General features: G+C 37.1%; 3 protein-coding genes across 9 annotated transcripts; 1 reads left to right on the top strand and 2 right to left on the bottom strand.

The window, feature by feature from the left end:
- Window positions 1-1,385: 1,385 nt before the first annotated feature.
- On the bottom strand, window positions 1,386-62,436 carry LOC593659 (la-related protein 4). Of its 7 annotated transcripts, XM_011678885.2 has the most exons (15): window positions 62,240-62,436; window positions 61,170-61,318; window positions 40,526-40,694; window positions 31,816-31,968; window positions 26,785-26,869; window positions 20,732-20,868; window positions 18,644-18,747; window positions 17,481-17,645; window positions 16,548-16,853; window positions 14,609-14,715; window positions 13,687-14,088; window positions 12,820-13,249; window positions 12,159-12,316; window positions 11,167-11,584; window positions 1,386-10,340 (listed from the first exon to the last, which is right to left on the bottom strand). In XM_011678885.2, the coding sequence occupies exons 2-15, from the start codon at window positions 61,227-61,229 to the stop codon at window positions 9,951-9,953; spliced, it is 3,084 nt and encodes a 1,027-aa protein (XP_011677187.2). In that variant the 5' UTR covers window positions 61,230-61,318; window positions 62,240-62,436; the 3' UTR covers window positions 1,386-9,950. The 7 variants fall into 7 exon arrangements, with proteins under 7 accessions (XP_011677187.2, XP_030829967.1, XP_030829969.1 ...); XM_030974107.1 differs by lacking the exon at window positions 62,240-62,436 and having other exon boundaries at window positions 61,170-61,852; XM_030974109.1 differs by lacking the exon at window positions 62,240-62,436 and having other exon boundaries at window positions 12,820-13,225; window positions 61,170-61,852.
- Window positions 62,437-82,832: 20,396 nt separating this feature from the next.
- Window positions 82,833-88,893, bottom strand: LOC593736 (eukaryotic translation initiation factor 1). Its single transcript, XM_793204.5, has 4 exons — window positions 88,690-88,893; window positions 87,501-87,549; window positions 86,976-87,069; window positions 82,833-85,572 (listed from the first exon to the last, which is right to left on the bottom strand). Exons 1-4 carry the CDS (start codon window positions 88,736-88,738, stop codon window positions 85,426-85,428), a joined length of 339 nt encoding a protein of 112 aa, XP_798297.1. The 5' UTR covers window positions 88,739-88,893; the 3' UTR covers window positions 82,833-85,425.
- A 17,814-nt stretch (window positions 88,894-106,707) lies between these two features.
- Window positions 106,708-112,822, top strand: LOC584138 (transcription factor Sp5). Its single transcript, XM_784017.5, has 2 exons — window positions 106,708-107,440; window positions 109,429-112,822. The coding sequence occupies exons 1-2, from the start codon at window positions 107,405-107,407 to the stop codon at window positions 110,629-110,631; spliced, it is 1,239 nt and encodes a 412-aa protein (XP_789110.2). The 5' UTR covers window positions 106,708-107,404; the 3' UTR covers window positions 110,632-112,822.
- The last annotated feature ends 837 nt before the right edge of the window (window positions 112,823-113,659 follow it).

Raw genomic sequence — 113,659 nt, 5'->3', positions numbered from 1 at the left:
GCCTCATTCAAATTATTTCATTCACCTGATAAGAATAATCGTATTTCAATAGACAGAATCCAAACTGCATACATTAGTTGTTGTCAGTTTGGACAAACATTATGGCTTGACCTACCTAGCAACACTTAATATATGCAATTGCATTCTGACTATTGAAATACTATTATCCAGGTGAATGAATACTTTGTATTGAGGCACTTCACAAACACTTATGCATTAAATTTGGTTACATTACGAAAATGGCCTATTCAATCTGGCCATCTCGCTGCCCAAATATTGGAACTTAAAAAATCCTTGGCTGTGTAATCGAACAGTGATTTCAAATTTTGAACGTTATAGTTTTTTATCGACTTCTTTCTCAAACCATAACTCTTTCATTAATTTAGGATCCTGAATGTTGTCTTCCTCTGCCACCCCCATAGATACGCCTCTTAGTGCACCACTCGTTATAGGTCTTTATACCATCAGGTGTTGAAGTGATAATGACTCAAAATGAAATTGAAGTTTTTAAATTGTCACATTGCAGAAATGTTTTTTTTTTTAAACATGTGAAAGCTTACACTGTAAGTGTACTGACAAATAGGGCAGGCATATAAGTTTGTTGTCTAAACTATAGCATATGCATACAATGTAATTCAACAAGGCTCATATTGCAAGGTTTGGAATATCCCAGCAGATCACCAGTAATAAATATTGACAATGTTTGTTTAGCGATTGAAACTAACTTGTCAGACTGGGGGGGGGGGGGGGGAGCTTTATCCTCTTGAACTGACAGTATCATCCACTTTTCAGAAGACCCAAGGATAGAGAAAGTAGGATGGACAAAGATTTTACTCCCCTGGTATTTTAATAAGCAAATGTGGAGTCATGCACATGTCAAAATAAATGAAAAACCAAATAATTTAAGCAAGAAAATTATAACACATGGAGAAAAATGCTAATTAAATTTGTAACACACACGTCTATCGGGGTGTTTTGAATCATGTTTTTTATGTTTAAAAAATATATATGGGTGATCTTAAAAAACAGTGTCTTAAACGCGCTAACCCTGCTTCATAATAATCAAGATATTTAGCATGTGACTTGGCATGACATCAGCTCATCTGAAATGATCTCCATTGTTTGTCAAAATATATCTTTTAAAATAAGAAAAACAAAATGGTTCAATTGTGCATAGATACAAAGCTTGATAACCACATACATGCATAGTTTGAAGGAAAATATCTCTACCCGTTATTCTTCTACTGTTTAAGGTAGACCAATTCTTTCATTTCATACATTTCTTTTTCTTCTCTCTTTTTCTCTCCCTCCCTCCTCCCTCCCTCTCTCTCCACATATATATACAGGTATCTATTCACCACAATAATGACACAAAACACTGAATATATTTTTCCACAGATCATATGTTTCATCATTTAATTTGTTTTATCCACATAGCTCATTCACAAGAAGAAAGAAAGTGACATTTTTTTTCTCCAATGAAAGTTGTCTTTTTTCAACACGTCTGTTACAATATAATGCATGCAGTAATTATAATCTCTTTGTTTACAAAGGCTTTGACTCTGTATCATAGTGGGATGGATATCCCCCTCTACTATTGAAATCTACATTTGCAAGGTATTTTCAGATCATTTGTTCGAGGTGACACATCATAAATACAGTACACTGTTGAAACAGATACAATTCAGATAATGGAACAAATTGCAAGTAAAGATATCACCCCATCATAATTGTAACACGACGGCTTTCAATTTGGACACAAACCTAAGCCTAACCCATATATCCCATAGTAAACCCAAATCAAAATGATAAGTTTATCAGAATACCCATTTCCACAAGCCAACAGAGAAAAATAAGCATATTTTAAATCATTTTTCTTTGTCATTAAAATATGTCTATGCACCAATTTCAACTTGGAAGAAAAAAAGAAACAAAAGCAACATGTCAACGCATATATATCTTATCTTTTTTTTTTCTTTTCTTTTATCTTTTTTTGATTTTTCATAAATTCAATTTCTTTAACATCCTTAATTAGCAATATATGCGACAGCACAAACATTTTCGTTCTAGAACTTTTTTTTTTTTTTTTTTTTTTTTGCTTCAACTACTTATTTTCCATAGCCAGGAGATTTGGTTCTCAACATACAGAAATACATCTTAGAATAAGGCAGTCAATTAATGTACAGGATTTTTCTGTACACCAAAAATCTGCCACTGCAGTTACTTTTTATTTGCCATAGAAATTCACTTGACAATATATATAATATATATATATGTATATATACACACAAAAGATTTTAACACGCAATGGTAAAGTAAGCCTGAAATATATCAAATGTTGAACATGCAAAGAGAAGTTTCACGGCCAAAAGTAAAAAGATGGAAAGGGAAAAAAATGAACAAGAACAGTACTCGTTTTTATGAACTACTCCATGTGTACCAAAATATTTTCTTTCTTTCTTTCATATGGTAATAAATGCATACCTGTTAACTAACTTTATCAAGCTACTGACAAGTCACTACAAACATGTTCAAATTATTTTTCATTTCGGGGAAAAAAAAGAAGAAAAAAACCCAGTAACAATAGCATACTGTATGTGACCCAAAAGGTTTGACATAGAAATACTATAGTAACACACCGTTTCCACAAAAGACAAGATCAAAGATGTTGAATTGATTTAAAAAAGAAAAGAAAAGAAAACATTTATGGAATTTGAAAACTATATTGAAACGATTGATCAAGAGAGTAATATGGAAATAGTAAAATAGGGGAAAGTATAGAAAATGGTTTAAAAAAATGATGTATTCAAAATTTGAGTAAATAAAATAGTGATAAATGGAGTTAGAGATCTGAAAAGCCTTAATATAAGCTGTTTAGCTAACATTACACACTAACATGTACATAGTACCTTTTCCACTTACAAACCATACAAGGACATAACAAATCTCAACTTAACAGACTTGGGGCGAGATAAACTCCCAGAAAAACAATCTTACAAAAATAATGTGCTTAGCCTTCTTTTGTAAAATATAGACTCAATATCATAATATGTGAGAGCAATACTGGCTGTGTGACACACAATATTCAAATCAACTCTGATTGATGAAAATGGAATCATGAGATAGAAATGATGCAATACTTTTCAGCAAAACATTTCATTCTCCAGTATGGTATGGATGCATTCGAATAGCATCATATCATGGAGAATGGTTTGGATACTATTTGATTAGCTGCGTAGAAAATTCAACAATTAATTTTAATTTAAATGACCCAACTTCTTTATCTACTTGACGAGTATGATCTCTTGCTGAGAGGACAGAGTGAAATAAAACATCTCCTTAAACTACAACTACACATCTAAAAATGAATATCAAGTACACAAAATAACACACAACAGCCTTTTAAAAAGAATATTAGGACATCTAACATGAATTACTTGCAATAAAATGGAAAGAAAAATTGCACATTCAACATCTGTACAGTATTTGATGTTTTAACATGTATTTCAATCAAAAAAGAATAAACAAATTACGGGAATTACCAATTCAGACTAATACAGATACATAAAGAGGTAAATTAGCTTGTATGTTTCATTTTCACAACTAAGTTCACAACATATTTTACATGAGAGAGAATAAAGACAATAAAACAATATCCCCACTTCTAAGATGCTATTCAAATTCAGATTGTTGGCTTGTTATCAACTTTCAAACATCAATTAATATCAATTCATTGCAAATGCAAGTGCAAAATGGATTGACCTACACTAGTTTATATTTCTTTCTTTTTTAAACAATTTTACAATAGGCAAAAGAATGTGGGCTCTTTCATCGTCACAAATTCTGTCCCAGTTTTCCAAGCAATAGAAAAAAGACAAACTGTATATCATTACAATTTTTGTAGTTCTTCCTACATGTCAACGACTAGTTTAACCTTATTGTTTAGAAAGCAAGAAATACAGTGGAAAAGATTGATCAATTTTAATAGGTGCATCATGCATTTATGTTGAAATTATCATACTGTGATACTGGAACAGCTAATTTCCCCTGCAAATTTGTATAAATGGCAAACAAAAATTTAGTTTAGTGATTTGTAACCTTAAAGATTTTCATTCAAATATATGGTCTTATTATAAAATCCATAAAAGTAAAAAGAATCCTTCAAAAGAAATTATGAAAATAATGTATGGCCAGCTCAAGATATTTGTGGCAAGATTTTTTTTTCTTCAAAGAAATCAAATTAAAAGATGGAGGAAAAAACACTGGATAAATAAGATATATTACTTATAACTGAGCTTTCTGCGTTTCTATAATAAAAGGAAGAGCTAAAAAGAATTCTGCTCAGATTTAATCTTGAGGCATTCTTTAGAACAAATTTCTCTTAAAACTAAGATGAAGAAGATAAAGTTTTGAAAATGGTACCACCACAATGGAAGCTGCCATTTTGAAATGGTTCCTTTATAAACATAAATCAATAAACAAATAAGATAAAATATTATACCATCATTATTGTATAAGAGATACAGGACGGCAGGCCTACAACAGATGAATCCTGAAGCATATAGCATCAACATACTGATGCTCGGCAATCATTCTTATTTTTCAGAAAATGACAAATGAGGGAGAGGGTAGGACTAGTACCTCTAGCTGTGGCAATATTCACGGGCAAGGACAATAATAGTTCCCACTTTTAACCAAAAGGGACGTAGACTGGACATTATAGTTGCTACAGAAATTTCAGACGTCCACTGTGAAGGCAAGGTGCCTAAATATTGTAGTCTATCCATACAACCAAACATGCAATGATGGCATGATGGCTCAGTGGTAGAGCAGTGGTCTCGGTGAACAGGAAGTAGCGGGTTTGAAACAAAGTCAAATGGGTTAGTGCCACTTGGTAGGGCATTAATGCTCATTACCAAGTCCTGCAGAAAGGACTTAAAGCATACACTTGCTTTCTTAGCAGCCAGGTAAAACAATCATTATCTTTAACCATATAATCTCAGCACATATTGAGACATCATCAATTTTATTGACCCTTTATCATGGTCTTTCCAATCTCAACTTATCCTCAAATTAAGAAATCATAATTCATAAAACTTTTCTTTTCAAATAAATTTAAGTTGGTCTCATCCAACACAGTAATAATCTTACATTTGTAATCTACAATTCCCCTTTCATTATTATCAATTGACAATTCTTAAAAACTACTATTAAGGCTTCATACACACAAATAATTTCACAACAAATGAACATTACATATTTCTTTCACTCTTTTGTCTTATCTCTATGTACAGCAAAACATTTTGAAAAACAGCAATATATATTTATAAACCAGCACCCTACATTTGCTCAAAAGTCTTGTTACGATTTACATGTTTTCACTACCTTTTTCAAAAAATATCATTAGATCTTCTTAGACAGCTTTATAAGGAATCAGGGCTCTTTATCACAGTGACATAGCACAATAAACCTGAACATGATTAAGAGTGACACCACTCTATCCCAAATACTTGACATGGAATTGAACCCTCCATGTTCTTCAGAATAAGAAACACACATATTATCTCCATATGTATGCCTCTGTCCGTCTCTGCCGACGCCCCTAAATGTAAGAGGGATTAGGTCTGTACCCAAGGATAATTCAAAGATTTTCTCCCAGTTCTCTTGACTGTACAATTCTTCCAGATCTTTAGATCCTAAATTGAAACATTATCAGTCTCTAGGTGGTATTGCTCGGTATAATAATAATAATAATAATAGTGGCGCACAGGTCCACCTTTCGGTACTTAATGACAAAAACCTGTGTGATCCATTGTAATGGCTTAAGATGAATTAACACAGTGCTACATGTTTCTAGTAATAAAAATAAGGTAATCAATGAATTTGGTAATTAAACATCTTCAAGGTATCCTTTCCTAAAATCGTTTGTCTAATTTTGTTTTGCATCCAAACAAGCCAACTTTCAACAAAGGGTTAGTTCCTCTGAGCTTTTACAGGTAGTATTCTAGATGAGAATATAATCCTACCATAGGCATTGGGGCAATGACCACTATCATTTGTTACATCATAGGAGGCATTTTCATAAGGGAAGCTGAACAGATTTGAATAAATGACATATTAGCATGTATGGTTCATAAACAAACCTTCATGGAAGCTGCAACAATAAATCAAACCTACGTTTAGCACCCTAAGATGTTAAATTCTAACTGCCGATGTCACTGCGATAAGAAATCATTTTACCATTGCAGGTATGTGGCATCTAAATCTGCAAGGAGATGCCAAGAGATTGACCTGTGGGATGATTCCACATGGGGGAAACAAAGACAAATAAAGCATGTATTGTAACCTTATGACACCCCCCCCCCCCCTCAAAAAAAAGGGGGGGGGGGGGCTCCTTTAAAAGGAATCAAGTACAATCTGTTAGTAATTCCAAAGGTTAAAGTGTTACATCTTTAAATGAAATTATTGCACAGAAGTTCTGCTTTGATGCAAGTACATGTACAGTTTAAATTGTAAGTGTATATCAAATGAGCTTGTACAAATTATACAAATCAATGGAACTTTAACAAAGAAAAGTGAGTCATGATTGGTTGTCAACACCCATGTGGAATTGTCTCACTATCTCCTATGAGGACTGCTGCGATCAGGAGGGTTGCTCTTGAGAATAACGAGATAAACGGAAGCACTTCTGTACCAAACAACATTTGTTGGTGTATGTTGTCACAGCAAACACTGATAATGTTTAGTCATGGACATGATACTAAAAAGTCTCACAAGTTGAAGATGATTTAACACAAGACTGCCAACATGTATTACCAACAAATGATGGGGGGGGGGGGGGGGGGGGGAGTGAGATCAACATTGGCTTGTATTTTGGCCAGAGCACCACTAAGACTCTACAAGTTAACCAACACTTCTTTACTAGCCATTAATTCCCTCCTGCAAGGGACTACTCGCACATCCAAGTTTACATGCAAAGATTAAAATACACAGCTTACTTTAAATTCTACTTTAAATTTGGATATTTTGGAATGTACCAGTATGTATTAATTCTGGTAACTTGGGTGTATTACATTACAAGTTGTTCTTAACGTATCTTGTATCTTTCCATGTTTGCCTGGCAGAGATTTGTCCTAAATAAAAACAAATTCTGGTGTTTAGGGTTTCTATAACAAAAACAAAGATTTACCACTATTTGTGATGAATGCCTTGGGCAGCTATAACAAATAAAGCAGAAGAAAACCCCTTAAGAAAATAAAATTGAATAGGTTATATTTCTCATTGTTTTATATTTCTCATTGAATAATACCAGCAGCATATTATCTTCATCTTACTTTCTTGGTTAACATGTAATGTGAAAAATATATATATTTTCAGAATGGTTTGAAGATAAGTACTGAGGTTTTATCGTTACTCAAAGTCCATGTAATGAGGCACCCCATTTAACTATTTTTGCATCTGGCAAATCAAGTTCCAACATACATTCACATTGCGCAAACTCACACATATATGTTGTACTTGTTGTACTAATCTCTGTCAACCACACTAGAGTGTTTCTATCAATATTTCTGTTTAGTAAGAATAGCCGGAACAAATAATGGACAAATATCATGCATAAGCAGTCTTTCTGCAGTTGGCAAGCTAATAAACTCTTCTCGCATTAAGATATATTCTGGTGGCATTTCTCCTACTACTACCACCACATTTAAGAATACAACAATGCAGTCTTAGAGATGTGGACGTACGATTGAGAGGCGCTTGCATATACATAGATAATACAAGACCATGTCTAGTGAGCAAGCATTTGACTCTACTCTAGATGCGAGGGGCACTCGAGAGTAAATATCTACACATGCTGGACATATCTCGCGTATCTCCACTATAAGTACATCATTTGACTTTGGTTTCTGAAGTTGTACTCCAGGAATCATGAGTAATTTCAACTCAATGGCAAGTAATGGTAGCTCTACAACTTTGTGCCAAGAAAGACGAGTGTTTTTAGGAGACCTACAACACAAAATACTGTCCATATCACCACATCAATAGTCTTTCATCTTTCCAAATCTGTACAAGATGAATGAAACAGATTTTCTCTACAGTCTGCATTTGTTTTCTTCCAAGGGATGAATGTTGAGCCATGTATAGCATATTCTCACTGATTCCCTACCTTTATGTCAAGAAAACAGAATTTCTGAATGAATTGCTCATTACTGCCTTCAAATTGAAACGACCCAAAAGGTTGTTCCAATTATAGAGTACCTCAATGAGTTTGACCTGTAACTGCAGCTGTTGTAGAGGTTTGATGTTTGTCATGACATTACTTGGACATAGCTCTCATAATCGTTGTAACCCCCGACACAATGTCCTCCCTACCTGCATGGATTGAACACCTACAGATGATTCTTCTGTACGAGCATTCTTAACATCACACCTGATACAATCAAAGTCCCAAGTGGGAATACCTGAACCAAACCAATACATGCCCAATAAATGACAGTATGTATTAACCTTTTGAGGTACCCTTGGCAATTGTCCATGAATCAGTGATTTATCATACGCTGATCAATATAAGTTGGCCCACTTTCCCATGACCTCGTCTACTTTGGTTTCCCCCATACCTACAGCACTGTTACCTCTACTCCCTGTACAAATATACATCAATTCAATCCCTTTGCCAGCACCTTCTCTCTCTCTCTGCATCATTTTGAACAACCCTCAATATACCATTCTCTTGATGCTGACTTCTCCTGATGATGGTATGTAACTTTCCTCCATGGGCTCCATTGCTACTCCTTCTAAAATCATTTTCACAGAAATGACTATTTCACACATGACTCAAAGTCAAGAGTCTCTCCTCCTTACTTTGCGTAGACACGCCATGGCTGCACTTTCTGCATCAAGAAGTTGATGAACATGTGCATTACTATGAAGTCTCTGATGGCTCAAACTTCTTGATCCCTTTCCAACTTCCTTCCCATAATGATCATGTTTCTTCTTTAGCATCTCATAATTGCAAATCAATTGTGCAAAGTCTCACTTGAGGCTTGTTTTTCTGCTTAGCAAAACTAATGCCTGGTGTTTTCCACTTTTTTTCTCACAAAGTAGATCTCTACATAAATTGACAACAATAATAGTCGACAGAAAAAGAAATAATGTTTGTCCGTGTCATTGAAAGACAAAGGCATCATCAATGGTTGTCCACTGACACAGCCATTGCCTGGTGAACATTGCTAGTATAATTGCCTACAAGCATATTTGACAAACGCTGCATCTGGAAGCCATCTTTCCCACCAATCAAAGTTGTGTCAATGCTACTTTTTGGCATACCACAAAGACATTTAAACAAAAAATTTCAGTGTCAAAAATCCAAACTGAATCTGTCCTCTTTCGTTCAAACAAAGCACAATTTCAAAAATCTACTTCTCCCAATCCACAATGTTGTGATCATCTCTCTCTCAGGTAATGTTGTCATGTCGAAGAATTCTCAAAGTGACAATGGTATAGTTTACCCGACCGATTTTCAAGGACGTTGTTTACTGTTTTCATTCCATTGTAGACTACACTGTAACCTTGGCTCAAAAGAGCGCACAAGGTCAAACAATACCAATACCAATATTCCATTTCTTTCAGAAACCGTACTGTTCCTTTAACTTTCACATCCTGTGAATGAAGTAATCAAGTTTTCTTTCCGACCGTCCAACTTCACGAAGGAAGACTAACTTCCAGTCATATCAAAATCCCCTCATCATTGTCCATTCCATTCCATTAAAGTGCAAGCACTGTGCAGCTCATTTTTTTGGCAAAGTAAACATTTCCACTACAAGTAGCAGGCTGAGGGAGCGAAATGTGTGCTGCCTTTCTCTCTCTGACTGTCTGTCTGTCTGTCTGTCATCTTGCTCTATGCTGGACATGACATGCATTCATTCCTAGCTACCAACAGATGCTTGATGTTACTTGCTGGCAGGTTTATGATGAGGTGGGGATCTTCTACCCCCATACTCTCCCCTTCCTCTATGTCTTCCTCCTCCAGAGTAAAAGTGCCCCCCATCTCCTCCATTCTGTTCCATCTTAGGACCGCGCCCATAGCGTGGGAATCTCTGAGGCTTGGAGCCCATCTGGGAGTTGGCATGGTTGGAGAGGGGCACGGATGACGAGTTATTCACAGTTCTCTCATGGCTACTTGAGTTTGAGTTGGGCATATCTTTTGGACCGGTGGTTTGTGCACTTGTTTTGTTACCGCTAGGCTTGGAAGGTTCTGGGTTCTCAGCTTGGTTTGCCTTGGCTGCTGACATCTTGGCAATCACTTGTGCATAGCTTAGCCTTGGTGGTGGAATACCATCCTGTAATACAACAATCAATATAATAAAGAAGAGTTAGAATAAACAAATTTCCATTTACTGATTCGTTGTTCAAATAATGAAAGATATTTTGGTGGAACATAACAAACACATTTGCAATATATTCAAACATCTCTTTAACTATACAGAGAAAAGCATTCCTCATTGGATTGCTAGTTTCTAAACATTTTAGAAATGGGACAGACATTTTCTCAATATCAAAAATTAAAAGAGATGAATACAAGTGCGTCTCCAACAAGCTTTAGTCTACTTTTATTTAATACTTATTACCATTTTGTTCTGCAAATGGATCATTTTCAATGCTTTATTTGGTTTCATATACGATTACCAATTACTTTTCTAATAATTCTCATTTCAACTTTTCACATGTCGATATGTGATATAAATGAACGTTGTCCTAGATGTAACCCAAAAATACAATCACTTCATCTCCCCATGGTGAAAGATGCCTGTGCCATGATTGATTTTTTTTTTTTAAAGTATTGCAATAACATGTAAGTGGGATGGACGTATGGACAAAAATACAGGGCAACAAACAAACATACATACTGAAGGACTAATATAACCCCAAAACATAATGGCTGCAAACCACCTTAGGTGTGTGAAGGAATTAAAGAAAGGTTGAACACAAGAAAAAAGTTGCTATTGATCATGATAAGAAAGAAAGATAAAGGGAGATGAAATTTCAGATGGAATTAACTTATTCCTTGACTAAAAATAGAAAGGTAAACTGATCTATGGCTCATCATGGATGAATCAGTGGACCCAGATGACATAACCGCCCTTTTCAGGGTAGACTTGAACATACCGATGTCTTGACAGTTGCGACCTGGGCTGCCGCCGCCGCCGCCGCCGCACTCGAGTTGCTCCCTGCCAAAGCTGTTGATCTCCCTGAGGCAGACATATGAGAGGCTGCAGAAGAGGTGGCTGGCGTTGCCGTGCCAACTGATGATGTCACAGCCTGCGTTGCCGTGGAAACGGACTTGGTGCTTTCAGATGCCACTGGATGGCTGCTGCTACCGTTCTTTGAGGCAGCAGACATTGAAGAGGAAGAGGAGGAGGTGGTGGAGGAGGAGGAGGGAGTGGAGGACGTGGAGGCCCTAGAGTTGTGCTTGGTAGTATTGTTGGTAGTAGCACTGGTAGTGCCATGAGAAGGTGATGCCTCTATCTTGGAGGACTGCTTCTCCTCAGGGTCTGTCTGCGTGTACGATGAGGTTTGCTTTTGCCTGTAGAGCAAACAAAGTATTTCACAATTTTAGGTGGTTTTAATGCGGACAAGGTAAAGGGTACGATCTGGACACCCCTCCCTATTCCATATAAATGCTCTCTACATAATCTTGTTCAATTACAACAAATACTTGCCCTCTGGCCCTGATAGTATGAACATAGTACAGTATCTAAAATTAAAGTTTGTTTGTATGGTTCAGTTTAAATCTAGTATGTTCCCTTTAAACAAAACTAGGAATCTACTTTTAAGAGATCTAAAAAAAAATTAAAGAAAAGTCATGATCAACTTTGGTTTTACAATTCACATCAATTTTTACCATTACCAATGTCATTATCCATAAAATTTAATTTCATGACACCAAATTTCTTTTAGGATACCAAGTTTCTGTGAGAACACAAAACCATTCTTAATTTATAATCTGATTAATGTAGTTTCATAATTAATAATTTCCAATCATTACTAAACACCTGTACTGAAACAATCATAAAACTCCTGTCAGCTAGATAATGTTACAAGAAGAGACCAGATACACTTTGTTATCTCTTATTTGAACCAGCATTTATTTGACTTACTTGGCATTTTGTGGAGTTGGTGGTGCTGGTTTTGGAGCAGGTGCAACCGGTTTCTCTACCTCTTTGCTCCCGGAGGATTGACTAGCTGTGTTAGTGGAGCTGTCTTTGGTTGATGCAACTGGTGTAGGCTTGGGTTCAACTGGTCGAGGAGCAGCTCTCTGCCAAGGGAAATGTACAAATCAAAGTTTCACTCTTACACTCCAAACCAGGACCCAAACCTTAAAGCTCAAGAAATGACCCATCGTCCCAGAAGGTAATTGTATTTTTTTTTTTGAAGCTTTCAAACCATCAACCCCTTCACTGTCATAGGCGAATCAATCAACACTCACAATTGATCATGAATTTACAATGTTTGGACAAAGAAATGTAGGGTTTTTTTTCTTGAAATTCAAAGAGGTTATTAATTGCCTCTGGGTATTACATTTTGTTTTAAACTTAGTGACACCAAATTTGGTTGAGATTACAATATATTTCACAAGCTTTAGAAAAAATGTACAAAAGGTGTTTTGATTTGGTGTTTAAACTATAATTTGCACTTCTCTAAAATACTTCTTTACATAAATATAAAGCCTGCTAAACACTGGAAGACAACCAAATAATGAAAGCTTCAATAAGACAAAATTCTTCTTTGATGTCCATACACATGCCCATACATACATACCTTGGGTTCTTTGAGACCCTTGACTACATCAGCCATTGGAGTCATACTGGGTGCTACATCCTTACTCCCTGATCCCTCGTCCTTCTTGCCTTCCTCACTCCCATCCTCCTTGGAAGGTCTCCCTGGCAACGGTGGAAACGATGCCAGATCAATCTTGGGAGAGGAAGGCGTCTTAGTAGCCTCCTTCTCCTTGGAGTCTCGACTATCTTTGGTATTAGCACTGCTACCCCCGGTGCCACCTGCACTACTCATGGTGCTGCTATTGTGATTACTGCTACTACTGCTGGTGGTGATGGTGGTACCGCCGGTGCTGTTACTTCTCCTGCTTGGAGGGATGTCGTCATCTCGCCTCCTTCGACCACCCCGGAAGGTACTGTTATTTGTCGAGTTACTACTTAAAGGTCTCCTACGAGATAGATCATAATGCCCACTGTTAAAAGTTAATATTGGATAAAAAGTTACATGTATAGAGATAGATCATAATGCCCACTGTTAAAAGTTAATATTGGATAAAAAGTTACACGTATAAGCATTTATTACTTTTAATTCTGGCCTACTCAAATTTCTTATTGACATAATCCTCAAATGCAGAAAACATTTATGTACAGAATATGCGCATTGATATATTTGACAAAATTAAAATTATGCCTATGGCACCACTTCAGAGAGAGATGCATGAAACATCATTGAAGTCCTAGGTATTTTTTTATAAGACTGCAGGAATAAGGAATCTGAACAAGATACAATAAACTAATTAAAATAAATCTATAAGAAAAAAGAGTAAAATATCATACATTGCAGTATTGGATGATTCACAACATAAGAAAAGTGGCACTTGAATTTGTCAAGACCCACTAGCTTTCTTACCTATGACTCTGTTGTAATGAGGTACTAGTGCTGCCTATATGGGTATCATCGTTAAAGTGAGGGTGTGGTCTTCTGGCGCTACCCTCTCTCCTCTTGGGAGCTAGGAACACCTCCCCTCCTCCTCCTCCTTTATCCTCCTTCCTATCCATCCTATCAAGCCTATCTAGCCTCTCTAAGGGTTCCTCTCCTCCCCTGGGGTAAGGGGGTAGACGGGAGCTATTGAGGGGCATGGAGGGCTGCTGCGTCGACCTGCGATGCTCATGAGGGTGGTAGTGACGGTTGTGGTGAGACGGGAGGTTGGGGTCCAGTATACCCATGCGGTCATTCATACGATGATCATTCATACGTAACTCAGGAGTACTGGACGACCTGGGGTGACTCTTTACGGTTCTACTTGATATACTGTATGTGTGAAACAACAAGAAAAGAAAGAAAAGGTGAATTAGGAATTAATATCTTCCAAGGATAAGTGATTGACATCAGAAGACAACTTTACCCCATCGTATGTTAAATGTTTTCCATGAGCGCTACATTAACAATAACATAGATAATCACAAGATAATATTTCTTTCTATCAAAGCAAGGAATTGTTTTAACACATTTTTAATGTTCATATTTTATTGCTTTCTGATTACCAAGATTATAAATAGGCTTTGAACTTTTGTCTCAAGTACAAAAGCACAATACATAGGAGAGAACCTCAAATATTTGTTTAACATCTGACCTTTTTTTGTTGAGAGGAGGCTAAACAAAAGAGAGGAACATGTTTGTTCTACAGACAATTCATCTGCTTCAATTAATTCTGAAGGATAAATATATATCACAATTGGTAAGGATCTAATATCCTTAACCTTGTCATTTTGCTGCTTTCAATTTGAATATTTATCTCTAGTTTTGAGCACTGGATGATAAGCTGACTTACATGTGTGAATTCCTAGGCCCCTGGTAGCTATTGTGTCTACTGGTGTTGGTGTTGGTGGGTTGATACTTCTGAGGGAAGGCACTGGTGGTCCCAAACTGCTGAGGCTGCTGGGTACAGATAACAAGAGGTTTAATAATACACTCAAACTGTCTATAGCGACCAACCAATGGAAACACAAAAAGTGGTCTTTGTAGACAGGTAATCACTAAAGCAGGTTTGACTGTACATCATTATAAATTCATATTCGTTATCTCCCTCTCTTATCAGCTATTCAAAAATTATCGCAGTTACAATACTGATGCAGTATCAATGATCACCAGTTGAAAGAGAAAAAACATTCAACAACAACAAAAATAATGCCTCCAGCTACTTTGTAGCAGAGGCAAGAAAATTGCAAGCCAATGAAGCAGGTTATCAAATGGAAATATTTTGCCATAGCAGAAAGTGATGTTTTGCTTAAAACATCATATGGATGAAAACATGTGCTGCCCTGTCAAATCTTATCACCACATTTCACTATTCTATTGGCTGATAATCAGTACTTTGTCTATGAAATCACAATTAATCACACACAATCACAATTTATCTAATAAATACAATAGAAACAAGATAGAAACTGAACAGTAAAAATCAGCATTTTGCATGAAATCAATTGTACTTTTTTCAATTTTAGTACAAGACTGAAAATCAGTAGTGTTTGACAACTCTCAATATACCATGTTTATTCTCTCCTCGCATCAATTCAGTTTTCTCCAGACAATAACAATATGTCAATGAGAAGTGGTTTGAGCCGTTTTGATAACATCGTTATACAGGAGAACCTTAGTAATCACATGGATACATAAACCATGAGTGATCAAACTTGTCACCAGCCAGAAATAACTAGTTTACAAATCGTTTTCCTCTCTTTTATCTACTTGTGTGTGACTGTCAGTCATGACTAGCGAGCGAGTCATCCTCACCAGGGGTAATCTAGATTGAGACGGAGATCATTGTCTAATCTGAGAGCACAGGGTCTCCTAACCTTGAGACTCCATTCTAGCATGATGTGACATTTCAAACACACAATATGATGCACATCCCTATGCTTATATATTAGTGTTGGAGGCTACATGCTCTAATTTTCCCCTTAAAAAAAAATATCCTGGATACTTGCTCAGTTACAATGTGTTTTAAGAGGCTTCATTGTCTGCTGTCTCCTAAAATAATACTGTGCAGAAGTCCTTTCACTAATTATTATGTAATTGCAAACCCTTGATAGGGTTCATTTGTCTTATTCACCTAATATAACCTGATTTAATCCTAATGAAGCCTTACAGCAAATAATTGAACTTTTGACTCTCTTTTTATTTCTCATTATTTCTCTATTTTGTCATTATATTCTGAAGCAGAACTCACATTCTAGTAACCCATTTGGAAGCCTAATCCAGCTCTAATACAGGCCATTACCAGTACAAGATCAGAACAAATTGGGAAGTGAAAAGATAAGTTGCTGACAGGGAACTCATTAGTGCTTACTGAAATACATTGAAGGGAAATGTCACTTCATGATGAAAGACACAAATCTCTATCTACTCAGTTTCTGCGACATCACATTTACAGTACGTTCAAGTAGCAAGGATTGTAAATGCACCCAGGAGAAGTGTCGACGGTACAAAGACACAAGAACACATCCGCATATAAAAGGAGTAGACTCTAAGGTTTTATGATGTTATCAAAATATAAATCAAAACAGTATAACACTTTGCATTATTAAATGGGAATGTAGTTCTAGTATGGCTCTTGGTCTTCTCAGCTGTCGGAGGTGCTGATATACATGTGTACACAAAATAATTAAAGATTGTGGTCACTCTCTTTGATAACTTTTGCCCTACTGCATAAGTTTCACACCCTTACAGAATCTCAAGTGACATGAACCCTTGCCCACTAGGTGACTTACCATAGCCTGAGGAGCTTCATAGTACGTCTGGCTCCACTGCGGTGGTACATTAGCAGCAGGGTAGTAGGTGTACTGCTGCTGCTGAATGATTCCATTTAGGGGTTGCTGCTGTGCTGCCACTGCCTGCGCTGCCGCCGCCGCCGCCGCTGCTGAAGGGGCGGTGGTGTACTGCTGGAACTGGGTTGGCTGGAATACTGCTGTCTGGGCCTGGGAGAAGTTGTTTGTGGCAATATGGTAGCCATTGAGGACCTTGGGTGCTGCCTGCGTGTAGGTGATCCTCTGCAGAGGCTTCGCTTTTATCCTGGCCTGTAAAGGGCAACAAAATAGTATTTATGCACTCATAACAAGTGGAACGTTTTTTCTTTTGGATAACGACCAAAGTAAATAAATATCATCAGTTACACATTTAAATTTTGACCAGCCCAGGTGACATATTTCTTATTGCTTACATTACATGTACCTGTTATTCATGATCAACAGTTTTTTTATAAACTAACTACTGTAAGCAAACTACACTTTTACTCTGGAGAGTGCACTTAATGTTAATATTGATCAGTTTATTATTGCAAGTATTACTCCTTTACATAAAATTTTACAAACCAACTGCCAATGCAAATGGGCAACTTCATGATAGTATGCCTACCACATTTCATCTAGAGAAGAATATCAGGGTTTGGTAACATGCAGTGAATAAGGTGTCATCATGAAGCTAAATGGTTTGATTTTTCACATACACTATTCTTATTTGTTGATATCCCCAACCACATATCATCTAATGAGAGCCATAAGGATGTTAACTCTGTGTGGTAACATCCTTCTAACTCCCAACAGATGAAAAGCTTCCTAGATGTACCGAATAACAGATTAGTTGGACAGGGTCTTTGACATCAGAAGGGAGAAGGAACCCATAACAGATGATGAGAACGAACTTACCATGATTGGTTTTCCCTGGAAGTGCCCGACCCGTTCTCGTAGATGTCTGTATGCTAACTGAGCATCCGAGTCGGATTCAAACGTGATGTACCAGTTGTTGTTGTGGGCAAACTCACAGCTGACAAACTTGGGGCAATGCTCGTGGGTAAAGAGGGCTCTCACATCCTGGCAAAAAAAAGGTCACAAACAGAAATTCCATCATATTAAACACTTAACTTCTGCTCTTTTTATCGCATGTATACTATCACACTTTACCTATGCCTCTAATAGGGAAATTAGTTCAGGAAATATGACGTAAAACTGATTGGAATCTAATTTAATGCATTTAAATGAATCATACATTCTACCTCAATGTCTTGTGAAATGTTTGTTTTATGTTCTTGATCCCATATTGTAAGGTGCTAAATAAAAAAAGTTTCAGATACACCGTAAGGTCTTACAACACATGGGATCCTACTTCTAAGATCAACTTTTTCTTCTCCGGAACACATTACTGAGGAATGGAAAAATTCCTGAAATGTTAAACAACACATCGTTTATGATCATTCAATTAAAATAATGAAATGAAAGCCTTGTATACAGGAAATTAACTTCCTACAGAATACATAGATTTCAAGTACAGTGTAATATTATCATATTGTCAAGCTCTATCTACATGAACCAACCAGCATTTCCATTGCCCACTTGACAGAAGAATCAAGAGGGACATGAAAATGCGGATATGACTATGATAGACTATCCCATACTCATAAAGCTCAATGACTTTTGAGGTGTTGTCAATAGTGACATGTGAATGAGAATGGTTGAACTGTACATTAATCTGTCATCCAATGCCTTATATCGCTGACAACCAAACTCTTATTCCCTCATTCACTTTCCCATAGGCAATATCAATCAAGATATGTTTGAAAGAAAAAAAAATTATCTTTTCCATTTCCAATGCGTATATGAAAAACAAACTTTAAATCTGCCATGTTCTTTTTCAAAAATTTCAAATGGGATATTGCATAGTCGTATTCATAATGCTTTTCCGTAACACTTTTGAACGACTTTACATTAACTCCAGAGTCTTTCCACACTTAGCAACTTTCATTGCCAGAATTTACAAATGAGTAATTTTAAAGCTTAACCCTTTCAAACCATTAATGTAAACAGTTACTCACCTCAATTGGAGTTGTGTCCGGCACTTCTCTTAGGATGACAGTACATCGTTTGTGATTAGGTCTCACCTTCTCTCCTTTTCCATCTACTTGAACAAAAGGTGATTCTGAAGGCAAGAAAAGGAACAAATAAATGATATGCTAACATGCTTTATGGTACACTAGTAAATAAGATTGTATGAGGAACCCCTGAAATTCTCAGCAGTGCTAAGAAGTCCATCCCATCTACCGGTAAATTTTAATTCAACTGATTATTTTAGGCCTTGATTAACTTTAATTTTTCTCTGAAGAATCTTAAATTATTAAAGTACTTTGCACAGTCAATTTTATGTTTTTAGAAGCTTGTACAATTGCCAATGCAACCCAAGTGTCTGTATAACAACAAACAATTGAAGATATAATTAAGTCATATTGCTAGTTTCTCTCAAGGTAAATTATAATTAATGATAACGCTAAGTCATGAATGTACAGAAGAGGATGGAAGAAAAAATACACAAAGAAAAGCAAGACTTTGTTCCAGATAAAAAGACATCCTATATGGAACGATAAAATATTGAGAGTACTATGCCTCTAGACTAGCCTGTAGGGCTGCTAGAGCAGCGAGCACTTATATTATATTGACTCTTGTCTTGTGATTTGTTGCAGACTGGTTGGTCATATAGCATGGGGACAAAAGAGAGAACATTTTAGTTTCTCTTCAGATTGAATAGATCATTTGTGATCATTTGTAAGATGAGACTAAAAATCCAACAAACCAAGCGTTGGCAGACAAGGTTTTACTAATGCAAACAACCTCTAGCCAAGCGATGACCACCACTATACAAAATCACAAGAATATAAGAACGCTGGTTGGCTGGCATCATGGTTTCTATTTCAAGGAATTGATGGGGCGCTATCTGTACCAATTATCATGTCTCCATCCCTACTCTCCCATCTCTCTTCCACTCTCCCTGGTCACAACCAGACGTTGAGTCATTTTACATCTCATTAATAAGGCATCCAATTGCACAATTCTACAAAGTGTCTAGAATGGCTAGTTTACACAGGACTCTAGTTTTTACTTGTATGAAGGGGACGTGCAACCAACGAGGCATACTTGACGTGGTGATTATAGACGATATCAATCATATGGGGATAGAACAATAACTTGATAATTTGATATGCCATTAGTGTTCACTGGAAACAAAAGAATTTCAAGGGGATATAATAAAAACAGTAAAGTCGATCAGGAAGTAAGAAAATGATCGATGAATTAAATTCTTTTTCATGTACAGCAGGCATACACAATGTTGTGAACAGTTGGGCTCTTTATGTACCATATGGTCCAATTGACAACAATCGTTTCTTTAAAATTGCCTTTACGATCAACAAATTTCCACTTTATGTTAATCAAGAACCATTTCTAGCAATAAATCATAATGTGTGCATGTCACTTTTTCGCCCAATGACTGGAGAAACCTTGTTAGGGGTTGGCTAATGTTTACATTTTTACAAAGAATACCTATTCCCACTTCATGTACCCGAGTATGCTGTGAAAGGAGGGATTATTTTTCAATCAGAATTTTTCATTCGTTTAGATTTTACCGTTAGATGATGGAAGCAGAAGGATGCTCCATATCCATGGAGGTGGAAAAACAACATAATGTACTAATAACATCCCCCTTTTTGTGTGCCACAAATCACATGACACACATGTTACATCCCTATGGGCTTTTAAATACTTGCGAAATTAGATATGTTCATCTAATCTAACACCACTATATTGTTACTCTCTACCTCCAAAAACCAAACAATTTTCATTGATTGTTTGTTGTAGCGTTGAAGTACTACACAAGCAAGTGTGAATGCTCCCATAGAGCTATAGCCTTACATCTTATCACAGGGACTACATGTATGTAAATGAGAAGGAATGCCTAACCAAAGCGAACCGGCGTACTAAGTACTTATTTATTCTTGAACCTTAGACTGAATATCAAACTGTAATTCTGATGATTCTGAAGTATAATGGACAATTACATACATACGACCTTTGGATAGCATAGTAAAGATTAGAATCTGATTGATATTGTGCTCCATATGTTATATACTCACCCCTCAGTACTTCGATTACAAGCTGCAAGTCATGGGTAAGTTTCTTGACTGCATTGAAGTTTGCTATCGTTCTGATGGTCACATACTGGTCAGAGTCCATCTGTGATTGCAGGTATCTGTCGTTTGCCAGGTTCTCCCTGTATGCATCAAATATACAAGGAAGAAAAAATGATTAACTAAGTGCAATAAAACGTGCTTGCATAATTGTCATCTGAGTGCAACTAGTCACGTGCTTGCTATTTCTACGGCAGATCCAACTCTCTCTAAGTAGCACTGCCTCTCTATTTGTACCAGAGACCTTAAGTGTGTAACTTAAGAAGGAATAGAAATCAGTTTCAGTTTCTTTTAAGGGAAATCCAAACAGACAACTAGTCTAAAAAAAAAACAGAAAATATGGTATAAGTGTCATTCCTGAGGTTAAGAAAATAACTCAAATAATAAGCAGTATCAATTCCTTTTTAGGAAAGTTTATTTTGCATATCAAGTCGCATGAACATGTGGTCTTTATTTTCATTATTGTTTTATTTTGAGGATTGTGTTTGCTTTGGAATAAGTTTTATGATGGCAATTAATGAAATTGTTTCCATATGACATAGTTTTAGTTTCCCAATACATTGCTCATGAGGCTTGAGCTAAGCTGTAAATACCCTGCTTCCCCTATAGAAGAGGGGGTTATGTTTGTAAATATTGAGTCATTGGGTAGTTAGAGTTCATCACTATGCATGCAGATAGATCTGGCAATGACCTCCTCTTGTAAATTGAGCTTACTCTAATCATAGCCATGATCACATGTTTGCTCCTGTGTATGTATGTATGTGTGTATCTTACTTCAGGGAGCAAGCGATCCATTGCAAAATGCACACATATAGACAGGATACAAGTTCAAGCACTGGCCAAAAATAAAAACTGAATTTTGACAACAGGGGAATACTAAAATTGTTTGTCCACACTTAGATATTGTAATTTCCTTGTGGAGAAAGGCACAGCCTGGGGATTCCCAGTGTGCGCATGATGAACGTTTCCATCATATGTTTTCAGAGATTATGCCCACTGCATTACAAGCAAGAACCATCCAATTTGACTCATAAATTCCAGTGCATAATATCACAGCAAAAATTTTACCATAAACTTTATGTATTCCGCAGTCTAACTTTGCGGCTAATCCGTTATATCCCCCCCCCCCCCTTAATTGACAAAGGAACCTGGTCACATGTAGAAAAGGAGGCCTAAAGGCACACAAGTTTAATAAATCACTGTGACTATTTGAATTATGCCCTGATATATCTATGCTTTTGTGTTTTTTTGTCTTCCTTCAATTTTTTGTAAGAGTGCATTTATGGGGATTATCTCCATATGGACATAGACTCATTTCCTCCTGATACCTTCTAGAGTGGCCTCTTACAAGTGTCTGCCAATGGTGGGTGTGAGATGACCTTTAGTAGGTCATCTGAATACTTGTTAATGCACAGCACTCTAGACAGTTCTCATATAGATGTAAAGTGGGAAAGCTGCCGCATCTAATTCACAACGGATAGCTAGCGTTCTGAATGGGAGAGGGTCGGCCCACGTCAAAATCCTGCACTTTCAATCTCCCTAATGCATTTGATCTCATCTAGATTGGGTGTACACAAACAGTCTCAACTGACTGACTGTCCAACGGTGCTTTATGTGTTCACACCCACAGTGTGGTCAATGGATATGTAGTCTTGCAGGATTAGAATCTATTCTTCTATGAAAAACATGGCTCAGAAATATATACAAGATTGCCTATAATCACTGACAACGACCAATAACAAGTGCATTACATAGAGTAGAAGTACGCATACCACTTCAGCAAATGCATTACAAATGTAGGTCTCAAGGACATCTTCTATTTGCTAGATTGATTCAAACTTTTGATGTATTTGCACAACAGTCCAGTCTGTAAATATTATGCTCATTTCTTCTACAAAATGCTAGATTGGATTCTTTTAAAGTGTCATGAAAACAGGCATTCATTCCGATGAGTAACTCCAACCGAGTGTTGATTTTATTTGGACAATTTTCTGCTCTCAAATATACGGTTTGTTTTCTAGACTAATTTGGTCTCTTAAAAATTACAAATACAGCCTAAGCTTTTTGGTGACATCATAAGCCTCTACTGATCATGTGCAGATTATATGAGATAATATTCCAAACCAAATCAAAATCTCATGGACTAAATTACCTATGGTTACGCTCTTTAATCTGCCACCTTTATCCAATGCTCAACCCTTCCCAATCCAATACTGTTATCAGCTGTCTTTCAAAAAGTGAATTGAGAACGACTATAGATAGGTTAGGCTATTGCATTTTCCTGTTCACAACAGCTAATTTTTCTACAGTAATACTCACTAATAGTAAAATTCTCCCCTCATCAATTTTTCTTTGTTCATTTTTTTTTCCTTGAAACTAGTTTCGAGGGGCTCAGTTTTTTCATCGCTTCAACAAATTATTTCTCCTATTTGTTCATTTTTTTTCCTTGAAACTAGTTTTGAGGGGCTCAGTTTCTCATCGCTTCAACAAATTGTTTCTCCTATATTTATTTAAATGTGTTTACCAGACTATGTAGCCATTAGCATAATTGTTTCACTTCAGCAGGAGCGTACAATGAAATACACTTTAGATAATCAAAACTCACACTGTGAATATGATGGATGAATTAATATCCTGATTCTCACGCTTACCATTTCAGTATATACTCTACTGATTACCAATCTCCTAAAAAAACACAATCATTGTTTCCACAGATTAATATATTGTATTTTTACTGTATGTCCTGTAGGTATGAGGCTCTTTAAGTGGGCAACCCCTTTTTAATTACCTCAAGGAAAATCCACCTCCCCTGCCTTGCATAGATGGCATTGGAAGGTGTAGCAAGCCTCTATTGTAGCTACATGTATACTTTGTTTTTATTTATATTAGCAAGCTATTAAGACACACTGACTGTGAGTAGTACTAGTAGTAGTAGTATGTCCTGTACTGCCTGCAAAAAAATATTAAATATTAAACATTTGGGAAGTCACCTAAACATGATAAAAGTTATGTCATTTTTCATTCATTTTGATAAATTTTTGAATTAATTTTTAAGAAATTAAATTGATACATGTATCGTCAGCTATTGCTTGCACTTCGTAGTCAAAGGCCCTTCCTTCAAAAATTGTACAGGTTGCACTTCCAATCGTGCAGGAGTTATATTTCCTCCCATTCTCTGACATATTCTCATTCAAAGGTCTCTCTAAATAACCAGTTTGATTTAAATAGAGACGAGTAAACCATGAATTGAGAACAGGCTTGGATGAATAAATATCAACACTTTCAAGCAAGAGAATCAGACTTTTTTCCAGGGTGCAAGGACAAAATGGTTGTAACCTTATGAGACCTGTTCCTTCATTATTCATAGCATATGCCATTCCTAATTCTGACATTTCTCAAATGGTGGCATGCTGATAAGGTAAAGCCAACAATCCTGATTGGTTTACTTAATAATAAGCATTCAATAAGCCTACGTAATTTTTCATCCCGCAGCCATTTCACAAAACTCCTAAATGGTGATCTATTTCCATAATGATAGCCGCAATCGTAATGTAGTTTTTTGTAAATAGAGGTATCAAATCAAAGCTTGGATTGTGATTGAACTGAATTTTGATGATCATTTTCAAAGTAGACTATTTACAAGACAATCTTTGACAATCATTGTGACAGTTGCATGCTGCCCCAAGACTATTCACAGTGACAGAGCTAGTGCCGTCGCTTGCGTGTTGGAACCGGGGAGTTCAAATAGACTCAATTCGGCATGGAACCAACTCCAGCAGAGCAGCCAAGCTCGGCTATACAAAATTCACATCCAGCAACCACCACCTGAAACTTTGAAATTGCTACATGTTTCTATTTTTGTCATAATTGCCACAATTTCAATATAGTTTTTGTGAATAGAAGTATGAAATCAAAGCTTGTATTGTGATTGTTCTGGCCATGTTAACTGAATTTCAATCATCATTTTTCATAATAAAATCTTGAAAAGAAATTCAGATAAACATCGTGACGATTGCACACTGCCCCCATTACCATATGGTGCCGTCACGCGGAACCGGGGGAGTCGAGCAGACTCAACTATACATGGAATCAACATACAGTGTATGGTCCTTAGTGCATTGTGGTCTCATTTATCTGGCATCCAGCGGGAGTCGATTCCACTTGGAATCAAGGCCGTGAGTCGGAACCTGAGTTGGTTTTTGTCGACAAGAAGAACCGCCCAAGCCTTATATGGACAAGAAACTTTACGAGGTAGCTTAAAATACATTAACTTCCTCTACCCCATTCAAGTCATACAACCCTGTCATTAAAGGAGTAGTAATTCTTATAGTGTTAGTAATGAATAAAACATCTCCACTTTGTCCAACTTCCTCAATTGTCAAAGCCTAAGATGTCTCTTATCAATCGAGGGAGGTTTCAGGTAATGAAAACTCGATAATGAGACTGTCCTAAATTGAGAGTCTTTTTCCCCAAAATGAGCTGGCAAGGAGGAGTGTCAACCTCCAGACGTGCACGGTTTAATTGGACCAATCAATCAATATTAACATCTCCTCTACTCAGCATATAAATTGGTATATTTGCAGTGACTTGCAGTGGCATGCCCCTGCAGCTAGCTAGCTAGCTCCATGTCTCCTGACTGACTGACTTCACTTAATAATCAAGTAGCCCTGACCTGAATTTCATATTCTACAATTCTTGATGTTACTGGGATCTCAGCCAGCCATGCCTGTCCACAATATGACTGTACATTACTCTCCTTAATTAAAATGATAGAGGGGGAAATCTGGCATTAACCAATCTAGTCTAGTCTAGCAGCATGAATCTTCTACCAACCATCAGGGACAGACTTATTAGAAACAAAATTTAAGAGTATTTCATAAACTTCTGTCTCTTGGTAAAGACTTCTTAGGACCTAGCTCTAGTCTTTATCCAGCTAGTTTTTTGTTAACTTATTTGTCTAATGAGTTTACTACTTTACTTTCCGAACAAGTACAAGTAAACTTTTTTTTTTTAAAGTCAATTATAAAAAAACATCACCACAGAGAACTTCCAAAAGGATTAATATTTTATTTTATTTTCTAAATCTCAGAACACCATTGTATTGATAGTAGAAGCCTTCACGAATGTTGAGCAGCAACACAGAGATAGAGCCATCGGGAGTAAACATAGATCTATGGGTACACGGCATGCGTATGCGTCACAAGGACTCTACGTACTTCCTCCCTCGTCGTCTTACTCAAAGTACCATGACTCAAGCAAGCCTCAGTCGGAATCACACTGTGATGACAAACTTATGAATCAATAGTGACAAATCCCAGCAAATACACTCAAAATCAAAGACACAGTCAGTAACTGCACCCTCAAATCCTGTCCCCCAAGAAGAACGAATTATCAAGCAATCTTTGTTCCATTTTTGTTTTTTACATTGTTGTTTCTTTTTCTTTGTTTAAGCTATCTGGATAAACTCGAGTTAAAGCAGTCTAACACAAAATGCCACTTCAAACTGGGTAACTATAACATTAAAATCACACTTGTTCCCCCTCGAGGCTGATATAATTTAGTCTTAGTATGACAGTATCTCTCAAGCTCATGTTGCTGCTGTTGTTGTTTTTGTTGAAAGCATTGTTGTTGTTGTTGTTGAAGGTGTTTGAAATTAATTATACTCATCAGCACATTGACATTTCTCACTTATGCTTCTTTTCTTCTTTCTTTAAAAAAAATACCATATGGGTATGTTCATGTATGCACATCAACAGCCCCTCCCCTTCACATTATTTGGATGAAATAGTTGACTGGCAAAATAGACCATCTTCTCAATGTATTAATTCTCTTCTGTGCCTTGGGTGTACTAACCCACACCTATTACATGCCCAATAAACATTTCACTTTAAAGGGCAATACATACATCATTTTAAATGATGCAGTGGATATATTCATGCTCTGCAGGCTGTGATGTTTTTGTTGTTTTTCAAACCTCTGTTAGTGAAATGGTGACTTACCTGGAGAAATAGTACTCTAGTTGTCTCTGAAGAAGTTTGCGTAGATCATCTCCTTTGGGGGGTTCCTGCTGGGAGATGTCCTCGGCTGCTCAGAAAAAAAAAAAAAGGAAGGAAATTGTTATGAGAGAAAAAATATTTTGATAGAAAGCTCAAGAACGACTTTTTGAATAGAATATAGAGTTCTTGCTCGATTTACAATGGAAACTGAAATTGAAGTCTTCAAACATACGAGCAGCAGCTGCAGCAAACACACATTGCTGTTTCATACATTGTGTACTTGCATGATAAATTATTTAATTTGTACAGCATTGAAAAGGATTGTAAAAGCAATGTTGATGACAACAATCTAAAACGCACATCTGTTACTGGGGAATTTCCTTATGAACTTGACTGTAACCTTGTTCTCCTTTGTTACTTAGCAAATTACATCAATGAACTCTGTACACAAATAATCACAATTCACATGCAAATTTGTTGCAGAACAGCTAAAGACATACATGTACAGTGTAGATGTATATATCACCAGTTGGGATAGGAGTGGAAAGGGTAAGGTAAATGATGTCATGACTGTAATACCGAAAACAAAACCAATAATCTGTGATAACTCAAAATAGTTTAGACCATGTCAAAACAATTAATTAGAGAGACTCACTTATGCAAATTATGCATAGGAGTATTTTAATCACATCACATAATAGCCTCTTCTTGCATGTTTACATGCTATGTTATGTTATGCTCTTCAAGTTCATAATGCAAATGTATGGAGAATTAAATTGTAATTATTGTACGCTATACAAATTTCATATTACCAGAATACTTTCAATATTTAGAAAATTAGAATCACACAATTTAAATGAGCCAATGACCATATCAAGATGTTTGATAACCAGTTTGAAAGTGGCCCAGCAAACAGACTTGCTTTAACATGGACACTAGAGACATGTAACACCTTCAGCAGTCTCTTTCGACCTCTTGAGCATTTGATGCTGGAAATTGGGGCACAAATGAGTCGCCAAAATGGTTCACTCGTACGTGCAGGGAGGGATAGCCGCAGCGTGGGAGGTTGATGTTTGCGAGCGTTGGGTATTTTTGGACAAGTACGCTGCAGGGGGGAAATTTAATCAATTCTAAATTTGTAAGCAAAACATGTCTGTGTTTTAGGGACTGGACGGTTTTTTTTCTTCTTCCCCCGTATAGAGCGATCTATCTGGAGGAGGAGGTAAGGAGAATAAGACAGACATGTATAATCAGTGTATGATTGATTTGTTAGAGTAGACAGGTATATATAGCCCAGGCAATCAGGACAATGTTATGTGACCGCAGTAAGAGTGCTCTTTAAAGTATTCAATACCTTGCAAGGAGGTTATAAACAGGTGCATCAGATTTCAAGGATCTACATGTATGCCATAGGCGATGCAATATCACAAGTGTCAAGAATTAAAAATAAATCTGGCTGCCAAGAATACAGGGCAAAACACCTATCTACTGCAATTTCTTGAAATCAAAATTGCAATTCCTATTATTTCTTTCTATGAGCCCAACAAAGTAAGGCATTATAAGCAAAGCAAGGACACCCCCTCCATTCTGATCTAATTACATTACTCCTCCACACAAATCTCTACAACCTATTCCTATTCTCATTCATATAAGGGTGTAAAATTACTTGAAGTACACTTAATCAAGCTATTAAAACCTTTTTTTTTTATCACCAAGTAAAATTATCCTAATTTAATCCTTTTCCAAGGTGTACATATATGTATGAAGCAATTTTGAGGTTAAGTTAAGTGATTAACATGTTCTGTGATCTGTGGGTGTACCTGCTACCTATGACATTTGAAGCCAACAAAGGGATACCACGGTAGATTTCGATAATGCTGCATACAACAATTAAAAAAGAAACCCTATTTTTCCTCTAATTTAATAATACTGAAACAAGCTACAGGTATATAATTTTTCATATATAAATAAAATAGAATTATCTGATTTGGTCTTTTTTCAAGGTGTACACATGTAAACATCTTGAGGTTCAGTAAACATGTTCCGTGATCTGTGGGTGTATCTTTGACATTTGAAGCCAACATAAGGACATCATGGTAGATTTCGATAATGTCATGCACAACAAACCAATGAAAATGCTGCAAACACTCTTATTAAGCAATCAGTGATGCATTGACTGAAGCGAATCAATGACATTTGTACATGGAGTTGGAGTTCGAAAACAAAAAGGTCACTATCATAGCATAGTGTACTATCCCCTTCTTCAAGACATTCAGGTACTATTCATTGCCTAGGTTAAAAAAAACAAAATGTTTTTCTCTCAAATATGAAAGCCAACAAACATTGGTCGATAATCTTATTCAAAATTGTTGGCCAGTCAAAAAGTCTTAAAACTACTCCTGTCAAATTAGTGAACAAGGAAAACAATCACTCCACAGTTTACTGTTTCCATGTCAGCTATTCTCCAACGGGAGTCGCCATCTTGATTAAAATACTGTCCAACCAGTGCCATTGATGCAATACAGCAGCCATCTCATTACCCCTACATCTCAAACAGGTGATTTCTGTGAGCAATTCTAGTATGTCTGTGTCACTCTTTTGAATAGTGCAGTTACCAAACAATAACTCTTGCATTTCAAATGTTGCAGACAAAAGAAACTACTGCTCAACTATTCCAATCACCTAAACTAAATATCTTGTCAAAGTGTTTGATGAAAGAATAGCTATTCACCTGAATGCATTACCAAAATGGTATATTAAGAAACCATTGTTATGGCTGCATTTCACAGGTGAATGTCCTAAATTTTAACTGAAATACAAGTCAGTGGGTATCTCACAAGTTTTACTACTCTGAAATACTATTTCAATCAAAATGTCTGGACTATGGAAGAATGGCTGGCAAGGAACTTCAAACTTTGCATATATTGCTTTTCTTGCTAAATAATCAAATTGATTAGGATTATCAGCTAATCATTTGTTGGGTTTCATTCTCCTTCAAATATTCATGCAATTGCAGTTTGTGTTGTGCTTCAGTTGTTTCTTAAGACCTCTTTTCTTTCATTGCTCACCCTTCTTTTATGCTCCCCAGAAAGTGGAGATTGTGCACACAGCATGTGCGGGCAAGCACTGAATCCAATGACCGGGGTAATAGTATATTTGTAAAGCGCTTAGAGACATTTGCATTAAGCACTATATAAAAATTAATTATTATTATTATTATGTAAACCTCATGACCGATATGTAGAGCAGACTTTAAACACTCTGTAAAGAGAGATGTAGAGTGGGTAAATACACTCTTCAAAAGAAAATTAAATTAACTTGTAAGTCTCATAAAGGTCAAAGTAATGTTTAAGTAAATAATTAAACGAACAAACGTGGGAGTTGATTTTGAGTAAGCTTCTGTATGAGCCTTGATAATGAAATAATTTTCACCCGTATGCTCTTTAAACTTAACCCATTTGAACACCTCATATACGTATTCAGGGTGACTATCAATCGAGTCTTTAATAATATCAGAATTAATTCGAGGGGGGGGGGCAATTATTTTTCATTGACAAGAACAAGAATATTGACACATTCAAACAAACTTGAGGATATACCATTAAAGAAGTTGAGAACAAATCATCTGCTTCATTGCCTGTAAAAACATGACTTAGTATCATTTCCAGGAAGCAATACCTTGGCACATCAATTCAAGTTGTCAATGTGTTTAGACAGCACAGGAGAGTACTAGTACTATCCTAAGGGAGATTGTCAGCTCTTTAATTCCAATCTTCAATTAGCTTGTACTAAATCAGAGTGGCTGTTTGTTATTCCTCTTTCTGCAACCACAAAAGCTTTCTCACCAATGTGCGATGTCAGATTGCGAGGCACGCTCACACATGTATCTTTTAATTAGTATCACTATCTCTCCATCAATTAACCCTCCATTCTAATCAGATCAATTAAGTGCAGAAAATGTCGGGCTCAAGCCAAGAAATCAACAGGTGTATATATCTGTTGTATCAAATATGTGTATCGTGTACCTTTTTTTATTTTGGATAGCGTTAAGTGTAATAAGCTTCGCATTGCTGTATCTTTTAAAACAGAGTTGAGAGAATACGGTTAGGACCTTTGCTGCACGCAGTTGCTATTCATGTACAAGGTTCACCTCATCATATCTGAATGAGACCTTGCTCTGTTGACAATCTTCAATTAAAAAGAGTGTCTCACCTAATGTGGATTTAATTGTCCAAGTAGGCAACGTTGTGCAAGTCTGGGTCACTTATAGATGAGTGTGACAATCTACAAGCAGGTTTACAAATAAAGTATGAAATGATCACCCATGTAATTTCTAGATTCAACTCCAATTCCTCTTCAACATTTTTTCTTTCAAAATGGGAAAAGGAATCAAACAAATGTGCACATGGGGCCCATTGTGCACACCAATGTTATCAATGGCATTAATCTGAAATCATTACTATCATTAACTATCCACCCAATGGCAGTCACAAGCAGACATCAGAAGGGATTATTTCCAAATGACGTCAATATTTAACTGGTAAAACATAGAGCCTCCTTGATCACGACCTTATCTGATTTCTGAGTTTCTCTTCTGGTATCATTTCAAAATGTACCAATACCAGTCTGAGAGAGAGAAAAGAGTGAAAGTTCTGACGTCAGGCCAGACACTGATGATAAAAAGCAAAGGATGCGAACATGGAGACAACGGCAGTCATAAACTTGTGGTTTAACATATCTTGAGAATGAATGAATGATAATGGCAAGACATTAGAAGGAGAACTGTAGATGCCAGCCTGAGAAAGGGATAATGAGAGTCCCGTCTTCGCCTCATCTTGACAAGGATGATGATACATGGCCCCATCTTGAACACTTATCAGAGTCTCGTTAACACTGCCTCAGACATGGGTCAGACTAATCACAACCACTCCAGACAAAACAAAAAGAGACTTAGGATGAGGGCATACCATACGATGGGGGTATCATGCATGCACAGACTTACATTACGAGGGGGAGGGGGGTCACGCCACTTACCAGTAACAATTTGGCCATCGGGAAGGTAGGGGAACTCAGGCCCAAATAAGTGTCCATTGGCGAGGGGAAAGACGGGGGATTCAGGGGTGGGTGGGTAACCAACTGCTGTGTACTTGCCCATGTCACCGTTCATCTGGAAGGCACCAGTGGGTCCTAATGGGGGCAACAGAGAAGGGGATGGAAGAGAGAAGAAAAAACAAGGGAAACAGGCGTTAGGGTTAGCACTTGCAAACACACAGGTAACACAATACAGTCTGGCATCATATGCACATTAAGGAAGTTTAATATGTTGGTGTAAGACAAAAAAAGCTTACTTACATAAATTAAAGTTTTAAATAGACAACACACTTCTTTACAAATGATTTATGGAGCAGATATCATGGGATTGAACAAAAAGACATACATGTATATGAGTGAAATAAAAACAAGGGAGTTCAGAGAGATTTCATTCCTGACAGTTTTGCAGGAGCTTTATAAGGACTTTGTAACATTGTTCAGATGAGAGATAGTGGTGCTAAGGTAGTGACTTCAATGCTAGATGTACAATTTAAGATAATCTGAAAATTTGAGCGAAAACAGACCATTATTCATGGTACAAATTGGGAAAAACTGATCCGATCGATTCCTTAATTCTCCCAACTATATTATTGCAATTTAATTACATTTTAGGTGAATGGAAATCTCACAAAGCAATAAAATGGCTCTACATTCCATTCCGGACATTTAAGTGTTGACAGATATTTTATAGCCTGTTTTTATGTCTTTTTTTCATGGAAAAAACGGTTGGGAAAATTCAAAAATGGTTGGGAGAATTTAGATTCAGAAGCGCCTCCCATCAACGCCCGTTCAAAAACCAGTTGAACTTTGTTAAAAATCTTCATATTGCATGAATTAATTTCGGATTTGGGGCATCGTAGTTGGATAATCCATACATAGACACATAATTTTACGTGTTTTGCATCCTGATTCAACAGATTTGTGAAATCAACCATCACAATGTTACTAAGTACCTTTAAAAGCTCTTTTAAAAAGATCAATTGAAAACTGCTTAGAAGACACAATTTTTGAATAAAAATCTTTCAATTGTAAAACTAGAACAGGTTTTGAATCAAACAAGTAATTCAAAGAAAAATAAACACCTTACTTGCATGTACATGTAATATGAAACTCATTGGCTAGTATTCATACTAATTTTATTCAAGGTTTAAGCATATGCCATGTGGGTAGTGTGGGTCCACTAATTTATGGAATGTTCAGTTTCCATCTCTCAATTTTGTAAAACTACCATAATTCTGTAACTGAATGAACAGTTTCATTTCTAAATAAATATCTCATTTTTCAATGCATGACCTGCATAGCCGTACCCATAGCCGTACAGAATGCAAGGAGTTGCACATTATATATGTACATGAACAAAAATTATGAATACTTTTGAATCTATTTCTAATGCAGTATATTTGTGCCATTAATGAATAAGACCAATTTAAGTATTACTAAAATACTAATCATTCAACTCTCTATACACACTCTATTATGTAGATGTACTGAGGGGGTGGTATTACAACTTGCATCAATTATAGTTTTAGGCATGGCAAATACTTCCCCTTATAATATCAATATCCAAAATCTAACCATGACATCACAAACTACTTCCAAGTAACCTGTACACTCCTCAACAAATATTAATCCGGCAATTTTGCAAATGAAATTTTGACTCATTGAGCCCTGTCTTGGCCAAAGCTAGGGGACACTTCCTGTTTATTCTGCTGACGTCATAGCAGTTTGTGGTGCACATCAACCAGAATATGTAAAGCCAAGGCTGGAGCACCATCACGACTACAAGGCTTGTCAATATCAACGGCACTACTAACTCTTACGATGAAGATGTAATTAAAGAGGTTGTGGACCGAAACTGACCATGCAGCAAATGATAAGTACCGAGGGAAAATAAAGTGTTATTAAAATGACAATGTTGTGGAACCACACACAGTAGCAGGTTGTCACATGGCAAAGAGAAGTGAGAAAGAGAGAGAGAGGAGAATGGAGAGAAAAGAATGGAGAAATGAGAATGGAGAGAGATGATAATGGAGAGAGAAGAAATGATAGAGAATGGAGATAGGAGAATGGAGAGAGGGGAATGTAGAAGAAATGAGAGAAGAGAAATGAGAGAGGAGAATGAAGAGAAGAGAGGAGAGGAGAGGAAAGAAGAGAGAGAGAGAGAGAGAGAGAGAGAGAAAGAAAGAATGGAGAGAGGAGAATGGAGAGATGAGAATGGAGAAGGATGAGAATGGAGAGAGAAGAAATGAGAGAGGAGAAATGAGAGAGGAGAAATGAGAGAGAGAGGGGGAGAATGGAGAAGAAATGAGAGAAGAGAAATGAGAGGAGAACGGAGCAAGAGGAAAGGAGAGAAGAGAGAAGAGAGAGGAAAGGAAAGGACAGGAAAGGAGAAGAGAGAGGAGAGAAAAGAATGGAGAGATGAGAATGGAGAGAGAGAATGGAGAAGAGGAGAATGGAGAAGAGGAGAATGGAGAGATGAGAATGGAAGGAGAGAATGGAGAAGAGGAGAATGGAGAAGAGGAGAATGGAGAGATGAGAATGGAGAGAGAGAATGGAGAAGAAGAGAATAGAGAAGAGGAGAATGGAGAAGAGGAGAATGGAGAAGAGGAGAATGGAGAAGAGAATGGAGAATGGAGAATGGAGAAGAGGAGAATGGAGAGAGGAGAATGGAGAGATGAGAATGGAGAGATGAGAATGGAGAGAGAGAATGGAGAAGAGGAGAATGGAGAAGAGGATAACGGAGAAGAGGAGAATGGAGAAGAGGAGAATGGAGAAGAGGAGAATGGAGAAGAGGAGAATGGAGAGATGAGAATGGAGAGAGAGAATGGAGAGAGAGAATGGAGAGATGAGAATGGAGAGAGAGAATGGAGAAGAGAAGAATGGAGAAGAGGAGAATGGAGAAGAGGAAAATGGAGAAGAGGAGAATGGAGAAGAGGAGAATGGAGAAGAGGAGAATGGAGAGATGAGAATGGAGAGAGAGAATGGAGAAGAGGAGAATGGAGAAGAGGAGAATGGAGAAGAGGAGAATGGAGAAGAGGAGAATGGAGAGAGGAGAATGGAGAAAGGAGAATGGAGAAAGGAGAATGGAGAGAGAGAATGGAGAAGAGGAGAATGGAGAAGAGGAGAATGGAGAAGAAGAGAATGGAGAAGAGGAGAATGGAGAGAGGAGAATGGAGGGAGGAGAATGGAGAGAGTCGAGGGGAGAATGGAGAGAGGAGAATGGAGAGAGGAGAATGGAGAGAGGAGAATGGAGAGAGGAGAATGGAGAGAGGAGAATGGGGAGGGTGAAAGGAGGGAGGGGAATAAAGATAGAATAGAGAGAATAGAGAGGGAAAAGATGGAAGAGGGAGAAGATGGGAAAGGGAGAAGGTACAATGAAAAAGAGCATGGAGGGAAAAATAAAGAGAAAGAGAGAAAGAAACTAGATGGAATTTTGACTGCGCGCAGTCGAAAATGATGCCTCCGCCATAGAGCAATTTAAACAAGTTTGGAGTTTAAATCTCCAGTGGTTCTTGAGATATCATGATAACAATCTCAATGTATGGAATTTCATAAGTTGACCTCTGTGACCCTTGACCTTTGACCTACGTGCTCCAAAATCTAATCAGATTGTCTTCCTATGGTGATACACACTATCATTAAGTTTGAAGTTTAAATCTCCAGTGGTTCTTGAGATATTATGATATGGTGATACATACTATCATTAAGTTTGAAGTGAAAATTCTCCAGTGGTTCTTGAGATATCGCGATAACGATCTCAATGTATGGAATTTCATAAGTTGACCTCTGTGACCCTTGACCTTTGACCTACGTGCTCCAAAATCTAATCAGATTGTCTTCCTATGGTGATACACACTATCATTAAGTTTGAAGTTTAAATCTCCAGTGGTTCTTGAGATATTATGATAACAATCTCAATGTATGGAATTTCATAACTTGACCTCTGTGACCCTTGACCTTTGACCTACGTGCTCCAAAATCTAATCAGAACGTCTTCCTATGGTGATACATACTATCCTTAAGTTTGAAGTTTTTACATCTCCAGTGGTTCTTGAGATATCATGATAACAATCTCAATGTATGGAATTTCATAAGTTGACCTCTATGACCCTTGACCTTTGACCTACGTGCTCCAAAATGTAATCAGATTGTTTTCCTATAGTGATACATACTATCACTAAGTTTGAAGTTTAAATCTCCAGTGGTTCTTGAGATATCATGATAACAATCTCAATGTATGGAATTTCATAAGTTGACCTCTGTGACCCTCGACCTTTGACATACGTGCTCCAAAATCTAATCAGATCGTCTTCCTATGGTGATACATACTATCCTTAAGTTTGAAGTTTAAATCTCAAATGGTTCTTGAGATATCGCGCTAACAAACTCAAAACAAGGAATTTCATAAGTTGACCTCTGTGACCTGTGACCTTTGACCTACGTACTCCAAAATCTAATCAGATCGTCTTCCTATGGTGATAAATACTATTCCCGAGTCTTAAGTTTAAATCTTAAATGGTTCTTGAGATGTTGTGATAACGGTCAAACGGGACGGACGTACGGACGGACAACCCGAAAACATGATGCCTCCGGCACCACCTTTGGTGGCGGAGGCATAAAAAAGAGAAATATGAGTCGAGAAAGAGAAGGAAAAGAAGAAGACAAGGTAGAGAAGAGATAGAGAAGAGATACAGAAGAGAACAGGGAATTTTTAAAAGGAGGAATAAGGAAAGGAGAAAAAAAGGACTGAGGAGGGTGAGAAAGAAAGAGCCCAGCAGCCTCATTTTGAGCTTTTTAAGCTAAATATATCCCAGCATTTGATGGTTTATTGAATACTTGCGAGCCATTTAATTGAAAATAGACAAATAAAGTTTAATCACTGGACCTATATACTTCCTCAATGACACTGTGGTAATATCTTTGTCATACTGCAAAGGCACTCCATATAGTGATGAGAGTTTTGCAATATTCTTTTTACTATCTCTTAAATATTTATTCATTTCCAATTTCTAGATTACCTATCAAACAGTCACATGTCACGCTTTCCTTGTCTTTCCATGGATTCTGTTAATCTTGAAAATGTGGGAATGCTATAATTCAAGTTCCGCAATAGAGAGCAAAACCTGAGAATGAGAAGATTCCATTTTGATTTACGAAATGTTGTACGAGTTAACAAGCACGGAACAGCTTGACAACCCCTGCCACTTCGAATACAAATAATGTGTAATTGAACTAAATTGATGAACACAATTTTTTATCAAGCTATATTTTTTTTCCTAATTTTCCCTATCTTACATGTATTTCCTTTTAACTAACCCTTTAATATATGATTATATAGTTTTATAGATGGTAATTATAGAGTGATAAAAGAATCAAATTATAAAAACTTTTTTTTCCCTTTATATTTTGTCATGCACATCATCCAGTATCCAGTATAAACTGTACAGCATGACAGCATGTACAGCATGAGTCCGATTCCATTTATATTAGGCATCATATATTTAATAACATTTAAAAACTAGATGGAATTTTGACTGCGCGCAGTCGAAAAATGATGCCTCCGCCATAGAGCAATTTAAACAAGTTTGGAGTTTAAATCTCCAGTGGTTCTTGAGATATCATGATAACAATCTCAATGTATGGAATTTCATAAGTTGACCTCTGTGACCCTTGACCTTTGACCTACGTGCTCCAAGATCTAATCAGATTGTCTTCCTATGGTGATACACACTATCATTAAGTTTGAAGTTTAAATCTCCAGTGGTTCTTGAGATATTATGATATGGTGATACATACTATCATTAAGTTTGAAGTGAAAATTCTCCAGTGGTTCTTGAGATATCGCGATAACGATCTCAATGTATGGAATTTCATAAGTTGACCTCTGTGACCCTTGACCTTTGACCTACGTGCTCCAAAATCTAATCAGATTGTCTTCCTATGGTGATACACACTATCATTAAGTTTGAAGTTTAAATCTCCAGTGGTTCTTGAGATATGATAACAATCTCAATGTATGGAATTTCATAAGTTGACCTCTGTGACCCTTGACCTTTGACCTACGTGCTCCAAAATCTAATCAGATTGTCTTCCTATAGTGATACATACTATCCTTAAGTTTGAAGTTTTTACATCTCCAGTGGTTCTTGAGATATCATGATAACAATCTCAATGTATGGAATTTCATAAGTTGACCTCTATGACCCTTGACCTTTGACCTACGTGCTCCAAAATGTAATCAGATTGTTTTCCTATAGTGATACACACTATCACTAAGTTTGAAGTTTAAATCTCCAGTGGTTCTTGAGATATCATGATAACAATCTCAATGTATGGAATTTCATAAGTTGACCTCTGTGACCCTTGACCTTCGACATACGTGCTCCAAAATCTAATCAGATCGTCTTCCTATGGTGATACATACTATCCTTAAGTTTGAAGTTTAAATCTCAAATGGTTCTTGAGATATCGCGCTAACAAACTCAATACAAGGAATTTCATAAGTTGACCTCTGTGACCTGTGACCTTTGACCTACGTACTCCAAAATCTAATCAGATCGTCTTCCTATGGTGATAAATACTATTCCCGAGTCTTAAGTTTAAATCTTAATTGGTTCTTGAGATATTGTGATAACGGTCAAACGGGACGGACGTACGGACGGACAACCCGAAAACATGATGCCTCCGGCACCACCTTCGGTGGCAGAGGCATAAAAATAGTCACTCATTATAACCATTGACTAATGTGACACTCTGATGACAGCCCCAAAACAAATCTTTATGGATTTTTTTGCATGACTAGCAGGCTTCTTGAAACACATTTGTAAATTTCTTTTTTTTTATGAGAAATGATAGGACTATCGGCATGTTTTCTCTGCTCACTGCTCATTAAAGAGATACCTGTGATGTAGTCTCCACTATTTCTATCTATCAAACATTATCTACCTCTAAATCAATCAAATTTTATATTTTGCTTTCCTCAAGCCATCAACAAACTTCCTATGTATGTCCACCACCACCACTCCCCCCCCCCCCCCCCCCCCCTCCTCCTTCATTTGCACTACGGTATCTCCTCTTTTTGCTGCCCCTCTATGCTTGCAAACTTGCTCTCTCTCTCTCTCTCTCTCTCTTTTACTCTCTCCCTCTCTTTACATGTTTATAATTCTCTCTGTGTCTACCCCCATCTCTACCCTCTATCTCGTCTGCCTCTCTCTCTCTCTCTCTCCATCTCCTAGACGATGATCTAAGAATAGCATGGATGTGAGCGCTACATGTTTACTTCACTCTATTCTCCTACCTATTACCATCTACGTCATCAGCATTGGTTGACAGGCTTCTTCCATCTGGACTCTGTAAACACGGCCCTCTTCCCCTCCACACTTTGCGCTATCAAAATCTCTCATTCTCCTTTTATTTCCCTATTCCTCTTCCCATTTTGTTTGTTACCGTTGTCTTCCCGGACCGAAGAGTGCAAGGGCATCATGCACAAAAACAAATGTCATACATTCCAAAAATAGATAAGTATTATTATGAATTATGCAAGAGCCTACTGAACTTCCTGTCTTGGTTTAATGGAAGATTGGGGGGGGGGGAGGAGGCTGCTATCAAAACCTAAATTTGAAGCAGGTTTGGCTAAATTTAGACTTGACATTAACTGTTTTACACGCATGTCAACAGCCAAGTACTGCATGGGCTACTTGATAACAAGATAATTTGAAAACTCCTGGATAGACCAGTAATGGCTGCCTTTTTCTTCTAATACAAAGGACATACTTTTATAATGATATTACCTTTACATGTTGATAATCTTCATTGTTTCCCTTACAAATTTAAACGTACAAAGCCTCTCACATTATGTATTCCAGTACAAGTTTTATGCATGCATAGTAACAAATTGTTTTTTTTATAATTTAAGGTTTACTAATTATTTTTTTTGCTTGCTACACTAAATTCAACTCACGGATATAAGGTACGAAATTGAGAACAAATCGTATCTTGGTAAGCCCAAAGGGCTGTATTCCCCCCCCCCCCCCCCCTCTCACCCATTTGATCATGCCCAAATGCTCCTTTTTAAATTTTAATTTAGGCATCGATTCAAAAGTACATGTACTTAGCTTGCCTAAAAGCTTGGGGCATGCACATACACTGATCAAGGTACATGTATTATATCGAAACTGTGACTTAACATGCTAAAATTACATAACACAAAGAAATATTGTTGTGTCATTCTTACCAATATTTGAAAATAAATCAGAAGTTTGAGGGTGCATTTTGAAAAAAATATAGCATTTCAAAATTTAAAACACACATGTCTACAGGTGTTCTAATAATTTTTTTTATTGTTTAAAAAAATATGCGATTTAAAACCTGTTCAATTATGCGTTTAAATTATGCATTGTTTTAAACATGCCAACCATGGAGATTATTGCATGGTTTTAAATCCAACTGCTACATATCTGCATTGTTTTTTTTTTAATAGACCCAAGAATGATTTTTTTTTCTTCAGCTGTTATGGCTCAAGCTTAGAAATGATGATGATTGTGGTGATGATGATGATGATGATATAATGTGATGATGATAATAAAATGATGATGATAATGATGATAACAAATCTGTCAACAAGTACAACTGCATATATTTGATCTTGACTTACCCTGTGATTTCATTGCTACCTGGGGAGAGGAGGCAACTGAGATTCCACTATCATGGTCTGCCCAGTCCTGTGAACCGTCACCTGTATCTGAATTCACCGAGCCTGTTGGAGTCTTGGGACTCTGGAATGCCTTAGCATTGGGATTCAAGGTAGTCTTTTTTGTAACACCCTGTATGATACAGAAGAAGAAAAAAAGCAATAAGAAAAGAAAGATTACACTACTGAAAAAAGGGCTAAGGAGAGAAGACATTATCATAATTTTTCATCACATAAATGCACTGGGTGAATAAATCTTGAAGCACAGGAATATCTCTGAATAAGAACAATAGGGTGCGCTCAAAGCCGGACATGCCCCCCCCCCCCTCACTTCTATGCATACTAAACCTGATCAATGCCTTTTAAACCCAACCAACTCCATGAATGATGCAATGTACAGTACATTACGGTTGCTGGTGTTTCTCTCTCAACATGTTTCTTTAAAATCTCAATTGATTTCAGTTCCCACTTTCATATTAGCAAATGCACAACAGGATATGAAAACTGAAATAATATTGATACCTGTAGGAACGATTATTAAAGTAAATATATTTCAGTAACATGCAGGATATGACAAATTTATGTACATGTACTTACACAATATCAATGTACACGACAATCATTGAAGAAGAGAAAAAAGCCAATATTTCTCTCTTTATGATTTTATAGTAAAAACCCTATGAAACAAGATATTTTTCTTTTCATATTATCTTCATGTAGAGTATCACATTCACATTCACAAGCTACAAAATGTACAGAGTAACCAGTTACTAATTACAGGTTGCATGTTGTAATTCCATTCAATTGAAGCATACTTGAATTTCTCTTTGTATGATAAACCATTGTTAGAGGATGTGCACCTCACATATGATCATACATATACATCTACATGTATATATGTATTTTTGTGGTTTTCCAAATGATTAGACTCATTTTGGTGCGTACATGTAGCTCCTTTCATGGAATGCGTGTAAATATACTGTGTGGGAAATTCAAGAGGAAAGGGTCAAGAAATATGGTATGAAAAATAGGCTCATAAAACCAAATGTGAAAGAAACTGCTACAGGGAAGGGGCATCTTCAAAACAGGAATAAGCTGCACTTCACATATGATCATATATTTTGCATCTTCCATCAACTACATGTATGTATGTACACCACACTAGTGTATGTGACATGAAGTAGGGCCTTGGAAGTATATTATTGTCAGCTCAGCCTCATTATTTCGACTCCTCTCTCTCTCTCGGGATGAATCATTGTTACAGGATGTGACTGACAATGGAAACAGGTCTTATGAAGAAAAAACATATCAGCCTACACATTAATTTACATGTAATGTTCTACCATGATGCAGCAGTCTACACATAACATCATTACTCATGTACATTTATTCATTTCCAATTTCTAGATTACCTATCAAACAATCACATGTTATGCTGTTCTTGTCTTTCCATGGATTCTGTTAATCTTGAGCATGTGGAATACATAATTTCACTTGAATTTGTATAAATCCCATTTCAACTATTACTGTTGAATTTCAATTTTTCTCTGCAATTTATTCTCATTTTTTGTTCTCATATGTACATCATCTGTTTGGAGCTTGGAGGGCATTAACTCTGTCTCAACCGTCACAGTTTAATATGTGTTAACACCATTCTAGCTCAAAACAGATAAAAAGCAAGTTATCTGGACAATTTTAAAGATACTCTTTGTTTTATTTTATTTTCGATGATAAGGTATCATTTTTATTTTTTTTAATTAAAAAATACAGCATCCAAAAAGTGTAACATATTTTTGGTAATACACTGTAATTGTAATTATTTTTCTTTCTTTTTTCTTCAATTTTTGAAAGTGCGAAAATTTCAATGGCGATGTATCATTTCTTCCATTATGTAATTCCAAAGCTTTTAGAATACTGCAGAGCTCAATCACACTCTGCTCCAAAGTACAATGTAGGTATCCCCACAAGGAATGCCACATTACCTCCAACCGATTGTCATACTTGTAAACAATGGTATATCAATCGTTAAGATTTTCCTAAGTCTTTCATTACATTTCACATTTTTCAATGTAGCATATTTTGTTTCTCTCTCTACTTTCAAAGTATTCTACTTTTTTCTTCTTCAAGTACCAGATTTGGAAATGAGTAATATACATGTAAACCCTCTGCATACAACTACTCAATCATAAATCAACAAAAATAGCAAATACTTTGGTTTTGTTTTCTCTCTCAAAATAGCAACCATGTATCCTGATCACTTAAATTGATGATTAATCGCTCAAAAATCTATGAAGTGCGAAATTGAGCATGTAGACCTACTGCTAAATCATGTTGACTTTTACTACACTTCAGTCAGGACGTGAAAACATTTAATATGTTTTAAACTTGTGTTACAAATATTTTCTCCACAATGATGATACATGGCATGCATAATTTCTATTTACAGAATTGTTAACAAATGGTGTAGCATTTCTTGAACTAGTACTGCTAGCTCCTACTCCAAACTACAATTCTTCAAAGCTAACATACAACCTTACATGTACATGTCGGACTACTTTGTACAAACACAATTTATCATTTTTGAAGACATATCAAAATATGTAGGCCTACAAGTATATCTATTGGCTTGTGCAGGTACATGTAGATCTCAATAAATACTGCAAAACATGTTATATTTTGCACTTCATGCATTCTCATACATACATGTACATAGTGTGCACTGAACACTTACATGTAGGTCAAGCATTACAAATGCAGTGTCATGCTTACAGTTACATTCTAACATGTTGTTCTGCACTAAACATTTACTCACTATTAAGTCTGTTTTCACAAATGCACACAAATTGTGAAATTACAGACTATCTGCAAACCAGGTAGGTCTGTCAAAACATTCTTTATATGAATACATGTATGTATGATAACAAATAATGCAAAGTAATTTCTTACCAGGCCTAACCACATGTGCCGAAAAGATCCCATAGAAAGACACAAGCACACACGCCCACCACTGTCCTACACGTAGTATACACATACACCAGCAGATACACTGGAATGCATTATCATACCAATAGGCCTACCACCCTGTCTATCTGAATGCACTCAGCTCAGACTAGTGGGAATGTAGTCTATAAATAGACTCTAATGGAGTTTAGTGCACTCTTCTCATCCTACAGACTGCTTAATCTCTATGTAAACATACATGACAACCTACCAGCTTCCACAGCATAGTATACAATATTGATTCTCAGGAATGCCCCCCCCCCCCATAAAAAAACAAAAAAATATCTATTGACTTGTTCACCACCATTTCCTTATATACTTTAACCAAGTCTGCTTTTTATAGACTATGCAATGGAACATACTGGTAGATACAGTTGATTTCTACTTGAATAGAATAGCCTGGTCCCACACTATATATTAAATGTGTGTTTTGCAGGATGCAACTAATAATCTAGGCTACGTGTATGTCGTGGAGAAACATGAGTTACATGCATGTATACATTACATGTACATGTTGGGGATGAAAGTCTCCAAGAAAAATATGAAAGCAATATACAGCTTAATTAAGTCGGTCCTTCGGTTTGCTAGAGTATAGCCAATCAATTAAGCATAAACTTGAGTTCTGGTAAAAAAAAGAAAATGAATTCTTACAGAATCTAACGAAACTTACACTGAATCAAATGTTCAAGATTACAAATAAATGTCATGTGCCAAACAATTTTGAAAGAAAATGTATACTGGCTGAGTAATGAGCATAGAAAGATAAGGAAATCAGGGTAGTACTAGCCACGACACCATGTGTTTTGTCCCATATACATCTTTCTGTGTAAGTGATTGTTACTTTACCAAGACTCTGCCAAATTTATGATGATTTTGATGACTCCAGAACCTTGCATTACACACCATTACTTACATGCTATATGATCAACTTTTCTGATCCATTCCACACCTTTTCTTTCACAATGCAATCGCATTACCAGAACTCGAGTTTATCTTTAAACATAATCTATAGGCTTACATGTACAGATGTACATAACTTTGACAGTCAGTCTATAAAACATGTTTAAATAATAGACTTACAGGTGCAGCTCTTCAAATTTGGCATGTGCTTATAAATTCATTGACATTTATGATCGAGTACATGGTAAACATTATGTAGGGCCTACAAGTATGCCCCCTTAATTGCTACAAAATAAAAATGGAGCCTGTAGGTTTACATGACTGAAGACCATACAAGTTGCTAAAAGTCAGGTGGGGGTAAAGTAATTCCCAAGCATGACTTGGGTAAGGCTAGACAGTGATAAGATGGCCTTTGGTGTCTGTAATTTCCTGGGTTATCAGGTGGAGGTCAATATGCAAGCACACCCACCTAGTCTCACCCACGGTACAAAGTTCATTTAGATACTGTTCCAGACTACATGTAGTTTGTACTGTGCAGACACAAACCCTTGTCCATAGTAATAAACACGTCAACAGTGGGTCTGAGCTAGGAGACTATTCAGAGACTGCATTCAATAGACCCTGTATTGTATAGCTGCTGACACAACCAGTAGGAATAGGGCTAGGCTTCACTCGTTTCACAATAACAATTGTAAGAAATGTGTCAAATATAGGGTGCGATAGGATGCTAACTTTTACTTCTTAAAAGAGTGCCATGACTGAAAACAAAAAGTTGAAATCGCTACTTTAAAAAAATTAGTAATTTAAAAACATCTCTACGGGCTGCGAAAACAGATGCAAAATAATTATATACAAGTTCATCAGATTACTAACAAACATGAGGCATTATACATGTACAAAAAAGTACATATACTGTGTGAAACCTGTACAGTACATGCATGTACATGTAATTCATACATGTATGTTCAAATATAATTTCTTCTTCTTCAGTTCTTGCACAAACTTCTTTTCATTGTACCATCAGCACTGACCAGAAAAAAAAAAAAAAGGGTAGGGAGTGTGCATTTATTGAATTATTTGTCCCTATTTCTTGTTTCAGGAGTAAAAATAAGTCGTCCAAGTTTGAATTACATGTACGATAATTATACAACAGTCAGTAAGGCTTGCCACTGGCCACCAGTACAATGGGCATGTACATGTAGGCCACACATACACAACAGGCACAGTAAAATGGATGATGTACATACTGTACATCATGTACATGTACATTGGCTAGAATGGAGGTAAAGCAAAGCTACAGGATTTGTATCTGACAATGAGAGAGTAACTAATATCCATAAAACACAAATAGCATTGCATATTAATCAAAGATATAGTCACATAACCATGTACTCACGTTCAAGGGTGATAAGATCATAGCATAATGCACAAGACCCACGTGCTTCACCGTACAGGAATCTGCTTTATTCTTCAACTCGAGAACACTTATTGTATTGTACGTAATAACACTGCAGGCTCACACACACACACTGCATACACGCACTGCAGTTACTAAGGGTCTTCATGACCCATTGTAACACCAAGGCCCATAGTAGTCTACATCTTCCAGACTATTAATCAATTCAATTTACTAACATTGTAGAAAAGGAATAGTTTCATCATGCAGGATAGGTAAGATTCAGATTGTAAGCCCCAAATAAGGTAAAATCTTACAGCTCCTGCAGTCAAAAATAGCAAGGAAATTACTCATTTAACACTAGATTCACCAAGGGCTGAGCAATAAAGCTATAACACAATGTGCACAGTGCATAGCATATTCATTGATCCGTCGTTTCTTGCACTGGCTAGTATTGAGTATTGATCAGCAGACACACCATAGTATTGTCTGGAACCTTTGACCCAAGATTTCAATTATTCTAGGTCAAGTTTTACTCCAGAATTAATTGTTATTGTTCATGGTCGAGTGTAAAGTTATCGATGATATTTGTAGTTCAATATGATCTGTTTAGTCAAGTTCAATCCTCAGACAGCAGTTTGAATTCAGCAAGGCCCAAATTTCTTTCATAAAGTTGTGCTTTGCAGTTTCTAGCAACTGAAAGACCCACACCTATATGAACTCAAGTAAAGATAAACAGTGCTAATCATTGGCTAGTCTCTAACAATAAGGTAATGCTCATTACACAAATATAAATAAAAGCAGCTTATCTCACAAGAACTACAGTACATGTATTTTATATAAAATGTCTACTAAGGAGACTACAGTGCCAGACACTAAACATGACCTCTAAAGTCTAATACAACAGGAGGAGGGAAAGAGAGAAGGAAGGAAAGAAAGAAGGAAGAAAAAAGAAAAAAGAAAGAAGAAAGAAAGAGAAGAGAAGAGAGAAAGAAAGAAAGAAAGAAAGGAGAGAGAGGGAGAAAGAAAGGAGAGAGAAAGAAAGAAAAGAAAGAAAAAATCCAAAAAAAAGAAGGAAGGAATGAAGAAAGGTAGAAAGGTAGAGAGAAAGAGAGATTTAGAAAGAGAGTAAGACAGAAAGAAAGGAGAAGAGAGAAAGAAAGAGAAAAGAAAGAAAAAATCAAGAAAAAAAAGAAGGAAGGAAGGAAGAAAGGTAGAAAGGTAGAGAGAAAGAGAGATTTAAAAAGAGAGTAAGACAGAAAGAAAGGAAGACAGAAAGAAAGAAAGAAAGAAAGGAAGGAAGAAAAGAAATGAAAGAGAAGAAGAAGAAAAGAAACTCTGTGCCATCCTAGTCTCAGTCTAGTCTCAGCAATCTGACACTGTACATTCCAATCATAACCCTTTATGCTGTACTACATGTAAGTTGATGTTCACATGCAAGAAACTTGATCAAATAAAAACATTGTTCAATTTTACATAAATGCATATCATATATGTGTATCATGGGTTCTCTCCTTTCACAATTCTGGCATACTTCTACCACTTGGTATTTACAGAGTTCATGAAATGAGAGGTTAACACCAGCCGGAACTACTTTTGTTAGGCCACTTGCTTGCAAGCCTGAATGAACTCAAGGCAACACTATACCATGTGCTTCCTGGGTATAGTCTTTCAGTCCAGATCCAAAATGAGGGAATCCTGTTTCAGTCAATGCAGAGAGTGTACATAAAATGACTGGGCAGCCTGGGGTACAAGCCTTCAACATGAGGGAGGTTAACTGTGCATGAATTAGTCATTCAGGGTGATTTACTTCATTGAATTTGAGGTGTGATCTCATTTACGGTTGATTTACAATGTCAATGTTCAATAAGAAAAAGTGCTTGCAACATTGTCGAGAAAGCTTTCTATGAAAGCAGAAATGCACTTCCAGGTATCCATTCTTCATGGTCTATTCACATTTATTTTCCAAGTGAATAAATTTCAGCACAAAAAGGGAAAATTCAGATTTGCAATTGATTTTACAGATTTCTATTTTATTTTTTTATTTTTTTTGCCTCTTTACATTTATTTATTTTTTAATCAGGTGGGCTGTATATAATACAGACCACCTTATATTTTTGTTAAAATCGCCTTTATTTATTTATTTATTTATTTATTTTTCTTAATTCGACCCACTTTTTTGTGTGCAAGATAATTTAAAAATGGCTCAAGCAAATGTCTTAAAATTTGGCACACGTATTTATAGGCATATGAACAAAGCACAGCAAAGTTTTCAACCTTGACCTTGACTGATGACGTCATCTAGGCGCCATTTTGTGAATTTTTTTGAAAATTTACTCATGATCATATTTTCATAACGGTAAATCATTTTTCATTCATATTCAACATGATCAAGGTCAATATCCGTCCGGTCAATTTCGGGTCAAAAAACGCGCGCCTGCGCGTACGTCCGCGCGTCAGTGCGCGCGCAAAATTAGAAAATTCTCAAAATCGTCTTAAATTTTGTTTGCATACGTTTCAGGCCATTTTAAGCATATTATAAAAAATCGCGCACGCGCGCATGTGTGCGCGTTTTCGCGCGTAACACCATTACATAACATAGAATCGCCATTTTTTTTTCTTTCATGATAATTCCCATATTTGTTTATGCAATTTGATACCATGTTCATCTCTTTATGACCATTAATATTAAGATGAGCGTCCATTCAAGATAAATTTCCGTGCGCGCGAGGTCTTGTAGTACATAGCATATATGGGCGAAAACTTGCCTATACAAAATCCATTATACCTCTTTTGGATAAACCGGGACCCTCAATTTTGTTTTCATATTTGGATAAAGTATGAGACGGAGATATGAAATCATGTCTCATTTGGCCATTACAAATATCACGACATCGTCATAATGGCCTTGGAACTCAAAATACGAATTTGCATATTTTGACGTCAGCATATTTATGGGAAATCTCTGTAAATATTGATCAATTTTCTTCAAAATTTCGATATGTTGTAGCTAAGACAATTCTCTACAAGCTTAATTTTCATTTTGATGACGTCATCATAATGAAAATTTCGATTAAAGGCCTCATGTCAGAAATTTCATAATTTGAATGTTATCCCTATAGAAGGTGAATTTCGTTCATGTCATGAAACTACATGATATTTTTTTTTTAAAGATTTTTAAGCAGTAACTCGCTTATTTTTGCTCAATTTTGTCTCAAATTTTAGTTGACCAGCCCACCTATACTTGTTCCAAACAAGTATTATATGTCTAGTTTTTATTTCATTTTATGTTGTTGTTGTTTTTTTTTAAATTTCTATTTATCTATTTTATTTTTATTTTTAATTTTTTTATATTTTTTTAGGGGGGAGGGTTGTTTTTTATGCTTTAGTAGTTTAGTTTTGTTTGTTAATGTCAATACCTGTATGTTGTAGTTATTTATCACTGGTCTAATTCAATCTGACATGGCTCTTTTGGATTTTTGTAGAGCTACACAATGTTATTTAGGGTACGCATATGCATGTTCCCTCCTTTTGAAAACACCCCCTAAGTTCGGTGTGTAAAGTCAATTTTGTGTATGTACGAGCCAGACTTTGGTGCGTGAAAAGTACCCCTTTACCGGACATTTTGGTAACACGCATGCAGTCATTCCGACCCTTGAGTGGGGGGGGGGGGGCCGGGGCCTTACCCCAAAGGGCAATAGCACATCGAATCGGTTTCAGACCCGGGACCTTCTGGTTACGAGACTGACCCTCCCCCCTCCAACACAATTCAGTATTTAATACACAATTACACATGTAATTTGACATGATAGGAAAAGAAATGTACATGTACAGGTACATGTATTTTACAAAACTAATGCTACGGCCACAAAGGTTTGTACGAAGTTACGAACAATAATTGTGTACGAATCTCCGTTTTTCCATTGTCTTCCCGAATTTCCATCGTCTGAAAATCATTCGTACGGCGTTCGTCGCAGTTCGTAATGGCATTTGTGACCGAGGCTTAAACTTGGAGAAAAAATTTGACGGAGTTGTAGTCCCTCAACAATATTGTTGGATTTGTACATAAACATCAAACACCCTAACTAGTACATGTAGTAGACCTTTGTTCAATGTTCGATAAGACACAAATTTATAACAATCACAGGAAGCTAATTGTGTTAAAACACTTCATAACATTTAATAAGGGTAACAAGTACATGTAGTCAAGTACAATAGACTTCTGCAGAAAATAATTTCCTCTTATACATGTACAATGTACAAGGGCTGTGCACAACAGTGTAATGAGGTACCCGAGTACACTCCCAGGCTCACAGGCGAATACTCGAATATTCGGATGCCATGTTTTTTTATAATTTTTTTTAATATTTTTGATTTTTTTTGGATTTTTGGATTTTTTTTTCCTTTTTTTTTTTTTTTTTTTTTTTTTTTTTTGCGGCCGAACATTCGGGTACAAGAAATCGTACCCGAGTAGTTGTCAACCGTGCGGGTACTCGAGCATTCGACTACCCGTCGCAGCCGTACAATGTACTGTACATGTACACATGTTTTATGTAATTGTGAAAAGAAACGTGTGCAGGTACTTACTGTAGAGTACATGTACACGTATGTATCAATAGATAACTGTAGACAGCTGGTCGTACCCAGCAGTCCCTGTAAATATGAAGAGCCCTAAATAAGCCACTAAAATGGGTTTACTTAACATAATTATTCACACTGTATGCATACTGTACTTCTTAAACAAAGGTTGTTCTTCACAACCATAAAGCTTGCAAGGCTTGCCTGACATAGCAACATGTAATATATGCAGAGTGCAGACTGGATTCCAAGTATTGTAGTTCTGCATTACTAACAGTTTGATGGTAACTCATCACTATGTCCCCAGAAAAGAAACATCCATAAATTTGAATATTATATTAGTAAGCTGATCTAATTGGTTCACTGCAATAAATGAATAGTTTGCAATTATTGGTTGTTGCTATGTTGGGGCTAGCATCTGACATGCTTTCTTTTTGATCAGACCAAGTTCTGTTGAATAGTGTGCATAGAATTTGAATAAATTAACTGGTCTATTACATGTAGATTAATGCTACAAAATAAAGGCCTACAGTACATAGGGATAGAATAGACCATTTTCGTAGTGTATTCAAAATTCATGCTTACAAAACAATGTACAGTACATGTAAGTCTTTGTTCAGTGCAATTACTTTAGTAACCTTTTACAAATAATTGTATTTCAATTGTCAAAATGAAAATTGCAGGCCTTAAATTAATCGACGGCCATCGACGGCCAGGCCGTCGATGCCCCTATGACTGGCCGCGGTGCCCTCCCAAAAAAAGATAAATTCACGGCCAAAAAGGCCGTGCCCTTTTTTTCAAACTGGCCGACGTGCCTTTTTTTCCAACTGGACGTGCCCTTTTTTTTTAAATTTGCGCACATAAAACCACCAATTGCGCCCATAATCATCTAAAACTAGACGGCAAGGCGCAAGTGTTTTCCGTGAAAATGCGCCCATAAATTATTAGAACAGTAAAAATACACGAATCATGAACAGTCTGCCGCCCACGAGCTCTCTTCTAGCTTCGTATTTAGTGCTTTAATAAGGCGCAAGTGCCGTGAAAATGCGCCCTTTGTTATTATATAGGCAATGCGCTAGCACACGTACAATCACGCGATCGCATGATATGCATATGGTGCATGCTGTTGACGCACGCACGTACGTACGTACGTACAAATCGAAGGCCAGGATCAAGAAAACAAATCGTCAAATGGAGAAATAAACAAGCATTCAAATAGTCATTAGAGATCTGTCGAGGTTTGTTTGTAGGTCTAGTTTATTATTTTATCTCAAATAGAATTTAGAATTATCTTATTAATAAGTTAAGAACACCTACGATGTTCTCGATCGTAGTTACTCTCATTTTGCCACCAGCCGACCTCGCTTCAAAAAGCTACCCCGCCAGCTTCCCAAGACGAACGTTTCGAGTCCCGGTAAAATTACGCGCTGCGAATCTCCGAGGGTGCATCGGTTTCGCTGGCAAACTTCCAGCCCGACAGCTTCCCACCAAAAGTGGCGAGAGTGTGTGTGCGAGGAACGATTTTGGTTTCGTGAATGCACGTTACGCAACTGAGCTGAGCGTGTCACTTTCAGCTGTCGAATGTCTATAAGGACATTTTTACATCTTATTTCATTAGTTAGGCCTATCTAGACCTTTCTATACAACAGTTAAAAAGATAATTTCTTCAAATTTGCTCCTACTACCGAGAGAGTGGCGGAAGGTTTGTGTGTGAGGTGCGATTTTGATTTGGGATACCCGGCCCGGTAAACTTGCCAAGTCCTTCTGACTTTCGTGTTTGTGAAATTGACAATTTATTTATTCATTTGCTCATCAATATTTTTAGTTACTTTAAAATACTGTTTAATGTGCAAGTTTGATGTTCTTAATCAATCTTTCCTGTTCATATTGTTAAGATTAAAAAGTTATTAAATTGATCGTTCGATCTATTCACATTATGAAATTAACATTTGTAGACTCTCTTTGAACTTATGATTAGATAAGGGGGCCTATCTCTTTTTGGAAAATTGCCCCTTGCTCTGGTAAATTCCTGTGGCAAAGGGCAACTTAAAAAAAAATTGCCCCTTGCTCCTGGCTGCTAAATCTAAGGCTTGCGGGCCGCCGCCTTGTTTGTATGTACCGTAGACCTCTATACATTCTGTGAAGAAGCTGGTGCTAAAAGTCATGGGAAATTGATCCCGCACAAGTTTCATAAAATACACATGACATCTAACAAAAATAGAATCAATTTTTTTGGCCTCATACTCGATGCCCTTTTTGTAAAATATTTTGGCCTCGATGCCCTTTTTGTAAAAATATTTTGGCCTTGGTGCCCTTAAAAATATGAGGTACTCAAGGCCAAACTGGCCTTGCCCTAAAAATGACGAAATTTAAGGCCTGAAATTGCTTACATTACACGCTATGATAATTGTCCTACCGAGCAAAAACTAATATATATGCAATTCACATTCAGACTATTGAAAAGAAGGACGACTCAACTCTTAATCGTAGATAATACATTAACATCAAACATCAAAGTTCGGACACTGGCACCCATACCATAGCAAAGTTCTACAATTAAATAGACCCATGAGTACATGTATGTAATACTCCCCAGAGCATACAGGTACTGTACATAAACTTCCAGTACTTTCTATACATCCAGTAATGTACAAAACTCCATATGAATCCTGAATACAGTTAATTATTTCACTCCTGAAAAACCACTAGGAAGGTGACCTTAAAGAGAATATCAAAAAGCTCATTCAACTACTTACCATGAACCTTTGGTTTAACTTCTGATCAGTTAATTCCTTTACTTCTGAAGCACATTTGCCATAAGGTTTTCTCTTCTCTATCTCTACACAGCTGAGAGATTACAGAGTTGTTGTGAAGCATACTAACTAATGCAGGAATCTTCTGTCATGCATTCACCACATACTGCCCAGGGTGTAACCTGGGTTGGTAATGCTAATGATATACCACAAGACAGTCTCACACTCAGGCACTGTATAATCTCTAACAAGAATGGGTAGTGAGTGAGACATTAAAGGTAATACAAAGTTTTGGTACGGGGTCATGAATTTGGTTCAAATGAATATATTGAAAGCATATACTGTACGATCCTACAATATTTAGTGATCGTTGTCGCGGTCGATATTGACTCTAAAGTTATGAAATTGTAAATAATAAACATTTTATGTTGAATAGCTCCCTCTCAAGGACAAGATATTAATTAAGCTATAAAACAATGCTTATTGACTAAAATCGACCGATTAGCTATTGTCGTTCGGAATTATATACCACAACTACATACTCTGAGATTTTCATGGTCGCAGCTACCATTGTACGGCTGTAGGAGCTATTTGAAATTTATCAAAATTTACCGGGAGCACCGGTAAATCTTTATATTCAATTTTTCTCAAAAGCAGAAGTGTTTTAGGGGCCAACATTTTTGGTGTTTTTAATACATCCACAGGGGCATCCAAATATATCAAAATTGATATTGATCACTATCCATCCACTTTTCAAAATTTCCCAAAACTTTGTAATACCTTTAAAGATAAACTTGAGTTCTGGTAAAAAAAAGAAAATGAATTCTCACAGAATCTAACGAAACTTACACAGAATGTTCAAGATTACAAATAAATGTCATGTGCCAAACAATTTTGGAAGAAAATGTATACTGGCTGAGTAATGAGCATAAAAAGGTAAGGAAATCAGGGTAGTACTACCCCCGACACCATGTGTGTTGTCCCATATACATCTTTCTGTGTGAGTGATTGTTACTTTACCAAGACTCTGCCAAATTTATGATGATTTTGATGACTCCAAAACCTTGCATTACACACCATTACTTACATGCTATATGTTCAACTTTTCTGATCCATTCCACACCTTTTCTTTCACAATGCAATCGCATTACCAGAACTCAAGTTTATCTTTAAACAACAACAGAACCTGATGACCATATTTACCACTTTACAATCTCATTTCAAGTATTGTACAAATTGAGAATCAAGAACATAAAATAGAATAAAGGAATGAAAACAAAAGATTATTCACCTCTAAGGCTCTCTCCAATATTTATATGTAGTGTACATACAGTGTATGCATGAGTATGGTCTCTAAATAAAGACTACTTCCTGGGTTTGTTACAGTCAGGAGGAAACATTAGATAAATATGTTATGCATCAGTGAACAATGGAGGTGATTACATGTTTTGGACTGTACATGTACATGTATGTAACATTTCATTAGGGTGTCGGTGAACTTGAACTTACATTTATGACAGTTTCGGGAAACAATGAACCAGTATTACTCTAAATATACAGATAAACATCCATGAATGAGGTAACTTTTCCTAATAAAACCAGAAAACCTTGGAAATGCATTAAAGTAATTTTTGGTTGGTTGCTACATGTACTTGCGCCCTCTATATAGCCAATAATGCCCAAGCGGTACATGTTGATCCCCCATGGTCCCCTTTTTCTTGTATTGAGAGCCAACAATAAATTTCTTATTTATTGTCTGATTTGTTCTCCTTGAATTAAAGCGGGACTGCACTACTTGTTGCTACATGTACTTGCGCCCTCTAGCCTACAATGCCCAAGAGGTATGCATTGATCCCCCATGGTCACCTTTTTCTTATGTTAATTGAGAGCTGCCAGATAACATGCAGGGAGGTCTATTCTCTACTGGCCAAACTAGTGCAGATAGGCTTTAATTTAAAACAAACTCATTTTCAGGTTGGACTCCCCCTTTGATTTGTACCATGTACATTTTAAAGATGTGTTACATTCATGTGTCATGCACTTCCAATAAAACACATTTGAAAGTCAACAGCACATGTACATGTAATGTACTGTACATGCATTATCCATGAGGTGGCATTGCTTGTATTCTTTTATTATTGTGCAGAACTGCCAATCTTGTGCAACCAAAAAGAGGAACCATGATGGCAAAAAAAGGAATTTCAAGCAAAAAAAGGATTTCATTCAAACTTAACCAGGTGCGACACACTTCCAATGCAGAAGTGTGAATTCCTCATTCTGTTATTTCCATATTAGGACCTATAGTTTAATTACAAGTAGGTAGTTGTTTTTTTTTTTGGGGGGGGGGGGGTATTATTGCGTTTTTGAGAATATTTACGCCTTTTACTTTTTTTTTCTTTTTTTTTTTCGTTTACTATTTGTAAATCATAGATCTCTATTGAAGTTATTGAAGTAGTAATCAACATTTTAAGGGCATTTGGTTGACGTGCGGTATGCGCAAAAAAAACAAAAAAAAGATATTATGAAGAAAAACGTAATACCGTAATTTGGAGTTATAAAACAGACTAATTCCGGGAAAACTGTAATGGTTGGCAGCTCTGATTGTGCATAAGGCTGCGACGAGTAGTCAAATACTCGGCCGCTTTTTTGTGTCCGCGTCTGGCACTGTCCAGGCCGACACTTACCCGTGCCAGGGAGTAAAAATGTTTCCCAGCTCAATCACTGTCAACTCACCACTCAGAAACTGGGACCAAATGTCCAGATTTCTGTTTGGTCTTGGAGGAAAACAGATTATTCTGTCATCTTTGGTTTTAAAAACAGCATTGTTTACTATTATTATTATTATTAAATCGGCACCTTCAACTGCAACTCGAAGTAAAATCCTGTGAGTATTTGGAAACGGACTTGAAATACTTCTCCCGTAGTATGGTGGTGGCAATAACAAAAAAATCAACAACAAAAAAATCAACAAACAAAAACAAAAACAAAAACAAAAAAACATGGCATCCGAGTATTCAAGTATCCGCCTGTAAGCTTGGGAGTGTACTCGATTACCTCATTACACGGTTATGCACAGCCTTAATTGTGCATTTAATAATGAGTTCAGTGTAAAAATAAATGAACATTGATCTATCACTATATGTAAAAAGTAGTCATGCATATTTTCCAAGTTCAATAGTCTTGAAAAAAATTTGAAATAAACTTGCTGCATAAAATCACACCAGTTCTACAAGTTCAATATCTGCCAAACTAAATTGTTTGAAAATGGTAAGCATGGATGGATAGATTAGGAAATGTTAATTAAGCAAAAAGTCCAGATTGCATCATTCACACGCTAATCATCATACACTGTACTCTGCTCAATGATGTGATAAAGTAAATATTTAGTTCAGATTATTAATATTTAAGAACAGTCTATTCCAAGGATGATAATAAAATATCATTCACAATTACTTTTGATCAACTCTCATGAAATGCATTTTCATTATCATCAGTACTCAAGAGTAGACTATCTCTCTCTCTCTCTCTCTCTCTCTCTCTCTCTTTCTTTCGCCTTCTCTCTGAAGGTATAACTTCACCAGTAAGCTTCTAGAGAAAGAAAGCTCTCTACCATGCAATGGATCTACCAATCAATATACTTCACATACATTGTTCAATGTGTTTCTCTTTATCCATTCTTCAGCACTGCTAAAACCACGCATGTCTCACATCTCGGTGCATTACCACTGATTTGATCAGGGGATACACACAAATTACCCATTCACTGCTAAATATAGCTTATTTGTTTCTTTTCCTCAAGGTCCTTGTATTGCCAACTGCTTGAGCAATTACTCTACAAGTATGCAGTGATGTACATGTGTACTGAACGGGGAGTTGTATGCAAAGCATGTACAAAACATGCGACTGCTACAATGCACAAACATAATTATACACTCACTAATTAGTGCACTATATCATCAAAAAACAGTATTTGTTTATAATAAACACCAAAAAGAATTTTTTTTTTTAATGGTTATTCAGTTATCCATGTACAGACTACAGATGTACATACACATGTTAATGTACATGTACACTGTTTTACTGTTGAATGATGATGAACCAAAGCCTGTCATTTTAAATTTGTAGCATCTACCAGACAACACACATTCATAATGGTAAAGTGACCGAAACTTGTGGGACCACCTGTACATCATAGTCATACACATAGCCTGAAAAATCTAATTTTAGCAAAGTTTTGTGAATAAATGTACATGTATACTTAAACTCGTTTGAAAGGTCATTGACCACAATCTAAAATGTCTATTGTACCACCCCACCCCCCCCCCCCCACAATCAAGATGAAAACCTCAAATGGTAAAACTCATAAAAAGACAAAAATAACACAAAAACTAAACTTTATAAAACCAAATATACAGGTTGTAATACCCTTTCCCCTAGTTACAGGAAGGCAAATCAAAATCGTTTTGCACAAAAAACTACATTCAATGAGTTGCTTCGTTAAAAAATGTTCATTTATGAATATAATTCACATTTTAATTGGTTAAAAAAAAAAAATTCACAAAGTATGAAATTGTAGTTTTGTTCTTTAAGTAATTTTGTGATGTGTTCGAAACTAATGTAAAATGACTTTAGACTGCTAGCAAAATAAGAGGTCAATTTCCAAAGAAAATCATTGTATGGAGCGAAAGTTATGAAGGTTTGAACTTTGAAATATGAGATTACTAAATTGCGAATCTCAAATTGGCAATTTGGTCAGTGGATTGTGATGAAGTCATGGCCAACTCTCCTGTCTGGATGGAATAGATTTTAGGGTAAGTCAACGGTCAAAGTCCAGAGGTCAATTAATAGTTGGATTCACTGAACAGTCAACTAACTTTATTTTAAGTTTAGGTCATGGTTTTAAACTTAAAAATGATCTTGTTGTTAGGGACCATGCAGACACACTCATGGTTTGTAAAAGCTCTTGAAGTTATAAACCATGAGTGATCTTTAGGTCAGCCGGATAACTACAAGCATTTTTTACTATCATTATTCTTATTATCGAGTTGCAGTTGAAGGCGCCGATTTAATAATAAAAGTAAACAATGCTGTTTTTAAAACCAAAGATGACTTTATCTCTTAGTCCAATCAGAAATCCGGATTTTGGTCCCAGTTTCTGAGAGGTGAATTGACAGTAATTGAGCTGGAAAGATTTTACCCATGGTACCATGCCGGCAGCCGGCGCTCTCCTTAGCACGGCTAAGTTGTCGGCCTGGACAGTGCCAAGTGACCAGATTTTTTTTTTTTTAATTAAAAAAACAATATGGCGTCCGAATATTCAAGTATTCGCTTGTAAGCCTGGAAGTGTACTCAAGTACCTCATTACATGGTTATGCACAGCCTTAGTCCTGTGTGTACAATGATAGTTATTTTTTCTGTAAATTACCCCCCCCCCCCCCCCCCTTCCCCCGGTTTATAATTCATCGAGGCCTGCACATCATCCGTGTGTACGAAAACCCATAAAAGATTTTTTTTTGTCATCACCTAGCAACAGGAAAAAGGGTATAAAATTCACTTGTGATAAGAAAATATGCGAAAAAGCTCAACTTGAAAGAGTCATATAACGACACGGAGATCATACTACAGAAAACTGTGAGGCTTGGCTTGAATTCAACATTTAATACAAAAATGTCTCTACTCCTAAATTCTATCTTCCACAAAAGGGTGCTTACTGAAAACATTTTACACCATCCCTGCCTTCTGCCTTTCAACAGACACCATGTGCAACTACCAATAGACAGGTTTACTAACATATTCAATATTTTAAAGGTTGTTCTTGACAACCCCAAAGCTTGCCTGAGGCTTGCCAAACATATCAATAAGTATTGTATGTTGACTATATTTCAAAGTATTGCAGTTCACTTATTAATGTCAAGTTAATGGAATAATTTGTCACTACATGAACAAATGTAGGTCCCCAGAAAAGAAAGTTAAGAAATATTCCAAAAATTGAATATATTTGTAAAGTAAACCAGGCTATATACATGTATGGAAACCAAAACTAGTGATGATCATTGAGGTGCAAACACTAGAATTACTTTCTCCCCATCCCAGCCCCATTCCACTCTTAGCATATAGGCCTAGTACGTACATGTAGTCACTACATGCATTACTACACAAAGCATACAGTTGGGAATTCTTAAAGTGGAATTGCAACTGCAATGGTGAATAAACATCAGCATCCTTTTTTCTGACCTTGGCCTTGAAACGTGTGCTATGACGAAGAAGGAAGAAAAGATACTGGAGGTGACAGAAATGAGAATGTTTTGAAGGACATTAGGGGTAACATTGAGAGACAGGAGAAGAAACAAGGAAATAAAAAGGAATTGAAGGTAGTTAGAATCCTTGAGAAGGTTAGGGAGATGTGATTGAGATGGTTTGGACACTTGGTGAGCTGATGAAGAAAAACCCCTAAAAGACAGGCCCGTCTCCATCGGCTCAAGTTTGCCAAATAACCCGCTATTTTAACTATCCCGATCACAAATTATCCAGCTTATTTGCAGTGCAATTAGCGGGATATTTGGTCGAGGAAATATCCAGAGAAATCTTGGTTTTGTCCCGCTATTTGGAAAATGGCGGGCTAATTAGCGCCTGACCGAGCTACATGTACATGTAGTTTGTGATGAGCGTATCGGTCTGGTAGAGACGCAAGTTCGAGCTTTTGAATAATATCCAGAGTCTGAAAATAACGGGTTATTTGGCAAACTCAAGCTGATGAAGTCAGGCCTTGAGCAGTGGACTGAAGCAAAGGAAGAGGAAGACTGAGAAGTTGTTGTTGTTTTTCTTCTTCCGGTCAAGTACAGACCGCCGTTGGCGTATTATCGTACTTGTCGAGTGCCCAGATGCATAGTGCAAGTAAAAAATCTCACTACAAGTTGATACCGGTGTGTTGGCTTAGTCAGTAGAGCATCCGCCTCACAACCGGGAGGTCCTGGGTTCGAACCCCGGCTGCGTCATACCAAAAGACGTTAATAGACGGGAGTTGCTGCTACCTTGTTTGGCGTTCAACAATAAGGGATAGAGCAACATCGATCTGGCGCTGCTCATTGGTTACCGGGCTCACGATCAATTGGGCAAAAAGAATTTCCATTTTCGGTTTAATAAAATTTGGAGTGGACTTTAAAAGTTATTATTATACTATGTGCGGCTAAAAAACAGAAGAGGCTTAACAAAGCCTTATTTGTTGCACCCCCTGCTTGAAGATCACTAAGGAGGTGCTGTTGCTGTTGACTATACTCGGTGGGATAATAGGATAATATTAAAAGAGATATGGGGGAACAAAATCTGACAGCAGGTAAAACGGAACAGAAGAGGGCGGGAAAATGATTCATAGAAATTAGTAGTAGATAAAAATATTCTAACGGAGAACAAAAAATAATGTACAAATTAAGTTGAGATTCTTTTACCTCAATATTTGCTATAAAAATACTGTCATATGTATGTCTTACTACAATTGAGTGAAATGAAGAAGAAAAAAATCTACAGATAGAACAATCACTGAATCATTAGTTGATGTATTATAGATCTATGTACAATGATCATGTTATATGCCATAATTCATCACCAAACCTAACTCTAAACACACCATAGAAACAATTTATATTGATTATGTTGACAGTTCTACATGTATTGTGAAATAGGCACACCTACAGACAGGCATTGACCATATGGTTGCATACACACCCAAACATATGTTCAATGAATAATTTTGTACACATAACCTAGCTCCAGGAAAATACAATAAAAATAAGCCCACAAATGATTTCTAACATATCCACCACACAGGTAGGGTAAATATAACCTAAAAGTTGGTTGGGAAAGAGCAAATTGTACAACTTCATCCTCCCTCAGCTGTTGTAAACATTGCCATATGCACGAGAAAGTCACTGTACTGTACACATGTACATGTATCTAGCACACATAAAAGCACACACACACTCACTGTTTGAGCAGCAGCAGCAGCCGACAAATCGTCCCCTTTCTTAGTCCGGTCACTCGTCATGGGCAACAGGCTAAATTTCACTTTAGGTCCAGTGCTTGTATCCTCACTATCTGATCCACTATCGGATGATAGGACAACTGTCCAGATACCTTGAGGTGGAAAAATTAACATTGTGATAGGCTATGTGTCACTCCAAGAAAAAAATAGAAGAAACAGATTGCACAAAAGTTTAGGCAGCGCTCTTTGAGCGCCGCACAGCACACACACTAATGTTTTTTGTTTTGTTTTTTCTTTCAGTCTAGTCTTTCTCTCAGCTCCCAGCCCGTACTGATCGGACGTAAGATTTTAGTCGGGTGCTGAATGATCCATACGGTCACAGACATGTACACTATTCCAATGAACAGGACTGATATTGCCACGATACATCTGTGAATGAGCAGTATAAACAACGATACAAACTTCTTGATTGAAAACCTGTTCGCATCTTCCCTGATCTGAAGACCCGATGTGCACGCGACACTGCGAGAACTAAATTTAGAAAAACAGGCAGCTCAAAATTCATGTGGGGGGTTTTGCATTATGAAGCTTTATGCCGAATTATGGCAGTGAAATCAAGAAAATGTCGCACCGCCCACGCGCGAGTTTCGCTCAATTGCGTGCGACCTACGTAATCAACACGTAAGAGGGCAAAGATAGATTCAATGTTCTCGGGCAAAAAATAAGAGTTAACCATTTGACTCGTGAGCTCAAGAGCTTGCAGACCTAGTCACTCGTCTCCAACAAGAAGACGAAGGGACATATGCACTTAGGAATTGGGTACGGGATTGTTGGATTTGCTCAGCACATTGGGTGGAAAGTTGTCTTCTCGGTGCAGCACTACCTGCAACACAAATAACTAGCACACACGACTAGGAAGTAGATATTCTTCGCCATGCACGCATATTGCAGCGGCCATATGCACACACAGCGTACACACTATAATTCCACGTGACGACGATCGACAACGTGTGCAATGAACATGCGGTTTTGAGCAAATACAGGCAAGCTCTATGCATAAGACATATACTTACTGCAAACGGGGATAATTGAGCGAATTAGAAGATTCCAATGGTTCACAAGGTATGCCTACAAAGTATAGCCAATGACTTAAAAATCTCTACTTCTGTTTGGAGCTGTAACACAACAAAAACATTTAATTCCAACACAATTAGCGGGTATACCGTATCCTCTACACATACAACAAGACCCAGGCAACATGCCAGGGATAGCTGAACACATGCGCGTTACAAGCGACCTTTAAAATTCATCCGCTGAAGTAAATTAACACAACCGGTTAATTTGAAACATGTATGTCGTGTCTACGCCTATTTTGTATCGGATAAACTTATAAACCTCATGTTAATTGTTATTCATATTCGAGTTTCTCTGTAATTAGTTTGGTTCATTTCACACAAATTATGACTGACATATATGAACAGCTCCAACGTGTGTATGTCGCATTGCGGGTAGTCGAGTCGGCCGTACGCCCCGGCCCCTCGTGTGTACCATTTGAAACCCGTTGCAAGCTGCGCGAATATTCAAAATTATATCTGTTTCACCACAAATTTCTACTTTCATCTCGAATTTGTTTAAATATGAATTATATTTTGTATGCACTGAACTTCTGCACTATGAGAGAAACACATTTTAATACCGGGACGTTGGTTATACAATGATCAATAAGCTACGTTTGTTCGAGGAGCAAGACTGGGCGAACACGGCCCAACCACGGTCCATGCTAGCTCCGGCCAGCAACGTACAGGACAAGTGCATGCTGCATGCTGCGTTTAATTTTCGAACCAATATCAAAGCTGTCTCATGCAAGTCTTCCAAGGAATTCTTTATTTCCAAAAAAGTTTGACGTTGAACTAGGTAACTCCGGATTTTTTTTCCTTTTTTCATTTAAAAATCTAAGAAATTTCTGAAAACTATGGTGACAATCTAAAGACATTTAAGAAAATCCCAATAAACTTTTGAAATGAGGGAAGTCATGACAGGGAACATGCATGGCTCCAGCCCGGGGGGGGGGGGGGGGGGGGGGGGGGGGGGGGGGGGGGGGGGGGGGGGTAATCAAATCCGGGGTGTGCCGCTCTAACTTTTTCACAAAAAGTTCCTAAACAAGGGTCCCATTTTTAACAAAAATACCACTAAACATGGGTCCGCTTTTTCAAAATTTTGAAAAATGGGCTTTACTTTGAGAAAAATCCGCCAAAATCGGGTAGGGGTTTCGAGGCGTCAACGACACACCACCGCCAAAATAAAGTCTGAGTGCCCCCCCCCCCCCCCCCCCGGCTCCAGACGTGGCAGCAAGAGCCTAGCCGTAAGCGTTATCTTTCTCACATGAACGCTTGAAGTCTTACTTTTAGTTTTACTTGAAGAGGATGATGACGAAGAAGATATGAAACTTTATAAATAATTTGAAGAAAATTCTTAGAATTGAACCAAAGCAATAATTTCTGATATAAACAATACTCAAAAATAGATTTGAAATTGTCTGCACATTATTCACTCAAATTAAATATATACCATGTTTTAATTGAACCTGTCGCTCATATTGTGTCTTCCTATAGTAGGCCCAGCGGAAGTTGAAATACCTTGCATCCTCTTTTAGTTTAGGCCTCGGTGTGTTGGCGAACATGACTTGTGAGGATGTCAACATTATCATTTAACCCCAACAAACATATCCCAATTTTTTTTCTTCAAGTTTATATATCTAATCAATCTCGCCTGCAATGAAAATTGCAATACTGACTTTGCTTATACATTTCAGGCAAGTAGACCGGATGGGCTTTTCGATTCAGCTGTTTGTAGAGTATAGGCCTTCAGTCAGTGGCGTAACGATCAAGAACTTTGGGGGCGGAAAGAATGAGAAAAGTATTATGTACAAAAATGTGAGAAAAACCCCTCGGAAAATCATGATATTTCAGCAACATTTGGAAATCACTGGTATCGAATTAGAAATAAACAACGTTGTATCTTATATGAGGGGACAACTGCCCCCAGCCCCCCCCCCTCCATCAACTTATGCTAGTGCTATAAGTCAGAGGCGACGCTCTCGGGGGGCAAGGGTTTTTTTATTTACCCCTTTGAAGTGCCCCTTTTTACTGATCGGATACTGTTCCCCGTTCCCTTTCCTTTCTATATGATTAGATCGCCTTTCCCCTTCTTACTGTATTCCTTTTACCTCTGATTTTTCCTTTTAATGAGTGCTATTTTTCCTTTTGACAAATGACCAGTTTCCTTTCCAATAAGTGCTCTTCCTCCTCTTGATAAAGGCCCAGTTTTCTCTCTAAAAGATGTAAATTTCCCCTTCTTATGAAGACAGTGCCCCTTTTACTTTCTAGTAAGTGCCCCTTTTCACTGCTGACGAGTGCCCCTTTTCAAGTGTAATTAGTTCCCCTTATCAATGATGATATTTTCCCCTCTTCGTTTATAATAATTATTATTGCCCTTTGATATAGGTGTCTATAGCACGCATTGTCGCTTTTAAAATCATTTTGCAGTCCTCTAAACAGCTATATAGCTTCAAAGAATCGGGGCAGCTTTGTGTAGTACCAGGTACCACCGAAAGTAAGGCAGTGGAGTTTGGGCAAGGGACACAATGCCCCAAATATAAGCATTCTCATTTTGTGCCCTTTTTACACTAAACCACTGCACAACTGTGGGGGTGGAGGCTGCCGCCCTCACCCTAAAAAAAAAAAAAAATATATATATATATATATATATATATATATATATATTTTTTTAAATCGACGCCCAATTACAAAATGAAGAAAAAAAGAGCAGGAATAGTAAATGAAAGATAAATAGATAAAAATTGTAATAGTTCCCTTGGTTCGATCAACCATCGAATCATATTTTTGTTCTGTTTATTCATACTGGACCTATGTTACGCGTTATATGCAGTCTATTTAAAGAAGTCAAAATGTTGCCCAGAAGGAAAAAAATGTACTTTCAAAGATCTAAATGGCAAAATGCATTTTGTTCTTAATTTTAAGGGGCATGATTATACTATTCACACCAACAAAAACATTATTACAAAACAAACCAGAGGTAATAGAACAAAATACTCGAAGTAAATATGCATACCTTCTTAATTTAAGGTAAGCCTCCATATACATCGTATTGGTGTTTTTTTGTTTTCATTCTTTTTCAGCCCACTTCCCCCACCCCCTAATTTTATGCCACAATTTCTTAATACACAAGGGGGAGGGCTTCCCTCCTACACCGCAACCCCCCCCCCCCACCTCTTTGCGATAGACCTACACAAAATCAAATCGAAAATTTTGTTACAGAATCAGACAACTTTCCAGCCCCCCCCCCCCCCCCCCCCTCCATCACCAATTTCCTTCCTCAGCATTTTATATGTAATTATCTCTGTCTCTCTTCGTCACGCCCTGGCGATACCTGAAGATACACCATCTATACGCTTGACCGAAGGTTCCTTCATTCTGCAATTCTAATATGGAACAACCTTCCTGAGGCAGATGTCGGAAAGATCAGGAGTGACGGCGTTCAAAGCTTCAAGACTAGTGCCAATTGCTCAAGTAGGCCTATACTTGAAGCCTATTAGACAAAACATTTAGTGTTACTTTTTAGGGGCTGTACACAATCATGTTTCAAATGTACTTCTGGCAGGGGCGGCATACAAGGCTAGCCTGGCTAGCAGCTAGGGTAGATATTATAGGTGAATGAGTGAATCAACTGGTTTACTAGAGCACTAGGTGATTTATGTGCTGGCCGGAGTTTATCCTTAAACTGCCAGAAAACTGTGTATAACGCCTGGTGCTGTGCCATCTCTTTTCCCTTCCTTTTTTCTCCAAATCTTTTCTTCTGATAGCGTCAGGCTCACTTTTATTATCGATCTAGTTGTTTTTGTGTCACGCAATGTCGTCTTTCTCCGATATAGGCCAAAGTGCACACTGCCGTTATGTCATACCATTACCTTGTGCGTTCCACAAAATTCGTTACATGACTGTGTTAGAAATGTCTGGTTATTCCTTTTGTTTAAAATAGATTAGTGATACATTACATCATCTGAGCAGCAGCGAACCAATTGATTGGCTGGCTCTCTCTGCAGAGACTGCTGGTGTGACCTGCAGCTGTCAACAATCATCTGTTGATATCTAAACTAGCCATTGTTCGCGATTGCACAATATATACCAAAATCAAAACAAAAATCACTAAAATAAACTGTTTATTGTTTACCATTATTTACGAGCCCGAGTTCATTCTATAGCGCAGTTCCACACTAATTGGACCTTGCACGGGCGTATATAATGTTGTCCTGTCCAGTGGCGAAATAAGCAAAAACTCGTGGGGGGGGGGGGGTGGGTCAGAACAAAATCCGCATCACCACCAAGTAGCATATGCAGGGGCGGCAGAACGTCTTCCAAAGTAGGGTGTGGGGCACCAAAAAAGGGCACTTTCTGGAAAAAGGGGCACCTACAAAGGGAAACATTAATATATATATATATATATAAATATATATATCATCATGATTGTGATTAGACTACCAGGGATGACATAAATATTTGTTTCTTTCTTTACGTGGCACAAGATACTGCTTAAGCCAAATACGCAGTTGGGTATGATGGTCTGAATATTAAATTTCGAGCGAGCGAAGCGAGCGAGCAAATTTAAAGATTTGTAAGGTCCCACTTTAAAATATTACATCTTATTAAAAAAAAAAAAAAAGACAAAGAACAAACCCTGATGAGTATTAAGCACAATCTAATGAAGAAAGACTGAAAAGTTCTTTTATGAGTAACATTATTATAGCATCTATAAATGCGAAAATTAAAGAAAAAGGACTCTAAGTCGCCTTGAATTAGGGATGCATGTTAAATTAAGGAGAAAGGAAAAGTAGGAACTTATCAGAAGGGAAAGGGACATTTATTAGAAAAGAAAAATTGCTCGTGTCAAAGTAAAAAGGGCGACTATCAGAGGTAAAAATAGCATTTCTTGCACCTGAAAAGGGACACTTAACAGAGATGAAAAAAGGCACTTGTGAGAATGGAAATGGGGCATCTGTTGAAGAACAGGGGCATCTATCAGATGTTTATCAGATGTTAAAAGGGGCACTTTGAAAAGGGGGAGGGGCTCATATTAAAAAAAGGGAAAAGGGGCGCTTATCCGAAGGAAATATGGTACTTATTAGAAAGGAAAAGGGGCAAGTGTCAAAATAAAAAGGGCGCTTATCAGCGGTGAAAAGTCGCATTTAAGAGAAAGGGAAGGAAATTCTTATTACGAAGGAAAAAGGTACGAGACAAAGTAAAAAAAAAAATAAAAAAAAGGGCAAAATATCAGAAGTGAAAGGGGGAATTTCTGGCACCTCAAAAGAGGTACTCACCAGAGGTGAAAAGGACAGTTCTCGGAACAGAAAAGGGGGCACTTGTCCTATGTAAAAACTTTGGGGGTACCTGAAAATGTTGGAGGCACAGCCCCCCCCCCCCCCCCCCCTCACCACCAACGGCGGTGCTGCCTCTGGCATACTGGCAAAAGTGAGGTGAAAAAAATGGAAATCATGTCATTTCAGCAACATTTGTAAATCACTGCGTCGCTGTTTTCACGAAGTGACGGTAGTGAAAAAAAAATTGCATTCACTTTGCGTGACGATATTCCTCACTACCGTCACTTCGTGAAAACAAGGACGACTGGTATCGAATCGAAAATAAGCCACGTTTGAATTTATTTGTGGCCTAGTTCAACTGCCCCCAAGGCCCCTCCCCATCAGTACGCCAGTGAATGCAAACGAACGTAGTTAGCAAGCTTTGGTGGAAATTGTTTTTAGTCGCTTGAAATAAGGGGCGCATTTGAAGATGAGAGGAAAAGAGGACACTTGTTTATGCAGGGCCCGCTGGAAGAGCAGTTTCATAACTGAAGTGGCTACCCTGGGTAAATAAAACGTTATTATTATTATTATTATTATTATTATTATTACTATTATTATTATTATTGTCAAAAAGGATAGATCCCTTATTGAGAAAGGAAAAGTGCCACGTATCATTGTTAAAAGGGAAATTATCAGATATGAAAAGGGGCACTTATGAGAATGAAATAAGAGCACTTATAGAAAGGGAAATGTGCATTAGTTTAAAGAAAAGGGGCACCGATCAGATTTTAATAGGGACATTTATTGGAGGTGAAAGGGGGCTTTTATGAAAAGAGGGGGAAAAGAGGCACATTTTAAAATAAACGTGGCTCATATCAGAGATGAAAAGAGGGAATTATGGGAAGGGAAAGAGGCACTCATTAGAAGGAAAACAAACATCTATTATAATGGAAAGGGGCACGTGTCAAAATAAAAGGGGCAGTTATTTGAGGTAAAAAGAGCACTTATCATGAGGTGAATGGGGTCTGTTTTGATGGGGCACATATTATAAAGGGAAAAGGGCACATGTGAAAAAATATCGTGTGCTTATCCGAGTTTAAAAGGGAATAATTATTAAAAGGGGAAGGGGCACCTCTTACAAAGGAAAATGGGCACTTGTCAAAGTAAAAGGGGCACCTCTCAGATATGAATAGGGCGATTATCAGTGGTGAAGGGGCATTTATAAAAAAATGAAAAGAGGCACTTCTCGTACCTGGAAAGAGGAACTTACTAGAGATTAAAAAGGGCACTTATGAGAATGTAAAATGGGCACTTATTGCAATGGCAAAAGGGCACGTGTCAAAATAAAAGTTATCAGAGGTGAAAAGGGAAAGGGGCACATTAAAGAATTAATAGGGGCACTTGTCAAAATAAAAGCAACTATTTTCCTATGTAAAAAAGGGGACTTTTGGGGTACTAAAAAGTGAAGGCACTGTCCCAAATGCCCCTCGGGAGGGAGACCTCTGCTTGAGACTACCTCCTTCTCAACTTTTTCTTCTTTTCCATTTATTTTTCTACATCCCTTGTGTCTAGATCGGTGAAAAACACTGAAAAGTTCGATTATGAGTAACATAATTATAAATGTGAGCAAACTCTAGGGTCAATTAAAGAAAAAGGTGCTTTAAGTCGCCTTGAATTAGGAGTGCATGTTATGGAGAAAGGAAAAGTAGGCACTTATCAAAAGGGAAAAGGACAGTTATTAGAAAAGAAAAAGTGCTTGTGTCAAAGTGAAAAGGGCAATTATCAGAGGTGAAAATGGCATTTCTTGCACCTGAAAAGGGACACTTAAAACGAGATGAAACAGGAAAGTCTGTTGGAGGAAAGGGGTACCTATCAGATTTTAATAGGGGCATTTAAATGATGTTAAAAGGGGCATTTTGAAAAGGGGAAGGGGCTCATATAAAAACGGAAAAGGGGCACGGGTCAAAATAAAAAGGGCACTTATCACCGGTGAAAAGGGGAATTTCTCACACCTGAAAAGACGTACTCACCGGAGATGAAAAGAGAGAAAAAGGACCGTTATTAGAAAAGAAAAGGGGCACTTGCATAATTGTATCTATGTATATTATAGTTTATATGTAGCGCATTTAGCACCCTCTGGGTGGATATGTTGCGCATTATAAATGTCTTTATTATTAGTAGTATTATTACTATATGTAAAAAGGGTTTTGGGGGATAACTGAAAAAGTTGGGGAACAGTGCCCTCCTCCCACCGGGATCACTGGTATCGAATGAAAAATAAAGCACGATTAAACTTTATTATTTGGGTGGTCAACTGCCCTTTTATCGGACTGTGACCCCCCTTCCCCAAAATATTAAATTGATATTCTTTATGACACCCCCCCCCCCTGACCATTTTAGTAAGTATTCCTTTTCCTGGGATTTAACTTATAAATCTATTCTAAATTCTATTCTAAATCTATTCCCTCACTCAAATCCCTTATAATGTGGGTTCTCTGACTGAAAACTGATTAAATCTTACCTAAAAAGTTATTAAGTAAAGTTTACTAAGGGTGTGTCCATTTTCTAAATCTATTTAAAAAATATTTAAAAAAATATTTTAAAAAAGAATTTAAAAAAAAAAAAAAAAAAAAATTAAAAAATGTATCAGCATAATGCCAAGAATAGTCTACTAACGATAAACAAATATAACATAACGCGACTGATTTGTATCAAGGGAAGGTGAAACCGAGGGGCGAAGGTGGTGAAGGTCCATGGAAAATCTCGCTTGTTCGCTACCCTCCCTCGCATGGTATTAATAGAGATAGTTAATCTTATCAATAGTATGCGAGGAAGCGGAGAAGTTTGGTCATTTATACAGGGATTATTAAACTGCATTGGCAAATAATATGATACGGTGTGCTTAGGTCTGCTTTATAAGTTTGAATAGGACAGAGGACCCCTTCGAAAAATTGAGAAAATGGCACTACGTTAAAAAAAAATTCCTGTCCGGCTGCGCTCCTTCGTAATAGAAGAAAAAATGAATGGTTTTTGCTGAGTTGCATTTTTTTTTAAATACCGCCAAGGCAATGTTGATATATATATCATAATTCGCGGGGAGGGGTGTACCCCCTCACGGATCCTTCCCCGCTTACCGTTGGTAAACTTGCGAGTCATCCCCGCCCACAGCCATAATAAGATATCTCTATACTGTGAAGAAACGGACCCCTATGTATTCTGTTTTTTGTTTCTTTTCTTTTCCAGGGAGCTGAACTAAGAGCATTATTCTGATGAAGATCATAAAGAAGTGCAGTCTTACCTTACACCACTGACATGCTGTTGGTAATGGGCTTGGGGGTAGCCCCCCCTCCCCCCCGTCCTAGAATGTGAATGTTTTACCAAGATGTCGATGTTTTTACCACAGTGTAATCTTATTCCCCCATACCACTCCAAGCTCCATTTGCTTTGTAATAGGTGTACAATATTAAGATATCATGGAATTTCTCTCAAAACTGACCATTTACAGCGAGCATAACACCATTTTTTGAGGATGTCTCCCTACCCCTTCATCCCCCAGTACTTAACCACTATGGGTGTTCTCTCTGGTGTTAACAGCATTCCATTCTAAATGTTGTCAATGTATCATATTAACGACGTAAGCATGTTCAAATCCCCACATCTAACTCATTATGAGCAATGTCCTTCAAGTCAAAAATTATAACATAAAAAATGATATTGTATTACGTTAAGCGAAGTGTGATACGTGTTTGGAAACGTATTTTTTTATATAGTTTTCGTCATTTAAAACCTCAACATTTTTTGTAAATAAAGGAAAGGGTATACATTTTTAATAAAACAATTTCGACACGAATTACATTGAGGTCATCACTCCAACAGGTAGAATCACTGGTTTGTTAACTTTTCTTATGTTTATGCTTCTACTCAATCCAAATTTGTAAGAAGGAAATCTCCTATATTAGGTATATATCGTCAAACTGGAAAAAACTAGAATAATGCTGTTCTTAGTCAGTGCAGTGGCTACCGGTACGGTACATTCACTTGATCGGGAACGTTTATGATTGAAAGACCAAAATGTGTCAGGTGAATGATAACCATTTTTTTTCACTTTCGTCCCTTTGTCAACCATGATAATAAAATAAGAGTCGATACACATAAAGCCGAGTCATACGATATTGTCTTTTCAGATTAATACTGTTAAGGCATAGCGCACATGCATCGATTTTGTTTTCTCTCCGATCTATTTTTATCAAGTTCATTCAAAAATGATAATGCTTAGTGTCCTATTTAGAGTCACGTCAAAGGGCTACCCTTTCCAAACGGTCCCAAGGGATGAATAAATGATAAGGCCTATAGATTTTGAACGGGCATTGTGTGTAGTAGCCATATACAACATGCATACACACACAGTGTACACGGCGCCACAGTGCTCGTCTACTGAAGCACCGATGACGTCAGTAATTTTTTCGTGACGTCACATGAATGGTCGTCAGAGCTCCTTTCCGACCCTGTGGAGCGAAATGGGGGAGCAAAAGGCAATAACATTCACACTGCATCGACAAACGATTCTAACCGTGGACCGCTTCGTCGGTTATAGCGTAAACTAGAGTGGTTTAAGTAAATGGAAAGCGCAGTGAGAATGCACCGCGAGAAGGCAGTGGCAATAGCGTTTCATCCCATGCGTGGTCCATGCTTCTGCTTTTTGATATCATGGGCGTTACTCAGAAAACGAGAAAAATTAGGGCATAAAATATTGACGTGTTATGCATTTAATGGCAGTATGATGGCGTTGATATCTATTCTGACGTGTCCCAAATGATATGGTGTCAGTCCATGAAAAGAGGTAGGGGTACAAGGGATAAAAATAGGGTTCAACTAATAAACCATGGTGACAGGTGTTTGATCGCGTATAATCGTTGATGAACAAACGTTGAACTTGAATCGAGATGTAGAACACAGTGACGCTTCATTTCATTGACCATACGTGTATGACATAATCCGGATTATGTTGGATATTGATGGCTGAAAAAGAAAATCCTACAAAACTTATGATTACTTAGAAGCTATAAAAGTTGTGATGACGGTGATGATAACGATGAGGATGATTACATCGATGACTGAAATGCTGGTGATGAGGATAAAGATGAGAAGGAGGAGAATGACGATAACTGTAATGATAATGATAATGAGTATATTGTATGGATGATGGCGTTGATGATGATCATCATCATAACGATGAGGAGGAGGAGGAGGAGGAGGAGGAGGAGGAGGAGGAGGAGGAGGAGGAGGAGGAGGAGGAGGAGGATGACAATATTGAAGCTGATATGAATGATGATGATGGTGATCATGATAGTACAGTATGATGATAATAATACAAATGATAATAGTGAGAATGTAGAATCAGATGTGGATGATGATGCATCTTGCTGATAAAGATGATAATGCCAATAGTGTTGATGACGACGATGATGATGACAATTGTGATGAAGATATAATGATAATGGTGATGAAGATAATGATAATGATGACGATGTGATTGTGATGTTAGTTGTAGAGGAATGTCCTATCATAATGATATTGCTGATATATTTCGTTGATAGACTAATTGACATTAGCATAATGTTTTCAGTTTTGAGAGATAAGCATGGAACCTAACTTAATATTTGATGTGATTGCATAGAGAGGGTCCGTAAAGATAATCTTGAGTTCTGGTCAATACATAAAATAAATTGTAAACGAAACTCACACTGAATGCTCAAGATTACAAATAAATGACAATCATAAAAATGCCAAACACTTTTGGTTTAAAATTTATATTGGCTGAGTAATGAGCATAGAAATATAAGGAAATCCGGGTAAGTATGCCAAACACCTTGTGCTTAACACAGGTCACTATGTGCAAATGGAAGTTGTTTATCGAAGATGATGCCCAGTAATTTTTTGTGCGTTTGTTTTTATTTCACTAGTTCAAACAACCTATCTACTGCAGGATAAACAATCCAGAATAAATCATAGCAATTTTCTCTCAAAATACGATTTCCATACCAGAGCTCAAGATTAGCTTTAAACAAGAATAACAACGTAATTTCAATAATCTCTACAAACAAACAACAATTCTTTGATTCGATATTGCTGTACTTTATAGACATAATAGTTACAGTCTTGCAGTTGGATTTGATGGTTTTTTGTTGTTTAAATGTTTAAATGTTTTTATCAAGCGATAGTCATGCATGTCTGAGATGAAATGAAGAATAATGCGATCTGTTGCGTCTGGGAGACTCTCTCTATCATAAAGGAGGGAAGAAAAAAGAGACAGCTATTATTTATAAACGTGCTTACGTGCTGTTTCCCCCACCGTGCGTATGTGTATGCACAGATGCATACATGAATAACATGGATTCTGATTTTTTTTATTTGCTCTTATTTTTTTATATTCAGTGTTCAAAGTGTCAAGCAATTATCTTCGCCACTTTTTTTATCGATTTCTATTAAATTTAAATTTAAGAACATCAATGTCCAAATTAGGTGTACAAAGTCATAAATGAACAGATGGTGTCATATATTCTTTGACAAAAATGTAAAAAATATACATATACATAAATATATTTGGAGGACACACCTCAAAAAGCTTAGCCTGTGGCGAGGATGCCCTTAAACATTACATATACAATTCCTTTAAACAAAAGCAAAAAAAAAATAAAATTGAAGAAAACAAATCGTAAACCGCTGAGCTTGAATGGAAGAGTAAAAGTATTTAGGAGGTGCAAGAGAGAAGGATAACGAAGGAAAAGAGAAAGTCAGGAAGAAAGGAGAGAAAAGACTCAAAGGTTGGATACAGAGAGTGTGTTATTAATAATTGTAAGATGAAGTTAAATGTTTCTTTATCCTATTATGTTTCTATTAGGCCTTACTTAATGACAGATGTTACCAACTCTGTGCATGAATATTGTTTATTTCCTCATGTTATTTGACGACAGCTATCTTAGCTTTACGTATATAGTAAATAACCACCGTTTCTCTTGTGATATGCACACATGCCTAAGGCTTTACGGGGGCGGGAGACAAGACACGAAAATAATATAAAATCCTTTGCCAATGATGACAAACGAAAATAGATCCTAAAACTGCATTCGTTGCTTAAAAAGCTAGCCCTCGATCAGAAGTAAGAAGGCATTAGGTTTGTTGAGGGAGAAGTATTATGTCAAATAACACCTCCAGCTAGGCCACCCCACCCCACCCACTCGTTTTATATTATATGCTACAATTTTTTGCCAAGTGATCACCAGTTTATCTTTCTCTATGCCATCGCTGTCAATCATAGGTGTGTCTCAGGGGGCTGCAGCCCTCCCCCATGGCCTTTTTTTGGTAATGGAAAAATATTCGGGCAACCGTTACCTCATATCTTATTTCGTTTATTTTGATGACAAGATTACATTGTCTCTTTAAAAATGTTGTAGGAGTTTGGCTTCCTCGCTTCATTTTCTCGCAAAAATGAAAAACTGAACATTTGATATTTTAGGCAAGACATGTCAGCCCCCTTGACGTAATTATTGAGCTCCCTATAATATACGCCTGGGTAAACGATTAGCGCCTCTTCTCACTCCCCCCTCTGCCCCCCCCCCCCCTCTCTCTCTCTCTCTCTCATCACATCCTTGCCCACCTCGCCACCTTTTCATGTCAACGTAGTTTCCTTTCTGCATGATCCATTCTAGTTGAATAACCATTAATTGATCTTCTGTATTTCATTTAAAGGAACTTAACATAACTTCACATGAAGCTATCAGCAAGACATCTCCAACCCGAGATGTTCCTTGCACCCCTCTGATAGGACGTATACAATGACTATAACGTGATTTGCGAAAGCTTCAATATTATTCAAATCAAATAACAGAGAAAAATCTCCAAGACGAAGCAGTGTTCAATCAACAGACTATATTATGCGAGCCTCACTTTCGGGACTTCTGTTACCAGGCAACGCCATCTCGTGTCGTTCTTAGTTGCTATGGAAACGTCTCCTTTCTCTACCTCATCATCATTTTTTATCCCGCGCATGCACCTCCTCGTCGTCCATCCCTCTTACTCCTATGCGGCCTAATAAGAATCGCATGGACTCGTATCTTGCATAGGGGATAGGGGGTACTTGAGAGAAGGTAAGAGAAGAGAAGTAAGGGGTTTAAGAGAGAAGACGAGGAGGGTTTTATCCTGAGAGAATTAGTAAATTCTGATGAAGATGACGAAGATCAGGAAGGTCAAAGAGAACAATAAGAACAAAAACGAAAGAAGACAAGTAATTGAGAGGGAGGAAGAGAAGAAGAAGAACAACAACAACACGGAACAACGAGAAAAGAAGTAACAAAAAAGGAAGAAGAAGAAGAAAAAGGAGAAGGAGGAAGAGGAGAAGGAGGTGAAGAAAATAAGAGGACTAAAAGGAAGAAAAATAAATAATAAAATGAAAGAACAATTACGATGAGGACATTAAGAAAAAGATAAGCCATTATGTTGATGAATAAACCGATGAAGAATGGCAAGAGCAAGAGTCATATGGATATAAACAAATTAAGATCAAGAAAGAGAAGCTAAAAAACAAAGAGCAAAATAATGAAAGAGGAGTCGAAGCAGATACTAATAATAGAATTGAAAAATATTGATAGGAGCACAGAATAGGGGAAAAGTAATAAGAACAAAAAGAAGATGTATATGAGCACAGTAGAACGTTTTAATGAGTGAGATATTTAATGAACATGAAGAAAACAATGAGGACTGAAAGAGCAAAGAATATGGGGATTAATTTGAAAATTGAAAATGAGAAGCAGATTTTGAAGGAGATAAGAATTTTGCTATATGTTTTCCTTATATACTTATGTACTATCTATTTTCATGTTTTCTATGTCTATATATAGGGACCCCTCTGTAAAACAGCATTGTTATGCTAACAACGCTGAGTATATAGGGCCATCCCTCAGTCCTATTTTTTTTATAAGTGTGTCTTTATGATTGTATAATACATAATACATACAATACAATACAATACAAGTAGAAGAATAAGAAAGAGGTTGCACGAACATAGACATTATAAAAAGAAATGGGAGACAAAAATTAGGTGAACATTGGAGATTAATAGAGAGAGAGAGAGAGTGAGAGAGGGGAGAGAGAGGGAGAGAGTGGGGGAGAGGGGGGAGAGAGAGGGGGAGGAAGAGAGAGAGAGAGAGAGAGAGAGAGAGAGGGGGGGGGGGTTCAAAGTAGAAATCGTATTTGAACGAAGAGCGATGAACACTGAGGGAGGATTAAAGCATGGTACGAATAGGTTTTTAAACTGATAGTGAAGGCTTTTTTTTTAAATAAAGCGAGACATCAAGAACAGAGACTCTCGGAAGGAATGGGAAGGAAGGAATGAAAAAGAGAGAGGGAAAGAGAGAGGGAGAGAGAGAGAGATAGAGGGGGAAGAGAGAGATCAACATTATAACGGAAGAGGCCAAAATAGAGAGAGAAGGAGAGGGGAGAGGGGAAGAGAGAGAGAGAGAGAAAGAAAGGGGGGAGAATGATTGATTGAAGACCAATCAGATGAAGCTGGAAAATTATATAGTAGAACGGTGTACAACATGAGAACAAAGGGCGTTACCATTCCATCCTGAGTAGGGGGGGGGGGGGGGGGGGGGGGTCGGACCAATTTTACGAGAATCGGAAGGCCGAAAATATTCAAGTAATACACAATTGCCGACAAGGGCAAAACAACCCGTTGTCGACAGTTTCTCAAACAGTATTAATCTAAAAAGAATCCAATGGAAAAATAAGAAAAACGGTTATCTCGCGGTACATGTGACTTGCCAAGATGGGTCTGAATATTCATGGTGGACTTTAGATTCCCTGTCCTACTTCCGAGGAGCGGTACATGAAATATTGTTATAGATGTAGAATGTCGTGGTAAAGTGGTTCATTCACTTGACTCACAATCCATGGGTTGAGGGTTCGAATCCTAGCCCGACCCACTACGTCTTTTGGCAAGACATTAATCTACATTTGCCACTCTCCACCCATGTGTAAATGGATACCTGTCAAATCTTCTTCTGCTTCTTCTTATCACTATGTTATTTTTTGTTCACGAAAAATAGGATTATTGTTCGTGTCTACGTCTCAATGATTATCCACTGACTAATCTAAGATTCACATAGATTTAGTGATCTCATATTTCAAACATTCATTGCTTTCTTGTTCTTCTGATCACTTTTCATCGACACTTCAGGACTACAAACCCTCAAGAAAGATTACCGAGAGTCCTTTTCAGGACTCCTCAATCCTCCCTCTCTCTCTCACATGGTGCACCCGCAAGCCTACTGTATAACTTTCTTGTTATTGGTCCGATTTATCTTAAACTTTCACCATTCTGTTCATCTTATCTTTAATGAACTTATTACAACAATTGGACTGCCCTTAAAATAAAAAGGTATGTAAAACAACACTGCCAATGCGTAGGTGTAGCCGTAGGGGGGGGGGGGGGAGACCCGCCACTGTATTTACCAGGTTAAAGGCTTATTATTTTAGTTTAAAGTAATAATACAGTGCTCCATATCAGTTGCTAGGTTTGCTCCCACTCCTCCCCCTCTCACTGCCCTCAAATCTTTGCTACACACCAACGGAGTATAATCAACCGTTACTTTTTAAAGTAATGTACTGATCACTTTTCATCGACACTCATGCACATTGCAGAAAATAATATGGGTAATTAGTGTGTCGCAAATAAGTAAAATGACCAAGACCGTCCTGTACCTACAAATATATTTCCTGACTATATTTTGTTTCACTTTGCATTCAGCGCGGGCTTAGATTTAATGATGCAATGAGTTTGTCTTCAAAGGGGTTTTCCCAACATTGCAACAACCATCTTCCTAAAAAAAATTGGTTTCGATACATATCTTCATGTTTTGAACCAAAGCTTTTGTTACATATTTTTCAACATAGATGAATTAAATTGCATTTTTAGTTCCATTATTACACAGAATATGACATTGCATCGATCAATGTATAAAGGATTATGCATAACACTTCAGTTATTGGTGATTATATTTTCACGAGAAACTGGTTTAGGCACGTGTTTTTATCACTTCTTATATTATTCCTTGAAACAAATAAGACGGAAATCCGATGTGTATTCATAGGGATACCATGCAGGAAGCGAATCTAAATCTTCATTCATCGCAGGGGGAAAACATGAGAAAATGATGAGACAGTGGACTATTATGAGAAATTATTATAGGTAATTATGCATATAAGGTAGGTTGCTAACTGTATCCGGCTCCGTTGTGTTGCTATTCGTTGAAATGAAAATTTGAAGTACATGAATAATTCCTTATATAAGGCGGTCATTTATTTAACACCGGAAGACCCAAGATAAATTATGTTTTACTTATTGATTCCTTCATTTTCAATTGGGTATACCCAATTGATAATTTTCGTAATGTAATACAATTTAATGCATAAATACGGAATGATTGCATGCAATTCGCATTCTGGCCATATAATCCAGTTATTCGTAAACAGGTATATGAAATAATTTATAACGAGGCACTTAACAAAGATTTGTGCATTATTTTGATTACATTTCAAAAATGGCCTATTGCATAGTGTAAGCTATATGTCGTTTAATTCTAGGCACATTACTTCACCAAACTTTACAAAATAAAAAACGTATGTGAAATTTATGTATTTTGTTGTCGAGCCAAAAAAAAACATTAGATAGGACTGAAGAAGGAGAAGAAGAATAAAAGAAGAAGTATAAGAAACAGCTGAAAAGGAAAATGATTAACTATGCAGGCAAATATTTTTCGTTATGTCATGCTAAATATCATGCACTGTGTGTAGAATCGAATTGTGGAGACCATGAAGTTGGGATGGCTGAAACAATGACATCTTAAAGTAAAGGTGTCGATATTACTATTCAGAAACATTTATCCGCCTGAGTCAAATCTGTCTACTACGGCCACTCATTGAAAAACAGATAAGATGACCACACTGACTGAAGACAGCTGGTAAAAGACAGGTAGTAGTAGTAAATATGAGTAGTAGTAGTAAATATGAGTAGTAGTAGTAGTAGTAGTAGTAGTAGTAGTAGTAGTAGTAGTAATCGTAGTAGTAGTAGTAGTGGTAGTAGTAGTAGTAGTAGTAGTAGTAGTAGTAGTAGTAGTAGTAGTAGTAATCGTAGTAGTAGTGGTAGTAGTAGTAGTAGTAGTAGTAGTAGTAGCAGTAGTAGTTGTAGTAGTAGTAGTAGTAGTAGTAGTAGTAGTAGTAGTAGTAGTAGTAGTAAAAGTAGTAGTAGTATTCAAGTATTCAATTTTATTTCACATCTCTTTTAAAAAAAACACATTAAAAGATATACAAACAAATCATTATTTAAAACAATATAAATACATACAAAAAACATTCATTTACATTGTACTGATGAAATAAGGATGAAGGGTGGAGGATGTGGGGGATCAACAAAGGCCATTGGCCTGTCAAGGTTGATCCCCTATATTTCCACCCTTCAAGAGAAATACATTATACAAAATATAAAAAATAAAAACAATCAAACAAACAGATAATATAACATAGCATAATCACATAAAAAACACAACATAATTATTTACATAAATCACATAAAAGGCAATTAGATCAAATAAAACTACTCACAATTAAGAAGATAACATTTATATTTTTTCCTGAATGTAAAAACAGTGGATATTTCTTTTAATACGTTTGGCAACTCGTTCCAAAGCTGTGGGCCTTTAAAACTTACTGTAGTTCTTGAAAAGTTAAAAATATAAAAAGGTACATACATTTTATTGGAATTTCTTGTTTTATATTTATTGATGTTGCAATTATATTCGAAATAGTCATGAAAATTATTGGGCAATAGTTGTTTAGAGTAAGAAAACATAAACGCTGCTAGTTGTAATTTATTTATATCAAATATATTCAATATTTTTAACTTTTTAAATAATTGTTGGGTATGTGCTAAATAGTTTGATTTGGTAATTGCTCGTATTGCACGTTTCTGTAGTAAAAACAATTTTTGTGATAAATAAAATGAGCAACCGCCCCATACAATATTAGAATACATAAAATGTGATAGAATCATACAGTTATACAAATTTGTTAAAATCTTCAGTGGTAAAATGTGTTTTAAAATATTAAAGACTCCAATGGATTTAGATATTTTTAAAGCAATGTAATTAACATGTTCCTTCCAGTTCAAGTTTTCGTCAATGATTACTCCAAGAAATTTAGTACTGGTTTCTCTCTTTATACTTAGATCATTAAGTTCAATATTTATTACATTATCTTGTATTCTACAATTCCTACTCTTAAATATCATATAACATGTTTTATCGCGATTAATGTAGTAGTAGTAGTAGTAGTAGTAGTAGTAGTAGTAGTAGTAGTAGCAGTAGAAGCAGTAGAAGAAGTAGTAGTAGTAGTAGTATAGAAGTAGTAGTAGTAGTAGTAGCAGTAGTTAGTAGCAGTAGTATGTAGTAATACTTATTATTAGAATAGTAGTAGTAGTAGTTGTAGTAGTGTTAGTGGTGGTGGTAGTGATAGTGGTAGTGGTAGTGATAGTGGTAGTGGTAGTGGTAGTAGTAGGAGTAGTGGTAGTAGTAATACTTATCATTAGAATAGTAGTAGTAGTAGTAGTAGTTGAGTAGTAGTAGTAGTTGTAGTAGTGGTAGTGATAGTGGTAGTGGTAGTAGTAGGAGTAGTGGTAGTGGTAGTAGTAGTAGGAGTAGTAGTAATTGTAGTTTAGAAGTAGAGTAGGAGTGGTGGGAATTTTTTTCAAAAGGGAGCTATAATAACTGAAAAACATAGACAGGCTGATGGCCTTTATATAGAGAGGTTTGAATGAACATGTATTTTCATTTTCAGTTCGAATAGAATTGGGATACGAAATGGCAGATCGTGTGTGTGTATACATTAATTAGCACATTGCGAATAGATTTAGTGCATGAGCACAAGCGACTGACCCCTTTGTGCATTTTTATTATGGCTCACGAGAGGGGGTGACAGCTCTCATTAAAAATTCTGTTGGCAAATTTTGTAATTTATATGAATTGCCGGGAAATGGGGTAAAAGATATAAAATTAGTCTTTTGCTTGTCGGCAGTTAAAACCATTGTGTAGCTATGCCCCTATGGGCATGACGTCATCATTTTCTATTCTTAGCACTGCATGTGCTCAAATCAATACAGAAAACAGCCTCTTTTGCAAATGAAATGGATTCTCTTTATATTTTTGACACCATATGGCGTTTGGCTTGCGCTTTTACATCTACGGCTCGCACGATTACAAATTTATATGAACGTATTATTATGTTCTTTCCAAAAACCTCCGGCCTGTAGATCTAAATAGAAAAAAAGGGGGCGGGGCGGGATAGAACAACCTGCTAGTTAATGACATAGATTCATCATTATGGTTATCTCAGATGTGTTTTCTTTTCTTTTAGTCAAATCGGGTTTTCCCGGGAAGTATTTTTGCTTACAAGCCTTGTTTGAGGAAAATGTAAAACATATTTCTTACAGTAGCCGAGAGATGGCGCTATGCAAAATGCACAACCGATTACATTTGCCGACAAGTTTGCAAAAAGAAATCCAACACAGATATCAACTTTTACATTTTGCTGACTTGGTCCAAGTTATTTTCCAAATTTGCCCCTCCTTGTAAATGAGACCTCCGGCGATGCCACACCTCCATACCACTCTTCTTTTAATGCCCCTGTCGCCTCTTACCATCGGTATTACTATTTTCTCTGTAACAGAGGAGCATGATACCTGTATTCTGTGTTAGAAATTGTCTGTGGGGGGAGGGGGGATTTGTGTGGTTGTGTAGATGCGAGTGCGTGAAAGCGTGTTTTGTATGTGTCAAAGGCCCATCTTACATGTACTTTTATTTTGATAGGACAAACTGCTCTCATTAGAACTGTCATGTCATTTCTAAATAGTAATAGATACAAAATCCATAATAGGGCAATATTTAGGGTCCCTATTCCCCTTTCTCTTCCTTCTCCTCTCCATTCCTCTCTCTCTCTCTCTCTCTCTCTCTCTCTCTCTCTCTCTCTCATTCCCCCTTTTTCTTCCTCACTCTTTCTTTCTCTCTTCTCCTCTTTCCCCGTCTCAAGCTGGCTTGATGTCCGATGGCTTGAGTATAGTTTATCTGCTGTACACCAACTTTAGGTAAGGGTGGTATCTTCCCTAAATGCAGTATTTAAATGTCTGTGACTACAGTACAATGAAGGTGTAAAAGAAAGCACGCCTGTCGATAAGACAAAGATAACAAGTCATAACAATATTTATTTCTACTTTCATTTAAACATGCATGATTATACAAACAAACAAAAACCAGCAGAAATGAACACAGATGAAAGTGGGATCTTTAAACTATTTGGGAGGAATGTTACAAATAATATATTAAAATAACCTTTTAGTTACGGGATCTTATGGATCTAGGGAAGGAAAATAAATTAAGAAAGAGAAGGCATCTAAAATGGTAGACCGAAAGCTTCAGTCTCTGAAATCAATGGATGTTCCGCTGAGATTACATCTGGCTCCTCTGACCGCCTCTATACATGGGAATGTTGACAAACGTCAGTTTTTAGTTTTTATTAAAGAATGACCCATACCAGACGCTATTTCTGTCTACTAAAATGGAAGCTTTAATTTAGCATGATATAACCCAAATAACCAGAAACTCTCACAAATTTTGAGAGTGGTTCAGATTCCCGACAGTTTGATGCTACAAAAATAACTGAGTCACAATAAAACTGAATTTCTGTGATCACAAAGGGTTCATGATTAAAAAATTACTGGTTTTACAGGACTAGTACCTGTGCATTTCATGGACTTCTATTGTCGTAAAGGACCATGGTGAGCCAAGATAAAGATAACTGAATTCAGATAAATATTTGTGTACACGCCAAGATACAGCATGGTCCCAAAGCAAGCATTGTAACAGTTTACTTTCAGTGACCTTGAAATGAAAATGCAACCCAACAATCTCCAATTACCTCAGAAAAAAAGAGTTAAAGTTGGAGTAAAACCCAGAAAAGTTTTGGGGTAAGCTAAAGGCAAAGCTATATAATTCAGTGTTTCTTTCACAGATCGACACCAGTGCCTGACTGATGACCCTTTAAGAACACAACATCTAATTACATAGTACCCACAAGGCTGTTTTCCACCATAAAGGCTCGTTCAGATTTGACGCCGCAAAACTGTGTTCTGTTATGACAACATGAAGTGTAATATGCTTTACATCTCTCCATCTTATCCCACAGACCTCGGTGATTAATATTATTAATATGAAGGTCCTTTGTTGTGCGCACTAAGCTGCACTCGCCTACATGATAAAAATAAAGTGGCAGCTTTTTTGCGGCAGTTTATGGCGCCATATGTGAGCGAGCCTTATATGTACAGTCAGGTATCAATAGACCAGTTCACATTGTATGCATGCCCCGACATCGGTGGTTACAAGATAAATTTGGATGCTCGCAAAGGGCTTGCCATCATAGCAACCTCAATGTATGCAACAAGCATTCTAGGGCTTTGGAATATAAGCTCTGTAAATAGGAATATACTTGTGATCTGGTCTATTTTGTAACAAAAATGAGTGACTCATATCTCAGCTCACCACTATTCAACCCTATTTCATATAAAAATGTGTTAGTTAATGATAAATAACAATGTAAGTTAAATTACTTGTTCTTTACGATCAGCATTCTTTTACATTGCTACATAAAATGTGCACAAATTATAATAATAAAAAAAGAACACCCTGATAAAATAATTCTCTGTATGAAAAGGCTGCAGACAAAGAAAAAATAGGAGAATTCTAAACTTTGAAATTTGAATCAAGTTTGTAGCGTATTCTATGCCAGATTGTGGAAGTGAGTGTGAAAAAGGCTAATTGATTTTTTGACTTAAAATGACACATGCTTGATTAGAGTTCAGTGAAACAACATCTACAAAAATTATAACAGCACTACAATTAATAAATGACTCAAATGCTACCAAAAACGATCACAATACCAATCTGATCAAATGGATGATACAGAGTCCAGTTCAGTCCAATAAAAAAGTAATATCATATCATACTTGAAAGCTTAATATGGTAGGTATAACTGTACGGTAAAACTTCAACCTAAACTAATCAATTGATGAAACAACTTTAAGCTTAATATCAAAAGAACTATCTGCAAACATCTAAGGCTGACTTAAGATTGACAATCTCATATATCCTCCTTTGGCTATTTGCATATTTTGATTATTTCAATAAAAGTCAAATCATCTGCTTCATATATTAAATACTCTCTAGTCTGACATGATAAGATTAGTTTGTTGCTCTCTTACGATGTTATTCAAAGCAATACTTCAACTTAGTGAAAACACAGAAAGGACTATCACAATTTTGATCACTATTTGTTTTATTTACTTGCATAAAACCATCGGTAATTCTTCTTACTTATATATATATATATATATATATTTTCTGTGATAAGATATCAACATTGATCCATCTATTCTTCAGAGCACTGATGTTACTGGAGTGGTACTGGTACTTAAGTACACCTGTATTGATAATGCTAGCATTTCAACATGATTTGGCAGAGTGCTAACAACAGTTAACCTGTCTCATTGATTCTCTTTTGATTTTATTGAAACTGCAACAGATTACAAAATTTCGGTAAAATCAATTAATTTGATAAGAGGACATTGTTTGACCGAATTGATTAAAAATTGCTTTTCATTAAAAGAAAAAAATGTATGGTGTTTGTGTGAGAGTGACACTTGTGTTGGTACTTCTCAAATACTAGACTGTACAATGTATGTGTAGACCCGAGTGTCATGTGGCGAGTGTGCATGCGTGAAGGTTAGAAACCATGGACCTGGACCTGGGCCTTCTTGCATATGCCAAGTTTGAGCATGAAGTCATTTATTTTGGTGCGCTGGTCACCTTGTAACTGAATCACTTGGCCGTATTCTGCGTGCTCCACCACAGTACCATTGCAAGCAAATTCCTGTAGAGTGGACAAACAAGGGGAAAGAAAAGACAGGCAGTAGCCTAGGTGAGCATACATTATCAAAACAGTATCACTCTTATCAAATGTGTTGACACTCTACTGGTTCTCCATGAAAATTGAGCATTCAATGAATCCCAATTGAGTTTGAATCTTGACTGTTTAGCATACCAGAGCTTTCAGAATGACAGACTGTTAGCATAATGTTCAAAAGAAGTTGTAAGTATTTTAAGAATTTTAAGGTATAGGCCTATACAGAGTGCATTTTGGAGTGTCAAGACGATCTCAATCCATAATGATAATTAAAACTCCTCGCTTGAAAGTGCTAGAAGCACCAAAAAAAGTTGTGGTTATTTGCTGAACATTTTTTTTCTTCTACTACAAATGAGGTGTTTCCCTTGAAATAGAATTGTCAATTATTCCTTATTTTTAGATTAGACTAAAGCAAAAGAAATCAAACCAGAGCCTGGTCTTCTTGAACGAATAACACATGATGATCCCATAAAAAGAACTCTGGCTAGGCATGCATAATGGGGAAGTCCACCTGGATATTTATGCAGTGTTAATCGTACTGTAGAAAGTTTCCTTTATTTTAATAGTAGAGTGAAGGCTTGACCAAAATTCATAAAAAATAAGCTCTCAGAATTTTTGAAGGTGTAATCAATCAAACACCAATTGTCAACTCTGTGATGTATCTTTTAAGGTCCTCTCCCATTCGTTACTCATTACTAGTACATAATTTTCTTAGGTGATGATGAAGGAATAATTCTATTTCATACAGGGATTATTTATAACCATGCAATGATTATAATCTAGGCTGCAATGTGAATGATTAATATTTCAGGAGGAGAAAAAAAAAAATTCTAGTACAGAGCAAGTAGGAGAGAACCTTGTATTTAAAGATACGTTAGAGTTGCCAATTTTTGTTTGATCGAATCAATCTCTCATTCCTATTTTAAATCTGAGTTTGACAGGAAATGTTCAGGCCCAAGGTAATACACTTATTGTGCACTGGTGCTATTCAACACAATCTCCTTGGAAACAAAAAAATGATCATAAGCTTAAACTCTTGTGAAATTCATGCAAATATTACGAGAGATTATTACATGTACATTACTTAAAAAGTTTCATTGAAAATGGACGACTACTTTCGAACATTTTGCCAATCAAAATTCTGTTCTATTTTTATTGAGACACCCTGTAACATGCAACCGAAAGTGCTAAACAAAATTTGACAAATATATTTCAGGAGGTGACTTATACAATAGCTTTGTGTTAATGGTTTGCATATTAAACTGATTGTTTTGTACATGCATAAAGCATGTAAATAATGATGAGCGGGTCAAGTTACCTGTCACACCAAAATTTCCTCTGAGATAATCGTAAAAGGAATTTTAACTTACCTTTTTACATACTTTCAGGATTCTTTTAAGATCATAACACTCATCTATCCCCTGAATGGTGGTGAGAGTTTTCCTGCCGTTTCGCTGTTGTATGCTGTGATTAGAACACAAAAGTAAAAACAAATACAAGATAAAAGACTGTACTGTAGACATAAGGAAATATACAAAAAAAATTGCTTATAAAAGTATAAATTAATAATTTGGCAAAACCTTTTGATAAAGACAACAGTTTAACATTTAAAACAAGTTAAGAGGGTCTATGTCATACGAGAATTACTATTTTCTTGCTGTTACACAGGCAAAACAGTAATCTGATATACTTTGGGCTTCTTTTGTCAGATGATTCAATTTAGGTTAGAAGGAAATATAAACTTTGAAATGAATGGCGTAAGTTTGAAATACATGTAAATTGGACATGATAAAAAACATGAGAGCACTAAATCTATGCAAATCTGATAACATCGTTTTCAGAATACAGCTCAAGGATATATTATAAATCAAGGGGAATTTTTACTACCAACTTACCGAATGTGCACTTTTTTATCAGCATTTGAAGACTCATTCACAAAGATATCTGTGACAGAAACAAACAATATTTAGATTTATAGATAAAGTGATGAAGTTAATATCATGTAAATCTATGATCAAGTCATCATAAACAGCTTTACTTGCATGCCTTGCCAAAGTAGATGCAAGAAAAGTCACTCATCAAATTGGCAATGCAAAATTAGCCTATCAATCATACTCAACAATATTTTTTTGAGGTTCCCACCAGGATCAACATCACAAACTTCTGTCAGAAAATTTGTAATGTAAATTGCATGCCACTGATGCCAGTTCATGTAAACAGGATTCACGTAAAAGGTCAACTCCGGGAAGCTCCAACACCGGCACCGCAGGCATACTTAATGCGTACTTTCTCTTTGCCAGTTGAATCAACGAAACAACATGGAAGAATCGTCGGGATAGGACAAAGAATCACCCCCTTTTTCCCATCAAAGACTTCTTCAAATTATAATTTCAAGTTGCCGGCTAGATGCCCAGAGGAGTCGAGCAACCTAGTAAGTCAAAATTGTAATTACTCCCTTTGTATATTTTGAGATAATGTCGCGATCTCCCAGCACGCTGTTAGAATGTTTTTTGATGCACAAACCCGAAGCTCCGACGCCTTCGGCATCGGAGCTTTCCGGAGTTAGTAAAAATGCAGCACTCTGCCATTCATGTACAAAATACTTATTTTGGGGGCTGTTCACTGGTATAAAAGTGTATTTTTCTAGGCCTAGTGTGTGCACGACTAGATCTAGACCTTACTAAGATTAAGAACAGTCCTTTGAAGTTTGAAGCAAATGCAAAAGGTAGTTTGCAAGGTTTGTTGTGTGCAGGAATGCAATGGTGATTATGTTCACATTTGAGATTTTGTTAAAAGCCTAGATCTAGACCTACATGGATATCCACTGTACTTAGAAGACACCCTAGAAGAAGAAGAGGATTTACATGCGCATATTTTATTATGAAACAGCATAACCATAGGCATAGCCATGCCATATATCTACCACTCAGTTCACACAATTGCACAATCACAACAAATAATTTCTTCGCAGTAGAAATAGTTTAGTACGTACGTACATGTACATTGTACATGTACGTACGGTATATAAGTACTGGAAGATCTCAATCAAGTCCTTAGCGATAGTTTATCAATTATGTTACATACCTGATCCTGGAGCTGAATAATTCAGCGAAATATCCTGACTGACGGACATAAAGTTTGTTTGACGACACAAAAGTGAGAAAATAAATAACTGACTAAAGAGTATGTAGTAGATCTTAAGTGATTTTTAGTCAATGTTTACTCGGGTTCTGCAGCTGGCTAGGCGACGTTTTTCCGTGATATAGCTTGTACGGGTGATTGTGACGTCAGGTAACCTTTGGAGGATATGACGTAAAAGGTCAGTGTCGTAGCAAAACCTTGAGTGACTCATTATAAACACGAGAAATATAGATCGCAGAAATCCTATTTGTAATAACGAATACAAAATATAAATTTGCTGGTATTCGTTAAATAACTTAAATTTATTATAAAGAAAAAGAAAAAGAATGAAAGCAAAAGTGGAGTGGCGCCACTCCACCACTCTCAGTAATCTTTAGTTTAAAATGTTCATTTGTTTGTGTGGCTTTGGCTTTGGCCCTCTGACAAATTCAACTCCCCCTTTTCGCAGTTTCGATGATAATAAAAAGACACTGTCTTCATGGGTTAATCTCTATCAGGCCCGGCCCCCCCCCCCACTCAGAGGTCGGAATGACCGCATGCGTGTTGCCAAAATGTCCGGTAAAGGGGTACTTTTCGTGCGACAAAGTCCGGCCCGAGAATTGTAAAAAAAGGGGTGTATTTGACTTTTCACCCGGAGATTTCTTTAAAAAGGGGGTGTTTTTCTTTTTTTCTGTCATCTCTTTGGACTCCTGAGAAATTATTCCGAATTTAGGGGGGTACATTGAGCATTTTTCCTGATTTAGGGGGGTCTCCAAGGCAGGAAAAGCCCGCGAAAAGCCCGCGAAAGGGGGGTTCGGAAATGTTGGCAGTCCTCAGATAGGGGGTGCTTTCAAAAAGAGGGTACGAGCATATGCGTACCTAGACCGAATTTTTCTGTCTCTTTCGTTCGTTAGCCTCTGATTTGGGTAGGTCGGCTCTCTCTTTAGAGACAGAACAGCCCCATACGCTGTAGTGGCCGCGCGTTTGTACTAAGAAACGTTACACAAAACTTGGCCAAACTTAATCCCTAATTTTGATATTTTACCGGATGCGTATCCGATGCATTTAAAGTCCTAAATTAGCTAAATACTTAACTACTTCGGTTCCACTTACCAACTTGACTGGAATAATCCGTTTAATGGTCCATTTTTAGGAAATTATGGGTCAAGATCGACATCCATGAAGAAAATCTTGCAGCCGAGTCTCATTCTTTTTAGTCTACGCCGAAGGCAAAATGATTATAACGGAAAAACTGTGCACGAGCTACGAGTTCGTAATGACATGCACAGTTTTTCCGTTATAATCATTTTGCCTTCGGCGTAGACTAAAAAGAATGAGACTCGGCTGCAAGATTTTCTTCATGGATGTCGATCTTGACCCATAATTTCCTAAAAATGGACCATTAAACGGATTATTCCAGTCAAGTTGGTAAGTGGAACCGAAGTAGTTAAGTATTTAGCTAATTTAGGACTTTAAATGCATCGGATACGCATCCGGTAAAATATCAAAATTAGGGATTAAGTTTGGCCAAGTTTTGTGTAACGTTTCTTAGTACAAACGCGCGGCCACTACAGCGTATGGGGCTGTTCTGTCTCTAAAGAGAGAGCCGACCTACCCAAATCAGAGGCTAACGAACGAAAGAGACAGAAAAATTCGGTCTAATGCGTACCCTAAATAACACTGAGTGGGGGGCCGGGCTATCAGGTCTATCGCATTTTCTCTGACAAACAACGTCATCTTTAGAAAGATCGTCGTGTGGGTTTTGTAGATGGATTTCAAAAAGAACTGATTATTTTTTTGTCGAGTAAGATAATGAGTTATTTTCAAGGCGTGGTAACGATGATATCTAATCACTATCAAAGGATTAAAGTAAAAGTGGAGAGGCGCCACTCCACTACTCTCAGTAATCTTTAGTTTAAAATGTTCATTTGTTTGTGTGCTTGTTGAAATTTTTGTTTAACATCGGTTCTGTTCAGGAAATTTGATAAATTGAAGATCAAGTCTTCCCCTTATCAGTTATCAGCATCGGATACTGATGACTTTTATTAAAATGTGTGGTATACCCAGTACAATGTACGTTGAAAACTCGTGCCACTTAAGAAAACTGTCGGATTGGAAGCACTAATCGATTCTTCAACATTTATGTTTTCGTCATTTTACTACAACACAATGGACTTAAAATCGGATATATACACTCAGGGTCGGATCCGAGGGGGGGGGGGGGTTCGGCGGTTTAACCCCCCCCCCCCCCCCCCTTGGGCGGCCAAGTGAGAAGAAAGAAAGTAAAGGGGGGGGGGGCGAGAAGGAAAAAAAGTATTAAAAAAAAAGAAAAGAAAAGTAAAACAGTAAAACAGTAAAAAGGCGCGATTTTAGGCAAATCCTGGATCCGCTACTGGGTTACCCCCCCCCCCCTGGCCAAAAACTTAAGCTAGATCCGCCTCTGACACTCAGCAAAATAAAAGAACAGTGGACATTTATTATTGTTCAAAATGTTTATACAAACCGTCGATAAAATAAAATATTGATCGAATTCAAAGGAAAATTACTACTAATAAGGCCAAGTAACATAACATACTCATGAGTTCTTGCCCCGCCCTCCTCCTCTAGTTTATTTTTTACTATTCAGAAGAAAAGCCAACAGAAATAGTTTTATAAAAGGCTGTGATGTACATTATTGTTATATATATAGACATGTAGCTTCTATAGCTAATGCAAGCTGAACGCATGTACATTTTTCAATGTTTCTGAATTTTAAAAATTGCTTAATGAACTAAAAATTGTACAAATAATCCGTTTTTTCTTCATAATACATTGCATCGGTATGATCAAATAACACAATATCTGTCAATCACCTTGGCCAGCTATATTTAGCATGACGCCATCTAGGGAAAAAATAGCAACAAAAAAAGGAAAAATAGTAAATAGTAATGCCCTGCCTCCTCCTTTTTGTGTTAAAGTCCGGACGATAAACACGTTATTTTTAATTTGGCCTAATTATAACCCTACATGGTACATTAACCGGGACATCATAAAAACCCGAACCCTAAACCTAATTTGAAACATTATTTTTAACGACTTGACTGTCAACTAATTTTCCTGCTGATGACAATGTGTACTTATCATGTTTTCACTCCAAACTAATGTCCATCCAATGAAGCCTTAAATAAATTTAAATAAAATATATATTTGAGAGAGATATATATAAAAATAGTACTTCAATATAAATAAAACGTACAATCAATCGTTAAAAGGACACGAAATCGTCCTGCTAATCACTCCTGTCCGTCCAATGACACCTTAAATATATTATATGGGAAATTGATTTCAGGGGCTATTTAAACAATGTGAAATCATTAATATGTGTGAAAGGTGGACGTCATATAGAAGAGACTCTGACTGTTATATCATTTTTTTTCTTCTTCTGGAGCGTCTTGCAGGCTAGTGTTCTTACCTATTATAGTCAATCATGAAAATTATAATAAATTCCAACAGCGCCATCTACAGCGCACAGGCTTCTCAGCCAGGATGCTCTGATAATGATGTATGCATGTTCGCTAAGAAAAGAAGTGGTAAAAAACAACGAATATGCATGTACGCTTTCATGTTGCATTTTACATCATTCGTGATAACTTTTGGATCACTATTGACAACAATTGTTGATCAGTAAATTTGGTTTCCAAATCGCACGAGGGTTATTTTTATTTTATAGCAGTTCTGAAAAGAAATTTTTGAAAAGCATTCCTTTTCAAGGGACATTCTACCCTACTGTATATGATATTCTTCAAAACTGACAAGAATGAAATAGGGACAAATTATTTTTTAATCCTTAAAACTCAACCTTATCTTTTTAAAGTATCAGGATTGACGCTCATCCTATATATAATTATATTCTAAAAATGTTATAGGCCTAGATAATATATAGATCGAGGCCTACTCAAAATGAACAAACTTTCAACATAATACGTCGGCCTTCACTATACTGCCTTACTGTGGCTTTAAAAAAAAAAAGCCAAGTAAAATTTATTCCTAGTTTCTCGTCGGGATTTTGTCAATGTGCAGGAGGGGGTTCGATGTTGTTTGATACTAATTTTGTCCGTACATAAAGATTCTATTGGTTCAAATTTAACACCAATTTTATTAATTGCATTTTATTTATTTGTGCACTTTAGGGGTTCAGAAACAGGTTGGAACTGCTATATATTTATATCCTACTAACTACCCTTTTTATTTAAATCTAACAATCAGATTGTAATTTTTTTTGTATTTCAGAGTAAAAATATAAAAATGGCACACACTCAAAATGAGGCGGGCCGGAAAAAGAGGAAGTAAGGTACGAGAAACTAGGATTTATTTTATGTGGCCTAAAAAACATGAAACATAGGGAGAAGAAGCCGTGTTATGACATTCTGTGTCTGCTGAAATGTGACCCGCCATTGAAGAGAATCACCTTAGTAGAAGAGCTGCTGAACAGGGAGGTAATTTGCAGTGAAATTGAAAGAGTCAACGGCGCTCCCTCCCTCGGGGGATGTTAGAGACTGAAAGCCACCCCATCATCAACTAATTTACAAGGTTGTTTAATGGGGCTACACCCGGTGTAGAATTTAAAAGCAACAATTCGCTTCTCTTCTCCAGAACCCGCCCAACAATGATGATGGGTAATTGCAGGTCTGAAAGGGAGCGATTTTATCAAAATCTTTGATAATACGGTGAAAAAGGAGAAAGAATGAAAGCCATCAAGTATCCCCCCCCCCCCCTTCTATGTAGCACGGTGTGTATCCCAGAAGAATGCGCCGCTGTTTAATTTAGGGGAACGGGTCGGCGAGCCTTTACGAACGCAGTAAACGTCAATCAGTGTTGGTTTACACGATTCTATCACAGAGGAACATGCCGACTTCTGTCATCATGCGGCAGTCGCCATCACTCATTGGTCAAATCAACCGTGACGTATCGCATCTCGGGCCTTGATTGGCCGTTCGGTCGAGACTCCCACACATTTAGCTGTCACAGGTGCATGTCAGTACGCGTGACACTTAGTTTGACACCATCGGTTCAATGGGAGGGGCGGGGTTGTCTGCGACTGTTTATTTACCGAATAGCCCTGTGTGATGTGCTGCCGAAAAGGTGCTAGACTTCTCTACCACAAAGACGGAGCTTTGGCCCTCTGACAAATTCAACTCCCCTTTTTCGCAGTTTCGATGATAATAAAAAGACACTGTCTTACTATACGCATGGGTTAATCTCTATCAGGTCTATCGCATTTTCTCTGACAAACAACGTCATCTTTAGAAAGATCGTCGTGTGGGTTTTGTAGATGGATTTCTAAAAGAACTGATTATTTTTTTGTCGAGTAAGATAATGAGTTATTTTCAAGGCGTGGTAACGATGATATCTAATCACTATCAAAGGATTAAAGCTCTAAAATTTGCCGACACTCACCGCGAAAGGAGATAGGTCGGAAAAAAAAAAGAATCACAACGGATTAAAAATAAGGGGGTAGGTGATTAGAAGTGGACGAGTTTATATGTTACTGAAATCGAACACGACAAGAAATCGAAGGATATTAAAAATGGGATGGAGAGAGAGAGAGAGAGTGTGTGTGGGTGGGTGTGGGTGTGTGTGTGTGTGTGTGGGCGGGGGGGGGGGGGGGTCATGATAACAATGAGGTCTTAGATTGCAGGCACAATCCCTTGTCATTCACAACACGAACCAAACAGGGTCTGACATGTGAGACTGTAGAGTGCACCCTGTTCATTCAAAGACCCTCTACTTCCCAAATGCTAGTATAGTGACTCGTGCGTCTGCTATAGGCTCTGCTCAAGGCTTTACATATTGTCGTAAAGTGTCATTAGGAGTCTGTGTTTGTAGACCGTGCTTCTGTTAGCAAATAATCGACAAAGCTGGGCTATGTAATTTCTTGATTGTCCAATAGAATCCATTACGAATAATTATTACTTTGTGTGTTATACGACTGGGACCTGGATACTTTGATCCGAAAAAATGCTCCGGCGATATTTGCTTCAAGCTTTATCTCGAAGCGCCGTGGTCTCGTGGAAACGTCACCCGACTGCGGATCGCATGGTTCGCGGTTCCAGTCCCGCCGCGTCACAAAATGTCAGTTGACAAGACATTAATCCATATTTGCAACACTTGACCCAGTTGAGGTATAATTTCTTGAAATGCTAGAGTTTCGAATCGACAGCCATGCTGAAGCCGGGTAATCATTGTGGAGCGCCAGGGGTGTCAAGTCTGACAAAGAGTATAGCCTAGGGTTATGATTACGATTGGGTTTTTGGTTAGGTTTAGGGTTGGTTTGGGGTTAGGGCTAGGAAAAGTGCTTGGTCCAGGAAGAATGAACTTAGGAATACGCTTAGTGTGGGAAATCGACTGCGGTTGTTGGGTAATTATCACCGGTGTATGTGTCCTATAACCTTCAATAGAGCATATCCCAACTACTAACTCGTGAATATTGCAAAATTGAATACTAAAAATTATTTCTAGTTTTGCTTGATCGCTACGCTTGCTCGCAGAATAGATGAAAGCGTATTATGATTCCCCACCCCTCCACCTCCGAGAACGGACGGACCCCATGCGTGTTACCAAAATGTCCGTAAAGTGATACTTTTCGTGCGACAAAGTCCGGCCCGAGAATTGTAAAAACAGGGGTGTATTAACTTTTCACCGGAGATTTCTTTAAAAAGGGGGTGTTTTTTCTTTTTTTTCTTCTCTCATCTCTTTGGACTCCTGAGAAATTATTCAGAATTTAGGGGGTACATTGAGCATTTTTCATGATTTAGGGGGGTCTCCAAGGCAGGAAAAGATAGGGGCGCTTTCAAAAAGAGGGAACAAGCATAATTATGTGTACCCTAAATAACACTGAGTGGGGGGCCGGGATTATGATATAACGTGCTCCCCCACCACAGGAAATTCCGATGCACCCTCCCCCTCCCCCGCCCATCGAAAACATCATGGTTACGCCGTTCCCCCTCCTCCCTTCTCTCTTTCTCTCTCTCCCTCTCTTTCTTTCTCTTTTTGGCCTGTGCAATATTAAGTTGATCTCAATAATAAGGCGAGGCGGGTGGGAAAGCCGGACGGGACGAAAAATCGGAGGCCCGAGGCAAAGCAGCAGAAAGTCATTCGCTTTGGTGCTGCGGCATTGCCTTTGACATCCAGCGGCCAAGCCCTTAATGTAAATAATAAACAATATATGGCTTGCGTCGCAACCTCTTTTGGGGAAGGGCCGGGTATTCATTGTAATACTTTTCTCCTTGCTGTGCAGTTATTTGCTAAATCCGACTTATATTCTACTTACCTCTTGCTATGCCGCGGACTTCCCCTTGCATTTTTCATTCGCTCTTAATTGACGCGCATGCGCTGTAATCCACTACTCCTGTTTCTTGTACAAGCAATACAAGCATCTTAGCCCAGTTTCGGCGGGATTTCAAAAACAGCGGCTTGACTTATTCGGCGGGTTGAGTGCCAGATAAGTAATTTCGTAATTCCTCTGCAATTCATGTCGGCAAAATGAAAAGAAAATTCATTACCGAACTGATGAAATATTCTTCAATCTTTGTGTGTCGGCATGCATGCAAAGAGACCCTATGGTCGTGTCAAGGGGCCAAATCTCCCAGCAATTTTTTTTTCTTTCTATGTTGTTTTTCGGAATCCTTACTTTAATATAAAGAATTAGGATTCCCAGAATAAGATCCCTTCGCCCTGTCTCCCTCCGAAACATTACCTTCTTTTTTGTCATTATATATGAAAAAGATTATTGGCATCTGTGTAATATCCAAAATTTGTTCCGGATGCTTAAACTTAATTGGGTTCGCAATATTTTAGGATTAACAAACTAATATTTTCACATTTACATATCATCTCTTTGTCAACATGAGTTACATATACAGGGGCAGGGTAGCACCAAATATGATTTCCAAAGCAAGAAATTGGTCTTCTAATTTGTTTTCTTGGGCAGAATTAGAGCCCTTGCTCTTTGGCGTCGCCTCCGTCATTTTGAACGGAACTGCTTGGCAGCACGAAGGTCAAATTTAATACTTTCATCAGTTGATCTTATATTATCTGGAAAAAACACACACATAGGCCTACATGATTGTATGCGTGGTAAAAGATACAGATATTAAAAACAAGTTTTACAAATAATTTTGCAATAAAGAATAAAGAGTTCTAAAGGAGGATGTAAATCGCACCATGAATAAAGGGCAATTATACTATCATAATTATAAACATGACTTTATGATTTGAGGTGGTGTGACTATCTGCGTAATGTATTTAATAATTCTCCAATAAAAATACTTTTATCCCTGATTTTTCCTGATTTCATTGTAATGTCAAAAGCAATGACTTTGTGTTTGGTTTCCGAGTTTTGGTTTACCCAAATTTCACTTTTTAATGTCTTAAACTCCTGTTGTCCACATAGTTATGCTGAAATATTTGTATAGGCCTATGTTAAATTATCAAAATTAAAATCGTATCAGTTGACTCTCCACCCAGGTGTTAATATCGGTATAGGAAAGAGTCCCTAGAATGGTGTGCATGTGAGCACCGAAGTTGGCAGCCTTGTTGCGTGGAGCGCCATCAACACGTTGCATGTTGTACGAACCTTCTTTTACTCTCGGAATTTTTTTATGAGCCTTCGAAAAATGAGTGCACCCTTTATCATTTTACAGTAACCATGCGTGGTAACACATTGAAAAGTAGTATACGAACAGAGATTTAAATGCTACATCGACCTTTCACCTATCTTATTGTTTCCCATGTCTGTAAACATCGTGATTAAAATATATCATGTATTCAAGAGACGACTGCAAACTTTTTTTTTATAAAGAAAAACATACAATACGGTAGGTCATCAAGAAAATATAATAGCATTCTTGCTCGGTCCACATTATCATTAATATGGAACATTCATCCCCAGTTTTATGACAATGATGGCTCATAATGTAGTAATTGGTGAATCTGGTAGGGGTGTAATGCAACTATTTAAGCCTATTAAAATACACAGACACATGTAAAACGACAAGTAATCATGGCGAAACGAGCCTTAATCTTATCCAAAATGCGATACGTAATTTTTTTTTCATCTAAAAGAAAGAATTAGATACAAATAAAAGGACCCTCCAACTCGATGCCGTGATTAATGATTATCAACGTGACAAGTATACCCTCGAACAATAGTCTATTAGTGGGACTACGTGAAACCTGATTCGAATTATCAACGGCTCATAAAGAATATAAAGAGATAGAGCTTGCCCTTTCGCATAAAAGAAGTCATTATAAGGAGAAGGAAAAGCATGTGCTTTTATATCTCGCCTTTGGTTAGCGGCGAAGATCAAAGGGAGATGAACCGACTTGCAGATTAGTCGGCTAATTAGATTTCTTAAGAGCTTCGGTCATCGCGTAATCACAAGACAGAAAGCACTTTTCTTATGCATTGATTGCTAGAGCCGCAACACAACAGCGAAAGGCGGTGATCTTAAGACTCTATGAATAGGACCGTGTCGGAGAAAGGAAAGCAGTTTGAAAGTGATAGCACGACTTTAATAGGTTTTACAACGCGGATCTTTAGAGCTGAATTAGACCAACAAAATGGGGATAGGCGGAGTGGCGGATCAGCTAAGAAAAAAAAGGACATTATTATATACGCCCATTCTTAGTAAAACATAATTAGCCGACTGGTTTAGGTTGACAGGATTTAATCGGCTTCATTTTAGGTTTGTCTTGTACAGATGATTTTTGTTAAGGGTTCGTTATCACGAGGTATAATGATGAGACAGGGGATGCAAGTGTAGGGTCGGCGATATGAGAAAAACGGACAGGAACTTTCGTTTACAAAAAAAAATGCAAATGCGAGCGTTGTGAAGGAAATAAAGAGAGAGAGATGGGGGATGGGGAGAGATTAAGATAGAATGAGATAAGAGGGAAAGACAGAGGGAAAGAACGGATCGTGGAGATGGGAGAGAGGCAAGAATGAGGAGGAGGAGGGGGCTAAGAAGAAGGAGATTGAGAAGACACTCAGAAAAAAAAGGAGAAAAGAAAACGGTTTTATGTTAAAATTATGCATGCCCTTATCTGGCGTTATTTTTAATGTCAGTTACTTCCGTAATTAAATTTGACTCAATTTCTGTCGCAGGAATAAATACAATTTGCTTTGTAGATATCATTAAAGATTGATTTTCGTTTTGTCTTAATTTCTCAGGAAAATGGTTTACCTATTTCATCAAAAAGAAGAAAAAAATGAAAAAGGTAAGTGCATGCAAAATAATAACAGTCAAACGTGTAGGGTCACAACGATTACGTCTTCATTTTTTTCTACTTTTTTTCCTTCTTTTCTTTTGCCTTTTCCTTTCTTATTTTCTCTCCTACCTTTTTCATGTTACGCGATTCGAGTCCCATCTATTTACACTCTCAGGCCACAAGCATGATGTTGCTGAAGTAATGACTCAAATATATTGACAGAAGAGGATAGGTGGTTAAATCTGACAGGATTTGGGGGTTTTCTCGCCCGAAACGAGAAAAATAAATGAGCAAAATAGATGGAGGCCTGTTACTGACACATTTCGTGAGGACGGAGAAATGCTAGTAATGAATAGCTGGGCGTGATTCATACATCACTCCACATTACCAGGGAATTCGTATGCCCTGTTTACATTACATTATTAGGAGTGTTTCATTTTCAATATAAATATATGGAAGTTTTCTATTTATTGAATAATTAAAGAAAAAAAAATGAATGAAGAACATGGCGTTCTGTATATACTTCGTTATATTGTATTTGTTTATCAAGTAATTAATAACGAAATAATCCAAGAAACTGATTTGTCTAGCACTGAAATGTTATGTTTTACTTTATACACTGATGTTATAACTGTAATGAAGGCAGCGCGTGTTTTGGGGAAAGAATAAACCTGAAGACCATGAATGCCCCCAATACACATACACTCACCAAAGGGGTGGGGGGGGGGGGGGTGTTCTTGCTACGAATATTGTATTGTAATACAATTTCGATGACATGTTTATCGCCATTTTTATCAGGGATTCAGCTCTGTGTGTTTGTTTTTACGGTAAACCTTTTCTGCAAATATAAAACATATCAATTTAAAGATAAAGGTGAGTTCTGGTAATACGATTGCATTGTGAAAGAAAAGGTGTGGAATGGATCAGAAACAGTTGATCATGTAGCATGTAAGTATTGGTGTGCACTGCAAGGTTCTGGAGTCATCAAAATCATAATAAATTTGGCCGAGTCTTGGTAAAGTAACAAGCACTGTACACAGAAAGATATATATGGGACAACACACATGGTGTCGGGGTAGTACTACAAGTTGATTTCCTTGTCTTTCTATGCTCATTACTCAGCCAGAATACATTTTCTTCCAAAATTGTTTGGCACGTGTCATTCATTTGTAATTGTGAACATTCAATGTAAGTTTCGTTTGATTCTGTGAGAATTTATTTATTTTTATTTTTTTTTACCAGAACTGGAGTTTATCTTTAAAAGAAAATAATGGTAAATGCTTGGTAGGTGCCTCGTTTCCATTATCTGAGCACATAGCTGCCTACAAAATGAAACAACGATCTTTAAATGTGAACAGGTCACTGTAAAGGAGTGGGATCCCCCAAGCTTGCTCATTGGACTACAACTTGAGGGGAATTTAATACAAAAAGGCGGTGAACTTGCCATAATATCATCAATTTAAACGACCGTTTGATGTTCTCTTTACCCCGTTAAACCCATGCTTCAGAGGCCGTGGAGGCGGGGAGATTATTCTTTGGTATAAAGGTGATAGATCGCTCTACGACCACGTTGGTCGGGTCGCTCGACTTCCTGTTCTTACAAAGAGCGACTTCAGGATGGGAGATGACAAAAAGCGGAATAAAATGGATGCAGAAACGGAGCTTTTGAAAAGGAGGAAAAATCGGTAGGCGCGATGAAGAGAGAAAGGCCATAGATCAATGAGTTCGTCACCGATGTGATTTCCCTATCGTGGAAAGAAGGATGTCGGTGGTCGGCACACGCACCGCCATATAGTTGCCCCGACATTTTAAAGACAAAATCCGATTTCGAACAAACAAAGAGGTAGGAGAAAGGCAAGACGTCCCTTCAAAGATCTGTCATCTCACTTTCGATAACTATATATGAAATCATAAGAAAATAGGTGAGATTAGTATTGTAAATGAATTAGTATAATCATACTCTGAAAAAATCTAATAATGTTGGATTATCATATCGACAACTTCAAATAGCATTAGTAAAAAAAAATCGAAGAACACAATCCATTACAAAAAATGCATGAATATTAATGTGGAATGTTATGTATTTACTGACAGCATTCTTTCCTTAAACGACTGCACTGTGATCAAGTCTTGTTGTGAGATACGTCGGACATGTTTAGAAGGGGAAAAGTATACTATTTTGTTTGATGTTGATCCTCACAAAGTGAAAAATGAAGTTCAACTTTAAATTCAAATTCAAGTTCAACTATACGGTAGTAAAGAAAAACTTATATCGAAATGTTTGTACAGTATAAGAAACAATTTCAAGCTGCTTCTTTGCAGGAAGACTTTTAAAAGTCATGATTTGTATATTATTCTTTTTAATAAATATTAATGGATCTATATCTAATGAGTATGTAATTTCCGAATATGACAACAGTCATGATTCCTCAGTTATTGTTTACAGCTGACAATAATTTAAGCTAGTGGCAACAGTTTATCAGTCTAAACAGTGGTGGATAGGTCATTAACTGCAACCAACGAAATTTGGTCGTTTGTTAATTTTTTCTTCTTCAAGTTTCCTTTCATAGACCTACTGATATTTTCCGATTCCAATATTCCACCTTCATTACTGAAATTCAGTATTTCATGCAAGTATTTTTCATTTTAACGGAAATGATTTAATGAAGTGTAAATGAAGTTGATATGCACTGGCATCCATGCCTCCGCCGCTTGAATGAAAATTTGACGGCGAGCTTTCAACAAGCCGCGAGGTAAATTGCACCTGTTGCATCCTAACACGGATTCGAGCTTTAAAACGTACGGATCGTTTCATAGCAATAACACAGCCGTTTTACCACCGATTTAACACATGATCACATTATATCAGATTGATCAATGGCGGAATGGAATCGATTGATAAGTAAGCAATAGCCAAGGTTTCGCCTCAAGACAACCAACCTGGCACGGAACCATTGCCAATCTTCGCTCCTTTGTGATATTCAATTCCAGATGCTGCGAATCATTTTCACTTCAAAATCTCGATTCTTTCGATCTTCCTTTCTTACGTCCAATTTATTCACAATACCACGATTATTCAACTAAAGAAAGGAATCAATTAAGGCGTTTAATATTCCAGATGCTACTGTAGAAGAAAAGCATAATACTGTTGAAAATTAGGTAAGAAAGTGCTCACCTATGCCATGAATAGAGTTGAAGTGAATTCAAGTTGAATTTAATCCTTCCATAGCTAGGTGACCCTATATTGGGCTTTCTACATAGGGCATTTTTTTCGTATACTTCACCATAACTCATAATAATCATGCACTTTCTACTCGGGCCCATGATAATCACTATGAACATGACTGACAAAAAAAGTGGACAAAATATACAGTTCCTCAGGTAGACAAAGGAACATCCCTTCACTGCTATTATGTAAAAATGTGTAGAACAGATGTCACATGCATATTCACCTGTTCTACACATTTGTACATAATAGCAGTTAAGGGATGTTCCTTTATTTACCTGATGAACTGTATATTTTGTCCGCTTTCTTTGTCAGTCATGTTCATAGTGAATGCTTGTATATTAAAGAGAGATGTTGTACTATTATGTGGATTTACAAAGAGCCCCGTGGAAGGCCAATACCGTTTAATAATTATCTAAACATTAATGTACAGGCATATTCAGTATATCATATTTAGTTATGAATTTAACAGTTTTATATTTTACAAATGAACAGGCTGCTCAAGATAAATATGTAGAATAAATACATAAATTAATGAATACATAAATAAACAAATATTACATAATCAACGCCCACGAGCTTAAGCCTACTATAGATTGCCAGGAGTTAAGGGTAATAAAACAAACCAAATTAAAAACTGTGTTTTCACTTGTTGCTCCCAAATATAAAAATGTATCTAGAAAGAATAAACTATAATTAATTACCCTAAATGATTTTCTTCTCAAATATCAGTATATGGCCACAATTCAAGCTGTCCATGTTTGTTGGTAAATGTTCATTTATTGCTAGAAACGATTGCTAGAGACAATCGCTTTTCACTCTGGAAAAATCATATCCGTGTAAAGAGGAGGGGATCTACATGTCATGTCACCTCTGTACTCGCCCCCATCATACAATCTGCTACTCAATCGTTTTTGCAAAGGGGCAATCTGTTTTTATTCTTCTCCGGTAATTTGAACACAAAGCTCATACATTTGTAATTCAAATGATTGAAGTGAATAACCAAGCAAGTTGAACGAGATCAAAGAAAGATATATTCTATCGATGGTGGAGAATTGTATAGTGCTGTGTGATAACGATGCTCCGCCTCCCAAAGTGATAACACTTTTCATTCTATGGTCAATATTTTCATCTGATGGCACATAAAGATAAACTTGACCTTGACATCGCTTGTTATTATGACGAATTTATGGAATGGCATATTACTCATAATGGCCTAGTTCAATATCTAAAGTGATATCTGATTAACAAACCTACTGCCTGGTCTTTATCTGCTCCCCCGCATGAGACACAGTAGCGCTCCCTTTTAGAATAAATATTTTGAAAACTTAATGAGATTGATAAACAAGATGTATATTCAAAGTGATTTAATTACTTTTGATGTCAAAAAGGTAGCCCCGTCAGTGAAGTATTTAAACGAATGAATGGCAAATCTTAAGAAATCAATATTACACTGTTGGTCATAAAAGAGGAATAATATTTTTTTACCCCAATTTATGGAATGATTTTGACAATGATTATTCTTATAGATCTAATTAATAGTATACATTCTCAGATTTTATTGAATAATAGTTTGCGAGTGTTTATTTTTCGTGACTGCTAAAACATGTGTGTGCTACTATGCTAATCAACTAGGGGACCAACGTCCTTAAGTCATCACGGACAGTAGTGAGGATTAATGCCTCACAAAGGGCACCATGACAGATACACTTTATCAACCGTTACTAGACTCCTGTATCTGATATAAAACAAGAGTGAGGGAGATTAAAAGAGAGAGAGAGAGAGAGAGATGGGGTGAGACAGAGAGATGGGCGGATAGAGAGAGAGAGAGAGACACACACACACACACACACACACACACATGAGTGATGTGGTGAGACAGGGGCACTGCATGCCCCTCCCCTCGACCAAAGTCTACCCGTACACGCTGCAGGCAAAACAAGTACCTTCATTAACACATTTAGTTAATTTTTCTTTTACTTATCAGTTATTTAGAGACTTAATTTTGGACTTAAAAATGTGCTTTCTTCATTTTTCTTCATTTTACTCTTGGGACCTGGGAGAGAGAGAAAAAGAAAAGGGTTGACTGAGGAACAAGCATGTGTCAGAGAAAGTTGGAAATGTGAGAACTGATAATGGACAGTGGTAAAATGATGAGCACAAGGGGAAGAAGGAAGAAAAAAAGTTTATTTAAAAATCAGGTATTGAGATGAAATTTGAAGTTCCATTTTCCTTTCTTTTTGTATCCTCTTCTTCTTTGTAGCATTATGATTGTGTGACGACAAGCGCCCCTGCATGTAAGCTACCTCACCACGTTGAAGTCTTTTACTTACGACACTTACTCAAAGAGGAAAGGTTTTACCTTTTTTCCAGACCAACAAAGTAAACGGCATCGTGAGCCTGAAAGCAAATGAGAATATTTCCTTTTTATATCTATTAAAATTATTAAAATTATTTACCATTTTAGGCCCACTCTTAAGAGTTATCTCATTTAGACAAATCCCTTTATTTGTGACAGTACAAGTTTAAAACTGCTCATACGAAAAAAATAAGACGCACCCGGGGCGCACTCGTTTTCTCTAAAGTTCATAATTCTGAAAAGTAAGTAGGGTCCGTTGTTCCAAACGCTAGTAATTCAGAAAATAATGATACAGGGTTCTATGTAGTTTTCGGAATTACGAACCTTATACTTCATCTTCGGAATTGTGAGCGGTATTTCACTTTTCGGAATACGAACCTTTGGAAGTATGAACCTTCTATAATAACAAACTATTGGAATTATGAACCTTCGGAAAAAACAATTGACCCATGGACATAGGGCTTTGGAGTTTCTGTCGAGTTTACTCACGATTTACGAGTCAGCCAAAAATGTCGGTAAAATCTTTGATCTTTGACGACCAATCTCCGTAAAAGATAACAATATTTCCCTCCTTTCTTATTGTTTCTCTCTGGTTAATGCAAACACGAACGCAAGATTAAAAGTAATTTTATCAAGTCGTTTTATCTATTTGATGTCCGATGATTAGTAAATTCGTTGGAAAAAGAAACTTGCTGCTACAGTACAGTACTCAAGTTTGCATAGTCTGGCGGGCTACATGTAAATACTTTTCAGTCCCCCAAAAAAACTTTATTTATCAAAATGGACCTAAACAATCGCACAAATCTAATATTCTCTTTCTTGTACAGTGTAAATGCGTCTTGAGCAACTTTCACATGAAATGTATGGATAGTCAAGTTTGACATTAAACTAAATATAATGAGCTAAAATCGAGGGGGTGTCTCTGTAGTCACGATGTAGATCTAAATGTATTATGACGAAAGTGATACGTCCAATTGCGTATCAGGGATTTGGTATAGTGGGGGGGGGGGGGGGGGCAAGCGAGGGAACGGAGCGAGAGATAGGGGGTGAGGGAGAATGGTGCTAACGCACATTTTTCTTTGATTAAATGTTATTATCATACAAGCCTGTACTTCAGTCTCAGAGGCTAAAAACAATGTTAAATTGCACTATTTTTTTTCCTCACTGTCTAAAATGTCCTCAGATATTTATTTAATTTTAGATAAAACAAATCATAACTCGAAAATGGTCAGGATGGATGGGAAATTTAATTTGGACTTTTATTGAATTACTGACTTACAAAAATTGTCACGAAGATGTCAGGTTTTTTCTCCAATGAATAACAAATTTCCCTTCATCTGTTTTATAAAACAGTATGTCTCGACTATGCGCCTGTGATTTTAGTTCCCACTATAAAATAAAAAAAAAAAAATTAAAAAAAAAAAGGACAACTATTCTGTAAAACAAAACACAACAAAGCAATATGAGCAGAAGAAGAAAGCCAAGGCTGCTATAATCCAAGATCAAAAGAATATTCCGCGACAAATAAACAATTCCTCAATGTACCGGTGTATCTTTTCATCTTGGAATAAAGCCGCAGTAAGACTCCTTCCCTCCTCCAGATTAAAGGCGGCATGATTCGAGTTCTAAAACTTATATCCGCGCCTTCTCTGTTTGACTTTCAACCCACAATTTGTCTCTTTTTTCTTTTTTTATATCAGCCGGCGGATCCAACGTGTGTATAGAGAGGCCGCAGATGCGGCAGTCCTGTTTATTTCCCGAATATTCAGTATTTGTTTTGCTTTATTTGGTCTTCTATTCTTTTCCTTCTTTTCTTTCTTCTCATAAAACGCTGCAGACATGAGCGGTGTTGGCGGTGGACCACGCCGAGTGGTCCGGGGGTTCAAGGCAAAGGAATTGGGCAAAATCTCGTTTCGGCTTTCACGCCTTCCAACAGAGAGAGCTCAGCTCACGTCACGATATCCACAACGTCGGCTTCCCTTTCATCTTCCACTTCGCCTACAAGAGAGAAAGAAGCCATTCTTAAATCAGTAGGCCCATGCTTAAATTAAGTCTGTTGGCCTCAAATAATTCCTCCCGCCCCTAAAAGATAAAACTTCCCGAAAAAGACGCCCTCCCCCTCTTCCTCGATGCATATCATTAAGTAGAGAATACGCACCCATTGCCAACCCTCTTAGCCAATCAGCTCACACACTTGGCGGTCCGTCGGCACCTTTGATAACTGAAATCCAATTATTTGTTTATACAAAAGTGGCAGTGGGCTATTACTTCATTAAGTTGCCCGCCCCATTGTACCGCCTATCCCGGCCCCTCTTATAATGAACGCTATTTTGCGAGTCAACAAACCCTCTTGCGGGTCTTTTGTGGTGAACTAATGGACGGGGCCCCCTTTCAAATCCACCGCACCGCTTCCTCATTGGTGGGCGGCATCTCTCAAAGGACTTAGACCGTCAGATCATTGGGTAGCGGCGAGATAAAAGACTAGACGTAATGCGGCTTTCCCTCACTGACTATACACACACACACAAACATCGTACAAATAACATGGGTTAGTATATTTCTCAATTCATATACCAGTTACTCCCACACATCGAGCTATTTTCTTTTTCTCACTCCCTTTCATTTCTTACCCGGCACATTGTTCATCTGAAACGAGTCACACCACGATCATTCTGCACTTACTTCGCCAAACGTTCGAGTTTCGAAAATACTCGCGTCCAAGAAAAAAAATCTTCATGACATAGGGCACATGAGTTGAAGAGCGCGTGGAATATAAATCAAACAACACGTGTATCTGGACATTAGTACATTGAAACTCCCACCAATTCAGTTGGAGAGGATAAAGCATGCCGAAAGGTGAAGCCTTAGCAAGATTCCTAGAGGTACGTTTCACTTTTATCATTGTTTCCTTTGAACATTATCAAGAATTTGATTCTTGGATTCATAATCTTTCCATGACACTTGGTTAGTCCCGAAGACATAAACATTGAACAACCAACGTAATTATTAAATTTCATGTACATTCCGAACTTAACTTAACATTGACCTGATTATAATTATATGAATATTAATCATGTGTTGTTTATTTTGCCACGAAGAACTAAATGCACTCCCGTTGTCTCTCACATGTTTTTTTCTTCTTCGAATTAAGTGGATGTTGACATTGTGATGAGTTGCAACTAATCGAGATTTATAATTGTAAATGAGTCGTATTTCAAATTATGAATTCGAAGAACAACTTTTTTGTCACGTCTTTTGAGACAGATAATTATGTGTATATCATACTATCAATGTCTTTTGGGTAGTATCGTGAAGCTAGAGAGTTTACTAGAGTCTTAGCCAAGTAGCTTCATGACTCCTATCTCCGGGAAAAATAGGAAATTATCTTACCTCACACGCTGATACGAAGAACGACTTTATGCAAATAAGAATTATCGAGTTCATAACCCATACTTACGAGTAGTACAGCGAGTGGAAAGTATTAATCCTCCATCTCCTTTTAATAAAAATATCTTCAATTATACGACAATGTTGTTTAGTAGTAGTATGATGGACCATGTTTTACAATAAGAAGTCACTCCTGAAAGCTGTTGTCTGCAGTGCATACATATTTTTTTAAATCGTTGACAATGGAACATGTGCACGTGTCATCGACAGTACCCATCACTATTATTGTGTTTTCGTCTCCAATTGCATGATCATTATACTCTACCATTTGAAATGGTATTCAAATCGACATGCAAAACATCAACCGCTAAGAAATGAAATTATACAACTTTGGTTTACTTCTCTCGGCATTACATCATAAAATGGTCTTGTGACATGTACTGTGCCTTGAATATCAAGATGCATGAAAGTTTTTTTAATTTTATTTTTTTTATCTGGAGACTAGTTATGGACTGAAATACATGTATATCGTAAATGAAGTCCCGAATATTTGTTAACCGAAGTTAATATTTTGCTGCTCAACCATATCAATGATAACCATTCTATAATGGTCGAGTTTTTAACTTAAAATTTTAAGTGTGCTCTTTTCCCGAATGATATATGTTTTGAGGGGAATTTAAAGCCCTATAGAAACTAAAAGACGAATTTTTATTATCCTCTACTGTTTCTGTGAGTTGTCATGACGACTTCCATCTCGCATAATTTTACTGTAATTTTGTTGTTGAGAAAATAATTAACACATATATTTCTGAAATAGGAATGTGAAAGGAACATTGAAATGTTTGGAACCCCGTGTAGATTTAATATGCTGAGATTTGATAATAGATTGTGAAATTCAATTTAAGAAATGGGAAAGAAATTACAAGGCTATGTTTGGCCAAGGCCACCGACTACGAAATAGAAGATGGCAGCTATAGTAAGTGCATTTGTTGACGAGCAAAACTATATATTCTGAATCTGATCATGGCTATAGAGGAACATTCTTTTTCCTTGTGCTAGGTGAAGTATCATTTTCAAGGGTAGTTTATGAGTGTCGATATGCAAGTGTATAGTGTGGAGGAAGGGTCTATTTATACCACATATTATTAAGTGCATCTAAATTAAATAGGAATTGGGAGGATTATTCTATGTATTTGTTCAGCTTTAACGGATTTATTCCAATAGGTCCAAGCGATGGTGGAATTGAAAATGTGTCCTATCATAACTTGGTTATGTCATGGTATTAATGTTGACACAAAAGTCCTTCACATAATTAAATGCTGTTTCCATTATATTCACATCCCATTTCAATTAAACAGTTACCAATCAAATAATTTATAGGATAAATGTCAGTGCGAGAGATACACCCATTTCCCGATTCTGGATTTATGTGTCATTGATTGAAAATATATTAAATCTTTATTTTAATTTGTATGGTTTACAGCTCTCAGAAACCAACGTAGGAAAAGCTGGTCAACCTAGCCCCCTTGCAATGTTAGCAGCAACTTGTCGAAAGATAGGAGGACCTCTTACAACACACGAACCAGCCAGACACTCAGCTCCAGCACAGCCCGCCAGCCAAGATCAAAAAGTGCTCAAATCGCCAATGCCAGCCACTGCAGCCGTGCTCCCGATCTCGCATGCGGGCAGGAGATACGAGCTTCCCCCGACGCCTCCCGCTGAAGGTACTGTGCCGGTCCGTTGTGATTGTAGTGGTGGTTTCATGCATCGCTTGCCCCCAACTCACCCGCCTTGCTTGAAGCATCTTTGGCCAGCCGCTGCTCAGAATTCAGACATTGCAGCGATATCGTCGCCGTATTTTACCGGACATCAACAAGCTTTTTATCATCACGCTCATCATTCATGTCACACGATACCAGGTCTCCACCACCCAATACCGCATCCGTACTCGGCCTGCAACGCACCGAGCCCGCCTGTCACACCGTCATTTCATCATCACCACCACCACCACCACGGACTCTCCCCCGTCTCCCCACCCACTATCAACATTCCAAGTCCCACCTTCAGTGTCCCGAGCCCTGTACGTCTAACTCCACCTGGCAGTGATGACACCCAGTGGTGGAGTATTACTCGCCAAAACCAACAACACCATTTTACACCATCACACATCTCACTCGCCGGACATCCCGCCCAAACCTTGGGGCTCTATAATCCCCACCTCGACGCTCGTCCCATGAGCTCCATCACGAAGCTCGCAGCACGTAGATGCAGACGATGCCGATGCCCGAACTGTCTTAACCCGTCCATTTCTAGCGAGCCCGCCAAAAAGCGACAGCATATTTGTCACATTCCGGGTTGCGGTAAAGTCTATGGCAAGACCTCGCATCTCAAAGCTCATCTGCGTTGGCACACAGGCGAGCGACCCTTCGTTTGCAACTGGCTTTTCTGCGGGAAGTCGTTCACGAGATCGGACGAGTTGCAGCGGCATCTCCGCACACACACAGGCGAGAAGAGATTCGTATGCCCCGAGTGCGGCAAGCGATTTATGCGAAGCGATCATCTAAGCAAGCATTCAAAGACACATGCTGCAAGAAAAGAAACGACGTTAAATCCACAAGGCGAAGAACACGAAAACGACTCCGAAAGCGATAGTGAAGATGAAATTGTTGATGTGACATCTGACTAACTGGGGACTGAATGTCAATCATAAACTTTGTATCTTCAGATGACGGTAGATTTGTACAATAAAATCTATACATTCAATGATTGCACATTTTAATGCTTGTGATCATATTATAATTGGCACCTTCAAAATAAGGGAAAAGACTCAAGATAAACTTTATTGAGAAAAAGATGTAACAGGAAAAAATGAAAGTGTATTTTATTAAAGTGTATACGACTTCTCACTGTTTATTTACCATCGAGTGTATGCAAACAGGGTACTATATTTCAATGACATGCGGTCGTTATATTATGATATGAATCATTAATGTATCAAAATTCACGCAAGGATTGATTTTTAAAAGTCATTTATCATAACTTGTGAATCAGTTGTAGATTCATCGGTGCATTATTATGATGTTGAAAGGCACTTTGAATTCGCACTTGTTTAAATCCATTCAAGTACGATGTACTTTTATTGTTGAATACACACACCATCGCAGTGAATGACATTTAGGAATATAATATTTTGTTCTCACACAATGTTCGGTACTAGTTGATTGATCATGCATTCATGACACACACAAAATAATAATCTAGTTCACTAGCTGTGAAGGTTTACATTCCATCAACCTTTATATGTAGTACATCAATGTGGCAGGATTTTGATCCCACTGCATTGTGTCTCTCTTGCATTAGATCTGGTGTAATGGTACTCACATTTTCATGTCAGATCGTGATCACTATGTTAAGAATTATATGCATTTCCTGAGGTACAACTCGAGGTGTTGCTGGCAACAGTGTCAAAATACAAAAAATGTTTTAATGATGGAGATGATTGCCAGCAAACTTTTCCGTTTTTTCAATGTATTGTTTGTCTGGTAAAAAGAAATTTACTCAAGTTTAACATCTTCCCATATATTCACATAGATATCAGTAAATTATATTTTATTTTAGTTTAATGTATATGTAATTACAATCTAAATTCACAATCAAACATCCAGTGTGAACTATTAAAAATATGAATGTCACAAAATTGACCCACGAAACCTGTTCACGAAGGATAATGAGTTCAAACAAATTTTTTTCTTAAACGTCAGAACAAATATTTTCTTTTTAGAATTGGAGGTCGGCAAATTCTAGAAATGATTTTTTTTTTTTAATTGACATCACACAATGTATGTTTGCAAAATTCACTTCCACGGTTGCACTAATACCATTTTCAATGCACCGGTTTGAGCAAATTCTTTAACTAGCATAAATATATCTCCTAAACAATGTTTGTATTTATTTGTTTATGTATACATATTAATGGAAAAATGTGACTTGTATCAATATAATTTGGATAATCTCAATTTCAAACATCTATATTGATCCTTTTCATAGTATTTTTTATGGAATAGAATGGATTTTAAGGAAATTATTTGTTGATAGCAAGTAGTCTAAATGTGACTAGGTCTTGATTCATTTATTCATATAAACTCTGGGACATCTGCTTTTTCATTTATAGTATCAAAGTTAAAACTACGAGGAAATAAAAGAATAATAATGCGGAACCTATTAATAGTATTCAGTAATATAAGAAACTACTCCTCACACGGAGCCTTTCCTTTTCATCATCATGTTCATTGCCAAAATCTGACCAAGCATTGGTATGTACATCGACTCAGTACTCGAAAGTTCTATCAATTTGCCAAACATATTTACTCAAAGGGCAAAAACTCAAATAAGCACATGTTTGTTTTCCTGAATCTTTGTATTACTTTGTAATTCATATCAATCGACAAGAGCCAAATACGGAGCTATGCCATGCAGGATAATGGCACAAATGCTGTGAGATTCTCTTCTTAAATGTGGATTTACCCATTGGGTAATGACAAAGATTGTTTATTGATATATTTTCATTATTATAATTGTGCAATTTTAGAAGAATCAGTTGTTGAAAATCGACTTTTCTTGATTTTTTTAAAGGTAAACATATTTTTATATTTGCCAAAGTTTCATTGGATTTTAAGACTTGATTTGTATATATTTGATTGACTTTAAAAGTGCCAATGTTTTAAACACGAGTTATTTTTTGTACTGTGGAAAAAATGACACATATTTCTTTTCTTTTAAGTGAAAAGTTACATGAACATTTTGCCTAATTTGGTGCACAGTCAACATGTTGTCAGTGCACATTCTGCACTCAATAAAACAAACGGTAAATCACAATATATGCTCTCTTCTTATCTTTTGCTTTTTTGGGGTCCATATTTTTTTTGTCTTATGTATTTTTTTGTTTTTAAAGTCGCTATTTACCTATCAAAATTAAACATAAAACAACAAAAAAACATCAAGAAAGAAGGCGATCCTGAAATCCTAATATATATCTTGATATCCAAAGCCAAATTCATGAACAATACCACTATTCTTATACTAAATAGTGCCATTGGTTTAGATTGTTATTTGTGTGTGGTGCACTTTTTCTGTAGGATGTTTAAAGGTAATACAAAGATTTTGGGAAATTTTGAAAATTGGGTGGATAGGGATTCTTTACAATTTTGATATATTTGGATGCTCCTGTGGATGTACTATAAGCACTAGAAAATTTAGCCCCTAAAACACTTCTGCTTTCGAGAAAAATTGAATATAAATAGCGCCTACGGCCGTACAATGGTAGCTGCGACCATGAAAATCTTAGAATATGTAGTTGTGATATATAATTTCCAAACGGGAATAGCTAATCGGTCTATTTTTGTCTTGTTTTATAGCTTAATTAATATCTTGACCTTGAGAGGGAACTATACAACATAAAGAGTTCATTCATTACAATGTCAAAACCTTAGACACGATTTCAACCGCGACAACGATCACTGAATATTGTAGGGTCGCATATGCTTCCAATATGTTCATTTGAACTAAATTCATGACCCCATACCAAAACTTTGTATTACCTTTAAGAGAATAATGGTGATGGTGATTGATGTTGATAAGTTGCGTGTATAGCGATACCAAGTTGTAGTGGAAGTAAAACAAAATTAACAAGCAGGAAAATTAGAGGAACTAGAAAA

This window comes from Strongylocentrotus purpuratus, unplaced genomic scaffold (genome assembly GCF_000002235.5).
Source record: "Strongylocentrotus purpuratus isolate Spur 01 unplaced genomic scaffold, Spur_5.0 spur5_scaffold_7, whole genome shotgun sequence".
Classification (NCBI taxonomy): Eukaryota; Metazoa; Echinodermata; class Echinoidea; order Camarodonta; family Strongylocentrotidae; genus Strongylocentrotus; species Strongylocentrotus purpuratus.
The sequence above is the reverse complement of the archived record's forward strand: the minus strand, read 5'-3'. Positions and strand labels throughout refer to the sequence as shown.

Bases quoted from the DNA above. Each gene is read 5' to 3' on its own strand.
- LOC593659 (XM_030974107.1), bottom strand. From the start codon at position 61,340: ATGTTAATTTTTCCACCTCAAGGTATCTGGACAGTTGTCCTATCATCC. The intron at 40,695-61,169 runs GTGAGTGTGTGT...TGTATCATACAG, and splicing joins CTGCTGCTGCTGCTCAAACA to GGTGTTACAAAAAAGACTAC. The intron at 26,870-31,815 runs GTAAGTGGCGTG...TTTTCTGAGCAG, and splicing joins CGATGGCCAAATTGTTACTG to CCGAGGACATCTCCCAGCAG.
- LOC593736 (XM_793204.5), bottom strand. From the start codon at position 88,738: ATGTCCGTCAGTCAGGATATTTCGCTGAATTATTCAGCTCCAGGATCA. The intron at 87,070-87,500 runs GTAAGTTGGTAG...TTCTAATCACAG, and splicing joins GATAAAAAAGTGCACATTCG to CATACAACAGCGAAACGGCA. The intron at 85,573-86,975 runs GTAAGTTAAAAT...TCCACTCTACAG, and splicing joins TCCTGAAAGTATGTAAAAAG to GAATTTGCTTGCAATGGTAC.
- LOC584138 (XM_784017.5), top strand. From the start codon at position 107,405: ATGCCGAAAGGTGAAGCCTTAGCAAGATTCCTAGAG. The intron at 107,441-109,428 runs GTACGTTTCACT...TATGGTTTACAG, and splicing joins CCTTAGCAAGATTCCTAGAG to CTCTCAGAAACCAACGTAGG.